The 144,179-nt window shown below is 41.9% G+C and overlaps 2 protein-coding genes across 3 annotated transcripts; one reads left to right on the plus strand and one right to left on the minus strand.

Moving 5' to 3' along the window:
• Positions 1 to 51,583: 51,583 nt before the first annotated feature.
• On the plus strand, positions 51,584 to 92,841 carry PPP2R2D (protein phosphatase 2 regulatory subunit Bdelta). Of its 2 annotated transcripts, none has more exons than XM_054982929.1 (10): positions 51,584 to 51,963; positions 52,209 to 52,298; positions 72,562 to 72,659; positions 75,059 to 75,224; positions 79,203 to 79,315; positions 80,465 to 80,642; positions 86,392 to 86,556; positions 89,735 to 89,904; positions 89,989 to 90,080; positions 91,934 to 92,841. In XM_054982929.1, the coding sequence occupies exons 1-10, from the start codon at positions 51,957 to 51,959 to the stop codon at positions 92,211 to 92,213; spliced, it is 1,359 nt and encodes a 452-aa protein (XP_054838904.1). In that variant the 5' UTR covers positions 51,584 to 51,956; the 3' UTR covers positions 92,214 to 92,841. The 2 variants fall into 2 exon arrangements, with proteins under 2 accessions (XP_054838904.1, XP_054838905.1); XM_054982930.1 differs by having other exon boundaries at positions 51,585 to 51,963; positions 52,212 to 52,298.
• Positions 92,842 to 98,611: 5,770 nt separating this feature from the next.
• Positions 98,612 to 114,821, minus strand: BNIP3 (BCL2 interacting protein 3). Its single transcript, XM_054982531.1, has 6 exons — positions 114,345 to 114,821; positions 111,049 to 111,226; positions 109,901 to 109,985; positions 106,094 to 106,200; positions 105,834 to 105,983; positions 98,612 to 101,522 (listed from the first exon to the last, which is right to left on the minus strand). The coding sequence occupies exons 1-6, from the start codon at positions 114,388 to 114,390 to the stop codon at positions 101,471 to 101,473; spliced, it is 618 nt and encodes a 205-aa protein (XP_054838506.1). The 5' UTR covers positions 114,391 to 114,821; the 3' UTR covers positions 98,612 to 101,470.
• Positions 114,822 to 144,179: the final 29,358 nt, after the last annotated feature.

Raw genomic sequence — 144,179 nt, forward strand, 5'->3', positions numbered from 1 at the left:
TTTAGGAGGTATCTGAATAATACATGGACAATTTTGATTTAAATCAATTATTTACATTGGCCTTTCCCCCCTATTGAACAATTGAATTGAACTACCCTAAGCATGATATTTGGTTACAACATACGAAGCTGCCTTATGCTGCTGAGTCAGGTTTATGCTGGTCTATTGTCCAGTTTGATTAGCTCTCAGAAGCCGCAGGCAGAGAGAGACCTTAAAAGGGATACAGCTCTTTCCCAGCCCAGCAATTGAAACTGTAACCTTTTGCAGGCTAACTGTGTGCTTCTTTGCCCTGGAGAAAGCATCGTATTTTTCCCCCATAGGAAACAATGGAGAGTGGCTGGGGGACACCTTGTTCAGCAGTCCATAGAACTGGGTCCATTGATCCAATCTTCTTGAAACTTTGGGGCTGTTCAGAGGACAGCCAGCCCTCACTCCGTTGCAATTTTGGTGTAATGTCTCCCCAAAAAATTCCCCCATAGGAAATAATGGAGTCAAATACATATGGATTCCCCCCAAATCCATATGTTAAACTGGTATTATTGGAACTGAATATTGGGAATACCAATATTTATGGCCACCCCAATACCCAAATCCAAAAAATTACCATTTTTTTTAGTACACAGACAATGAATTCTATGATTTAGTTACTTGTTAAGTAAAGAAGTATTTCCTTTCCCAAAGGTGCATACTTCCACATCTAAAAAGGTCTCAGTCAGTTTCATTTCAAGTGCCTAGGCTTGGAACTGCACTCTTCCAGGCTAACAAACTAAGAGCACTTAATGATAACATAATAACATTTGATGTATATACCACCCTTCAAGACAACTTATTGTCACACTCAATTTATGAAGTGTGTGATTATTATTATCCCCACAGCAATCACCCTGTGAGGTGGGTGGGGCTGAGAGAGCTTTGAGAGAGCTGTGACTGACCCAATGTCATCAAGCGGAGGAGTGGAGAATCAAAGCTGGCTCTCCAGATTAGATTCCTGCCACTCTTAACCACTACATCAAACTGCTTGTGAACATGTCTTCAAGGTGACCAAAAGAGAAGCTCAGCTTGACAACAAATGGGTATTTTGAACAAGGTGAAATGTTAGCCAAGATTTTTGCACAGTTCTCAGCTTCCCTGGAGTCATTAGTCACTGTCCCAGTGAGATCTATCTATCACAAGAATGGAAGCTCTTGGGGGCTTTTTTCTTGGTGACACTTGAATGAATTCACACTCAAACAGCTGTTGAGTTGACTTTAAAGAGTTGATGGGAGAGTTGTAAAAAGATGAGACAGAATAAAACTTTTTATCTCCCTAAAATAACAAACAAACAATGCCCTGTCAAATTTGTTCTCACGCAGAGAACCAGATCTAGGCTGTTGCTATCACACAACAAAACATAACACTTTGTAATTTCCATCTTTTATACTAGCTGGCCCACTAATACGTTTCTTTCATGAGGCAGTGCTCAGCCGTTGATTGCTGCTATCATTTGAGTCCAAAATTGCCTTCTTTCAAAGTAGGAACACTTCTGGCAATTCTGACTGTGTTGTGAGCTTGACTGACATTCGCTGTGGAACTTAGAAAGTCTAGCAAATGAAACTACAAAGGAAGTCACTTTCAGTTCAGTAAGTGGCCAACCAAAGACGTGCACACACACCTTTGTGTATAACAGTTTTAGACAGGAGGCAGTTGCATCGCATTTTGGGAGGAAACCCTTCAGTTCTGATTTCTCTATTGTTCTAATATGATGAAAACACATGAAGAATTGTTACACTTGTTAAAAAATACACACAATTTTTAATGTAATTCATGTTTGAGCTACACTTATAATTGTTACAAAAACTAGTAAACAAAAATTTTCTGTATTGACCATGCATATTCTGAGTATTGCATAGGCAGGAAATGCCTTTTGAAATGAAAGAAAACACATGTAAAGCATTCATCTTAAAATTTAACAAGGTATGCAAAATTTAACAGGGCATGCAAAATTAGTACACTTGCACTTGTGATATGAATCTTAATGAGGCCATCCCCGCAGCCATCTTTGCAGTCGGCTCCATATTTGCATTGGTCCGTTCAGTGCTGACCATTATGTTTCCATGTACCAGCCTTACTTTTGCATCCTGTTTTCAATCTCACTTCTTGAGTTCCAAGATGACATCTGGAGCTGGAAGTAATTTGCTATCCAGCAGCATCTGGTGACCTTCATTCTCCTGCCAACCAAATTCAGTTGCAGGTGGGAGTAATGGACCTGGCTTCACCGAACTCTCCCAGTGAAATGTCATGTTTAAAAGATGGATCAAGATGTAGCTGGGTAATGCACCTGTCTCAATGGCAGCTGTTGGCTTTCCTTTCCTTGGTGTTGCAAACATTATCCAATATAGCTCTTTCCGAGATGATGCTATCACACCCCCTTGTTTTGTACAGAAGGCACAGATTTTCTTCCCATTGGCTCAATGAGTTCATGCATGTTTACAAGCAACCAAAACTAGGAAAAATAATTGTAATATAGACTGATTCCTTAAAAGCAAATGGACTCAAAGCATCTTCAGTTGCACATGTTCCAGTGTTGTCAGTTCCTTTGAATGCATACTACCCAGTCTCTGCCTGCTTCTTCCATAATCACTCATAATCATCAGAAATAACAATTCTCTGATCCTCATTTTGGAACAGGATGCTAAATGATAGCATGATGATATAACATCTGAGCAAGATGAAGAAAATATGAGTAGCCAAAGAAAAGGTGTTCAGTTGGCATCATTGTCCTTTTTATTGATATCAGCCATGTTCAGAAGAATGAGCTGATCATCATAGTACTTTGCTTTGATTCTGGATTTATGACCTCTACAAGTGGGGGGCTTGCAAGGATCCCCTGTATCCCTACTATGCCTCTTTCTCTTCCCTGGCAGCCCCCACAGCCTATCCCCTTTTCTTGCTTCCTTTTTTCTTTCAAACCAGTAAATGTACCTTTATCTGTCCTCCCATCTTCGTTTTTTCTTCCTTCCTTCTCCCTGGGAAAAGAATGGCTGAGTTGCATGAAGGCCAGAGCCAGGCCAGTCCCAGTTATTTGGTGGCCATCAGCACTGTGCCAAGTCAGGGCTGGCCCACGTGTGTAGCGGCCAATGCCACCACTGGACATTGCCTAATAGCATGGTGGCTGCCACTGGGCTGTCCCCAATGGTGCAAATGACTGCCACCTCAGGTTTACCAAGCACAGTGAGAGACAGGAACTTATGCTGTGGAGTTCATGGTTTGCACTCTTGGAATGATGATGCAACTTCCAGCACGACCTGGAAGTGATGTTGTCATAGGGGGGTGACACTCTAGCATTTGCCCAAACTCTGTGGTTTGACCGTAGAGTTTGGGGCTATACTAGAGAGCATAACCCAATGAGATCATGCTGGAAGTTGTGTCATCACACTGGAAATGCTGATTCCCGCCCCCCCCGCCCCGGATTTGTCAGCCATATTTTCCCTGCTGCCCAGCTGAGCAAAGGTGAGCCTGTCCTCAGCAAAACCTTACATCATGGTCCTGAGAGAACAGGAAGGGTCAGGGTTTGGCCTCCCAGTCCACTCCTGCTCCCCCACACAAGAGCTTTGCTTTAAATAAAATTTGGGTTGGAAGGATTGGCAATATTGATGCAGTTGCCTAGCAACACCCAAAGGTCACAGAGAGTTCCATAGGCATTCTTTTTTTAAAGCAGCAGGAGTTATTTTTGTTATTTTGGAAGGTTTAAGCCTATGATCATGATGATGATGATGATGATGATGATGATGATGATGATGATGATGATGATGATGATGATGATGATGATGGTGGTGGTGGTGGTGGTGGTGGTGGTGGTGATGATGATGATGATGATGCAATGATTAGATTTCAGATTTTTCCACAAACCTAAGGCTTCTTTCAGGCTTCTAGAGAAATCCTCTCAGTTTATCCCTAGCTCTATTTTGCAGCTCTATTGATCATATCCATGGTGGATGACATTCACCAGGAGATGGACAGAAGAAGTGCAACTCTTTGATTCTCCTGGACTTCTCAGTGGCTTTCAATACCATTGATCATAGTATTCTTCTGGACTACCTTTCTGGGCTGGGAATGGAAGGCACTGTTCTGTGGTGGTTCCAGTCCTACCTAGAGGTTAGGTGTCAGAAGGTGGTCTGGGGGACTGCTGCTCAACCCCGTGGCCTTTGGCCTGCAGGGTCCTACAAGATTCCATCTGTCTCCCATGTTTTTTACCATCTACATGAAACCACCAGATTAGGTAATCTGGAGGTTTGGACTGGGTTGTCACCGATATGCAAATGACACTTATCTATCTCATGCTTCCAACTGATCCCAGAGAAGCTGTAGAAACCCCGAACTTGTGCCTGGAGGCAGTTTTGGAGTGGATGTAGTTTAACAAAGTAAAGCTTAATCCCCAAAAGACAAAAGTACTACTGGTGAGTAGCCTTGGGCATGAACAGGAAAAAAACTGAACATGGTTGTTCATTGCCATCCACGAACAACGAACAATGAACATTGACCAACATAACCTGTTCATGAACATGTTCATTGTTCATTGTTCATGGGGGCCAGCAGGCTCTCCTCCAACCATCAAGATCCCTACCACACCACTCCCAGAAACCCTACCTGAGCAGGCAGCAGAAAAGGTACCAATAATAAATAATAGCTTGGCCCCAGAGCCTGGCAGCAGCCCTGGAACCTGAAGGGGTAGATCCCTATCCCAACACACACAAAGAAAATTCAAGCTCCAATGCACTCTCTCTCTCTCTCTCTCTCAAAATGCCAACAGCAACTGTCTCTCCCTCACTGTCTGCAAAACCAGAGCTGGGAGCCCCCCTCCCCCCTGCTCTTTGCTTCCTTGTAACAAATTTGGAGCTCCACACTTGAAAGGAAGACCTGCCAATCAAGCTAAATTGATAGCCCTGAGCCCATCTGTGGGGAGGGTGGGGTATAAATCAAATAAATAAATTGGACTTAGATTGGGGTTTCCAGGGTAACAGCAGGAGTTCAGACAGAGTTCAGGCAGTCCCTGCCTCCGGTTGCTAAGGGAATTTATTGCAGGTGCCAGATTGTCTGGCTTGACGAACAGCAACGAAGGAGGCTTGCAACGACCACCTGTTCGTTGGTTGTTGTGGGTTTTCCGGGCTGTATTGCCGTGGTCTTGGCATTGTAGTTCCTGACGTTTCGCCAGCAGCTGTGGCTGGCATCTTCAGAGGTGTAGCACCAAAAGACAGAGATCTCTCAGTGTCACAGTGTGGAAAAGATGTAGGTTATTTGTGTCTACTCAGGAGGGGTGGGGTTGAGCTGAGTCATCCTGTAAGAGTTTCCCAGGGTGTGGAATGCTAATGGCGGGAGGCTTCACTGTATCCTGAGGAGGTTCTTTTGCATATGGATTGGTACTTGATATGCTAATCTTCTCTGCAGGGCTATTGTCGGGTGTAGAGTGTTTTATTAGCCTGGTGTTTTTCAGAACTGGCAACCATGCTCGGTTCATTCTTAAGGTTTCTTCTTTCCTGTTGAAGTTTTGCTTATGCTTGTGAATTTCAATGGCTTCCCTGTGCAGTCTGACAAAGTAGTTGGAAGTGTTGTCCAGTATTTTGGTGTCCTGGAATAAGATACTGTGCCCTGTTTGAGTTAGGCTATGTTCAGCCACTGCTGATTTTTCAGGTTGTCCAAGTCTGCAGTGTCTTTCATGTTCTTTTATTCTTGTCTGGATGCTACGCTTTGTGGTCCCGATGTAAACTTGTCCACAGCTGCAGGATATACGGTATACTCCTGCAGAGGTTAGGGGGTCTCTACTGTCTTTTGCTGATCGTAGCATCTGTTGTATTTTTCGGGTGGGTCTGAATACTGCTTGAAGGTTATGCTTTTTCATAAGCTTTCCCATCTGATCAGTAATTCCTTTGATATATGGCAAAAACACTTTTCCTGTGGGAGACTGTTTTTCTTTGGTTGTTTGATTCATCCTGGGTTTGATTGCTCTTCGGATTTCATTTCTGGAGTAGCCATTTGCCTGAAGTGCGTGGTTTAGATGATTAATTTCCTCATTGAGAAAGTGCGGCTCACATATCCGTCTTGCACGATCCACTAAGGTTTTCATTATGCCTCTTTTCTGTCGGGGATGGTGATTGGAGTTTTTGTGTAGGTACCAACCACCTGTTCATTTAGAATGCGGCCTCACAAACAGCTTGTTTGCAAACAGCTGAATGAGCTGTTCATGTTTTTTTTTTTAGTTTGTATTGCTGTTCGTGCCCATCTCTATTGGTGAGTGGAAGAGCTGATGCAGAATTTAAGGTGTCACCCATTCTAGATGGGGTTACACAGCCTTTGAATGAGCAGATTTGGGGGTGCTCTTGGACCCAGGCCTACTGCTGGATAAGCAGGTAGCAGCTGTGGCCAGGGGTGCCTTTTACCAGCTTCAGCTGGTTAGCCAGTTATGGCCTTTCCTGGGCAGGAAAAATCTGGCCACTGTGGTGCAATTGGTAGAAAATGCTGCAGTCAGGATGTTGACTGGAGTGGTCACAAGGAACATATCACTGCCGTCTTGGCTCATTTACACTGGATCCCAATCTGTTTCCCGCACATTTCAAGGTGCTAGTGCTGACCTTCAAAGCCCAACATACCTGAAGGACTGTCAGCACCCTTATGAACCAACCCGACAACTGTGATCATCTTCAGAGGCCCTGCTTTAGGTGTCCCCGCTTTCCAAGATTAGAGGGGTGGCAACCTAAGGGATGTCCTTCTCAGTAGTGGCACCAACACTCTGGAATTCTTTCCCCAAGGAGATTCACCTGTTCTCTTCTGTTGCCATCTTCTGCCTTTTTTTCCGCTTGGCATTCCCTCAATGATCCTTCCTCTCTCCCCAATATTTTTAACTTTTGCTTCTATCTTATAGATTTATTTTAAATTGTTTTAATAATGAATTTATGTGTTAGTTTTAATGGTTTTTAAGACGATATTTTAATTTGTGTGTTTTAAATTTTTTTAGTTGCCTTGGTGGTCCAGTGAGGACAGAAAGGTGAGATTAAAATCTTGTAAATAAATAAATCACAGTAACCGGTTTTTCACTGCCACAGAGATACTAAAAAAAACCTTCTCACCTGGGTATTTTGTAACATGATGTTTTCAGTTGTTGTTGCTTGTATTAGGAATTGCTTTACTACCTTTATTTCACTGGCATAATTGACATTGCACGAAACAAATATTATGTTTGCCATTATCTTTGCACAAGTACTTCAGAGATCCATCAATATACTGATAGAAAAATATCTAACTTTGAAGTAACCACTGCTCATGCTGTCATTTAGTCCAAGAAATGTTAACGCAAAATGCTTTGCATTACCGAAATCAGGAGTTTTTACAGTCTTCTGAACATACATTATAGCCACTATTAACACTTTTCTCTGAGCTTCCCTGTTGCTGTTTCTGTCACTTTGGGTAGCATAATGGTCCGTACATTCTCTTTATGGGAACTGTTTGGAATGTGAAACTACCTTGCATTTTCCAGCTATCATTATCAGAGATCATTCAGGATTGATGTTGGATGGTGAGTTACATTGAATTTGTATGTCCCAATGGCGTCCGGAAGAATAAAACTGTGGACAATTTCTTGCTGTTACAAGCAATTTTGAAAATAGATATCTTTCTTGTCAAAGAGCAGAGAGCATACCTTCAACTGCACCTGTGCCCCAGGGCCTCGGAAATATGAATTTCAGTGAGTTTCTTCCCTTTCCTACATGTCAGTTTGTGGTGAGCCAGTCGATACAATTCGTTGCAATAGATTCCAGCATATTCTCTAATTATTTCACTGATCTAACTGAGAATAGGTGTACTGATGAGATATTTATTCAATGTATCTTTAATGCTAGCAAAGCCAAATGTGACATTTATATTCCTGGGTTTGTGCTCTGTGGTATGATCTGCATCAATACAAGTGTATCATAATGTTTTAAGGAAACAAAATTGCTACCTTGCAGGAACACACACACACATCTGACGTTTCATCTCCAACATGTCAAAAAAGAAGAGACTCATCTGCTATAGTTCTGTTGGTCATAATCATCTAGTTCAGCCAGATAAAGTCCCATGTCTGCTGTCTTGTGGCCCCTATACAGGCCAGTGTTTAGCATTTCCTGTAGAGAATTACTTAAGAGCTTCTGATCCAGAGGAGTTAGCCGTGTTAGTCTGTAGTAGCAAAATCAAAAAGAGTCCAGTAGCACCTTTAAGACTAACCAATTTTATTGCAGCATAAGCTTTCGAGAATCAAGTTCTCTTCGTCAGATGCATGATACAAACTGGTCAAATACAGAACAGGAGGGGGGAGAGGGGAGAGAAGGAGAGGAGGGACAAGATGCAATTAGGGGGGAGGCAACCAAAACATTCCTTTGCTAGTAAATGTAAACATCTCCTTTTGGTGTGTAGTCAGTTTGCCGTGTTAGTTTGCAGCAGTAAAAGCATCCAATTTCTATGTAGTATAAGCCCTCGATAACCACAGCTCTCCCTGCCAGATGCATCTGACAAAGAGAACTGTGGTCCCCGAAAGTCCACACCAGGCATCACTGGGCTCCCCCAGACCACGCCGCTGTAAAGGAAATCTGTTACCTGTGATAATGTGATAACCATTCATAGCCTCTATTCAGTCCCAGCTTGACAGCATCAGATTTGCATATGAATTCCAATTCAGCAGCCTCCCGTTGGATTTTGTTTTTGAAAGATTTCTGTTGAACCACAGCGACCTTTAAGTCTTTGGTGGAATGTCCTGGTAGATTGAAGTGTTCTCCCACTGGTTTCTGGACATTGCCATTTCTAATGTCAGATTTGTGTCCATTTATTCTTTTGCATAGAGGTTGGCTGGTTTGTCCAATGTACAGAGCAGAAGGACATTGTTGGCACATGAGGGCATATATCAGATTGGAGGATGAGCAGCTGTAAGAGCCAGAGACAGTGTAGTTGATGCCATTGGGTCCTGTAATTGTATTCCCTGGGTAGATATAAGGGCAGAGCTGGCATCTGGGTCTGTTGCAGGGCCTGGTACCTGTGCTGGTGACTCTGCTGGCCGATTCATGATTGTGTGTGAGAAGTCGTTTAAGGTTGGGGGGCTGTCTGTAGGCAAGGAAAGGTTTTCCACCCAGGGCTTCAGAGAGAGAGGTATCATTTTCCAGGATGGGTTGTAGCTCACTGATGATACGTTGGATGGGTTTGAGCTGGGAGCTATAGGTGACAACCAGTGGTGTTCTGTTGTTAGTTCCTTTAGGTTTGTCCTGGAGCAGACTGTTTCTGGGTACTAGTCTGGCCCTGTTGATTTGTTTCTTCACTTCATTTGGTGGGTACTGTAGTCTCAAAAATGCTTGTTGTAAATCTCTTAAGTGTGAGTCTCGGTCGAGAGCATTGGAGCAGATACGGTTAAGAGCTTCTGTATGCCTATGCTTTTGTGCTCTCTGATATTGTCACACAAATTCAGTTCTGGAAGCCTTCCGCATACTTGCTCCACTCCACATTTCAAAGAGTGTGAGTCTGGCACTGAGTTGCTGTTAAATTAATACAATGACAGAACATCAAAAATCTATTCGATGGCTGCAGTGACTGCTGTTTTCTCTGATTCACTGAATGTCATATGAAATTTTAGAAACTGGACCACAGTTAATGAAATTATGTGTGCTTCAGTGCCCCAGTAAATGTGATGACATTCTACAAGTTGATGAGCACTTGCTGATCTGTACAGTCCCATTTCAAGTATAAATCACTGCTTTCCACACATTTTCCCAGGCATTTTAGCACAGAAATCAATACATGAAATGATCTTAAAGGTACCAGTGCTTCTCGGAATTGTGGACGTGACAACATGATCATACGCATCTGCAATGAATGCCACAATCAGTTCACATTCTTCTGCCACCTTCAGAACATGCAACAAGATGGATAATAGCAAGGAGATTTGTTGGTGATATTACCTGGACCCGATAATGAGACTTCATAAGTATGAAGAGTGTTAAATGCTGCTTACATCAGGAATTTTTCATCCTTGATGTGATGTGTCAGGATACTGTGGACAGGCACAGATGTAGAACTAGCTTTTCTTTGTCTAGATGAAATGTCCTCAGTAATAACAGGCACTTCTGATGTAAACTCCTACATTGTTTATGCAGCAGTGATCAAAGATGTCAACATGCACTCTGTTACGATATCCACCTTGTGAGAGTCCATAATCTTCATCAGTGTATAATTGCTACACAAGTTCATTGCCATCTTCAGAAAGTAAATGAAACATTACTAATACAAAATGAAACACCTTACGTTTGCCATTGCTCTACAATGAAGTGTAACACTACATGAGACAGAATAATTATACTTGATGGCTAGGAGCCAGTTTGGTGTAGTGGTTAAGAGCAGCAGGACTCTAATCTGAAGAGCCAGGTTTGATTCCTCACTCCTCCGCTTGAAGCCAGCTGTGTGACGTTGGGTCAGTCACAGCTCTTTCAGAGCTCTCTCAGCCCCATCTACCTCACACGGTGATTGTTATGAGGATAATAATAAAACACTTTGTAAACCACTCTGAGTAGGCCTTAAGTTGTCCTGAAAGGCAGTATATAAATCTATTGTTATTGTCATTGTCATTAGGCCTGCAGATGAAGAACATCTGTACTGTGGGTAAATACTACATGATAGTTTCAGGTTTTTACTGACAGCACACTGACATAGAATAACTTCTGTGTACATTTGATGCTAAGGCACAGTTCTGATGACAGTACAGACCTTCCCTGGCCTTCTTTTGTGTGATCAATAGACAGGTTTCATGGAAAAAATGGGTTTCCTTTCATAAGTTAATATTGTCAGTGACAAACACTGTCCTCGCCCCTTTCTTCATAAGCAGTATGGGGCAAATACCTCCTTTTTTCTGATATACTGTTCAAGATGACTTGGGCAATCCTTGTTGCACACCCTTGAACTTCTTCATATGACACAGAGAGAATTAAGTCATGACAACAACTTCTTCTTTGCCATCAGAACATTTGGGCTGTGACAGTGTTTAGAGGCATCTGTCCGTCCTTGTGGAATCTAGCACTTGATTTGGGACTAAAACTTGGTGCCTTGATCTGAAGAATGACTCCATGTGGTCAAGCAGATTTTCTGCTGATTTCTCTGTATTTTCTTTTCTGCTGTCATGTAGGATCTTGCCAGGTTCACTACAGTTTTCGTGGTCTAGAATAGTCATCAAATAAGCCTTTCCTTTGAATTTCCATTCCAGCCTCACTTTTTTGTTGTTTTTTGTTCAATTTTGGCAGCATTAAGCACACATCTAGTTCATTTTTTAAGATCACACTCCTCACAGTATGCTGCCAATACTTGCTCTTCTGTAAATACCAGAAGGATAACCTTAGGTTTGGGCACATGTTTTGCAAAGTCTGTATCAGCCATCTTCATCAACAGCAGCTGTTTGAGATGATGTTTCACATTTATGTTGGCATCATCAACAACATTTCTATGAAGATTGCTTGACAGGCATCTCAGATACATTTCATATTTAGAGTTTTATATTTTTCAAAACTAACTGCAGTTCTAAACAGAATCACACCCTTCTAATTTCATTGACTTCAGTGGGCTTAACTCTTCTTAGGGCTGCACTATAAATGGCATTAGCAATATTGAAGCTATATTCACAATTTCTGAGTCCCCATTGTGGGGTATCTCAGACTGTCAGGACATATTCTGTAGATCATCTAAGTTAGCGGCTGCCTCGTTAGTTGGAGGATCATTCAAGAGATTATGGACACTATCCACATTCATATTATTTGATAAAAGGAAATGGTCTGTGGTTAGTTCTAAAGCCTCAACACTATTTTCAGAATTATAATAGAGTAAGAGGATCTTCTGTTTAGGAGAGGGAAGCGTAAGGTCCTCAAAAGGGCAATTATGCTTATGGTTCAAAGCTCTTCTTTGATGAGGAGGGAGGAGATGAGGGAGTCTTTAGATTGTACAAAAATGGTTGTATAAAGTGAGTTCTACCTAATTGGCTTTTTAGAACTTACACGCCTCAAATCCCTGTTGCTGTATCCAGCCACTGATAAGCCCAAGTCAGATTCAGATTCGTTTTATTGTATATGGCCATCGGCCTTCACAATATCAAAACACTCTTGAATATCAGTATAATACAGAATCAAAATGATCAGGTAATCAAATGCTTCAAAACCACATAAAATGCCCTACTAAAAAAACCTTAAAAATTAATAAAACCATCTAAAAGCAATCACAGCGAATCAATGGCTGATTCCTTTGCTCTGATCTTCCTAGCAGCTAAAGCAAAAAGCGCCAGTCTTAGGGAAATAAAAGAATCCTTGTCGGAGAGCATCGTGACAATCTTATCAGAGACAGACAAGGGATGAAGAGCAAGCAAGATCTTCGCCAGGAATTTATTCCTAGGTTCTGTGTATAAAGGGTAAGCCAGGATATAATGAGGGAGGTCCTCCACTGAATGACCACATATGCAGATGCGTTGGGTCAACTGGCGTCTTTTTATATCGACCCACTAGCATCCCCGTAGGCATTGTTTGAAAGCGCAATGAAGTAAAGGTCCTCCTAAGATTATACACAGTTATGTTGGTTAAGTAGGAGGCCTTACAATGATCTTTTTTAATCATATTAAACCAGGGGGGAAACCTTGATTGGGAAATCAGAGAAGCATCAATTAGGGATAAGCCCTTGTCTTGGTTATGTTGAGATCTGCTATGTGTAATAGTTCCACAACTCCTATACAGCTTGATATGGAATATATTATTAAGTACTTAATTCTTTAAAAATGTTATTAAAATCAGTGCTTTTAAAATTGCTGCAGCTCCCCAAGAAACAAATAGGTGTCCACACCTTAAAACAAGTTTTTTAAAAAAGTTAAAATCAGAGCAGGATAGAAGTAAGACTAAACACAAATTAAAAGCAGAATAAAATAAGTATAAAGCAAAATAAAACAAAGCAAAATAAGGAAGGGCAGCAATAAAAGGGGTTTTTTTTTGCAAATTTAAAATTATGATTTTAGTTAAAATGATAAAATGGCAGTAGATACTATGAGATTTAGAAGATTTAAAAATGTAAAAGATTTAAAAGACATTATTGCTTCAGTACAAGATAGCAGAATAAAAAAGTAATAAATAGCAAATAAAATAAGAAGTGAGAGTGGGAGCAGTAAAATTTAGATTTTAAAACAGCCAGCTGATAAGCCAGCAGACGGCAAGCAGGGCGGAACCCAGTGAGCTGGCATCAGCAGCAATATAAAGGACACTAGCAATACTGAAGCCATATTCACAATTTCGGTGTCGCATAATGCTTGGGAGAGAAACGCAGCCATTGTTACTGATTTTGTGCTGGCTTATCTGTATCTTCTTCTCCAGGTTTCCTTTATTAAGTGGGGTACACAACACTTCGTGTTGTCTCTAGAAATCATATATATTTTTTAATTCAAGCAGGCTAGCCAAATACAAATATTTTCATCTGCTGTTGTTATCATCCTTCTGTCCCACAGAATCACTCCAAACTCAGTATACATTATCTCTTTCTTTTGGTAAATGGAAGAAAGTGAGGTCCATAGCTTTAAGGCCATGGGCCAGTTTGCCTCAGCCCACATTAATTCAAATGTGGCACAAGGCTTGATTGGTGGGGCAACTAGAGGGTCCACCAATTAGGAGAGGGCACCAGGAGGCTACTCACCTTGCACCCTCCCTCAGCAGAAAATCCACAAGAGCAAATCAAAGAACTTCCTTCTCTATAATCCTCCCACATGCTGTTCTATCTCATTACGTGGTCGATCTCATTTCTGCTTCATCCTCATGCATGTTTTGTGGGTATTTGTTGCGGGGGGGGGGAGGTCCCAAAACAGAAAACGCATTCTTTATCTGCACCTCGTCACAAATAATGGTGCATTCCTGCCCAACTTACCTTTTTTTGGGGGGGGGGAGCGCATGCGGGATTGTGCTACACCATTGTCCTGTCATTCAGCTTCTGTAGAAACTGGGCGTGCACAGTACTTCATTCTCTACCGTTGATTTCCTGCTCAAAGTTTTAAATGCATAAGTGTTTAATAAATATGCGATCGCACGATTCCATATCCTACTCTATAAAAGGCACACCGTGTTCCTCACCATTCACTCCTTATCCCCACGGAGGCACAGTACGCAGGGATAAGAAGCAAGCGAGGGGCAAAACGGTTTGCCTCCCTGCTGCCTCCTTGGGACCTTCAGAGGCCCAGAAGGGCCCAGCATGGCTGCAGGAAGGTTCAGCGCAGTGGTAAGACCCTCCCAAAGTCCCACAGCAATGGAGGCAGGGCTCTCCACTGCCTCTTTGGGGCCTTGGGAGGGCTGTGCACAAGCCAAGCGGCAGCTGAGAGGTTGGAGGAGGAGGGAGCCCCTGCTCTCTTCCTCAATCCCCCCCCTCTTGATTGATGTCATGGGGAGAGCTGCAGGCTGAGAGCTGATTGCTGAGTAATCCAGTGTAGCAAGCACTGCAGCATGATTCCCTTTGTATACTTAGATACCGTAATAGCGCAAGGACCATTTTAAAAAGTTAAAAAAAAATGGGAGGAATTATACAATTGCACATGTGAGCCAGATGCATGTATGGGAGGGATAACGGTGAGAAGAGGGGTTGGAGATTTGTGGGAGGGCACTTCAAAAGCACAAAAAAGCAACCACATGCATTGATACGCTAGATAATTGTGCTGAAAAACCACCACAAAAAATGAAAAGAGACTAAAACAAGTTTCACAAAAAAAACGCTTAAAAAGCACAATCATCATGACCTGCTCACACATGGGAATCCTTAATGTGTGCAATGAATGAGATAACCTGCCAAAGTTCTGTTGGCAGGCCCTCTCATTAAGGACATGTGGAAGTGACCACATTTATCCATTTTTTATTCTGCTCTTCCTCCAGGGAGCTTCACGTAGCACACACAGCATTCTCTTCTTCCATTTTATCCTTATCACCAGCCGGTGGTATCCATAGGGTGCTCAACCTCCAGGTGGGGCCTGAAGATCTCCTGGAATTACAACTGATCTCTAGATTACAGAGATCAGTTCCGCTGGAAAAAATGGCTGCTTTGGAGGGTAGACTCTATGGCATTATAACTTGCTGAGGTCCCTCTCCTCCCCAAACTCTGCTCTAACCCCCAAATCTCCAGGGATAGGTTAGGCAGAGAGTAATTGGTTCTTGGTCATCCAATGAGCTTCATCACCGACTAGAGATTAGAACCCTGGTCGACCCGTCACACTCCAGCACGCTAACCATTACAAAATACTTGCTCGCTGGTTAATCCTAAGTAAGTTAACATCCTTCTAAGCCCATTGACTTCAGTGGCTGTAGAAAGGTGAAAGTCTTTTTAGGATTGCATCATTAAATGAACATTTGAGGATGGCGGTTCTTTAAAATTTGTTGGACTTGACCTAGTGCTAAACAAAATACGTCTAATACTGCAGGCTGATCGCTACTTTTCCCATTAAATGGAAGAATTATTCCACCATTTTCTATATCTCTGTATCAGAACGGTCGAGTTCATTAAAGATTCTATTTCTTATAACCACACCGTATTTGTTCCAACTTTTTCCATTTGTATACTTCTTTTTCTCCTTAAATAAGTTATGTTTTTAGTAACTTTTATTAGAATCCTTAATTTTAAACTTCACAAAGAAAAGGAGACAGTTTGTTAATACTGAGTTAAATGTAGCCGCACTTTTACTGGCTGGCCTGTTTTCATGGTCCAGAATGTAGACTATAGACTGCCATCCCCATAGCACTTTTTGCATCAAATTGCTAAATTGCCTATAATAAATCACTTTCTTTGCAAAGTGCATTGACTTGACTATGTGCTGACTTATTAAAAGTTAGCAATTCACTGAAATCCTCACTATTTATACATAATTAGGCTGGGATTTAATCTTCCCTGCTGTAAAAGGAAACGGATGTCTTTCATTTAATGTTATTGTTAGTTTTAATTAACTGCTTCACAAAGCTAAGCTTGTTAACAGCGGTGGTGGTCAATATATAAACATATCTTAGCTAGCTAATTATAACAGCAGTGCATTTTGCAAAAAAAAAAAAAAAAGCAAAGAACTCAGCCTATTCCAAACATAAAGTAATTCCTTTAGTTCCCTTTTCATTCATTTTCTTACATTTTGACCTTTTAACTGGAAAGAGGCCACTGAGCAACTGCACAAGCCGTATCCGTTTCAATACAGCTTCGTTAATTCAGAACTAGTTGCTGTTTTCTGTAGTCACATTCTCAGAGTAGAATTCATGTCCAGTAGCACCTTGAAGACCAACTAGATTTCCAGGGCACGAGCTTTTCAGTGGTGTCTAGAAAATGTACTTCCTGTGTGGGTTGATTCATGGTCAGATTGATATTAGAGTGGAAGCTGCTAAAGGCCTGGTAAAATACCTCCAGTGCTTCTTTGCCATGTCCAGATGATAAAAACATCATCAGTGACCAGGGCCGGATCTACATATTTTTTGAGGGGGGGCAAAAGTGAAAAATGGCACCCCCTTATATCTTTTCTTTATATATACATATATGATCAATGTTTTAATATAGATATATAATAAACAACTCTTAAACCACCAAATAAATTGCATTGACTTCTATGAATTGTTAATAATAACAGCTTTACATTATCTTATCCATCAGTAGCTAAGCATTCCTCCTCGAATTCCTTTTGTTGTAGGGAGCCAAGGGAGTTCATAGGCAGACATGCATGTTAGATATTAGGAAGACAGAGTTTAAGGAACTCAGAGGCCTGATGAGAGTCATTCCATGGCAAAAAATACTGGGAGAGGAGCAAGCAAAGGGTGGGCTCTCCTAAAACAAGAGCTATTGCGAGCTCAAGCTGTCAATGTTCCAGTAAGACAAATGTGGTAGGGAACTCACAGTGACAGGGGAAATTTAAAATCCAACAATGGAAGCCCACTACCCAAATAAAGAAAATAGATTCAAATTCTTAATTCTAGAAAAATAACATTTATTGGTTAGCCAAGGCAAGTTTCTGACACCCAAAAGAATCCACAGCAGATGCAAAGTAGAGATATATGAAAAGTAAACTCTCTTGCTAGGGCATCATGTCCTTAGGAGAAAATGCAGATAACTACTTAACTTCAACTAAAAGTGAACTTTTCTGGCTTTTTTTCCTTCAAAACTTCTCACAGCATCATCATAATTTATGGTATTTGCCACACCACTTTCAATAGACAATATAGCCAGTCTTGACAAACACTCCTGATACATTGCTGACCTGAGGTAATCTCTTTTGGCTGGAGATCAGATCTAATTCTGGGAGCTTTCCAGCCTGGAAGCTGGCAACCACCATACCATAAGGCTGGATGCTAAGGACTGTTCTTACTAGTGGTGTAAAATTTCCACAAGTTTTGAAGCCATAGGAAAAAGGTCCCCCCCTCCTTTTTTTTTGCTACATAACCTGGGAAATTTGGGGGGGAATTGATATGTATGCAATTCATTAACTTACTTTCCTGACAAATCATGTCTTATTTTATTGATTTAACAACTTAGCATATAGAAGTGTGCTATGTGGAATAATTAAATTTAAAAGTATAAAGTATATTAGTATTAGTATCCCACGCCCCTACCTTCCTGCCTTGGTTTGATCATCTCCCTCTGTGCTGATCTCTAAGCAAATACAGCAAATAGAATGGTGCCTGCCAGCTGGTGGGGTGATGGAGGAGCCCCCCCTCCCCCTCCATGTGCACCTTTTGGCGCGGTGGCACTTCAAGCTCTTCCCATCCCAGGCAGCAGCGCGCACATGCAGAGACAGGAAAAAAACAAGTGAGCCAGGCACAAGCGCCTATTTGCTAGGAAGAGAGGCGAATGCAGATCCCCCTCCTTGCCGGCGCACAGGCCGCTCTCTCTTTGATGGAGCAAATGGAGACGCCTGCTGGCTGCCGGGGCCTGGGGGGGGACGGCAGTGGAGCCCTTCCCCTTCCCCTCCCCCTTCACACACACATGCCTTCTGCTGGCTGTCCCACCGTTTGGTGTGCTTTGCTCTTGAGAGTTGAGGCAGAAAAAAAAACAAGAGGGAGAGCTGGGCACAAGCGGCTGTTTGCTGGGGAGGAGAACTCGGATTCTTCTCTTTGCCCATTTGCCGCCCCCTCTTTGATGGCGCCCGGGGCAGGCAACCCCCCTGCCACCCCCCAAGATCCGGCCTTGTCAGTGACTCTCAAGTACAAGAGGGATGTTAACAGGCAGGAGCCAAGGAAGTGCTGCTTCAAGTCAGCCACTAATATGTTGGCATATTGTGGGGCCGTGGGGCTTCTCCTGGCTGGGCCGTTGATCTGGAGAAATAAATCATCATCAAATCGGAAGTAGTTGTGGATGAGGACAAAATGGCAGAGCTTGACAGCAGTCAGCTATGGTGCTGTCAGAGATGGTGTTCCTAATGGCTTGTATTCCATCTTTTCCCAGAGTGGTATTGATTCAAATACTGCTATTGGGTTGACAGAACTATGTACAATGCCCTCCCCTTCTTGTAGATGATACAGTAAATGTGATGTTTAATTTGAATATAGGAGATCCATTGATATTCATTAATTTGGATATAGGAGATCCAATGGAGTTGCATTCTTCTATACCAAGATGTAACTGGACTGGACTGTTAGTGGCCATTGACAAGTTACAATGGATGCTCATACTCAATTACCATAGCTTAATACCTGTTAATTGTAATAAAAATCTCAGGCAGGATGATCAAAGAAATGTAAAATTTCCATGCTTTTAGAGTCTTCATAAAAACATGAGGTGAGTGGAGTGAGATTTCAATAGTGTTTAATTGTAGTAGTATTCAGACATGCTTTTGATCATACAGCAACATTGTGTTACCTGGAATGGGCTTCCTTGCAAGTACGAGTAGGGAATTAATGGCAAGGAAGATGGCAATGCAAGAAGGGTAACAAGTGGAAAATCTCCACCAATTTCTACCAGGTCCCCTCCCCAAGGTAGCAGATGAGGCTGGTGCTTTTAAGATCAAAGAATAATTTTATTTAAAGAGGAAAAACTAACACACACACAAGAAGTTAATTGAAAATGGTTGATACACACACAGAGAGTCCTAGGAAGCTAGCCAGAAGTTGAGGGGGTACCAATCAGAGGAGCAGCATGGTCCATGGAGGAAGAGAGCTTCAAACGCCAGCATTCTTGGCCAGGAGAGAGGGAGAAACTTAGGGAAGCAATCCTAAGGGAGCAATGCTTGGAATCAGGAAGCGTGCACAATTTGAATGGGCCAGGGCCCTACCTTTATTGATAAAACATGCACTGAGGTGGGAGAACTCACCTAGCCGTTAGAACAAAGACTCCAACGGTCAATTCCTGGGTTTGACAAAGAGTTTGATTGCCTTGATTGGTAGCTGCCGGGGCATGTGAAAGCAAATGCAAAACTTGTTCTAGCACTGTACAAAAGGGATAGTTTGTTAATGAAGTCCACCAGAGCAAAGTTGATGAATTTAGGTGGGGACTGTACTTTCCCAGGAACAACTGTACAAACTTATGGATGTCATTTGATTAGCTCCTCAGTCATGGACAGGAGATCTCATCACGAAAGGAGGGAAAGGAATGTGTTAAGTGGGGATGACTCTGCGAGATCTCTGTTGCACTGGATTCCTTAGGGGCTGGGGTGACTGCAAATCCAATCACCTCTCAATCACTCCACATTCCTGTGCAGCATTCCATACATGCCTGGATCTCCCGGGAGGGACTCAGCAACTGTTGGAGGTTCTCTGGTGGCAATACAGTGGCCATTTTAAATCCAGAGGCCTGGTGACTTTTAATATCACAAGCAGCCATATTAAAATGGCTATTAAAATGGTGGAGGTCGGGCTGACTGCTTACAATTGTGGCAGCTTGTCTCTGAACACTGTTCTTCCCCAGCCTAGGTTTCTGAAACGTGTTCCAGAATGTATTGGATGGCGTTATTCTCCACCACATTTTTGTTTGAGGAAGCAGAACAGGACCTTGAGAAAAACAGAACTAAACAACTAAGAAGCAAGACCAAAATGTAGGAAAGAAAAAAAAAACATGGTTTCAGAAATATATAGTCATAATGTCAATGTTGTTGCAAGGCTGTCATAATGTTGACTGGTTGTTCCATTTCTATTGTGTGGGCACTAATGCACTGGCAAATGTGACACAGTCCCAAGGATTAGGTTTGCAGGTGGTCAGGGCTCCATTCTCAAGATAGCTGGTAGCTAGTTTCAGCTGGTGCATTTAGTGTGCTCTTTTCTGAATGAGGCGGACTTGGTTCATGTTACATACTTTACACACTTTAGAGGACTTCAAATTATTTAGTACCACAAGGAATCATAAGATCTCCCATGGATTTGATACATATTCAGGGAAATACTTATGAATATTTTATATGACAGATTTGTATGTAGCTATGATCACAGCAGAGTGACAATTTTTTCTAGACAGACAGCAGTAGCAGACAGGCAACAGGCAACATGTATAATTCTCACATAAAGGTCTATCTCTACATGAGCATCTCCTCTCTTGCTCACAAATGTCATGGGCCCCTAAGATGCTTCTGTGGGGCCAGCAGCTAATATGACCTGCCCATGGTTCAGTCAATGGTCCAGTCAATTAAATTGACTAGACCATCTGCCAGTAGGGGTGGCTGCCCATTTCACTTACAGAGAACTTTACTAGTGGGCTACTGTAGGCTACTGGTAGCCAGAAGCAGAGCCAAGTCTCAGAAGCTCTGCCAGCTCCTCAGGGTCATCAGATCAGACCATGATAATTGATGTCTGGCTACCAGTTGTCTCCTCCCACACTGCTGCTAGTTTGTGGGAGAAAACAATGAACACACATGAATACACAAAGAAGCTGCCTTATACTGAATCAAGCCATGGTCCATCAATATCAGTATTGTTTACTCAGACTGGAAGCAGCTTTGTAAGATCTCAAGTAGAGAGGTTTTTCACTTCACCTACTCCCTGATCCTTTAAAATAGAGGTGCTGGGGATTGAATATGGGACATTTTGCATGCCAAGCAGAGGCTCTACCTCTGAGCTACAGCCCCTCCCCATCAAGTAATGCCCATTGTTGATGAAGCTGAGCAGCCCCTGCAACTTGACTTGCTCCAGGACTGTTTTCACTTCCCCGTCCACGCTTGTCTTCCAGAAACAGCCCACTTTGTTATGAAGAAGGCTGCTGCTGTATTGGGTAGCTGACCTAGTTGTGAGTGAGCACCCAAGCAGACTGGGGTCCCCTCCACAAGCAATTCCTGTGTTGCCCTTTTTAACACAGACCACCAAGCACTGGGACAAAAAGAAGCACAACCGTGCTAAAGCAGTCTCAATGAGAAACAAACATTGCCACAATTGAACAGTGGACACCCAAACAGATCATCTGGAAAGGCACTTACACAGGCTTGCTATGATTACTATTTGCAGTGTTACTTGCCGTAATTGGATTTAAACTCAGTTCAACACAACAAAGGCATTGTTATGGTGAGTGTTTGATCCCTTGTAGCTTAGTAACGTGGGAGACCAGCATTTCATAATAATAATTTTTATAAAATCAGTGTTTGTAATTGTTTAATGCCGGTATCCTTTGTTATGCATTCTCACACAGAGAAAGTGCACAAGAGCCACAGAGCTCTTTACTCTCAGGCACAGAATAGAAAATCAGCTGCCACTGCTCAAGCAGCTGGAGGCAAGTCGGTTTTATTCAGAGCATCAGAAGGGGAGGCGACTGTTAGAATGCAGAGGGAATCTTGCTCGGCAAAGAGCCTACATTTAATTCTCCACACACACTTTACAGACTACGTGCCCTGAAAAGAGACTGCTAAATACTGTAGTGCGGAATTATGAGAAAATACTACCAGAAACTCTCATGTCCCAGAAGGAGAATCCCTCCGTTGCTCTTCATCAACTGCTTTTCATGTCTGATCTATTAATACTTAGCACAGAACAGACACAAGTTCTCTTCATGTACTACACAGCTGTGTGAAATACAAATTAAACAGAGACTCAGGAAAGAGGTTTTAACTTCATGCTTATGCTACCAGAACATGGGAGTGGCTGTATCATTCAACTCTTTAGAACAACTGGTGTGTTTATTACACCTGTTGTGGTGACCTTTAGAGTGTTCACTTGAGTTGACAACAAACACTCTTGCCTATCTTCTTCCGGCTGATCCTGTGGAGATTGTGAATGGCATCCCTGATTCCTTAGCGCCCGGAAGGAAGATCACTTTATGTCTCTTCAGCAACTTTTAAGCATATGAGAGAGCAATCCTAAGTAGATCTATTCCAAAGGGAGTCTCATTTTATTCAATGGGGCTTCCTCCCAGGAAAGTGTTCTTCACACTGCAGCCTAAGTGGCCCAGTCTCTCTGGGGTGAGGTGTGTGCCCCTGCATAAGAGTTTTCCCCTGTGTTTGGTCTGACACTCCTGTGAGGATAGGAAGTGTGAGAAGCGGAATCTTTAAAAACAAGGTCATGGAGGCCTTCCCACAACCTCTTCCCCCATAATCATTTTATTCTCTCACGCACAATAAAGCTGTACTGTTGTTCAATATCCTATAGCCAATTGCACTGCCGGAAGGATATAAGCCCTTAATGTGCACCTCACTTCCCTAAGTCGTGAGAAGTTACACAAGTAGTGCTTTATACAGGTTGATTCCCTTCGGAGGCAATAGAATGGGAAACAGATGCCAAGTTTGCTTTGTTTGGAAATATACAGAGATAGGAGAGGTGGAGGCACAGAGGTGCTCCAGCAGGGCAACAGATCCACTGGCCCACATCAGATCCTGAGAGAGAGAGAGATCCACCCCCAGGTGCTTCAGCCAGCAGCCAAAGAGTCTTTCTGCTTCTCTCTCTCTGACTTCTCAAGCATCTGAACTTCATTTTTTTCACATGCACACTAGGGCCTCTGACTTCAGTCCAGGGCCTCACCTCCTCCCATTCCTAATGGCTGCTTGACCAGCACCATTAAGGCCCATGGAGGGAACAACCATAATGTTGCTTTTGTCCTAAAGACTAGACTGAGAGCCAAACTACACGAGACACTAGACACATGTTCTTCACGTGTCGGGTCCTGCAAGTTTCCAGGGGTAGTGTAGTCTTACAAAGAACAGTTGCTCGATGCGATTCTCCATGGGGGAAGAACAATGGGAGGGGTTCTATCTATCTATCTATCTATCTATCTATCTATCTATCTATCTATCTATCTATCTATCTAGCAAAAAAGCCTTGGCATGGGTTTTCCTCTTGGAGCTTGGGGGCGGGGGGGCATAACGGGAGCCAGGAAATCCGGGGCAGCTTTCTGCAAGAGAGAGAGAGAGAGAGAGAGAATTCCACCCACCACTCTTCTTCCTGGCAGAGAATCTCTTTCTTGCAAAAAGCCACCCTAGATTTCCTGGCTCCTGTTATGTTCCATCCCCCCTCCCCCCCCCCGCCCCAATCTCCCAGAGGAAAAACGAAGCTGAGGCTTTTTGTAAGAAAGAGAGAGAGAATCCCTCCCATCGCTCTTCCCCTAGCAGAGAATCACATTGAAAGCTGTTCTTTGTAAGAGTACACTACCAGGAAACTTTGTGAGACCCAATACATCCCTGAGTGTCTCATGTAGTTTCTCTCTGAGTCACAGGTCAGAAGGACCCAATTTTGTTACAAATATTTTTCCTAACTTGGATAAAAGCAGCTTGCGGGGAGGTCTTCAGTGAGATGGCAGCAGGGAAGAAAGGGTTAAAAAAATCACACGTGCACCTGCTCACTCTCTCTCCCCCTAGCTCCCTCCCCTTGAACACACAGGAAAGTTACATTTGGGGAAATGAGTATCTTTTAAACTAATCTTGTAAACTAATTTACAGAGCGTAATTTTTTAAATGAGAAGTAGCAGAGCTTGCATAGAGGTAATGCCTTTGCTCTTCCTCCTAATTCAAAAAGTGTGAGGCTGGTGGAAAATACGTGGTCCCTATTGGCATGTTTATTTGGGACCTTCACATGACATAGAATACTTAATGCATGGGCCAGGCCCTCTCAGCAAATGTCCAGTGCCGGGATTCTCCCTTTCAAAAACTGTTGGGTGGGAGGTGATGGGGCACGCTGCGCTTTCTCTACAGGAAAGCCTCCGCTAACAAATGAACAGGGCTTCGGAGGTCAGCAGGAATCCTATATTGCGCTTGGTCACTACAGTGTATTTTACTCCTTGGATGCTTTATAATTTCATTGTACGGATGTGATATTCTGTATTATGGCACGTGTGATGTGTTTTAACATTCACTTCAATAGAGATAAAGGTGTTTCTCATTCTGAATTTCCAAAATATGCACTGTTTTCAAATTAGAAACCGGGCTTGCCAAGAGTCCTGGAGAAACATGCCTCGTCCCTTTAACAGAGGCTTAATTGGATGCTGTTTACCAGGTGGTGCTATTTACCTCCAAGCCATGAAAAGCTTCAGCTACCTATTCCCACACAGTGAGCTGTTGTTAATGCAACAGGACATTTTTCTCTGTGACAATTGGCAACCCTAGAATCCTCTAGTACTTTTGTACTTTGTTTTTCTGTGGTTGTGTAGGTTTGTCTCCCTGCCTTTTTGTCTTTTCTGGTAGTACATTGTATCAGTACTGCTGCAAAACTCACAATCCGCCAAGCTGAACGTAGATCACATATTGTGCTCTGCCAGGTGCTTGGTGTCTCTCCCCCACTTGTCAAACCCGAGACAAAAGGATAGCCAATACAGAAGCTTGTCAGGAGCTCCCTTGCTAGCATCCTGCCTTTGGGTTCGTAGATCACAAGTGGTATGGGACTGCATTACATGTATTAGGCCTGAGTAGATCCACCATTAAATGCTGGTGAGAAGCTGGGCTGCCCTCAACAAGATGAGGGAAAAAAGCCAAGTCGCAAGGGAATACTAATGCAATCTCCCTCTTCAAAACAATGTTTTGCCAAGAACCCTATCTTTATTCTTTACCCTAAGGCCTCTTGGGCTTGTAGTTGCTAATCCATTATGGAGGTGTGTGTGTGTTTCCCCCCCCCCTCCTGAATTAGCAAGCAGCAATTATACATGCTTTCTCGTAGAGTGTGAAAATGAATCCTTAACCTTTAACACATAAGTGGAATCTTCCCATTCGAAGCACAGATTTTCGGTATTAGTATTCTGCTCACTGACTACAGCATGAGAGTAGTAGAAAGTGTATGTGGGGATATTTTCTTCTGTTTTACACATTTTCCCACATTAAAGCAAGTAGAAAAATCTCAACCAAGGGAAACTTGAACAGCATGATAAATCTCCCCATATATTTTAAGCATTTCAGTTATTCCATGTGTCTGTTTTGATTCATATGTACAGTCTGTTTTTAAAAGGCCCTCAAAGTTCAGATAGTTCTTATCTAGATATTCCTAACTTCAAGTAAGGATTCATGGCAGTAAAAATAATGAATAAGGAACAATACCACCACCTAGTGGCTATTTGGGAAACTATAGGAACTTGAGTAAATCCTTTGCATTGAGAACTAGTAGTCCATCTATTTCAGCATCCTGGCCAACCAGGATTATTCCAGAGGACCAACAACAGGTTGGTCCTCTGATGTTGCCTCCTGCCACTGGTATTTATACGTTTACTACATCTGAATGTGGCAGTTCCCCTTAGCCATGGCTAGTAGTCACCAATTGATTTATCCTGCATTAATGTATCTAGTCCCCTTTTAAGGCAATCTATGTCTATGGCCATCACTCCATCTTCTGGAAGTGAATTATACATTTTAATAGCTCATTGAGTAAAGAAATACTTCCTTTTGCCCATCAACTTCATTGGGTATCTAGAAATGGAAGTTTACCCTCAGTTTCTTTCTCCATGGTGAATTGTATGTTCAGGTGGATATTGTTGAGGTGGTTTAAAAACTCCATCAATTCATCCTCACCATGGCTCCAAATGATAAAGGTATCATCCACGAACCGGAACCAGACTGTAGGTTTGTGGGGTGCTGCTGATTCTAGAGCTGTTTTTTCAAAATGTTCCATGTAGAAGTTTGCTATAACTGGGCTGAGAGGGCTTCCCATGGCCACCCCATCCATCTGTTCATAGAATTCGTTATCCCATTGGAAGTAACTGGTTGTCAGACAATGGGGTTTCTAGATACCTTGGTCATCCGCAAAGCAAACTTTCAGTTAGGTCACAAGGTCTACAGGAAACCAACTCACATGGATTGGTACTTACACAAAAACTCCAATCACCACCCTTGACAGAAAAGAGGCATAATAAAAACATTAGTAGACCGTGCAAGACGGATATGTGAACCGCACTTTCTCAATGAGGAAATTAATCATCTAAACCACGCATTTCAAGCAAATGGCTACTTCAGAAATGAAATCAGAAGAGCGAGTAAACCAAGGACAAATCAAACAACTAAGGAAAAACAGTCTCCCACAGGAAAAGTTTTTTTGCCATATATCAAAGGAATCACTGATCAGATGGGAAAGCTTATGAGAAAGCACAGCCTACAAACAGTATTCAGACCCACCAGAAAAATACAACAGATGCTACGTTCAGCAAAAGACAGTAGAGACCCCCTCACCTCTGCAGGAGTATACCGTATACCCTGCAGCTGTGGACAAGTTTACATCGGGACCACAAAGCGTAGCATCCAGACAAGAATAAAAGAACATGAAAGACATTGCAGACTTGGACAACCTGAAAAATCAGCAGTGGCTGAACATAGCCTAACTCAAACAGGACACAGTATCCTATTCCAGGACATTAAAATACTTGACAACACTTCCAACTACTTTGTCAGATTGCACAGGGAAGCCATTGAAATTCATAAGCATAAACACAATTTCAATAGGAAAGAAGAGACTTTAAGAATGAATAGAGCATGGCTTCCAGCCCTGCAAAACACCAGGCTAACGAAATACTCCACATCCCACAATAGCCCTGCAGAGAAGATTCGCATATCAAGCACCAATCCATATGCAAAAGAACCTCCTCAGGATACAGTGACGCCTCCCTCCATTAGCATTCCACACCCTGGGAAACTCCTACAGGATGACTCAGCCCAAACCCACTTTCCTGAGTAGATATAAATTACCTGCCAACATCTTCTCCACACTGTGACACTGAGAGATCTCTGTCTTTTGGTGCTACACCTGGGAAGATGCCAGCCACAGCTGCTGGCGAAACATCAGGAACTACAATGCCAAGACCACGGCTATACAGCCTGGAAAATCCACAACAACCATCGTTCTCCAGCCGTGAAAGCCTTCGACATTATATCAAAGAGTGTGGTTTTCAAAAGATTTCAAGCAACCTCTAGGGCTGTAAAGTTCTCTCTTTTGAAATCAACTGTGACTGTTTTGGACTTTGGGGGAAACTTTCCATTGGCATGAATGCTGAACTTAAGAGAATTGTGGTCACTGTTCCCAATCAGTGCAACATCATCTTTATATTATCATTATTTGTTGAATATTGTTTAGACATAATCCAGCTATATGAACAGCCATTCAGCCAGTCTCCTCTGGAGAATATGAATCTACACCAGGTGAACAGATAAGGAAGCTTTTATTACTTGGGGGGAAATTGATTTTTTTTTTCCTGGATGAAACTGTAGAAACTCTTATGAGCTTGTAACTAACAGTAAGTTAAATCACCAGGTTTGTTGGCAACCATAATCACCGTCTCTCCATAAAATGGCAATTGTGGGCTCATACCTTTAATTTGCCTTGGGGAAGTGCAGGGAAGGGAGGACGGGTTAACACTTGAACCTACAGTCAGTTCTGAGCTGTGAAAGTAGATCCCCCACTATGGTTGTTAGCATTTTAAAGGAGAAAAGGTGCCCTTTAAAAACACATTTTTTAAAAAAATGGGCAATGGGCAGGGGAGGGAGGCAGACAAAAGGGCCAAGAAAAACAGGCACAACCAACTGCTGCCATTGTTGTTCCCTGGTTAAAAGGTACAGGAACAATGTCCAGTTTGCCACATGGCAATTTAAGGTTACTGGCAGGCTCATCCCTTTAATAGATGCTTAATATGTGGAAATTGGCTGCTGAAGCTTTCATGGCACAGTAGGTTTGCCAAGAACCTGGAAGAAAAAATATCCTGTCCCTTTAATCGAGGCTTAATGTTTGTTTTTAACTTGGTGGTCTATTTACCCACATGCACTGAAAAGCTTCAAATGCCCAATTCCATGCAAGCCTCTATTAAAGGGGCAAGACTTTTTTGTCTCCAGACATCTCTATTTGATACAGTACAGAAAGCAAAAATTAAATTTCATATAGATATAGATAGATCTGTATATCATATATACAAATATAAACTTGTTCAGTGTAAACTTGTACCGATGTGAGATTCTTGCATTTTATGTTGAGGAAGGTGGAAAAAGCATGATGTTACTTTGCAAATGAGATCTGAGAAGAAGAGTAAGGCTACAATCCGGAGGGCACTTTCCCGGGAGTAAGACCATTGAATAATATGGGAACCTATTTCTGAATAGGCCTGCTCAGGATTCCTGCCTTCGATTAGAAGCGGTTCCCGGCTAATCCTTAGATTTAGCATATTCACCACTCTTACGTCTGCCAGCCAGCAGGTGTCACCATTACACCCTTCAAATAACTAATGTAGCTCCATCAGTATAGTAGGATTCCAACATGTGCAGACTTACTTCGGTTCAGCAAATGCTGAAAAGAGAATGAATGAAAATAACTTTTAAGGATTTAGTGTGGCATAAGGAGGCTTTGATGTATCAAAATCTCAGTATAAAATACAATGATATTTGCAAAGAAACAAAGGTACAAAATTGAATAATATGATGCTAATTTATACATAATTTCATAATTAAATGTAGCTCTTCAATGTAAATCAGTTAGCCAAGTACCTTTATCTTGGGCCACACTATATATTTTTTAAAATTTGAATGTCATTACTGAAGCACAGATGTGAAAATTCTGTTAGTGCATATTAGAAGCAACAAAGGAATTCTGGAAATGGTCCCAAAACTGAATTCATCAAACGCAAAACATTCATAACAGACATTTCATATTCTGTCAGTTCTCCCAAGTCGTAATAGAAATCTTACCCTAAAGAGATACATGCAGCATATGGGCCCAATCCAGCAGAAAAGTGTTCATGTGCAGGCCCCATTGACTCAGAGCGGGACCACAAGTGACGCCTGACACAGGTTGGACACTAGTCAGCTTCCCTCAAGTTTTGATGGGAAATGTAGGCATCCTGGTCTTGCAGCTTGACTCTCTGACTGCTGTCCAATGGACTTTTCAACTGTCACTTGTCCAACATTCCGCCAAGCTGCCTACATTTCCCAACAAAACTTGAGAGAAGCTGGCAAGTGTCCAACCTGTGTCAGGCGTCACTTGTGGTCCCGCTCTCAGTTAACTCAGTTAAGAGTCTAGAGGTTATACTGGATCCAGCATTGCTGTTAGAGAAGCAAGTAAATGTAGCTGCTAGATAGACTTTCTCACAACTCACACTAGCCTGGGAGATGGCTCCCTGTGTTAACACGGCTTATCTGGTCACCTGGATTCATGGCACAGTAACTGCGACACTAGATTACAGTAACACACTCTACGTAGGTCTCCCTGCAAAGCTGCCTCAGAGACTTCAGCTAGTGCAGAACCCTGCAGCTCATTTACTTACAGGAGCTGGATGAAGCATGCACATCATTCCCACTCTGCAGTCACTCCATTGGCTTCCCATCAGCTACCAGGCTCAGCAAGGTCATGACCTTGGCCCCTCATATCTGTGCAACCACTTCTCCTCCTATGTTCCGCCATGGCATCTCCACTCATCTGGTCACCCTGCAGTTGAGCATAATCAATAGCTTATGCATTACTGTAGCCTAGTGTCACATATGTGCTTTCTCTGTGGTAGACCCCATCTTATGGAACAGCCTACCTGAGGTGGTCAGGAAAGCTCCCACTCTTCTGGCTGTCTGCAAACTGTGCAAAACTGAATTCTTCAGGAGGGCTTTCAACCCAGATAATAGGGCTGTGTCATAAGAAATAGCTCAGAAAGATGCATTGGTAGGGACAAGGACTATTTGCTTCTCTGATGGGTACTGTCTGCTGATGTTGATGTGTGCTTACTAGGAGTTTCTGTGTTGCAAAACATGCCCTGGAAATTAGTTATGCTTTGTTTCAGAAATATTTTGTCTCTATGCTCAGCTTTATGCTTGCTTTTCTAAATCTTCTGCAGCTATACCCTATTGTTTCTCTTTCTCTGATTGTCCTGTTGTTCATTATTGTACTTTGCTCACTGAATGTCCTAGCTGTTTGATTATATTGTATTTTCACTTGCATTGTGTAATCCACCTTGGATCTCAGTAAGAAAGGCGGACTATCAACAACAGCAATGGATGTGAAAAAAGGAGCTGTAGGAAAGAAATCCTAATTTACTATCATTTAGATGGCAGAAGAGACCCATCTGCAGCCATGTTTGGCAGTGGATTCTTCTGAGTCCTAAAATGCTATCATGGAGAAGCTGCATTTCAGACATGGGCAACCTGGATTTCGCTTCATGAATCTCTTAGCTACATCTCTCAGCATCACTGTTAACTTATCCATGCCATTCCAAGCAGAATTGGAGGTGGTGGTGCCATCAAGTAACAGTCAACTTATGGTGACCCCCCCCCCCACACACACACAGGATTTTCAAGGCAGGAGATGCATAGCAGCCCTGGTCTCCCTTGGTGGTCTCCCACCCAAGTACTAAGCAGTGCTGACCCTCCTTAGCTTCCAAGATTTGACAGGATCAGGCTAACCTGGGCCATCCAAGTCCATTCAAGCCAATGGGTTTAGAAGAGTACAACTCTCCTTAGGATGACATGGTACCACAATAACAGATTGCTCCTCCAGCATTCTAGGAAATGATGGCACCCTTTATCTCCTCATGCCATTAATATGCAGGCCCATCTCTAAATGCTTCTAATGACCCAATCCTCTATGATCTCTCCTCTATACTTTCTGTATATACTCTCAGCTGAGAAGATACCAGCTCACCCTTTGTAAACAACTGTCTCCCACTTTCTCAGTAAGATGTCCTCTGACCTCAAACTACATCACTAATTACTGTCAGGTTCTGCCAAGGGCACTGCCCGGTGAGATGCTGGCATGCCTGACTTCTGCCTTAAAGTGACTTTTGTCTCACTTCCGACCTGTGAGACACCAGCCTGCCTGCCCTCCGCCTTAAAGGACCTTCAGGGAATATGTGAGATCCCACTCTGTGGAAGGAGGGGGATATACCTTACCCTCACACCCTTTCAGTCCACTCACAGGTCCCCCTCCCCCACTACATCACACTCCTACACAACCCACCACACCCTATGGGTGGACTTCCTTTATATCCTGTCCTTCATTCCAGGCGCCACCTGCCAGGCCACACCCCTCTTTTGCCTCCTAGCATTGGCTTTGGCTGCCTCAAGCTGTTGCACCTGGGGTAGCTAGTGTGTTGGACAGCTACAGTTGTGCTCTCTTGGCTGGCTGCCTAGCCTCCTCTGCTCCGAACTTCCAGGAGCCTCAGCTGGTCTCTATTACTCCCTTCCTCCTTGTTTGCAGCTTGGGGCGTGGCCCTGTGCTGCTTCTGCTGTCCTGCCAGTAAGGTAGCTGTCTGGCTGTCCCTATTTCATGTGACATCTCTCTCTGCCCTGGCCCCTCCTAGCTGTCCTTACTTCTCCTGGCAAGGCTCTTAGCCTCCCACTGGAGAGTAGGGGCTGGCTGACTTCCACCTGCTCCTTCTGACCCTCTGGGGCTTGGGTGCTTCTTTCTCTCCCTTGGATGCTGGCAGGTTCTGGCCCTGGGGGTCTGCTGAGGTGGCTGGGCAGCTGCCTCCCGGCTGTCTCCTGTCCCCTTCTCCTGGCAAGTCTCCTGGGGCTGAGCCACAGACTCCGGACAATTACAAGGGCTTGGGGGGCAATTATCCTACCTTTACTGAAGCTCCCCTAACTACGCTTTTAGAGAGCTATATAGGCCACCAAATCAGTGGGGATGAGGAGGTGGCACCTGGATCTTAGGAAAAGTTTCCCACCTTCCTGCCCATGACCCAGGCAGTGCCTCCAGGCCTTGTATTTCATAAAAGCACTGGGCCCATTAACAGCGGCATGGATGTGGGGTCTCCAGAGGCAACAGTGATTCTGGGCCTGGGAAAAATTCCAGAATGGGCCTAAGAATCACTGCCATCCCACCACCTGCCAGGACCAAGCAAGTTGTGGACATCACCCAGTGCGGGGTGGGTAGGAGCAACTGCTGCCACTGGAAGCCAGCTGCCCAAACCCTAGCCAAGTCAAACAGTGATAGCAGTCTTCTCCTCTTCCCCTCCCTCCTTTAGGGGGCCAGGGCCATGGGAGGTTGCTCCCCCTCCCCACAAGCATGGGATCTGGGGCAGTCGCAACTGTTGCCTGTTGGCTAAGACTATTCAGGAGGCTCTCTGTAATATCCCTGAAGGTCTTCCCTAGACACCCTCTCTGAACTTCTCCAGGTCTGGCACATTGTTCTGGAGGAATGGGACTTATTCCCCAAGAACAAGAAGCTCTCTAGACTGACCGCCACACCCTCAGTTTCTATCCAGCAGGCATTTAGTCATACATATGGCACTAAAACAATGGACGGCTCCCACCTCTTAAAGAGTTTCGTTTTAATTCTACTGTTCAGTAAACCTCATTTCTCTCCTTCTAAAATGTGTGAACAAAAAAGCTTGCCATTTCCCTTCTCTGCTTCTGAACTCTCACAATAGCGCACCTTTCTGAACATGCTCTTCCAGCCCTGCAGCTTCCTGTTGCTTCTTTAAATTCCCACCTCAGCCGCAATTCCCTTTCTTCAAAATCAGTACAAATTCTTGCAATTTTCCATCTGAAGGGGTCTCTCTCTTGAAAAAAGGGAGCTGCAGCTGAGGCAGAATTTTCTAAAATGAACCTGCCTTCTACATTTAAAATAAAAGAGGGTGTTGAAGCCAGATTTTATTGGGGCAGGGGATAACTAGCTCTGCAGATCGTCATTTCGCATGAGATACAAAATTATTGCAACCCTTATGCCCAGGGGTCATTTCGTAGAAAAAGAGCTGGAGGAACTCATTAGCATAACTCATTAGCATATGCCACACCCCCTGACATCACCTATCCTGACTGTTTTGGACCCAATCCTAGCCATTCAGGGCCAAAATTGGACCCAAAATGGCAAAAAGGCTGAATATGGCCCCAAAGGGGCCCAAAATGGTCAGGATTATGCCACTGTTGAGCGGAAGAGTGATCCACCACCTGTCAGAGGCCCGATCCAGGCAGTTTCAGCCCCAATCCAGTTCGAAACGGGCCCAAAATGGCCAAGTCAGGTGGGTGGGGCCACCTGTCATGTGACCTCCTTGGAGAACTACTGGAACTGTGTTCCTACGCATTCCCCCTCGAAATGAGCCCTGCTTATGCCTAATATGAACAACAACTGTGAAACAGTGAGTGCAGAGACTATTTCTTCATTTGAACTGTGGTTCAAGATCATGCAAGTTACTTAGCCTTCTTTGTGAAATGCCTGATATTCATCAAGAGGGATGTAGTTTGGGTTGAAATACGCAAGGAAATACATACATTGTGTGTGAAGGGGTGGAACAGTAGGAGAGAATCCTGGCATTAACAAAGAATGCTGGTTTTATCTCATGATCATTTTAGAAACTGTTTCTAAACTGATTTCCCCCCCCCCCCTAAACACCGAGACTGGTTTCCTGTAAGGCAGGAATGCAGAAAACATAAGCATCAGCTTTGATTAACACCAAAGGAGAAATTACAAGCTCCTATTGACTGCAACCAAAATAGAAGCCTTCAAGCAAACAAGAGGAACAGTTGGGTGGCTGCTTCTGGCTTGTTTATATTGTTTTGACTCTTCCCCCTCCAAAGGACTTCTGCCAGTTTTTCCACCTGTTTATTTATAACTGCCTTCAGAGGGAAAGTCATAAGAATTTGTACTATGTTTAGCACAGAATTGTGAGACACAATTTAGGAAACAAGTGTGCTTCATATCCACGTGCAATTATTTTCCAAACTATTGCCTTGGAGCATAGGACCAGTATAATCCTGAACAGAGTTATACACCCTTCTAACCCCAGCGAAAACCATCGGCTTTAGAAGGGCATACTCCTTTGCTTAGCATTGCACTGTAATTCATTCATCTCCAAAGAAAACATGGTTGCAGGTTTTTATGAGATAGCATTAGAAGGACCCCTTTAAAAGTGTCCCTTGAAGGGAAAGACCTTGAAAGACAGAGATGCTAGCACACGAAAAAGCTGTCTTCCATTAGAAATGCCAAATCTGACAGTGAAAGTAGAACCACCCCAAAACCACACCTAGTTGTAAAGAAATGAGTCAGTCACACATGAGCTGTAACAGGTTTTTAATTTTTCCTTTTTTTTGTAAAATACATATATTGCAGTTGGGTACAGGCAAAGAGGTCAGTGACATGCTGGGATTGTATTTAAAGAATGCAGCAGCTGGGCACGAGTGGTAATGCTTCCATGACTTTTAGAAAAATATGGCAGTATGAGCGTTCTGTGTTATTTCAGTAGTGAGTGGTGTCCTGATAGGTCTGGCTTCCATCTTTCCAGGAGCTTGTGGAATCAGTTTGGTACTAGTTCATTCTGATAATGAGCAATATAATTTAACCAAGTGGACAGAACAGATATATAAGAATAAGTATATACCTGCATCGTTAACAGTTTAGGTTTAAACTACCTCAAGAACAAGTCTTAAACTGATGACATCTCTTTTCCCACCCTACCAAATGCAAAGTAACTTTCATAAGTACATGAACAGTTCAGGGAATTTGTTTTCTTAGCTAGTAATAAAGAGACACAGCCACCAAGAAAAGTCTCTTCTCCTTGCTGGGAAATAATTGTGCTGATCAATAAACATCACAGTGAGACCTCAAAGGTGGGCCTGGTTCATTCCCAGCAGCGAACTAAGGAACACTGTGTATGAACAAAAGAAAGTACAGCCAGTGTTACGTACAGTAACAATTCGAAAGGGAACTTATGTGAATGTAAAGGCAACTGGATCTGTGCCAAGGCCATCCTCTAGAACTGGGTCATCAGCAAAAAACAAGACAAGGCAAGAATCTTGGCAGCCTCAGAGAAGGTGAGGCCTGCCACGTCATGATGCATGTCAAAAATCTCCAAGTGTCAAGTAATTTAGTAGATGACACATCCATCTTAAATATCCTCTTCCTTCTTTTTGGAGGAACACCTAATTTTATATTTTCCATACTAATGATAAGGCCTTAGGAGGCCTATCCTCCCTCTAGATTTCCTTCCCATCCAATTACTAACCAAGGCCAACCCTGCTTAGCTTCTGAGATCTGATGAGATCAGGTTCACCTGGGCTATCCTGGTTAGGGCTGTAGATATCAAAACATGAAATAAATAGGTAGTTTTTGTTTGCCAGGAGTACTTAAAATGTATCTCTTAAGTTTAGTCTTACCAGGTTGCCACCATAGTAGGAGACCTCCTGCTTCCGCTGCCCAGGATTGCGCAGTGCCATTTCCCATACTCTTTGCCCCCAAATGCTCCCACCCTTCCCCACGCACTTTCCCATTCCGCTAGCAACTCTACTAGATGGCCATCTGACAGCAATGCTGATTCTGTGAACCTAGGCAGAGCATGAGAGGGAGGGCAGGAAGGGTTGCATCAGTGCTTAGTTCTCGTGGCCCTTTCTTACACACCCAGGGTAATGCCGATCACCACTTTAGGGTCAGGAAGCAATTTTCTCCAGGCCAGGTTTTTTTGCCATCTTCTGGGCATGGAGCAGGGGTCACTGGGTGTGTGGGTGGGGAGGTTGTTGTGAATTTCCTGCATTGTGCAGGGGGTTGGACTAGATGACCCCAGAGGTCCCTTCCAACTCTGTGATTCTTTGAATTGCAGTCCCTCTTTTGCTGTAGTTTGTGCTTTTCGTAAGATGCTTGTTAAATCACCAGCATGTTTATCTGTGGCTAATGGGATTCATTGTGCTGTGAGAACAACAAACACTATCTGAGGCAACTTGTGGTTAACCAAAAATGATTTACGTTTGCAAAAATGATTTGGAAGATCTAGTGCAAAACTTATTCTGCTGCAATCAAACAATAAAAAGCATATTTTATTCCATCTTGAGAATAGCTCTTCCTGTATTCTTTAGACAAAGTAGCAACTGTCCATTCCTGAGAACAGTGTGCATCTGGCTGACTCATAGGGTAGCATACCTGCTGTAAAGCAGCCATAATGTACACAGCTGGAAAAAATGCAGCAAAAAACACTAATTCAGGTTCTTGTTATCTTAGTCCTGTTCAGTGTACTGTAGCTCTAGTATTTTCTCATTGGCTACCAGGAAACTAGTTCACCTACATATGTCATCAAAACCTTTATTCGGGGCCAGAACATTTTGGAAATATGAAAGCTCCAAATTAAAAAGTGTGTAATGAACCTGGCTGGTCAGATGTTTTTGTTTTAAATGCTTTCTACAAGTTTGATTTTGTATTCTTAACTACTCGAAAAAAACTAATCAAGTCAGTCTGTTCTATTCCCATGACCAGGTTCATCAGTCACCAGGCAAAAAGGGTTCGTTTCTTCAGCCTGAACACATGGAGACACATTCACTACCCTATATCAAGTTGTAAAGAGGTTGTATTGTCGAAGGCTTTCACGGCCGGAGAACGATGGTTGTTGTGGGTTTTCCGGGCTGTATTGCCGTGGTCTTGGCATTGTAGTTCCTGACGTTTCGCCAGCAGCTGTGGCTGGCATCTTCAGAGGTGTAGCACCAAAAGACAGAGATCTCTCAGTGTCACAGTGTGGAGAAGATGTTGGCAGGTCATTTGTATCTACTCAGGAGGGGTGGGGTTGAGCTGAGTCATCCTGTAAGAGTTTCCCAGGGTGTGGAATGCTAATGGCGGGAGGCTTCACTGTATCCCGAGGAGGTTCTTTTGCATATGGATTGGTGCTTGATGTGCTAATCTTCTCTGCAGGGCTATTGTCGAGTATAGAGTGTTTTGTTAGCCTGGTGTTTTTCAGAACTGGAAACCATGCTCTGTTCATTCTTAAGTTTTCTTCTTTCCTGTTGAAGTTTTGCTTATGCTTGTGAATTTCAATGGCTTCCCTGTGCAGTCTGACAAAGTAGTTGGAAGTGTTGTCCAGTATTTTGGTGTCCTGGAATAAGATACTGTGCCCTATTTGAGTTAGGCTATGTTCAGCCACTGCTGATTTTTCAGGTTGTCCAAGTCTGCAGGTGTCTTTCATGTTCTTTTATTCTTGTCTGGATGCTACGCTTTGTGGTCCCGATGTACACTTGTCCACAGCTGCAGGGTATACGGTATACTCCTGCAGAGGTGAGGGGGTCTCTACTGTCTTTTGCTGATCGTAGCATCTGTTGTATTTTTCGGGTGGGTCTGAATACTGCTTGAAGGTTATGCTTTTTCATAAGCTTTCCCATCTGATCAGTAATTCGTTTGATATACGGCAAAAACACTTTTCCTGTAGGAGACTGTTTTTCCTTGGTTGTTTGATTCATCCTGGGTTTGATTGCTCTTCGGATTTCATTTCTGGAGTAGCCATTTGCCTGAAGTGCGTGGTTTAGATGATTAATTTCCTCATTGAGAAAGTGCGGCTCACATATTCGTCTTGCACGATCCACTAATGTTTTCATTATGCCTCTTTTCTGTCGGGGGTGGTGATTGGAGTTTTTGTGTAAGTACCGATCAGTGTGAGTTGGTTTCCTGTAGACCTTGTGACCTAACTGAAAGTTTGCTTTGCGGATGACCAAGGTATCCAGAAATGGGAGTGTTCCCTCGATTTCTTTCTCCATTGTGAATTGTATGTTCAGGTGGATGTTGTTGAGATGATTCAAAAACCCCATCAATTCTTCCTCCCCATGGCTCCAAATGATAAATGTATCATCCACAAACCGGAACCATATACTAGGTTTGTGGGGTGCTGATTCTAGAGCTGTTTTTTCAAAATGTTCCATGTAGAAGTTTGCTATAACTGGGCTGAGTGGGCTCCCCATGGCCACCCCATCCATCTGTTCATAGAATTCGTTATCCCATTGGAAGTAACTGGTTGTCAAACCATGATGGAATAAGGCTGTTACATCCTCTGGGAAAATCTGATTAATAAGTGCAATAGTGTCTTTTACTGGAACCTTGGTAAATGGCGTCTTGGTGTCTTTTACTGGAACCTTGGTAAATGGAAGCCTCCCTCCATTAGCATTCCACACCCTGGGAAACTCTTACAGGATGACTCAGCTCAACCCCACCCCTCCTGAGTAGATACAAATGACCTGCCAACATCTTTCCCCACTGTGACACTGAGAGATCTCTGTCTTTTAGTGCTACACCTCTGAAGATGCCAGCCACAGCTGCTGGCGAAACGTCAGGAACTACAATGCCAAGACCACGGCAATACAGCCCGGAAAACCCACAACAACCATTGTAAAGAGGTTGTTGAAATATTTTCAACAGCTTCCTAAGACTAGACCTACTGAGAACTGATTAGTGAATGACAAAATAATTACGGAATATTGTTGATTCATCTGGCTAATACAAGAAGTGCCAGATTTACAGAAAGAAAACTTTTTTTCTGTTCACAAGGGTTCCCTATGGGCTGCAGGCAGCCACATTTACTGGCTGTTAAATCACACCCAAGAATAGGCCCTGACAAAGCAATATTTCCAAACACTTATTTACTCAAAGCTAGATCTGTGAATGCTGACTCACCAAGTTTGCAACATCCTGTAGAAGTATGCAAGGAGTGTCAAGTAACAAATACAGAAATGTCCTCATTCAAATGACATAGTTCTTTCCATATCAGCTGGTGAAATTGTTATATCACATCATACTTTCATGGATAGGCAGACCTTTATAACTTGGTTGTGAAGGGCCATCAAGTCATAGCAAACTTATGATGCCCCTATCCTGGGGTTTTCAAGCCAAGATATGAACAGGGGTGGTTTGCCATTGCCTGCCTCTGTGTAGCAACCCTGGTCTTCCTTCGTGGTCTCTCATTCAAGTACTACCCAGGACCAACCCTGCTTAGCTTCTGAGGGCCAATGAGATTGATTATCCTGAGTCATTCACAACTTAGATTATCAGAATATGGGCCAGGACCTTTTGGAGTGGAAAGAATGCAACATTCTAGGGAATGAGAAAATCCTGAGGCAGGTGAAGCGCCCCCCCCCACACACACACACACACTAGCAAAACCCTGAATTGCCTGAATATATATGGTGCTAATTTACGGAACATGAGTGAGGTGGTACATTGCACCATCATACCAACCAGAAAGGGAAATATGAGATCTCACGAAGAGCTGGGATTTTGTTCATGGGAGCACCATTCATGGGAGCACCACCCTTTTTCTGATCTGAAGGTGCAGCATGCACAATTTGAATGGGGCAAGAGCCCTGGTTCTTATAGGGCAAAACGTGAGCTCCTGGGGCTGGGGAGCCCTCTCAGCCATTGAAACAAAGACCATAAAGATCAGTCTCCGGGATTTACAAAGGTTTGATTACTTTGATTACTTGCTGCCGGGGTATGTGAAAGGAAATGCAAAGTCTCTCCTGCTGCCTCACAAAAGGACAGTTTGCTAATGAATCTTCCCAGAGCTGAGTTGATGAATTTAGATAGGAAGATGCAGGTTCCCAGAGCCAAATTTAACTTATCAGTGCTGGTTGATTGACCTTCGATCTTAGGGTGGGGGATTTCATCACAGAAGGAGGGTATCGGAATGTGCTAAGTGGGGTGACACAACAAGACCCTGTCTTATCACAGCTTACGCCTGTAGCTGGGAAGGCAGTAAATACAATCACCACCAGTCACTCTGCATTAGCATGAACATTCCTTTCATGCCTGATCTCCCGAACGGGACTCAGCAACGCTTGCTGCCCAGCCGGCTGGAATTCCTCCTGATGCAGATCAAGCTGCATTTAATCCAGGGTCCCTATGATTTTATATCATAGGCCTGTATATTAAATATGGTAGAGGCTGGGACCAATTACTTACAGGGTTGCCAATAACCTGGAGAGAAAAAAAATCCTGTCCCTTTGCTAAAGGCTTAATGGAATGTTATTTACCTGGTGATTCTGCATGCCTTGAAAAGTTTCAACTGCCCATTTCCATTTATGAAGCCTCAATTCAATTAATCTGCTAACAAATCTCAGAACTGACTGAACAGCATATTTTTTTTTAAAAAAATTAATGTAAGCACAAATCCACGGGTGGCAGGCATCTTTTTAGAAGAGACATTCCTTTTGTCTCACACAGGAGGGAATACCTCTAACAAGATTATGCTTGCTGTGACATGCCAAATAAAGGTTTTTTTCCAGCAGAACCATTGCTTATTCATGTGCAAATTTGCAAAGACTTACAGTGAAATCCTAAGCAGAGTTACACTTTTCTGAAACCATTGACTTAAATGGACTTTGAACAGTGTATCTCTGCCTAGAGCCACACTGTTAATCAAGTTGTTAAAACTCATTCCTTCGATCAACTGACAGTTCTAAAAATAAGCATGGAAAAAATTGGGAAGAGGTAGTAAACACTGGAATATTAAAAGGAAGGGAAGAAAATGTTACCAAACTGTCTTGAACAGAAGTGTCAAAATCTCAGGAGATGGGTTCTATCAAAAAGGCAGTTTCTGAAATCCGCATCCAATAAAAGCTGAACACTAAATGAATATAACGCTATGGTTTATTATAACACTATTACATAGATCTGTGGTGCACCCACATTTGGAAATAGTGTGTGCCTACAGAAAGTACAGAACATGGCCAATAGTACAATTATTAAAGGCATTATTAAAGGAATATAAAAGGCATAAAGGAAGACTTAAGAAAATGATGAGACATCCTTTTAAAAAAAAATTGATTTTTTTAACAATATAACAATAACATAACAAATATTTATAACAGTATAAACAGTGTAAATATATGCTCGAAACAGTGTATAAAGATCATTTAACAATATTTACAATATATACAGAAACTCAATTTTTAAAAGCGAGTCTTAATAGATGACAATAACTTTAAGATCCTCAGGAACCAATTTTAGATATTTACTTTTCTGTTACATAAAGTCCAAAAAAGGCCACCATTTCTCATAACAACAACCACAACCACAACATTTGATTTATATACCACCCTTCAGGATGACTTAACATCCACTGAGAGTGGTTTACAAAGTATGTTATTATTATCCCCACAACAATAATCACCCTGTGAAGTGGGTGGGGCTGAGAAAGCTTCTAGAAGTTGTGATTGACCTAAGGTCACCCAGCTGGCTTCAAGTGGAGGAGTGGGGAATCAAACCCAGCTCTCCAGATTAGAGTCTCGCACTCTTAACCACTACACCAAACTGGCTCTCACACCAAATTGGCTCTCCAAATTAGACTGGAAGTTCTGGTTCTCAGCAACTGAGATGCAGTCTGTAGTTTTTTCCATTGTGAAAAATTCCCACATTTTGTTAATCCAAGTGGAATTTTGGATTTCCATAACTTTGATATTATAGCTTTGGCAGCACTAATCATGATTAAAATCAAGTCTTTCTGAATTGCTGGGATGTCATTGTTCGCCCATAGGATAAGAAAAACAAGTTCAGGACATGGTTGGATAGTGTATCCTGTGGTTTTTTTAATCACGTTGAAAATCCAAGTCCAATAATGAGAAATCAAAGGGCAGTCCCACCAACAATGTAAGAGAGAGCCTATTCACTTACAGCCATGCCAGCAGTAGAGACATCTTAATTTAGAAAAAATACAACAAAGAGGGAACGTCACAGAGGCTTATAAAATTACTAATGGTCTGGAGGGCCAATGGAGTTACCTTCTCAAAAACTCAGGGTAGTCATCCAACAAAATGTAACTATGAGCAACTTTTTAAAAAATGTGTGTGGCCTTAGAGATTTTTTTTTTGCAAAAGAGTGAGCCAAATTCAGAGGGCATAGGTCTATCAACTGTAATGTACCAGACAATATTCCTAATATAGCTGAAAATGACAGGAAATTCAGTAGAATCATATAGTTTTTTTTAAAAGTACTGAACTTGACAGAAGAACTCCCATGGCAGCCGAAGTCTTCTTGTGCCAGAGGATAGTACTGCCATTAGGGGAATGGATACATAAAATCCAGCTCCTTGATACTTTTGTCAAAATTACTGATGTTTTTCTGCTATCTTTAATAATACAAGGTTGACCCTTTCTGTTTGCCTATATTAGCCATGATAATTAATAATGGAACTACCATGTTCAGAAGCAGTACATCAATTATTTCAAAAAGCTGGTGAGAAAAAGGATTATCCCTACCTTGTGAACTTTCTGAGGTATCCAGCTGTCACTGTAAGAAACAGTATGCTAGTGGGACCTATAGGTGGTTAAAGTGTTATATTCTTTAGAAAGCCCTGTAAATGTTATGGACTGCAGTTAACTTTATGAGCAAGTGCTCAGCCATGCTGCTTTAATCTTTCTGAATACTGTTTAGTAATCCAAAGAATCAAGTCTTAAAGCATCAGTCATCTACTCATTCATTTAAGACTGCAAATATTCTATATGTGCAGGTGTCTATGTATGTGTTTAAATTATGTGCTATGCTCAGTGTAGTTTGATATTTATAAAGATATAAGGAAGGGGGAAGACTCAGGTCTATCAGAGGTCTTCACCATCTTTCAAGCAGATATGCAACTAGAATTGCTAGATGTCCTATTTTTAAAGCAATCTTCTTTGGGAACACCTCGCAAAATAGTATATCCTTTTTTCCTGCTGCTAAAGAGGTAGACTGTGAAACTGTCATCAACTGCTACCCATTACCAGGATTACCAGGATAGTTACTGATCCGTTAATATCACATGTTTCAGACTGTCTAAAAAGCAATCAATTGTTCCGAGAACCTAGCAAAATGTTAACTATTTCTTTGGTTTTGACTGAACAATTATTTTCAACCATGTATTTGAAACCAACCAGAGATCATTATGCACATTGAAGTTTAATAAACATATTATTGTTAACATTTGTGGAAATATTAAACTACAAGCATAATATGTTTAAACATATTTCTCTACTTTTTAACACCAATACAACCAGTAGAATTATGAGAGTTTCAGTCAACTTAATCTAGGGTTAACCCTCCCCCACACAGTGTTCCCTACATAATAGGGGAAAGGTAACAGGTAAATTTGCCTTTCATCACAACTATGCAGAAGGAAAAGCAACATTTGTTGTATTTCTACCCATTGCATACCTGTTAAAAGGCACAGAAGCCCTGTCAGCAAAAGATAGTAACCTAGCCTGCAGTCCTAAAAATACTTTCCTAGGACTGAATCCCACTGAATAAAATGGGACTTATTTCCATGTAGATCTGTCCAGGATTGCTTCCTTTGTTTCCTGATGCTTCATAACCCCTCCCACTATTTACACCATCAGAAAGTGATATATATTCTATTTGTGAAACATTTGAATTTCTGCTTTTAAAAAATTCCTATCACAGTTAGATCCTGCTCTTATTTCCAAGAAGAATCACGAAGGAACACAATTACCAACAAAAAATCGTGAAAACTAAGAAAATTATCAATATACTAATATACACTAAACATAATATGATGTATACACTCAATGTCTCATTGAATCATAATTCATGTAATGTATAGGATTGTATGAATTATGATTAAATAAGATATTGAGTTATATATCACATTTTGTTTAGTGTATATTAGTATATTGATAATTTTCTTAGTTTTCACAATTTTTTGTTGGTAATCTTATTTCCAAGAAGTCAGGATAGCAAAAATGAGGCTTCCCATGTTCTCTCAGAATAACCTTCTGAAATACATTAAGGGGAGGAGAGAATACACATGCAATGAATAAGCATCAGAGAATCACACCCAGTTTAGCAACCAGTTTTCTTCTGCAAATTCCTCAAACTGGGTATACCAAATGTTGAGGGTTTTTTTACCATGTAATGGCACAGAATTCCCTCTCTGGCATCCCTGGATTCCCAGAAGAGTTCTGGGCTATGATACTGGCTTCTTGGCTCAAAGCTCCTCCCGCACAAGTGTAGTTCATGCCATTGAAAGTGAAGGACTATGCAACGTATCTTGAAGCAAGCACACCTGTACTGGACAGGGGTGGCAGAAACAGCAAGGCAAACAGGTCAAATCTTTCTGTATGCTTTCCTCTTCTCTGTTCTGCTGCCATACCTTAAATACCTTTATATGTTTTTAAGAGGGGAAGGTGCCTTTCCTTGCTAGGAAACTCCTTTAGACCAAGGGTTCCCTGGCTGCCACCACTCATGGATCTTCTGAGAACATCTAGACTTACCTGCTGAGAAGGAGCCCTTCATGCTCAGTACTTGAATAATAATGAAGTAACAAGGTGGTAACCCTAGAAAATACTTTACAGCAAACTATGTAGCTCCCATACAATCCTCTGGTACATAGGGAAGAGATTCAAAGAAATGTCCCAGAGAAACATACTGTGCTAAATTAATCCAAAGGGAAAAACCGTCTTTATAAAAAGACGGTTTATAAAAAGACGGTTTCTTATAGAAAAGGTGGGGGGGGATGGTGGTTGGATTCAAAAGGGGTAGGAAAGGGGACAAAATGCAAAAACTAGGGAAAAGCACACTATCATACAGCACAGGATCTCTCAAATAAAAGCAATAAAAATGGTGTAACTGGCCTGGGTGGCCCAATCTTATCAGCTTTTGGAATCTAAGCAGGGTAAACCCTGGTTAGTAATTGGATGGGACACCATCAAGGAAGACCAGGGGTAGTTTGCCGTTGCCTGCCTCTGCATAAGCAGGCAATGGCAAACCACCTCTGAACATCTCTTGCCTTGAAAACCCTACGGGATTGCCAGAAGTCAGCTGTGACTTAACAGCACTGCCCATCCTCATTTTAAATGTTGTATTAATGTTTGAAATGTTCACTGCCTTGGGGACCATGAGTTGGGCAGAAAGGAAGCATAGAAATATTTAAAATAAAATTAATGCAAAGAAAAACCTCACCTTTCCTATCACACCATACATTTATCTATAGAGAATAACCCTTCCTTTCTTAAAGCAACAAGCTTCATGTGGACTTTGTATTATGGCAACCTCCCCTTCACTTGCACGCCATCAATGCAAGCTAGCACAAGCATCCATTCCTGATGCTTGATATTTGGTAAGTTTTATGGATAACTAGGGATTTAAGCCTATTCCCCAACCCAGCATGCTACACACTGAAGCTTATATGGAGTTCCTCAGTAAGAAGATGAGTGTCAGATGAGCCTTCTTGAAAAGCAGCTTGTTCTCTACAACCAATTTTGCTTTGCACTGGGCAGCTGCAGTGGAGAGTCTGCTATGGTTTAAGGCACATTCTCAGTTCAGATGGGTGACCTGGATGGCGGACAGCAAGGTTTGGGTCTCTGTTTGGATTATGAATTTGGCTGGGTGTTCACGGACCGGTCACACCCATTCTGCTCAATCGACTTCACAGCGCTGTAGTAAGGGGGGGGGGGTAATAACCTCATTAATGTATGCTACTTTGAGCTCCATGGGGGAAAAGTGGGGTATAAATATTTCATTATCTTAGGCATGTTTACCCAGCTTTTCTCCCCTATAGGACCTAAAGCAACTTACAAAAATACCAAAAATACAGTCTGAACGAATTCACAATTTAAATTTGAGGAATAAATGGATAACAGTGAAGGCCTGAACATTATGGGAAGAGTCAGACTGATGAAGTTTGGCTTTCTTTTCAGAAAGGAACACATCCCCTATCTGGCCTCAGTAACCCTACACTGAACATAGTTTCACTTTTAAAATGTTGCATAGGTCTTTCTAGTTGCTTGAAGTAACAAAATCAGATATTTGTAAGGAATTCTTTTTTTAAGAGCAGCATCAGATTTTGGAACTTGGTACGGGATCTGATGGTCACGTCACAGTTGTATGGGGAAAGCCACGTCTAGCAACCAGTCCTGCTGAAGAACAGGTGGAGATTTAGGAGATTTTAAAAATAAATACACACATAAAGTCTGTAAAGCATTCACTTTGTATCCCAGGGGACAAATGCAGCCAGCAAGGGGTTGTTAGGACTGTGCTGTTCTTTATTATTTATTTAAAACATGTATATTCCATCTTTTCACTCAAATAAGGTCCGCAAGGCACCGAACAACAAACAGTTAAAACAATAAAACAGTATTTAAAACGTATATATAAAATAAAAAATATAGCCTTGCAGGCATAACCAGGGAGAAGAGCCAATAAAGTTTTTTTTAGTATACCAAACAAACCCTAGAAAAGTCTGCTGGTGTAAGACAATGACAAATGGAGACAGACAAATCTCTCAGGGGAGGGAGTTCCAAAGTTTGGACACCTTGACCTAGAAGGCCTTTTCTTGAGTTGCCACCCATCTAGCCTCAGGTGGAGGGTGCACCCAAAGTAAGACCCCCAAAGATGACCCGAGTGGATGGGCAGAGTCATATGGGAGATAGCAGTCCTTAAGGCATATTAGTCCCAAGCCATATATGCCTTTAAAGGTCAATACTAGAACCTTGACTTGGACCCAGAAGCAAATTGGGAACCGATGTAGATGAAACATGACTGGAGTGATTTGGTCCCTATGACCCACTCCAGTCAACATTCTGGCCACAGCATTCTGTACCAACTGTAGCTTCTGGACAGTTTTCAAGGGCACGTCCAGGTACAGCACATTACAATAATTTAATCTAGATCTTACCAAGGCATGCAACACAGTGGTAAGATTCAGGAGGCCCGGGACCAACAGCAACCCCAAGCTTTGAACATGCTCCTTTAGGGGAAGTGCAACCCCATCCAGAACATGAGATGTCCCCCTGGTGGTTAGACCTTCCCACCACCAGTAGCATTTTCATGCTATTCATTCAAAACCCAGCAGGTGAAAAAAAATTAGGACCAAGTGGAATTAATTTAGCAGATAGCAGTTTTCTTTCTTGCAGCCATGTGTTAATGTCGGTGAAACTGCAGCAAAAGCATGCACAGTCACTACTTGCTGATTCTTTTTCTTTTGTGAGCTCTGGACAGACTTGGGTTTTAATGTTTGTAATTTTTTAAATGTTATTTATTTCTGTCATTTATAGTCTGCCTTTCTCACTGAGACTCAAGGCAGATTACACAGTGTAAGATTAGTACAATTTCAAGGACATTTCCATAAACAATGTCATAGGGTAAATAAACACAATTTTACAAAGACATAGAATTAGTAAGAATCCAATACAGAGTTGAAGAAATGCTGAAATAGAATATAAGCAATTCTAGGGCTGACATTAGACCACGTGAAGCACAAGTAGCTCATGGGAGCACATATTTAAGACAACAGGTAGTACGTAAGGCAACATAGTGGTGAAGTCTATGGTCCTTAACTCATTAGTGAAGCATCTGAGAGCCCCTCCCTACAATACAAAAGCCTTTTTGAATAATTTGGTTTTGCATCGTTCTATTGTGTTATTGGTTTTAATGTTTATATTTCTTCTCCATTTGTGTAATTTATTTTAATATTGTACTGTATATGTATGCTGTAAACTGTCTCAAGCACTAAACATGGTAAAGAGGTTGTGTATAAGTCAAATAAATAAATAAAAATACACTGAATTTAAGCTCTGGGTCTGGGTGCATAAGATGCAGCCTTAAATTGAGGAGGGTGTTGGAGCTGTCATAACAATAGACTCCTGCAACAGGGCTAATTTCGAGGGGGAACGCGCAGTTCCCCAAAGAGGTCACGTCAGGTGGCCCCGCCCACCTGACCCTCAGCCATTTGGGGCCAATTTCAGCCTGGATTGGGGCTGAAACGGCCCGGATCGGGCCTCTGACAGGTGGTGGATCACTCTCCCACTCAGCAGTGACCCGATCCTGACCATTTTGGGCCCCTTTTCAGCAAATTTCAGCCCCTTTTTGCCATTTTCAGCCCAATTTCAGCCCTGAATGGCCAGGATTAGGTCCCAAACAGCCAGGATAGGTGATGTCAGGGGGTGTGGCATATGCAAATCAGTTATGCCAATGACACACTTCTGGTGATGGCAAGGGGCATGGCATATGCTAATGAGTTATGCTAATGAGTTCCTCCAGCTTTTTTTCTACGAAATGACCCCTGCCTGGAAATAACAATAATGGCTTCAGGAAAACAGCAGTCATAACGAAAACTTTTTTCCAATGGGGCTTCACAAGCCTTCCTGACAAGACTTTTGAAAAACCTCAATGCGTTCTTTGCAATAAAGTCCTTTGGGCAGAGAGCATGAAACTCAGCAAGTTAAAGGACCACTTCAAAGTCACGCAAAGTTGGTAGGAAAAGATTATTTTAAAAGGAGCCCATACTGAAATCTTCCTGTGTGGATTTCACTGGATACTTTGTTTAGACAAAGCTGTAGTTGAAGCCCTCTATCACATTTGCTGCATGTATTGTTGAATGTAAGACGTTCCATACAATTAGGCAGGATCTTGCCAAGCCATGTGTAGTAGAAACAGCAAGGCTTCCTTGCGGGAAGAAATTGATCTCATTTTCAAATCACACTGAGGGGAAACTGACTCTTTGAGATGAGTGAAGAAATTTTGGATCAAGGAGTTGAAGAAAGGAAAGCAACCCTCTAATTTGAACTTTGGTTAAATTAATCTAGTCATTGCCTTTTGTGCACAATTGTTTGTGCACGCTCAGTAGCTGAAAGACAACTCTAAAACAGGAGCACATGTTCTCAGAATTGCTGACCACAACTACCTGTAGAGAAGTGTTCAGGATGTTGAAGAATTCTGTCACCCACAAGGAGCTGGAGTAAAGTCTGGAGTAGGTAAAGTCTGGTGGCATATGCATCAATGGAACACCATCAATACTGGGGATTTGTTCTGTATTCTGACACTCATAGTACAGGTCATGCCAGACACCACTCACTCACTGTATGCTTTATTGATATGCTTTGGTGGTCAGGACACTTCCACCTGGGTACACCCAAGTCTGTTCTGAGGTTGTTAAAAAAGGTAATCATATCCAAGGCAATACTATGAACTCCAGAATTTTTAAAGAGTTGTGTGAAGAGACTGGAGCTCAGTGTACCACTGTTCCACACAGACATTGGCTGGTTATCACAGGGGAAAGTGTTAATCCATGTGTTGGAACAGTAAGATTACCATGTTCATAGAAAGGGGGAGAACTGTGGGGAAACCTCACTTGTTTAAAAAGTCTCATGTAGTTTGGCATTTACACACATCCTTGTGTCTTCTTGATGTCAGTAACATCAGTATCACAATGAGTTTAAAAACCAGTCCTATATGCCGAACCATGGTTTGAAGACTACTCAGTAGTTCCTATGTAAGAGAAAAGCAGAGGGTGCCCTTTCAGTTAAAAAAGGCAGGACTGTGCCTTGACTCAAGGGTTGCATTGTACATCTATGTTCATGTACAGGACACAACTTTCCTATAACATTACATTGCACTTAAAACATGAAAGCTGCCTCCCATACAGCAGAATACATTATTACCCTTGAGACCCTATTTAACATTTTTTGATCCAACAGGCTCTTGGCATCCTAATGAATGCCGTTACCACTGCACTTCAAGGAGTCATAGTGTCTTTAAAAAGGAATACAGAAACAGCACACAAAATTCTGTTTTCAAGATCTTTTTTCAAAGAAAATTTAAGGAAAACATAGGTTGCCCATGTCGTACATTGCATGATAAACACGGTCCAGAATCACAGTGGAAGTAAGGATGGCTGGGAGTTGTGTGTTAACATCTGCTGGTGGAGGGTTAAGCACCTCCCATCCCAACTTTCCCCTCCTGTAAAGGCATTTTGCAATGAGAAACAGCCCATGAACCAACTAACATGGGAACATATGGTAAGATCCAGTAGGACCTTCAGAGATCCCAGGAGTCATATTTGCCATCTGACCTATTTCTTAGTTGTTGGAGAGGCCAGTACGTGAGGAGTTTGATCAATGTAAATACTGATATAGTGCATGTTTAATCTTTTTGAACTCTAGGGGGGGTTGTAAGAATATGTTCAGCTTTTTAAGGTTCATCAAATGCTTCCCTTGTTTTCCCCTCTGCCTGTAAATTGATATAACTTGAAAGTCTCTCTGCTATTGGAAGACTTAAAGGTTGCTTGCCAATCCTGTTGATGTCATTAACTCAGCATGTGCAAAACTGGTTTATTTCTCCAACTCTGCTAACACTAACTATTCCTCTGGGCAATTCATGGTTATTGACTAGAGAGACACTCTGTACATGCTCAGAGGTATTCCGTTTTACTACTAGGCCACATACTTAAGAAGTCTGATTCCTGGGGCTGATGCCACTGTGGGCCCACACAGATCAACTGCAGAGTATGTGTGCTGTAAGCAAAAGATACCAGGTGCAACCCCAGCTAGGGTTGCTAGGTCCAGGTTGCAAAATTCCTGAAGATTTTGAGGGGGGAATCCTGGAAAGGGTGGGGCTTGGGGAGGGAAGGAGCCTCAGTCGGGTATAATGCCATAGAGCCCACCCTTCAAAACAGCCATTTTCTTCAGAGGAACAGAGCTTTGTCACCTGGAGATCAGTTGTAACTCCGGGAGACCTCCAGCAACCACCGGGAGGCTGACAACCCTAACCCTAGCATTTCAAGAGGAAAGGTTTCTTGCTCAAGATCTGGAGAGCTGCTGCCAGGCAGAATAAAAAATACTTCCCTAGACAGGCCAACAACAATACTGACTTAACAAACAGCAACTACATTCTGGGATTGAATCCTAAGGAGAAAACTTTCCAGGACTCGGTAAGATTCATTTGTTCAGTCTATCCTGCAAAATCGCATCTACTAGGAAGAAAACTCTATAGAACTCAGTGAGATTGACCTGCGTTGAGTTGTAACTAAAGTTAATTTGACATACATCTCTCTCTCTCTCTCATGGTCCTTTGATTTTACTCATTGTTTCCTCCTTCATTAACTCGTATGTATGTTTTGTAGATGTGTTGAGTGAGGAGGACCTGCCATATACATCTGACAAAGTAGGCTCTACCTCCCAAAGACTTATCGGAACTTGTTAGCCTTTGAGTACCGGAATACTCCTATTTATTTTCGATATAATTCGGAAACCCTAACGAAAATAAACAGCCTGGTGGACCTGAAACCAGTTCACCGGTGTGGGAAACAGCCCTGACCTCCGCTTGGTGACTTTTCAGTGACTACTGTATATATGTGAGTCACAGCTCACTTTTTCAGAGAGGCGACTCACGAAAGCTCATACCCTACTACAAATTTTGTTAGTCTTATAGGTGCTACTGGACTTTTGCTCTTTTCTATTGCTACAGACAAACGCGGCTCCCCATCTTGATCTGCTGTATATACTTTTGTGGTGGTCACGCTGCTGTCTAACGATATTTTTTGTGAGCCGCTCGGCGTTCTCAGCAGGGAGAACAGCGGGATAAAAATATTCAGAGAAACGAATCGTGCCGTGAACTCTCATTGTTCGCGTCTTCCTGCCGGCGAGCCGGGCAGCAGGCCATTCAAGGCTGAGAGTCGTAAATCCGGCAGCAGCCGCTCCCAAGCCCCATTTCCTCTCCGCCGCTAGGGAGCCTGCCTCCTCCAGCCTCCAACGGACCACTCGTGAGCGGCCCCACTGCGTCTAAGATATATTCGGCCTCCTGGGAAGCCCCCGGCCGGAGCCTCCCGTCGGAGTTCGCCTCCTTTCCCCCGTCTGCCCCTCGGGCGACGTCCATCCTGCCCCGCTCCTCCCTCCCGCGGGCCCCACCGCTTCTTCGCTCGCTCGACGCTTCCCTCCGCCCGATGGAGGCTGGCATGGGGATGACGTCACCGGATCAGGCTGACCGGCAATGGGCGCCATTTTGAAACCCCCAAGCCTCCGGCGGCGTCGGCGCTGGCGGTGGCGGCCGCCACAGCAGCAGCAGCAGCGGCGGTAGCAGCGGCGATAATAGCGGATCCCCTCTCGCCCCGTCCGGCTCCTCTCCCTTGCGGGCCCCGCAGCCCCCGGTCCCGCCCGGCACACGCGTCGCGACATGGCAGGTAAGAAGCACGCGCGGCGGCCGGGGAGGCGGCAGCGGTCGCCCAGGACTCGCGGGCGGGGGCAGGCCTGGGCCCGCGGGTGGCCTAGGGCGGTGGAGGGCGTCCGGCAGCCCGGTCGAGCAGCTCCAAGGGCCGGGCTGGCGTGAGGCGCTAGCGGAGGGAACCTCGGCCTTCATGGGTGGAGGCGAGGGCCGCGGGCTTGGCGCTCTCCGGCCGTCCGGCTCACGGCGCTTTTTCGTCTCCAGCAGGGGTGGCCGGCGGCGGAGGCGGCAGCAACGATTTCCAGTGGTGCTTCTCCCAGGTGAAGGGGGCGATCGACGAGGACGTGGCGGAAGGTAAATAAATGAAGGCAGAGGGCTGGGATGACCCTGGAAGCTGCAGGGCCGCCCATGGCCTCCTTCGGGGCTTGCTGCCTCCCACAGCGGGCATGCCTGTGCCTGGGAGCAGCGCTTTAGTGAAAATGGGCCAAAGCTGTTCCCTCTCTCTTTTTCCTCCCTGCATGCCCTTTTTCTCTGTGCTCCTTGTTTCAGGGCCTATTTTCTCCATTCAGGATGCTTCAGGTCCCCAAGCATGGGAGAGGGTGGTCTCCCCAAGTCCTGTTGCAAGTGAGGGGATAGTGCCCTTGCACAACCTCGTAGTGGTGCCACTGCAAGCTGAAAATTCAAGTATTGCTTTTTCCTTTTCCATCTCCTTTCTCCCATCTTCTCTGCAAATGTACGGGGGGGGGGGAGTTGCAGAGGCTGACTAAGCGGCTGCCACTCTGCTATCATACACGAGACAGAAGCAGCTTTTCTTCTTCGTTTGTAGTCGTGTTCCAGAGGAATGACAGTGGAACAGGATGACAAAAGAAAGGGAGTAGTCTTGTCAAAACTGTCAGTTTCAGTGCTGGTGATATAAGGAGGGAGGTTCCCACATCTGGGATTAGTTTAAAAAGTCAAAATGTGTGACCTTTCTCTTGGCAGTGCAAGGGTTCAATGATACTAAGTTTGTTGCTCTTGTCTTAACTAGTAATGTTCGTTCACTTGGTTGAAAATGTTCAAAGCAAAAATGATATTTACCTGTAAAAATAGTATAACTGTTGATAACTTAACAAGTAGATGGTACTCCTGAGCTTACCCTGACCACAAGCAACTCTACTGAGCCCTCTTCCTACCCCTTGTAGAAATTCTGCTAGTGCAAGTGGTTTTAATTCACAGCTCTGATAAATGTTTGTTTTATGACACTTTTTCTTGGAGCTTAAGGCAGTGTACACAAAGTTAAAGGGGATTAGCTTCAACAAGTTTATTATTTCATGTGCATTCAGACCACCACCCAAGATCACATTCTTAAAACATGTACGCTTGTGAACACATTTTTGTTCTTTTGTATGTGGTACTTCAGTTTTATTTGAGGGGATTGCTAATACTATTGTTTTTTTAAAAAAAAATTAGTTGTTTTACTGCTGTTGCAATTTAAGTGTATTCAGGAGGAAATGTTAACAGTTTTGTTCTGCTAGCATGGGTGGTCTGGAAAGATGGACTTGGGGTGTGGTCTGGATGAAGTTTCTGAAGTTCCTTTATTTCCTGACACTTGGATTTAAAATAGACACCCCTTTCACCTGGTGAACCCATCAGATGATTCAGATTGCATTGAATTGTCTGATATTATTTAAACATGTGTAGGTTCTGAAGCTACTCGTTTTCTGTGAAACAGGATGTATTCCAACAAACAAAGCAGTTTGAGAAATATATTTGCTTGGGTTAAATTACTTTCTTGTTACAAGCATTGTGAAGAAGTTTATTGCTAATCAAAAATACCTGCTTTCTGAATTACGTGCATCTGTGTTTCTAATGTGAGATCATTATTTTGAAGTTCTATAATTAAATGTCAAAGAAAGATTTCTTCAGAGTATTTCTTGGTAGGATAAGAAAACTGCATTATAATAAACAAAAGTAACACATTCTTATAGGTAGAGTAATGTTAGGATTGCTTTTCAGCTTTGCTTGTGATACTGTTTTCATACAATTATGTAGCTTTGTGACAGTCAGCCACACAGCACTGATAACAAGATGTTTACATGCTTTACTATTCAAGATAGTTAAAATTAATGGCCGACTGTTATGTGGAGATGAGATTTGGAGTTGTGCTAGAACAGCCACACTTGCACACTGCTTGTCCAACTTTACCTATATTGTTTAAAGGGTAGGTATTGTATGGATAATCATCTGGTCACTCCGATCTGCATTCTGTAACAGCCATGTATGAAGTTGCACCAAAAATTTCCGTAAGTGCTTATTTGTTTAGTCTTGCTATTAAGTTGAATTTGGAAATGTAATTACAACACTTTTAACCAAGAAAGTGCTAGGACGTATATGTCAGTTCATTCTGTTTTGAATCACTTGGTGTAAGCTGTTTGATCTTTCGTTATAAGCAAATTAGCGTAAACAAATTATTAGCTGTTTCCTGATGAACTGTTAAGATTGGCATTTAGTTAAAAAGTTGTCAGTTGACCAGCCAAATATCCTCTGCATTACTTTTTTTTAGAATACCAAAGAACAGAGAGAATTATGCTAACTACAGATACTGTCTTCTAGAAGACCACAGTGTCCAGACTTTTCAGAAGCTGTAGAGAGTGCAGTGCCTTTTCCCACAACCTTTGGATTTCTGCTGCTACTGATTCATGAGAACATCACCTATGTAATAGCTGCTTGTGTATGTTTGCACATTTCTAAAGCTTTTGTTCCTGTTTAGAAATGCCCACTATTTCACCTAGTGACCAATGGAAGATAAGCAGGTTGGCTTAATTGGAAAGGAGCATCTAGAATGTCACTGGAAAAATTGCAACACTGAGCATTTTTGCTCATTTTACAGTTGTATGCATGGGTTGCCCTAACCTCATGCAGGATTAGGGAGCAAGGAAGCTGCCATTCTTGCCAGGATGCAATTAAGTTGGTAGACTGTAACTTGCAGAAGAGCATACTTGATTTCTTGGAGTATGTGACCGTAGTCAAATAGCATGTGGCTATTTGACAATAGTTGACCTATCTATTGACCAGCATCTCAAGTTTTAACTTTTGCAAATAAATACTTAGAAATACATACCACAGCTTGATTACTGTTTTATCACCTCTGAGGATAGCTTTAGGTGGGTAGCGATGTTGGTCTATAGTAGAACAACAGGATTTGATTCCAGTGGCACTTCAGAGACCATCAAGATTTTCAGACTATAAGCTTTCAAGAGTCAGAGCTCCCTTTTTCAGAAGGGAAAATCTGAAAATCTTGATGGTCTCTAAGGTGCCCCTGGATTCCAATCCTGATACTTTATCACCATTTTTCAAACCAATTTTTAAATACATCATTAAACAGCCACATTCCTGTCATAGGGCTCCAAGGTTTCCTCATGTCTTAGGCTTAAGAGACAATGCATGTAGTCCTGCAGTTAATGTGGACATGGAGCTTAAAAAACCCTACTATTACAAGGAAATTTAGACTTTTAAGCGGTAAATTTGAGAACCGATTTTTCAGGAACAGAACTAAAACGTTGATCAAAATACTGCAAACATGCATGAGTAGTTAGTGGCATTACTCAGTAGGGTAACTGAATGCCTAATGGAGCATGCATGATTAGGGCTTTTTGTATTTGCTGTTTTGTTGTGTGCTCTATTCTAAGTAAGTTTATTCAGACATACGTACTATGGCTTTTAATGGAACTTGCTTCCAAGTGAATGTGTGCAGGATTGCAGCCTTAGGCTGCAAGAGCACTTATGTGTGCATATTCTTAGTTAGGATTGGGCTATGAAATTATTTGGACATGTAGTTCAGATTCTTCATTCATATGAGTATCCATTGCTATATTTTTAGTTAATCCTGGCATGTAATGAGAATTGCCAGCTTTCAGCTATAGTTGTTTCTCCAGTCGTGCAAAGTATACGAAGCTATTGTAGTTAGAGTATTATCCCAGGATCCAGGAGACCCACATTCCAATCCTTATACTGCCATGAAGCTCTTTAGACAACTTTGGGCTAGTCACGCACACTCATCCTAACATATCTTGCACAGTTTTCTGAATATACGGGAAACCATGCATACTGCCCTGAGTATCTTGGAGAAAGGGCAGGATAAAAATGTACTAGGAAGATAAGTGCGGAATGACTAGACCTCTTGGTGTTTTACATAATAAACATCAATTTGAATTATTGCTGAATATATATGCAAGATTCTCAAAGTATTCAACCATCTTCTGCAGTGAAGGTTGCCAGCTTCTGCATTAGGGTCCATGTACACGATTTTGTACTTGGTGTATACTTCATTGCTTCAGAATGTGGACATGCTATCCCAGATCTTTGTAGAAAGTTCTGGGCAAAGATGATGGGATCATGGCAGCAGTGTATCATCTTTCTATTTTTCATGAGACTTTTGTTTCTTTAACACAACTTTATTATTTAAAACATTTCTAAGCTGCTTTTCCACCCAACTTAAGGTCTCCAAGGCAGTGAACAATAAAAACATTAAAACAAATTAAAAACCCACATAAGTATATATGTATATAAGTATATATAAAGTCACTGAGTGTCAGTGGAACACCCTACAAAACACAGAAGTCTTTACCTGCTGGTGGAAGACAGCAATAGAAGGGGACAGACAAATATCCATGGGGAGAGGAATTGGTGCCATGACCAAGAAGTTCTATAAGAGAAGGCTTGATCCCTCCCTTCTGATTAATTGGCATGAGTCTTCAAAGCATTGCAGTTTGTTTTGATTAGCAGCATAGTTGTTTTAAGTTTTATGGCAAAGTATGTGCAAATATTTCATAGGTTCTTGGAAAATCATACCATGCATGTATTAAAGACTACTTTCAGCCATGAAGATTATTGTAGTATATGTGCTAGTAGACAGTAACTGGTGGCCCATAGTACACTCGTTTACATACAGCAAACAAGACATTGATTTTATTTATTCACTTTCATCATGTCCTTCCTCCAAAGAGCTCCGGGTGGTCTAGATAGTTCCCCTCCCCCTTTTCTCCCAGCAGCCCTGTGAGGTAGATACGGCTGAAAAAGGAATGACCTAGTGTCACCTAGCAAACATGGGGGGTTGAATCCAGAAGTTATGGTCCAAATCAAACACATAGTGAATTGTGTGGAAAATAACCTTAAAGAGGCTTAAGCTTGGTAATGTGAGTTATATTTTAGGCTTAATTATAGTTCCCAGATTCTCATGCTTGATATATACCAGTTTTTCCCTGCCTATAGAGAATGTAGGCATGCTAGTTTTTTATACCATTCTTGTGCTGAAATATCATTTATAGTGAATCGATCTTTGCTGAGATTGATATTTGTTCTTGTTTTAGCCTTAAACAAGTTAAAATGTCTTGATATTTATCAGAATTATCTAAAATACTGCTGAATTTGTATTTATTCCTTACAGTGTACACTGCAGAAAACTTGGAACTATTTGGATAATGAATTTGAAAGAGTAAACACATTCAAATGCAGTTTAGTTTAAATCATCGCCTTTGAATCATTGAAATGTCTTGTTTTTCTGGAGGACAATTTAAGTATAGCCAATTATTTCATTAAAAAAATTCTTGTCCTTAAAATAGACTTAGTATCAGCAAAGTACATAACTGGATTGTTCCTTAATATAGCATTTGTGATTAGGGATATGCAATTCAGGTTCGAAATTCGTCAAAACTACTGAATTTTTCTTGTTTTGGTAAAATTCAGGATTACAGAACTTAAATATACATTACCAAATTTGCAGATTACAGAACTTAAATATGCATTACCAAATATGCATTACCAAATTTATTTGGTAAAATCTGGTAAACTTCAGGAAACAGCAGTGCTGTTCCTTGCTGTTCGTTTGCTAGGGAGCAGCAAAGAAACAGTGCTTCCCACTTTTTTTTACCAGATGGGAGGGGGGAGAAGGGAGAGGAAGTGAGTCAGAGGGAGAGGGGAGTGTGACTGGCCAGTCCTTGCAGCAGTTCTTGTTCTCTGGCCAGTGGTATTTTTGAGAAGGTTACTCCAGCCTCGAGATTGAGCGACACTGCCCACTTGCTGCTGCTGGCTGTTGGCTTTCTCCCCTGCCCTACTTTGGACCGTGACTGGATCCTGCTTCCCGGTGAGTGGAGTGTCTTCTGCCTAGTTTGAGAGTTACAGACTCTCGGTTTCTCTCTTTGAAGAAGGAGGAAGTTGGCCTGGTGTCTGGGAGGGATGGGAAGGAGGGGAAAAGGGTTTTTTTTAGTTTGCATTTTAAAAACTGCTGTTTTGCTATGTGGGGGGAGGCTTGGATTGCTGGCTTTTGAAGTTGATTATATTTACTGTTCATTTTACTGCTTGTCCCCCCCGCATAGCAAAACAGCAGTTTTCCCCTGTTGTTGAGCTTTCTTTACAGAAGTTTAATTGCTGGTTTTTGCTGGTGTGTTTTCTGTTGGCGTAGAAATTTGGTTTGATCAGGTGTTCAATTGTTGGTGCTTCCTGGGGGGGGAGGGGTGTTTGTTGGGATGCTTAGTTCATTTTGTTAACCTAGTGGTATTTAGGTGTACTTTTTGGATATACTGAGAGAGTGTGAACTTCTTAAAAATGTTTTTAAAATAACCTACTTGTAGTTTTTCTCATAGGGAGTAATGAAGATTAGAGGTGGCTGGGGGTACCTTCTTTGGAGGGTCATAAAATAGCTCGCCAGTGTCCAGTCTTCATGAAACTTGGGGGGTAGTTAGAGGACATTTAGGAGTAGGTCTCCTGCAAATTTGGTGAAATTCTGTCCAGAATGACCCCTCCCCGAACAACCAGAAATTTCAGAGTTGCGTTTCCTATAGGAAACAATGGCTGAAAATTTCATCAATTTTGCTGTGTATTACTGAATCGAACTGGAGAATAAATTTGGTTTTTCAATAAAATTTGGTTTTTCAATAAAAATTGGAATACCAATTTTTGTTTCCAGTTTGGTATTTATTACAGAACCAGATCAGTCAGATGTTTTTCCGGTGAACACCCCCACTTGTGATAGCTTTGCAGAGTCTTCCTGTGGCCTGATTCACCACTTGTCCACTCGACATTCCGATGGTCTTCCTATCACTGTGGACATTTCCTCCCCTTTTCTCTAATATTTTGCTTTCTCTTGGCCCATTAAAGTGAGCCAAAGCAGCTGGGGAAAAAAGGCTCGTCTCTCCCCAGCTTTCAAGGAAACCTCTGCAGCAGAGTTATTGCTGTGCGTGCAATCTTTTCTTGCTTCAAGGAACCGTCAGTAGTGTCCTCTGGTAGTAGTAAGGAGATAGCAGTGTGGATACATTTGCTACTGTATATATGCTCAACCAGGAGAAGCTGCTGTGGCAAACAAACTCTCTGTGGTATATAGAAATGTTCAAGTTCACAGAACATATATTCCAGCAGACATAACTTTTCATCTTAACTAATGTACTAACTAATGTCTCAGCCATCTCTCTCTGGCCTGTCCCTCCACAGGCTTCCGCCGTGGTGGGACAGCCAGATGAGCTGGCCTGGCCCTCCAGAGGCTGCTGCCATGGCAGGAAGGCCAGCGTTCCTGCACTCTGTTTTCTAGGGCCCTTTTAAAAAGGGGGGGGGAATCTATCGCAAGTACAACATAAATGAGACTTGTGGGGAAAGGGTTGGCATGCTACTGGGAGTCTTGCTTTCAGAAGGCCAGAAGCGTTTGCTCCTGAAAATGTGGCCAGTAGATCTATGGGTGGCTGGCCAATCTAAGATTTTAATAATGTGCTCAGTGACTTTAATGTATACAATCTCTCAAAACAAACATAAGCTGAGTACCATGCATATATGAAACAGTCTCTTATTGCAGGCTCACAATCCAGTTGAAATAGAAGTAGTTGTTTAGAAATTATGATCGAGCATTGAGAGTTTTCTCTTAATGAAGAACATTAAAATACTTCTGGAGCAGTTTTTCTCTGTCTAGATGAGCACAGTTGACAACTATGGACCCTTCTCAGGTGCTGCTGCCATGGTTGTTGACAGGAGCATAGTTTATGTAAGGTAGCCTCTTGCTTGGCCTGCAATAAATACCCTGTTCTTGTAGACACACTGGAAACTAATCATGAAATTCATCTGAAGTTTTCACTCATCACCCTATTTTCTGACAGCAGGTTTGCTTCCCCTTAAAATACTGTGGGAACAATCCCATCCCATCCAAGGGCTCAGTGGCATGGATTCCCATAAGTAAAGCCCCCACCCCCACCACCTGCCTGTGTGCACAGAGGCAGCACTGATTGGTGAATGTGAAGTTTGTCATATTCATTTAAATGGCTCACATAAGGAAGGGAGAAAATCGGGTTCTGTAAAATAGAAAATAGGCTTATTTTGGGTGCCTTGGATTGTGCTTTGTAGGTGTAGTCTAGAGGTATAATCCAGTAGCGCAGGAGTTCCTGAAAAGGAAATGGCTTCCCAGTATGCGAATGCTCTTTTTTTTGTCTAAGTTAACCTTTCAGCAACTCTTATGCCAAACCAATTACTTTTGAAAGCCCAAGCATTCAAAAGCAATTTGGGAGCTGTTCATAGGGAAATTTCTCAGTAATTCTGTGTTCCTGTGTTTTTCTGCAACAAACTTTTTATAGTAAAACTGTGATTACTGCTTTCAAGTGGTTAATCAGATGCTAATCAGAAACATTTCAGGTGAGTATAAATACTGGAAAAGTTCTCTGATAGTTGCAGGTATAATGTCATAAGAGCAGTTGTTTGTATGCTTTTGTGCTAGAAATAAGGAAGTGTTGACTATGCCTTCGTTCACCTCAGTGTACTCTGCAGGTAAATGCAAACTCGTAGAAGGGGAAATGCCTGTGGCCACAGACGACTCCTGTCTAGTGCACCAATGCCCAGCTATAGATAATGAGATTATTTTGAGGCAAGATCAAGTATGTATTTTCATGCAAGAAATTTAGGTCTGTCTTCTGAGTTTCCTCCATGTGTCAAAATACAGACAGGCATTTAAGATCAAAGCAGCATTGCTGACTGACTCTTCAATTAGAGTCAAAAGAATTAACAATACTGCTAATCTGCAGGATCCTTGCATTTTTTTTCTGTCTAGGATTTGGCAAGTTATTGATCATTTTGTTTCTAGCACATGTGTGCTAGAAACAAAATACAGCGCTATCATCTTGCCACTTGTCAGGAGCTACTTGCACTTCATCTGGAAAGATGTTCACTGTTTTTTATGTAGATTTTGTAGGACTGAAATCCTATTACTGGAATTGTATTACACAGACAGTTCACTGAAAAAACTAATAGTGTCAATATGGAGAAAAAGATTGGAAATGTTAGCAAGCTCATTGTATCATTTAAATTAGCATGTTAAGGTATAATTGCACCTTTTCTTTCCAGTATCCTCAAACTGCAGTTGAAGAGTACATATGATCTAAGGAATAATCTGTTAACCTGGATCCCTTAGTAAATTTCTTCGGATGTGATTTTCATTGGTTCTCTCCTCATCCTTTTGCTAGATGTCTCATCTCTCCTATGAGCAGCATCAGGAAGTGGGGAAGCAGGCCTGTTTTGCTGATGGACATCCCTTCCATCTTTAGATATTTATTACTTGATCCTAAGACACTGTTTGGCATTTTTCAGACATTAATAAAAGAGATCTGTGTAGGAGTTAAAATGACTACTTGAGGGGATAAGAAAAACATGCTCAGAGTAGTGTTTTTCCCCACTCCTAAGTTCTATCTGTAGCTGTGCAGTGCAGTCCTAAACAGTTACACGTTTCTAAGCCCATTTAAGTTAATGGATTTAGAAGTGTATAACTCTGCATAGGATAGCAGTATTAGACAATGAACAGGCCTAGTGAGCTTGGAGTACAAATTCTGTACAGTTTCCTTGGGTGTGTGTGTGTGTGTGTTCGTGTTCGTGTTCTTTGTCACTTTCCTGATCTAAACATTCGCATGGCACTGGAGTTGCATGACTAGAGTTCCTGATGTGAAATTTGAGACTAAAAAGCAGCCACAGGGAGTGTGCCTGGGCTGGAACACTGGAAGGGCAATTTATCTTTTCTACATCATAATCACGTACCCATCTCACTTAACACTCCTCCCCATATTGCTTTAATTCTTGATAGTGAAAAAAAGACAGTGCTGTTTAAGATGGGGGGAGGAGAGGGTTTCAATCAGGAAATAGCAGAGGGTTTCAATCAGGAAATGGTAATGAGAAGAAGAATAAACTTGTCTTCCCCAGTATCACAGGCCCAATCTGTATCCCCTTGCTATCCCCAGACAGTAACCTATATACTGAACAATCTATACTGCAGATTGGTGGCATGGAGTTCTGTGAAATGGATGGTGGCAAAAAGACCATATCAGCCATGACTGCGGTTTTCTATGTAAATGATATTTTCATAATCTTTGTATTAGATGGCACATGAGGAATTCTTATGATCCTGTCTTGGTTGTACTTATTACTTAACGCTCTTGCAGAACTTGATATCAGTGAAACCATCACCGTGTGCTATGGTGTAGCTGTATGTACCTGTAGCTTGCAAACCTTCTTTCTATATAGAAGGATTTCTGGATTGCTTATTTATTCCTGCTATCAGAAGGTTTTTTTTAATGAATTGTGGTTTTTTTATACTTTTCCAAAGATTGTTTATGAATGTTTTCATTCTATCTCTTTAGTTGGGGGGAAGAGAGATTGGTTCAAGAGCTCTATCAAGGAATTTCACCATCTCCGTGATCAATGAATAGTTTGTAACTGTACTTTTGTGCAAATGTGAACTTAAAGGTACTAGACAGTTTTGAGGGTCATTGAAAGGATTTATCATTTTTGTAGTAATGAACAATATGTGCATTGTAACCTCTATTTGCAAGTGCTATAATGATCATTTACATTTGGAATCATACCTGCCTGATTGATAGTCATGCCCTGTTATTTAGATGAAATGCTCGGCTCTGCATGCCCTCATGCAACTTTGGATGTATGGTGGGTGGCTAAAAGAAACAGCATATTCTCTGTTGCCTGCTCATCGTTTAGGTAATTAGGTTATTTGCTCTGTCTAGTTTGCGTGGTGTTAATATGGATTGTGGACACACCTCCAAGGACCCATGAACACTAGTGCTGACAGACATGGGAAGAAAGCTGGTTAATATTCTGCCTGGGGACGTTATTTCAATGATGAGATGGATCGATAAATAGTATTTGATAGCGAGCTAACTATGGGAAGTCTTAATATATGCAACAGATAAACAACATGAGAAGTAAAATCTGAGAAACATTTTTTGTTCTGGGTTTGTTTATTTATTGCATAATTAACTAGCCATTACATTCTGAGTCTCCTTCAGTCACTTTGAATTTTAAGGTCTCTTCTCACACGCACACACACACCCCGCCAGTGGCTTTTACCTCACCAGTGTCTGGGAGGAGATAGTCATAATCCACTACTGCATATAAAAGAATAGCAGCAAATACATTCAAATACTCTTCTGTTTTCTCAGTAGAGTTCTAGAGTACTACTGATTAGGATTATTATGATAATTATTTTCAGTTTCTAATAGTGTGGGTCTGTCTGTTCACAATGTATAATAAATGCATAACAATATGAGGACTGGGGTGGGGCGTGGAATACAGTAACATTTGGCAAATAGGTTACCAAGCAGGACTGTTGGGTCAAAGAAAGCAGACAAAATCAGTTTCAAAACATTTTCTGCCTGGGCAGTATTTTAAATGTCTCTGTAAGTGTTGTTTGCTTCCCTTCAGTCATAAGCTATTTAAAATTACCAATCACTTAAAAAGGTTAAAATAACCTTAGAAGGAAGATAACTTTAATTTTGCCTTAAAGATTATCTTCAATGGAAGATGGGGTTGTGAGACTGGTGCATAACTTCACTGCCAGGAATCACAAGTTATTTCAAACAGCCAGTGGACATCCAGCTTTGAAGCTGTCATATTAACCCCTCAAAGGCTTTAATGATTCCTATCACTAATTGTTCCAGCTCCATCTCATAGCAAGTCCCAAAGCTATCATTTTTAGTAGGTTATATAATTTGAATATGACCCACCTTGCCATACTGGGTGACTTTTGGATAGAAAGGTGGCACGAAAGCCATCTAAAAATGATCTACGTGAAAAGGGGGTCGAGCTTTCCCATTTTGGAAAGGGTGCTTTTTGCTCTCAGGGTAGGGGCATCTTAACATGGGTGATTCCCGCCAATCAATCAAAGAGGAAGGCCTTAACTTAACAATTCCTGTCTCCAGTGATGAGGGCCAGTCTACTACTCTGTTCATTTCTTGCCTATTCAGGGAGCACAGTCTTTTGGTTGGAATGGCAAACCAGGTTTCAACAACTTACAACTACAGATATTTAGACCTTCTCTTTTTTCTCTCTTATCCTCTCTCCCCACCCCCACCTTCCCATGATGTTGCATGGCTGAGGCAGTTGAGGGACTGGTAGACTTCAACAAAGCCTTGGATTGCTTTATCTGTAAAGACAATGGGGACCCCTATTTCTCCTCAGATCAGGAGGCAGAAATTACTCCCTGGTGTAGATGAGTGGAATAACCTGCAGAAGAGTGGGAAACCACAGACAAACCAAGGTGGCTGGGAAGATCAGTAGCATGAGTCGGCCATGCCCTGGAAAAAGCCATATCAACAGCTGCCAATTTTTTCAGGACAAACCTCTGCTCCTTATGATGGCGGACAGTCAGGCTCAGTGTTATAAGTCACAGCAGAAACGTCAGAGATAGTAACAAAGACCTTCCTTACTCTCGGACACAGCTGCTGCAGTACCTCCACAGATGTACAATAGGAAATGCAGACTGCAGGAGAGCTGTGCATGATGCCAAGCCAAATTGCAGCATAGCCAGGACAGGGAGGAAGAGGATTATTTTTGACAGAAAAAATCCCAGCAACAAGAGAGAGCAATGTGATGCCAAATTGGCAATGGCACCTACTACAGGCTGGCCCAGCATTCTCCTAGAGGTGCACATAAAGGGAATCTAAGGGCTAAAGGGGGTTTCACAGCACTTCAGCAATTGCTCCCACCTGCAAGTAGCTGGACTGTCCTGAAGAGCAAGGTGGTAGAATCTACATTGCTGTGGACAAGAGCAGTGCCAGCATCCTCTAGATACTGGAATGGATACCAGTATCGTTCAATCCTTCCTCCATTCCTCCTCCTCCTGGCAGAAAACACTAAGTGCTGTTCCCTAGTCCCAAATAAAACACAGGGCCGGCAACTTTGCATCAGCAAAAATTGGTATCTTTATTTAGCCATTGGCAACAGTCCTCCAAACAGAAATATGATTGCCCAAAGTGGAACTCCTGACTTTCGCTAGCCCTTGAGCAGGGAGTAGGAGGTGAGCTCATTAGAAGAGTTAAAGTTTCCTGAAGAGCCAGAAACCTATTATTACAATTCTCGGAACCTTCAACCAAGACTCATTGTGCCCTCGGGCCACTGAATTCATTAGCTGGATCTAAGTGGATAGTCCCAAGGCCAAGCCCAAGGAATTCACCTCTCAAATTTATAATCCTACTATATAAAAGGCAAGCCATATTGGTGACGACTCACCTTTTATACTGGTGCAGGCACAGTGAGGGACCTGCAGGTGCGTCTGCGCCAGGCTTCTGAGGGGCTGCGTAGGCAGCAGGAAGGCATGGGGGCCAGTGCAACGCAGTCCGGGCACAGCCCAGGTGGGGCGGCATAACCCGGTGGGATAGCCTTGGGAGGGCCGCGCCACCGGCACAACCCTCCCAAGGCCCTGCAGCTACAGCCCATTGTATTTTTTCACACAACGGGTTCTGGTGTTAGTAAATGAGATAAAAGTAGTAGAATTCATGCCTGCTTAAACAACGTACCTTTTTGAAGCAACCCTTCGCATATATAAGTGGAAGTTGTGCCAGAAGCTCTTTACCTAACAGTGTTACCTGAAGTGGTCTTGCAAAATATGATTTATGGGGGAATTAGTTAGCAAGGAAGACTGCTATATGAGAGGCAGTAACCGCGTGGACTGTATCACCAGCTTTAACCGAGTCCCCTCCCCAATAGAACAAGCGAGTCTGGTGCTTAATATCAAACCATAACTTTTATTAAGAACAAGGCTTCATGCACATACACACACAGTTACTTGGGGGGAAATAATTGCACGCACACAGTCCTAAGAAACTTAGCAAGAGATTGGGAATAGAGAGAGAGGGAATCTATCTACCTGTCCTGGAGAGTAGTCCAGTCCATGGAGGAAGAGAGTAGTTTCGAACACCAGCATCCTCAGCCAAGAGAGCAAGAGGCTTAGGGAAGTGACCCTAAGGGAGAAGCCAGAAAGCTTGCACAATTTGAATGGAGCCAGAGCTCTACCTTTATAGGTAATATATGCCCTGAAGTGGAGGAGAGTCCTCCTAGCAGTTAGGAAAAAGACTCCAATGGTCAGTTCCTGGGTTGGACAAAAGGCTTGAGTACTTTGATAGCTGCCAGGGTGTGTGAATACAAATGTAAAACTAGTTCTAGCGCTGCACAAAAAGGACAGTTTTCCTGATGAAGTACACCGGAGCTAGGTTAAGTGTTTTTAAGGAGGGGATACATTGTGCCAGGAATGACTGTACATGCTTATAAATGTCATTTGGTCAGCTCCTCAGTCACGGACAGGAGATCTCATCATCAGGAGATCTCATTCCACATTCGAGAGCAGCATTCCTTGCATGCCTGGTTCTCCTGGGCGGGATGTAGTAACGGCAGGGGCTCTCTGGCTGGCTAAACCGTAGCCATTTTAAACTCCAGAGGCTTGTCCACTTTTAATATCACACACAGCTATATGAAAACTGCTGTACAACTGGCGGAGGCCGGACTGACTGCTTACAGCAGTGCTGTGGATCCCTTGGAGGTGCCTCTGACAGATGCACCTGTTGTATCCCTTCTTTCAGTAGTCCTTGTGGCTATGAACAGTGAGAATCCCACAAGGTCCATCTGCAGTAAGTCTGAATCTCTTAGAGGGTCTCATAGTTTGGGGGCTTTCAGGATAAGGGCCTTGGCAACCTTAACCCCAAATGTCAGGCTTCCATCCTTCAGCAATGACACCAAGCTGAGACTGCTACAGTAAGGATGGTCTCAGTGACCGCACAGTGGCTTTGCACAAAGAGGGTTTCAGGTTCAATCCCAGAATTTTCCAATTAAAGGATCTTAGGTAGCAGAAAAAATCTTTGTCTTACTAAGATCCTGGAGGGCTACTGCTGATCAGTGTGGACAGTATTATTCCAGTGTAATTATTCCAGTGGTTTTTACCAGATAGTTTCTACCTGCTGCGAGCATGCAGATGTAGGCTGATTCCGCACACGTTGGATAATGCACTTCCAATCCTCTTTATAGATCATTTGGAACGGATTTTTTCATGTGCGGAACAAAAAATCCACCTCAAATGATTGATAAAGTGCATTGAAAGTGCATTATCCAACGTGTGCGGAATCAGCCGATGTTTGCCTCCCAGATTTGGGGTGTGGGGGACAGTTTAGAGCTGCTTCAAAAGCACCAGTAAACCCAAGGCCGTATTAGTGGCCTGCAGTTGACATCAGCATAAGACTGTGGCCTGAACCCAAGAACTGTACAACTAGTTCTAGGTGCCCAATGAGGAATTTGAATTTGTATTTTCTGAACAATAATTACCACAGAATACCACATAGTAAATTACTTACTGAGACTGAACAGAGTTTCAAAGGCAGTTTGTAATATAGCATAAGCAAGCTTTGACAAATTTTCTTTGGATCTAGTAGCCAGACTCATTTTTCAGCCTTTGGAATTTTATATCTTAGTGTATAGATTTTCTAATTATTGCTGCTAGAAAGCCTAATTAACATCTTTTCACGGCTTCTTGTAAATTTATTAATGTAAGGGGAAAGTACGGTATGAAAATAGGGGTAACTCTGTGGTCATCACCACAACAAAAATCTAACTAAGGGATTAATAATAACTGTGATTAGATACCACTTTTCCAGACAGATTAGTGCCCCACTCAGAGAAGTGAAGAAAGTCAGTTTTATTATTATCTCTGTCATACAGCTGGGGCTGAGAGGGGTAGCTTACCTAAGGCCACCTGCTGAACTCATAGCATTAGTGAGATTCAAATCAGCAGAGTGCTGATTCACAACCCAGCCACTTAAACACTATGCTACAGCAGTTCCCTTATAACTTATATTAACTTCTTATGAATATTCCTATGGAACTGTTAAGATTTCAGTGAAGCCATTCTCAATATAATACTTTCCATGCTGTGCATATTTTCCCCATCCTACAATCAAGATGGAGCATACATTTCTAAAGCTAGTCAAATACTTCACCAGTAACCAGTGGGGAGGAAATTGGAGTGTACATAAAAAAAAAAAAATTGGTTGATCTTGATCCAGTTTCAGGGAAACAAAAAAAAAGTTAGTATCCCTAAAAATCTTAGGTGCCCCAGCTTCTTTCCATTGTTTCCTATGGTGGGAAAAATCATGTCAAACTAGTGAATTCCACCCAAACCAAGCAATAGGCACTTTTGCAAGCCCAACAGAACCAGTTTCACTCACAGAAGCCAGGCAGAACCTATGGCCAGTGGAGGAACACCACAGAACAGAACCAAACAAGTACCCAGACATCAGCCGCATAACACCAGAACCACCAAGCACCAAGGCAATGGCACGCAAACACAATTGTAACTTAGTATGAGAGGGAGCCCTCTTGGCCTCAGAAAGTGAGAGGGAGAGGTAATTCTGGTAAACCAAAGTTCTCTATAATCTTTGCAGTCTATTGCATTGTAGCTTATACCACCACATTCACTGGCTCAGAGGAGCCTCGAGACAGAGCTGCGGGCTGAAGCAGCCTTTCATCACTGGCCATCCTGTTTCCTCCCACCCCTGAAATGAAGAAAGTTAACACTGCACACAAGAACATACGAAAAACAACCAACTCTTAACAAGTTAACATAGTAAAGCAAAGCGCCCTCACAACAATAAGTAATAAAAAGCAATTAATAATAATTGACATTTAGAAAACTGCTCCCTTCTCTTTTACCTAACCCCTCCTCAACCCATAAAGGCCAGCCCCCCCCCCAGGGGAAAAAGAGTCTTAGGTTGACTTAAAAAACAGGTGAAGTTAGGTAGCCCTCCTCAGGCAGGCAGTACAGCAGCAGCAAAACTAGGCAGCAAGGCAGGCAGGTAAATCCAGTAATCTAAAGAGAGCAGGCCAGAGCAATTAAGAGGAGCCACAGCAGCTGCAGTCTCTCCACAGTCTCAGATCCACATAAAATGAAGTCTGATCTGAACCAAACCTGCTTTTTTTAACTCCTTGTAGAAAGATTGAAAAAGGCTCTCTCTTTTTCAGAATTCTCATTGGACAGACAAGGAGAGCTTCTGCACCAATTGGCTACTTGCTCCCCCTCCATGCCTCCCCTCCACTGCTGGAAAGCCGAGGAAGACTCAGAAAGCCCAGGAAGTAGCCAGCCAGTAGGCTGAAGCTGCATTTGTTGTATTAACACAGATTAATCTGGCTATCTCAATCCAGCTTTCCAGATCTGATCCAAGATTCTCCAATTTGATCTGGCATAGTCATATTTTGCCAAATCCGCATAAATCCAGCTATAAAAGCCAGTTCAGAATGCCAGATCGCATTCCCCTAGAGGGGAGTAGAATCAGATAAAAGCAGTGGCAGTCAAGCTTTTGTCCAATCCCTGTTGCCAGATGTATTCAGATAAGGGACTCTGGTACCCTCAGAAAGCTCTGGCCGATCCGCTTTGCTAAGACTAGGGGCAGAGCTTGCCAATAATAATACTAAGCATCATGATGACCTGGTGCCTGGATTTGTCAGGCGTTGGTATAAGTAGAGAGAACATTTCCAGAAATTTTAGATCCATGGAAAAGAAAATCTGGTTGTTTGTTTTTTACCCCAAATACAAGGAAAATTGAAGTATAAGCAATATTTACTTTCCTACCAGACTTATTTATTTAATTGTTTTAACAAACAAAATGCAGCATTTATAATGTAATTGAGTTATACAACTTAATTTTATTGTTATGGAATTTAAAACTATATTTTCCCTGACTTGGATAGCCCAAGCAAGCCCAGTTTCCAGATCTTGGAAGATAAGAAGGGTTGGCCTTGGTTAGTAATTGGATGAGAGACCTCCAAGGAAGATCAGGGTCGCTATGCAGAGGTAGGCAATGGCAAAGCACCTCTGTTAGTCTCTTGTCTTGAAAACCCCAGCAGTGGTTGCCATAAATTGGCTATAATTTGAAGGCACTTTCTACTACCACTGAAAGTATATTTACTTATCTATAAGCAAAACTGGAAATGTACCCAATACTAGAGAGATCTGCAAACTGCTGCACCTCACATTACCTTGGTTCATGTACTTTAATCCTTGCCATCTTTGAGGTAGGAGAAGATAAGTTGAAACTGGAAAACAAATTTTATTGTAAACAAGTGAGTGTATTAGTTGACTAGAAACAGAATCAAACAGTCATAATAAGACTGTTGGTATACTTAGATGTTGAATTAAATTTAATAATATTGAAAACATGATACCCTATAATAATAACAACATTTGATTTATATATCGCCCTTCAGGACAACTTAACACCCACTCAGAGCGTTTACATAGTATATTATATTATTCCCACAACAATTACCCTGTGAGGTGGGTGGGGCCAAGAGAGCTCCTAGAAGCTGTGACTGACCCAAGGTAACTCAGCTGGCTTCAAATGGAGGAGTGAGGAATCAAACCTGGTTCTCCAGATTAGAGTCCTGCTGCTCTTAACCACTACCAAATTATTCACACTTAATAAAATATTCTCAAGAATAATCATTATCAAATGGTATATATTGTTTAACTTAAAAATTTCTGTGCAATACATTTTGAGTGATAAAAAACTGTTATCATCAGAAGAATCCCATTCATTCTAAAAGCAAAGAAAACATATAAACATCTAAACCATGCAATATTCACTACTTTTTAAAATGCCCTTGTGATACAGTGGCATGTTACTACATTGGAAGTAGGCTGCTGTAAAATTCCTTTTGAGAATACTTGATTATCTACGATATACGTGGATTTCAAAAAGCATTTCAATATCCAGATAGGGAAAAGCATGTTTTGTCCTCCATCATGTGTTCAACAAGTACACTAAGAAAGGTAGCCAGTTAATTTTGCACCACTCTTATTCATCCATCTATTGCATTTGATAGAATTTGTAGACACAAGCTTTGGGGCACATTGCTATCTACTAACTTTGACAGGAGACTACTACGTTTTATTAACCTGTGGCAGAGTCTATATTTACGAGCCCTGAGGTAGGCATGCTATTATTGAAAGCCAGGGAACAGAAGTTCTGGGCAGAAGTTAAAGAAGTTGCCTGAAAAATGTGCCAAAATATGAGTTCTGGAATAGATAGCTGCATATGATTTGTCTAAGCAATCTGAGGAATTGGTGTCAACATAGAAACTACAGGTAAAAAATTATCAAACAGTGACCAGGATAAGAAAATCAAAACCAACAGATTTGAAGATGATATTGTTATATTTTACTCAGTAACTCTTCTAAATGATATCTTCAATACATTTAGATAGGAAATGCAACAAACAACATTATCATGTGCCTATAAGGAAATGGAAAATCTGGTGTCTAAAGCCCAGTGAGATTTCTGCAAGAATTTTATCCATCAATTCTGGATTTCACAGTGGCATGAAAATTAACAGTGCAATCCTCTGCGTATTTACTCAGTAGTAAGTACCATTATATTCAGTGGCGCTTACTCACAGGAAAGTAGGCATAGGATTACAGCCCAAGAAATGTTTTCAAATAAGATTACCATTCCTTGATTTGGAGACTAAGTAATACAATTATTTTGGTACTTTAAATTTTCTTGTATATCAGTCAACTGCTGTCATTTTGTTTTAAAAATTAGTGTGGGCAATAATTAATTTGAATATGACCTGGTCAGAATTTGAGGTACCTCATCTCATGCTGTAAATGTGCTTTGTGTCATTCATAATATACTAGCAACAAAGCCCATTGTGGGAAAAATACAACAGGGTCTAGAAAGGGGAGGGCAGGCAGGTGGACATTCCATCCTTCTCCATCATTGATCCCGGCCGGATGAAGGCGGGGTGGTGGTGTGCATGGTCACCTCCTCTGCACCTGATACCGACTGAGTGAAGGGGAGCTGGCATTGTCACTTGCTCCTTGCCTGATCCTGGCCGGGTGAAGGGGGGCCGGCATTGCCACTTGCTCCGCTTCTGATCCTGGCGGGGTGAAGGGCAGGCGGACATTGCCACCTGCTACATTCCTGATCCCAGCTGGATGAAGGCAGGGGCAAGTATTTCTGCCTGCTCCACTCCTGATCCCAGCTGGGTAAAGGCAGAGGTGGGCATTGTTGCGTGGTTCACACCTCACCCCGGCACAGCAGCGCCCTCTGGTGGCGCACCAGGGTAGGAAGTGAGTTGTCTTGGTTATTGAGCTTAGCCTTTTATATAGTAGGATGAAATAGTGATCAGCGCTGAAGATAAAAGCTGCAATTTTAACATAAATTTTAAGAATCAGCTTGTATGCTCATGTGGGATGGTTGTTCAGTTATAATAAATTCTTAAAGGTGCAGAGTTTACTTTACACATTCTAATGGTAATGCTGATTGTCTCTGTTTTATGTTTACAGCTGACATTATCTCAACAGTTGAATTTAATTACTCTGGAGATCTTCTTGCAACAGGAGACAAAGGTGGCAGAGTGGTTATATTTCAAAGGGAACCAGAGGTCAGTACTATTCAAAACAATGAAAGTGGATTATTAAAGCTAGTTTTGCTATGTGTTTTACAAAATTAAATGTTGTTGCACCATCACATCACCAAGGGCAATAGATCCGTGATGTTTTCTTGCAGTTTTTATCTGTTCCTTTTTATTGAATTTGACCCACAACTGAATCAATTGATCGTTATCCCACAAATCATTCCATCTTGTTACCACCAGCATTCATCTTTTAATAGTATGTATAAAAAGATGCATACTCCATTCATAAGCAGGTTTAGAACATGTAGAAAAAACATTTACCTTATTTCTTTCTGATCTGAGTGTAAGTATAATGATTTAAGAGCTGTTAAGGAATAGCTTATCCTCAGGTAGTCTTGAGTATGAACCCTTTGTGAATGAATAGTTGTATGGTGGGGGCAACAAGACAGTTTCACCCTTTTTGGATGCAGGTACTAAATCAGTCATGGGTAGAAGTACAATTATATTACACCATTGTGTGAAGTAGGCAAATATACATGCTCTGAGAATGGAAATAACATACTACGGAAGGGAGAGAAATACAGACTTAAAGAAAGCAGTACAGAGAATTTCTTTGGTAGGAGCGGCAGATATAGTGGTTAAGAGCACGGGACTCTAATCTGGAGAACCAGGTTTGATTCCTCCTCTTGAAGCTAGCTGGGTGACCTTGGGTCAGTCACAGCTTCTAGCTCTCTCAGCCCCACTCACCTCACAGGATGTTTTGTTGTGAGGATAATAATAACATACTTTGTAAACCACTCTGAGTGGGTGTTAAGTCATCCTGAAGGGCGGTATATAAATCTAATGTTATTATTAGTTAAGTTGTTATTATAATGATGGTAGAAATGTTTACCTTGACATACTCAAATGAATCTAGAGGCCATATCATCCAATGCCAAAAGAACCATTCCAGTTTCTTCATTATCTTGAAGACTGTGTGGCTGAAAAGTGAGTATAAAAATTTTAAGTAACTTCATGTGTCCAGTGTGGCTTGTGAGTTCTTTGACAGAATGCTGTCACCCCTGCTCCTTGCCACATTGATTATGAGGCATGGGAGCTGTAGCTGAAAATTGAAAGGATCAAAGGATTCCAAAGAAGGTCTCTGAGTTATTTCTTGACATTTTATTTTGATTTATTCCATCCTTGTCTACCAGTTGTAGGTGAGTTACAATAGGTTGGATCCAAACCATGAAGTCAGGTTTAAATCTGCTGTTCTGTCTAGACCCCTTCTGTGAATGGAACACATCAAAAATCCAAGCCTTATATGTTGCTATAAATAAATGTCAATAATAATCAAAATGCAGTGTTTGGACTGTAGTGTAATCTGAACTTACTTCTTCAACTGTCCAATGATATTTGTGTTTTTAACCGTCTACATTTTTCACAAGTTAGAAACAGAAACATATGCTCAGTCCAGATGTAATTAGAAACCGTGGTTTTCTCTCTTCCTTTCATGTTGAGATTCCTTCCTGCATCCCTCTTCTATAGCAAACCGGTTTATCACTGCATCCATACCAAAGTAAGGGAGGAAATCCATGGGGAAAAGAATGGTTTGTTGTTTCATGTGAACCAAGCTAGTGTTAGTAAAGTGTTGTGCTTATATATTGAAACATTTTTTTAGAAGGTTTCTAGTCTGTTTCAAGAATTGAGTTACTCTTTCAACAACTTGTTCAAGGAGTAAAGTTTTCAAAGTGTGCAGTTAAGTGATCTAAAGAAGTTGTGTGTGCATATAGAGATACAACTGACTTTGTAGTTGGAGCTTTGTATGGGTTTCACTGCAAAATTTGATATCCATATTTTAAACATGGCATACTTTTTCTTTGTCAGACATTGCATCTGTACTTTTTACATCGCATACACAATAATTGTTTGAACCTTGGGCATTGCCTTTTCATAATACAAGATATTTTACAATAATTACTATGCCAGGTTGAAGGCAGATGTATGCATAATAAAGCATAATTTTATACTAATATAGTAGTAAAAACGCTAATAAAAGCTAGTTTAGCTTATGTTGTCAAAGCAATAATGCTTACTATTTGTATAACACATTCAGAGTTCAAACTGTTTCAAGTGTGTTATGGCCAGTATTATTTCCATATGATGTTGAATGGCTGAGGCTGAGAGAATGGCTTGCTTAAGATCAGGTAGTACATTCATGGCAGAAGTAAGATTTGAACTGGGGACCAACTAGACTACAGCTCATTCTCTTGTCCTCTATAACACACCGATGACTACAGTGTAAATAGGTGATCTAGAGGATATGGTTTTGATATATTTGAAAATTACCTGATACGACTGATCATAAACTTTTTAACGAGTCTTCTTGGAATGTGCACACTACTTTAGAACCACTTTCTACTCATACTGTTTTTACTTCCTTACAGAATAAAAGCCGTCCTCATTCAAGGGGAGAGTATAATGTTTACAGTACCTTTCAGAGTCACGAACCTGAGTTTGACTACTTGAAAAGTCTAGAAATTGAGGAAAAAATTAATAAAATTAGGTGGTTACCGCAACAGAATGCTGCTCACTTCTTATTATCTACAAATGGTAAGGATACTTACAAAATATATTTTGCTCTAGGTGTTCTAGGGATGATCTTCTGTATTACATATTACAAAGTTGCTGATTGTACACGTTATTATTTAGGCTGTAATAGCTTGCAAGAAGACTATTGTATACTATCAGAGTAGAAAAGTACCTGATGAAGGACAGGATCTTTCCCTGTATAATAGAAGCAGCCTTGCAAATAAGTCTAGTACTACCAGCTGGATATTTACCAGGGGTGTGCGATTTGGGCATTAGATTCAGGATAAATACCCGAATCTGACCTGATTAGTAAAGATTCGGGATTTCTGAATCGGGCCCAGCATGCTGGTCCCGATTTGGAAATGCCAAATCAAAGCTTCCTGAAGCGATTCAGGTTGCTTAGGAAAGCTTCAGGGTGCTTTCAGATCCCATGGCTGGCTTCAGCTGAATGGTGGGGACCTCCCTCCTTCGGCGGTCAGCTGGAGCCAGCCTTGGGTTTGAATTTAAAGTGCCTGAAAGGGGCTTTAAACTTCAGCTAGGAAGAAGTGAGCGCAGCTACTGTAGCTGTTCAGAGAGAACTGAGACCGAGACCCGGGGGGGGGGGGGGAGAAGAAGACCTGATCCTGACTGTAGTTTGTATTTTATAAGATCTACCAATCTAATAGCATATTAGAAAGTTTAACTTTAAATAATTGTATTATGAAGGGAATACAATACTTGTAGATGTAGTGTGTGTTTTTTATATGTTGTTTTTTCCCTCTCCCCCTGTTCCCTTTTTCCCTTTCTTTTTTTTTTGTAGTTTTTGATGTTAGCAATTAAAAATAAAAAAATGTATAAATAAATAAACTTCAGCTGGGAAGCAAGGATTCCCTCCCCCCCCCGCCAGCTGAAGCTGGGGAAGCCCCAAAACGGACTTTAAACTTCAGCAGGGAGGCGGGGGATTCCCTCCCGCAGCTGAAGTGTGGGGAAGCACCCATTTCCATGCTACTTGGTGCTTTAAACTTCAGCTGGGAGGCGAGGGAGTCCCCTTCCTCCCAGCTGAAGCGCAGGAAGGGCCACTCCCACTTATTTCACCCAATAGGAGGGGGAGGAGGGAACTCCCCCTCCCATCAGGTGAAATAAGGGGGGAGTTTTGATATGCTCTAAATCTTCACAGAGCATATTGAAGCGGGTCTATAAGTGATTTCCAAAGTGGCTTGCCACTTCGGAAATCGCTTATTTCTGACTCTTTTTTTCTGCTCAGAAAATTCCAAAGCAGGAAAACTGAGTCTTTTTGGTGGGCACACTCCTAATATTTACACTGTCATAGGGTGAATGAGTGGAACATCTGGCAAGCTACAAGTCCACAAGTTATAGTCTGCTTCAATAGGGTGAGGGAGGGGAGAAGTAGAAAGTGAATAATAGCACTGCTGAATACGACAACTTTACTGGTGTTGAGACCTGTTTTTTTCAGGTCCAGTGCCATATGTTGGCAGAGTTGGACATCTACCAAGACCCACACAATTATCATGGGCCTCAGCAACTGATGCATTTTGAGTGCCACACTCTTCTTCTTGTGTTCATACAGAGATACAGAGCTCAGGCAACTTACGTGGTTGTCCTGCTTGCTGGCTCCTCTTATCCTCTTCCTTGCAGGGGAATAAGAGAACTCCTAAAATACCCATCACTGTTGCTAGCTCTGTGTGGCCACACTGTTTGTCCAGTGCTCCTGCTTGAAAGGTAGAACAGATTCTGTGTGTGAAAGTGATAGGAGATTTAGAAAAATCAGCGAGTCTATTGTCCTGTGTTAGGGCTTGTCTTGGGCAAAAAAAAACCCTCTGGAAATGCTTGCCTCTGATTTAGTACTTATATCAGTGACTTCTGTTATTCATATAATGATTGCTCACTGATATGGCAGTTGCTAAAGGACCAACGTTAAAAATTGTCTAGCCCCATACTTAATCAGGCATCAGTTGGCAGCATCATGCAGCATTCCTTGTCATGGAAAACAGTAGTTGGCATGGGCCTTTTAGATGGCATTGTTCCTAACAGCCTTCTTTAAAAAAAATGTATTAATTTCTCAAGCAATAAAGTTAGAAAATAATGGTCCACTAAGTACTTGCTGTACCTGGTTCTTGTCACCTTTAGCAGCTTATTTTATACGTACATCAAAATGATGTTGCTTGTTGAAGAGTTATTGATCCTGTGATCATATCCTAATCTCATATTAAAATTGTACAATTGTGAACGTATTTTCTTAAATAAATTTAGAGTCATACACTAAATAGTCATTGTATCTGAATAAGGCCCCAAGTTTTTGAAGATGCCACTTTAGTGTATGCTTGAATAGTACATAAGCTTACATTAATTATTTAAGGACTGATCATGTATTTTGCTGAACTGACACTTGTCACCCTGACAGGATAATACTATAGTACCAGGGAGATTGCAAGCTTACTTTGGCTGCAGTCCTTTCCTGGGAGCAGGCCCTACCAAATATTATGGGCTTATTCCTAAATAGATCTGCTCAGGACTATTCCCTGTGTTTCTTGGCTCTTCTTCTTATTGTTAGAGGTTTCTAAATAATCCTGCATTTTTCTGGAGTTTGCTTAAAATAAGAAGCCTCCCACAAGCTTATCTAACAGTGGGGGCTATGGAAGTATTTAGCTAGCAAAACTAGTTTTCCTGCTTGTATTGTGCGTCTTTTTGTCTATGCAAATTATTTGAAAAACTTATTAAAGAAAATAAATCCAAACATAGAAAGCTGTTCTTTATAATAAAACAAGTTTTTGTGTATGTGGCACATAATTTGGAGAATACATGGTAGAATAGCTAAATAAATATGGTCAAAGTATCTTATATTCTTAAAATTCAAAACAAGAACACGTTTTCAAAATGTATGTTTTATGTCTTTTATTATTCTAACATAGTATGTGGTTTTTTGGAATTCTTTTTGCCAGCCTTAACTGTGTTTCCATAACATGTTTTTATAATACACCTTAAAGAGTTCTTAAAATGTATATTTTAAAATGCTGAAACAAACTCATTATTGGTGCTCTTAGAGGCATTCCAATCCTAACATAATTATAAACGCTAATGGGTTGATGCATTTGTATGTACAGTTGCACAGAAACTGAGTTGTATGTTATTCGCAGAACTTGAAGGCTTTGTGAAAGATAACAGGCAGGCTCTTTGAGCAGTGTGCTTTATTTGCAATCATTATCTAAAAAGGGAAGCTAATTTTTCTTTCTTCAAGAATAACCTTTGACCAGGGGTTGCCTGTGTCGGATAATTTTGCTGGACAGAAGAATATGGCATTGGGCAGAGAATCTCAGGTTTATTTTTTTAAAAAAGAAAAAAAAAACTTGCAGTCCAAGAGTACAAACAGTGCCTGTTGAAGTCGCAGAAGTCTGAGCAGAGCTTCATTGTATTGCATAGCTACTTTCTTGCTCATTCCCATCACTAGCAAAACCAGAATGAACTATGTTCAGGGTGCCCCAAATCTTTTGGCCAGCTCACCAGCAGTGAATGCTTTTTCCTGAAACTTTGAACTATACAGAATACAGGGGAGAAGATCCATTTTCCTTCCATCTCCCTGACTTCATAGAAGGCAGAAGCAGTGAGAGGAGAGAACTGCTGGAGATTAAATAAGACATAGTCCTTCCCACAGATACCGGAGAGAAAGCAAGAGGGATTTGCTCCCTTTCCACAGGAAAATGAAAGATCCACAGGAGGTAGAACAAGACCCCTCCTCCCTTTGTCCCCATGCTCTGTGCATGTTAAAAGACTGTGAGGGAGGGGCTGAAACTTGCTTCAGTTCATGTGGAGCCTTTTGCAGAAGGCAAATCAGCGTGTGTTCCTCACAGCACAGAGTACTCAGTCCAGTTGAAACACTCAAAATGATTCATTTGCAAATAATTAATAATGTATGCTGAGTATTATAAATAACAAGTGACTGCTATATTAATTTTTTTAGTACTGTTTGACTTGAACAATCTCAAAATGCCTTTCTTCTTTTAGATAAAACTATTAAATTATGGAAAATCAGTGAAAGGGATAAGAGAGCTGAAGGTTATAACTTGAAAGATGAAGATGGAAGACTTCGGGATCCATTTAGAATCACAGCATTAAGGGTATCTTGCTATCCTGATTTAGAACCAATGAAATCTAAGTAACATTCTGCTGGTGGTTCTGCTCTTGCATCATGTGGATGGGGAAATGTAGTGGATACTTAAATGTTAGAAAGTTTCTAATCATCTACTGAAAAGTAACGTAATTCAAACTTTCAAAATAATTGTCATTTTTTAAACTGTAGAATGAATAGGTTATTTTTTTGTTTGCTAGATAAAAAAATAGAATGGACAATTTCTCTTTAATTTGGGAATATTGGAGTTATATTTTTTGTTTAAACAGTGTTTTCATGATACATTAGGTGTTTGAGACACGAGGAAGTAAGTGCTATCCAAAGCAGCTTTTAGCCATGTTCAAACTCTGACGTTCAAATTGGCGTTCCAGGACAGAAGAGAAAGGAGCAAGTCTCAGAGAAGAATGAAAGGCTTGGTGCACATATGTGTCTCTGGGTGCATTTTCCCTAGGTGTAGTGGCACTGCATTTGCCCATTGTATGGTGTTCTATGATTTCTCATTTTTTAAATAAATCTGTGATCTTAGAGGTAATACCAAAGCAAGTATCAGATGCTTTTAATATCGGTTGCCAACATTTTTTTCTTGAGCTGCGCTGTTGACTGAGTATGAATTGGTACTGTCTCTGTATTCTTTCCACTATATGTGGTGCTGAAAACACATTATGACCAGTTCAAGTATGGCTTATAAGGGAGGCAGTTTTGAGTAGCATCCCTGTGGCAGCTGAAATATGTTCAGTCTTTCAGAAGTTGAGAGTAAAAGCAAGTTGACTTTTGATGAGAAGGGTGTGGTAGAACTTGTAAACGATTAATCATAAATCATGCTTGAGAAAGCCTTGGCTCAGTTGTGGTTAAAATCTTCTTAATCCACTGCTGAAGTGTTTCATATATTTTTATGGTTAACAAATTAAGGCTAAAATGAAGGATGAACTTCTACAATACATTGATGCTTTCATAATTTTGGAATCCTACAAACCTGGAATGACAGTAGTACAATTTTATACAGAATTTAAATTATACTCTAGGAGTATAATTTAAATTATACTCTAGGAGTATAATTTAAATTCAGCAACTACTGTGTCTTTTAATTACATTATTATTGTATTTAATGTTGCAAACATGTTGTTTTCTCCATTTTTAGGTGCCAATCTTGAAACCCATGGACCTAATGGTAGAAGCAAGTCCCCGAAGGATATTTGCAAATGCACACACGTATCACATAAACTCTATTTCAGTTAATAGTGATCATGAAACATACCTTTCTGCAGATGACCTAAGAATCAATCTGTGGCATTTAGAAATCACAGATAGAAGTTTTAGTATCCTTTTTGTTTAATTAAAACACTAAACTTGATGTGTTTACTGTAAATTGCATCTATCATAACGGTCATTCCAATTGGTCTTAATGTTGTAAAGCAACCTATATTATTCTGTACAGACTATCTGCTAGTGGTTAGACTTCTAATGTTCTGATTTTGAAAAATGTAAAACTTGTAGTATAAACAAAGCTGGCAGTATTTTCTGGAGCAAAGGAAACTAGAGTTCATAGCTCTCCTGTGTTCATATGTCAAAAGAGAGCCAGTGTGGTGTAGTGGTTAGATTGTCAGACTACAACCTGAGAGACCCAGGTTTGAATCCTTACTCTGCTGTGGAAGTTCACTGGGCCGGTCACACACTCTTAGTCTAACCTACCTCACTGGGTTGTTGTGAGGATAAAATGAAGAGGAGAGAATGATGTAAGCTTATTTGGATCCCCACTGGGGAGAAAAGCAGGATGTAAATGAAGTAAATAATAGTGATGGAATCTGGTGTGTTTCATCGTTAAGAAACTAATGCCTTTTGAAGTAAGTTGCTGTTCTCTCATTTGTTTTGTAACTTTTTTGGTTAAAATCCTGCTATATACAAAAGCCATACATGGAGACTCTTGGCTGACAACCCATTGTGTTACTGACCATTTGGATGATTACCTGCAAATGTGAATGTGGACCCCTCCCTGTCTCTATGCTGAACAGGTTAGCCCCTGCCAGCTACTTGCTTAAAAGGGTAGTTTCATATCCATAATACTTAGAATTTGGGGAAGTTTGGGGACATCAACTAGTATATTGTTCAAATAAATTAGAGTCAAACAGCATTACCATTATTAATAAAACAACAAAATAATAATAGCAATAGCATTTTGTAATTTACATTAAAATAAAGTAATACAACAAGATAAGCTTTTAAATTAAATAGTTAGGGAAATTTGTTATTAGAGTTTGGAATATGGCGTCTCAATATAAGGTACTTACTTTAAATATGAGAGGGTTGAATAGTAAGATTAAACAAAAAAGGATGACTAGATTTAACCTGAAACAGAGCCCTAATATTTTATTTATTCAGGAATCCCACCTTAGAACTTTATCAGATCTAGTATTACTTACTTCTCCTACCAATATCAGGCCCTTGGACCTTCAAAAGCCAGGGGTGTAGCTATACTGCTTACATCCTCTCTTGGCTTCGGTTTAGAAGCTTCCATCGCAGATCCTGCAGCTCGATTTCTTTGTTAAAGGCAGAATAGATGGGCATATGATCACCATGGTGTCATTGTATGCTCCAAACTCTGGTCAAATTCAGTTTTTACATTCAGCCCTAAAAAAAACTGACTTTCAGGAAGGAGAAGTTTTGGTTGGGGGAGATTTAAATTATATCTTGGATAAAGCTTTAGAGAAGTCCAATTACAAACCTCAAAGTAAGAACCAGTCATCTACTCAAACTCAGTTATCAGAATTATTAGTAAAATTTTCCCTTTGTGATGTTTGGTGTCACTTCACCCAAGGCAGCATGATTTTACTTACTACTCTGCAAAATTTAATTCCTTTTATTTTGGCTTCTCAGGCTTTGTTAGATCGTATCTCTTCACCAAAGATTGGAATTAAAATGTGGACAGATTATGCTTTTGTAGCCTGTGAAGTACAGTCTTTTGAGAGCCACAATGGTTCCTGAACAAATCGGCATTGTTTAAGGAAACAGTATGAAATTAAATAAGTTTAGACATTAAACACTGCTTTGAAGATGACAGAAATAGTGATGTTCCTCTTCTAACAGTTTGGGATTGGGACACCTTCAAAGTGGTTATGAGAGGAAAACTCATAGCCGAAACCTCCCACCTTAAAAAGGAAAAAAAGTCAAAAGAAAGAATTATTCAATAAAAAATAAAAGGTTTAGAAGCCCTGCATAAGGCAACATGCAGTAAGAAAATTTATAAAAAATTACTTACTACTAGGAAAATGCTGGAGAACAAAAATATTCGAAAGGATGTTATATTTAAAGCAAAAAATTCTGGATAAAACAACATAAGGCAAACTGGGAGGGTAAAACAACGCAAGGGAAGCAGAAGAGTTCGTGGTATTAGAGATGCCCAGGGTAAGATAAAAGTATTATCCAAAGATTTTGCTACAGTATTTGCAAAATTTTATGAAGATTGATATTCCTCCAAGAATCCAGACCTAAAATTGATCTCCAATTATTTAGAATCATATAAACCTTATAAAACTCTTTATCAGCTCAGCATAGGAACTACCTGCACAATAAAATCTCCCCTCAGGAAGTGCAAGAAGTGATTAAGCAGTTAAAAGGGAATTCCTCTCCAGGAAATGATAGATTTCCAAATGAATATTATAAAGTATTCTCTAAAGACCTAGTGGAACCTTTCACCATTCTTTCAAATTATGTTCTTGTGATTGGAGAATTGCCACATACTTGGTCTCATTCCGCAATAGTAGTAATCCCTAAAGAACAAAAGGATCAGTTGAATCCAGCCTGTTATCGGCCAGTTGCTCTATTGAATACAGATGCAAAAATATTTACTAAAGTGTTAACAAACCATCTCTTCCTATGTAGACATAGATCAAACAGGGTTTATTCCAGGTAGGAGTCTTGCAGACAACATACTGTTGTACTTTAAATGTTATTCATTATGGAAAATAAAATATAATTCAATCAATCATCCTTTTGGCTGATATTGAAAAAGTGTTTAGAAACCTCATATTTGTCTATGCTATTGCAAGCAGTGGGTTTTGGCCGGCTTTTTCTTAACACAATTAGAGCCATCTATAGTAGTTCAGGCACAAGTTCGAGTTAACAATACCACTTCTTACAAATTTACTATTACCAGGAGCGACCCTCTTTCGCCTTTATTATTCGCAGTTTCTATGGAATCGCTAGCTGAAATTTTTCATTGAGATAAGTTAATATATGGAATGAAAATAGGAAACAGAGCAAAAGATAAGTTTATATGCTGATGACTTAGTTGTATACTTAAAGGACCCTCTGAACTCTACCAAGAGCCCAACTTCTATTCTCTGAATTCCGTCAGGTCTCAGGATTATGTGTAAGCTCCTTAAAATCTGAGGTTTAGCCTATTTTTTTGAATGCAGCTACTTTAGATACTTTACGCAGTATTTTCCCTTATAAGTTGGTCAAAACTTTATGGAGACATTGAGGTGGTTTTATTAAATTTCAGGTTAGTAGGTACTCCTAAACAACATGTATTAAAGTTAGTTACTATTTTACTATCAGTAGCAAAATCTACTCTTGGTTTTCGTTGAGAAAGTAAACAGCCTCCCTCAGTCAAACTTTGGCAAACTTAATTATGGGATTATTTTATTTTAGGGAAACTGTCAGACAAAATGCAGTGTGTGATGTGTAGCAATTATAAATCTACTTTTGCAGAAACTTGGCACCCTTTAATAAGCTATATGATAGAAGCTGACCTCCTCCTGAAAGATCCAATTTATTGAGATACGATACATTTTTAGAATTACTACTTATTGGTACTGATGTGGTATGTCAGGTTGTGTCATTGGTTGTATTTTGGATGTTCTTTTTTAACTTTGGGTTGTGATTTTGTTTGTTTTGGTGTGTTGTATTTTTCTACTTGTAATAAATAGTAAAAAAAAACACTAGTATATTGGTTTAGGCCTGGTCTACATATGCAGCACAATGAAGTAGTCATGACAGGAGGCTGAGATATTAGAATACTTCATACTATAGGTGCAGGATTAGAGATGGGCACAAACAGGGGGAAAAAACGAACATGATGTTCGTTGCCATCCACAAACAGGAACTCGAGAACAACCACGAACGTGACCCTGTTCACAAACATGTTCGTGGTTGGCTGTTCGTAGGGACCAGCAGGCTCTCCTCCAGCCATCGTCCAAGTTTGGTCAAGATCCCTACTGCACCACTCCCAGAAACCTGACCTAAGCAGGCAGCAGGAAAAGTACCAATAATAAATAATAGTTTGGCCCCAGATCCTGGCAGCAGTCCTGAACCTGAGGGTGGGTAGATCCCTATTGTACCATGCCCTACCTGAGCAGGCGGCAGGAAAGGTACCAATAGTAAATAATAGCTTGGCCCCAGAGCCTGGCAGCAGCCCTGGAACTTGAAGGGGTAGATCCATATTCCCACCACGCACAAAGAAAATTCAAACTCCAGTGCATTCTCCCTGTCTCTCAAAATGCCAACAGCAGCTGTCTCTCCCTCTCCACGGTCTGCAAAGACTAGCCAGAGCTGGGAGCTCCCACCTCCCCCATTTGTCTTTGTTCTCCTGTAACAAATTTGGAGCTCCACACTTAGAAGGAAGACCTGCCTATCAAGATAAATTGGGCTTAGATTGGGGTTTCCAGGGCAACAGCAGGAGTTCAGACAGAGTTCAGACAATCCCTGCCTACGTTGCCAAGAGAATTGATTGCAGGTGCCAGACTGTCTGGCTTGAAGAACAGCAACGAATGAGGCTTGCAACGACCACCTGTTGGTTTAGAATGGGGCCTCACAAACAGCTTGTTCTCGAACAGCAGATTGGGCTGTTCATGGCTTTTTTTTGTTCATATTGCTGTTCATGCCCATCTCTATGCAGGATTACACTTTCTCAGTCCCCCTGCTTTAATAATTGCCTGTGACTGAACAGTTAGCACTATAAAGAGCTAAGCTAGAGCCTTTCCCTCTAGTATACTATTTTTTTAATTTACAGGGAGTTTTTAACCTGGGGGGATATTAAAAAGTGGCTTCCTCACCTGCAGTCTGAAAGAGAGAGCCCATTCTGCCACCTAATTCTGTTGCATGTGTAGAGCAGGCCTTATTCTTTCCTTTGTGCATTAGATCTGGATTTCTGAACAGTTTGATGAATTGTAAGCTTTTATGGTGGAATCATTTTGAAGTGCTGTTTTAGAAGATAATAGCAAAAACAGAACATTCCGCTTCTTCCAGAACAATGCTAGAAATAATTGTATTATATAACTTTGACACACAGTTTAGAACAGTGATACTTAGTGGCTGAAGAGCTATGCTTCCTTTGGCTCTTCTGAGCACTGTTCTTCAATGTTGCAAGCATCCCATGGTCCAGGAAAATGAATATGGACATTGTGATTGGCAGGTTGTACCCACCATGAAATAACTGCTGCCATTTGAGACTGGAGGATGGGTAAGCTATAAGTTCCACTGAGATGGTAAGGATGAAGGTATGGGGCCTATCCTGTCCAACAACGTCCTGCCCTTCTCCAGAGCCTTTCTTCCCAGCATTTGGGCAGCTGATGGAACAGAGCAAGCTGGTTGTGGAGAAGTACAGCTACCACCACAGCAGCCACCCAGGAAAAGAGCAAGCTGGCCACAGTGGGGTGGGGGTTATTTCCCTTTTTCCACAGCCAGCTTGCTCTCCTCTAGGAGTTTCATTCTGAGGAGAGAGCAAGAAAGCAGAGAGGGAAACTTGCCTTGCTCTAGATACACAAGGGCTGGCTGACGTTAGGCAGTGGTGGGAGAGACACCCTCTACGCACAGAATAATCTGGAAATTTAAAAAGGTTATAGCTGTATATTTAATGTTAATAGGTAGGGGGTGTGTGCTTGCGTATGTTTGGGGTGATACACAGGACATATAGTAGCCATGTGGCTCATTTGGTTGATGGTAATTGCAGATCTGGCTCTCTGCAAGCTGTGGTGTTCCACTACTTTAGAAGGACTCTCATCCATTAATGTATAGATACATTTTTTCCCCGCAATTAGATCAATATTGGCCTTTACAAGCAAATCTCAGACATTGTAGATATAAAGCCTGCTAACATGGAGGAACTGACGGAGGTAATAACAGCAGCAGAGTTCCACCCCCATCATTGTAATGTGTTTGTCTACAGCAGTAGCAAAGGAACTATACGGCTCTGTGACATGCGTTCTTCAGCCCTCTGTGATAGACATTCTAAATGTAAGTGGCTTCTGGGTTTTATATACCATTGTTAGAAATACATAGGTATTCTTTCTGTATGGTATCACCTGGTTAAAGAAATATGTTGACTAAATTTGCTTATATTTTCTTTAGAATTATTTTATTTGCAAAAACAACCTTTTTTTATAATCCTACATTTGGCTCTGTCAGTATTCTAGGAGTGATATTCCACTTTCAGATGAAGGAATGTTCTTTTAAAAATGGTTTGTGTTTGCCATCTGTTTTAAGTACTTATATTTTATATGTTCATCTTTCCATTTAATCGGGGGCATATTTTAAGTGAAAGGTTTTTAATACATTAGTCAAACTGATTTATTAAATGTTGCAGGCCTACTTGTAAACCAATAAATATTGAATTGGATCCAAAAACTGTGAAGAGAAGGAAAATAATCACCAGTGTTGTTCCACAAACCCTTGGTTCAAGAATGCATGCTATAGTAAACTAGATTCTGTAGCAGCTTTTCTGTAAGAGACTGTGCACGCTGATGTGCAAAAGGGCATACATATTTTGGATTGTTTTGCTTGCAAAACCTGATAGAATGAAGTGTATTGAGTTTGACATTGGTGTTTAATAAGGGAATCAGAGTATTGCAGCTAGGATTTTAATGACATCTGCATCTTGTGTATTGCTGTGCTAGCTTTGTCACATTTTTATTATGTTAAATTCCATGTTAATTGCCTTGAGCCCTAGATTTCTGAGAGAAAGGTGGGTTTTTAAATGTTTTAAACTATAAAGATGTGTGCGCTTTCTAGAATAGCAAAGCAAAATTGCCTTGTATTGTCGAAGGCTTTCATGGCCGGAGAACAATGGTTGTTGTGGGTTTTCCGGGCTGTATTGCCGTGGTCTTGGCATTGTAGTTCCTGACGTTTCGCCAGCAGCTGTGGCTGGCATCTTCAGAGGTGTAGCACCAAAAGACAGAGATCTCTCAGTGTCACAGCACAGCACACTGAGAGATCTCTGTCTTTTGGTGCTACACCTCTGAAGATGCCAGCCACAGCTGCTGGCGAAACGTCAGGAACTACAATGCCAAGACCACGGCAATACAGCCCGGAAAACCCACAACAACCAAAATTGCCTTCTAAACCATTTTCAAGCAGAAGTGTAGTATGTGCTTTTCTCATGTCTGCCCTTATAAAACTGTCTGTGCTGGCTTTGGTACTGCTTGAATGCAAGGTTTTAAAGCTTGAATTAGAGCACAACGGAAAAATTAGGGAATAATTGTTTTAGCAGTTGTTAGGATGTGATTCATGGAAAACCCACCTATGTCATGGAAGGCAAGATCTGTATTTTATGTGCACCTTGTGTGGTGCATCACGCGGGGATTCTGGAATTACCTACGGTTTGGCAAAGATGCCTTCTGCTGCTGTCCCAGTATTTCTTATGGGACAATTACACTGCAATAGTGGCAATCTTCAGGAGCATGACAACTATATTATAGTAGAACTAGCTGTACCGGTTTTCAAAAATGAAAGGTCACTATTTTAATTACTGAACCATAAAAAGCCTCCTTGTAGGTGAGGAGCTTTTTATCATCGAGTGATGGTTCTTGTCCTGTGACAGTTGTTTTCTTCCCAGAATTAGAAAATTTTGTTGCTGTAATTCTGTTGGTTTGTCTTGAGATGTTCTGGAACTGTGCCAAGTAGTGTTGATAGTTTAAATAAGGCAGATGATAGTGACAGTTTCTTTTTTTAACTTCTTCATTCCGGTATTGGTGTGCTTTTCTTTCCCTTGAGCTATGCCACTCATGCCATATGTTTGAGTCTGAATTTAATATTTCTAAGAAAGTTAGAATAGAAAGTTTGGAGACAGCTGCTTAAAATGTACACGGGTGTTTGGCACAGTAAGGCCTAATTACTAGTGTGCCATAAAAACACTATTCTACTTTCCTACCTTTAGATATGGGATAATATCTTGAAGAATTTTAAGCTACTAATTAGATAATTCTGTTTATAGATGCCTGTAATGACTTCATTCATAATTAAAATGCAAATAAAAACCTACAGTTTTAATCATGCTCTCTGCAGGTGGGATAGTGCAGACAGCCATAAATAAAATATTACTCTGTGGTATCTTTCAGTACTGAGAATTCTTAATAGAACCTTGGTGTATTTTTTTTTAAAAAAAAGGAGGTACATCTAGCAGATGCACATTAAAAAATCTTTAATTTGGTTTGCAATAAACATTCAGAATAAATGTAAGGCCAGAGAGAAACAAGATGCTTAAGTGCGTGTAATATTCTGATTGTATTGGTTCCATTTTATTTGCTACACCCAAATGGAGATTGCATTGCAGGCAAGCAACATGTAGTGGTTCATCTTGTGTAAATTAGTTCATTTATAAAAGATGGGGCTTTGGTGGCAGTCTTTTGTTTAGAACCTTTCAGTTCTTACCACACATACTTGGAGTAGCCTGGAGAAAACCAGAGATTCCATGTAAGTAATTTACTCTAGATAAAGAACCTCTTACATGAAGGCTGAGGTCCAGAGGGCCACATACATAACATGCTGGTGTGTGGTTTTTTTGTACCGTCTTCCTATTCTAGCCCCTCAGCCTCTTCAGAAAACCAGTCATGAATGCTGAGAAACCCTCCAGATTATAACATGTCACAAAGGTATACGACTGGAAGGAGAAGTTCGCACACACACACACACACACACACACTTTTCTATTCATGCACAGCTGGTTCTCTGGATTCCAGCACAAAATAAATCATACTTCATTCTGTTTTCAGGAAAAAGGGTGCATGGGTATTTTGTTGGGTGTTGTAGATGATCTGGTTGGTGTTGCTTCCTGGCATTCCCCCCTCCTTTGCCCAGTCATTCCAAATACCACCTGTCTGCTGGGCACTGGTGATGTTTCAGAGGCTATCAACACATCTATTAGCTGAGTTACAGAATTGGTGTGTGCATTATTTCTTCCCTCAGAGTAATGTCACTATTCATAGTGAAAGTGGGTAATATTGCTGTATAGGATCTTGCCATACCAAGGGGCATAGAGCAATGAGTGCATCCAATACGCTGCTTTTAATTTTTCAAAGTACAGTTTTATGACGCTTACTTTGGAAATCATTGGTCTAGGAAAGCAGTTGTCTGAACATTTCAGAATGGTTTTCATTTGCTGCTAACAGTTTTTCCTTTCTATCTTCTATATGTTCAGTCTTTGAGGAGCCAGAAGATCCCAGCAGCAGATCATTCTTTTCAGAAATAATTTCCTCAATATCAGATGTAAAATTCAGTCATAGTGGTCGATACATGATGACAAGAGACTACCTTTCGGTTAAAGTATGGGATCTCAACATGGAAAATAGGCCTGTAGAGACATACCAGGTACAGTATTTGTGCTTTATTATAAAATACACTTTTTCTAAAATGATGAATGTTCTCATATTGTTCAACATTTGTGTTTGAAAGGTTCATGAATATCTCCGAAGCAAACTTTGTTCATTGTATGAGAATGACTGCATCTTTGACAAGTTTGAATGCTGCTGGAACGGTTCTGATAGGTAAGTCTGACATATGCACTGATGCTCACTTTAAAGACTTGCTTGAATTGTGGAAATGCCTTATGTTCTTGATTTTAAGAAAAGGGATCCGTTCAGTGTGGTTCAAAATATGTTGGCCACTTAAGGCATAATATATGGAGGTGTCAACAAATTATTTTAGTGAAACATAAACATATTATACAGTCCACTTTAATATACTTAAAATAGCCATAATCATGTTCAGAATCTGTTAGCTCTTTAAAAAAAAAAGTAGCTTAATCTTGTTTCAGTCTCGTTGCAAATATTGGCAGCACACACTGCTGGAGGAGCCATAGCTGAGATAGAATGTGTGTTTTGCATGTACAAATTGTGAAGCTCAATCCTTACATCTTTGTTTTAAAAAAATTAGACCCAGTCATTGACCAAAGGAAGTTCTGTGCATAAATTGAATATGCATAAAATCTCTGCTCTGTTTCCTATGGATGAAAAGTACCTCAGTTAGCTAGGATAAATATCTCTTATTTGATATCCTAAAAACCTGTTGCCAGTAAAAAGTATGCAGTGCTATTGTAGATAATTCATTGGTATACAGTTAACTTGTAGCAAGTAGGAAGAAACAAACCAGACATCGAGGAACTGATTTATCCAAAGTACTTATTACTCACTAATATTTTTAGCATTTTGTAAACATTAGAATCTATTGCTGCTCATAATTTTATTTTGTATTTTAAACTTCCACCTCCAAAACTGCTTCTTTCCAAAGGTTAATGTAGCATTGTGTCAGCAGCTAATTCTCTTATGGCACCAAAACAACTCTTGGAATATTATGTTGTGGCACTTCTGGGAGAAACTATTTTCTACTTTCTCATCACCCATTCATAAAATTGCATTTACTTTTCTGGTGAGAGGAGGGAGTGAGGACAGGAAGTAGCACAGTAGCACTAGTATAAAAATCAGACTGTATAATAATAATATAATAACATTCGATTTATATACCGCCCTTCAGGATGACTTAACACCCACTCAGAGTGGTTTACAAAGTATGTTGTTATTATTCCCACAACAAAACACCCTGTGAGGTGGGTGGGGCTGAGAGAGCTAGAAGCTGTGACTGACCCAAGGTCACCCAGCTGGCTTCAAGTGTAGGAGTGAGAAATCAAACCCGGTTCTCCAGATTAGAGTCCCGCACTCTTAACTACTACACCAAACTGGCTCTTAACCACTACACCAAACTGGTATGTTTCTTGGTGATACTAGAGGCAGTATCTTTTACAGTGAGAACCAAATTCAACTGGAGTGGTAGTTGACTGGCAAATGAAGACTGGATTTTTATTACTGGTAGTGATAAGGAAAGAAAAAGGGGAAGAGGATGTGGTAATGTATCTGGGGTATTATATAGAAGGGATAAATAGGGGCCTAATCCTCATAAGTCAAGGTTCTCCAGTGTGCTGCCCATGGGCACCTGGATGCCTGTCAGTGTTTCCCTTGGCACCTGCCAAGTTTTTCCGAAAGTAGGTGGGGCCATTGTGAGGCAGGGCTCATTATTAGCTGCCTTCATTTAAATGAAAGGATTTTTCCACTGGAGGAACAGAGGAAGACGTGCAAGCACCTGGGCTTTTCTTAGTCAGTGCGTAGTTTCATTTCCCTTCAGGCTTTCCTTCTTCCCATGGTGTGCGGAAGGAGGAATTCTTTTTGGCTGTGCCTCGTATAACAGCCATTTGGAGTTTGGCCCCGCCTCCTGGGGTAGCAGTTTTGGGGTAGAGCTCAGCCACCCCCTCTCGTAACTACAAAGGTGCCCATGGGCTCAGTCACTGATACATTCACCTGGTAGACAAAAATGAACGTAACAAATTCTCTGTTTGTGTTTTATGCAGTGCTATTATGACTGGTTCCTACAACAATTTCTTCAGGATGTTTGATCGAAACACACGGCGAGATATTACATTGGAGGCATCAAGAGAGAGTAGCAAACCTCGTGCCATCTTAAAGCCTCGGAAGGTGTGTACGGGTGGCAAGAGAAAGAAAGACGAAATAAGTGTTGACAGTCTGGACTTCAACAAGAAGATCCTTCATACAGCATGGCACCCTGCAGAGAACATCATTGCTGTAGCTGCCACCAATAACTTGTATATATTCCAGGACAAAATTAATTAAAGACGGCTTATTCGAGGACAAAGTTGTCGTCTTGCATAGTTAAGCTCAGTTGTTTATCTGTCAGAAAGATGGCCTTGTTGTCCTCCCAGTAAAGAACATTGATGCACTTATTTCCCTTTATAGGTAAAGGAGAGAAGCTGGCCTGGATTTGAGTTCATGGTGTATTTCTGCCTTCAGTGAGGGAGAACGTGGAATTTAATTTTTGTAAACAAAGTAAGCCCACTAGAAGCAGAATTGATGGACAATACTCAATAAAGGCCAATATTCAAAACAAATGTATTTATTTAAGTCTGAGCCTTCCTTTCCAGTTGATAGACCAAAAAAATCTAACACCCAAGAAACAAATTGTCATAAAAATGTAATTTCTATCTCACGTGCTCTTTATCTGCTGTAATATTTGGGCCTTTCAAAAACATATATTTGTGCTTTATGCCTGTAAACATTCTTTCTCTGGCCTTCATCTAAGCTTTAGGTGTTTCTACCTTTGAGCATATAGGTAAGTCTAGAGTTGGGTGCGTAGACAGGTTTTTCATGTATATTTACTCACCAACTGTATCTATAACCACACCTTCTGGTGTAAACCACTTAATAAAAATAACAAACTATAAAAGTGTTTTTAAATCTGAAAGTATGTATTCAGTCTTTTTTATTGCATGTATTGAGATTGTGCAAAATATCTCTAATAGAAAGATTTGAAAATAGTTTGTCCCGAAAATATTAATTTTGACAGTATAAGCAGTTTCTTGTGATACTTGCTGCTTCAAACTCTAAACGTATATTTTCCTCATTACCTTAACTTGTATTGGTTTTCTGTACTGTGTGCACAAAAGAAGAAACAAGAAATTGGTTTAAAGTTCATATACAGCCTTAAAGGAGCAAGATTGTTTCGTACATCAAAACCTTCAACGAAATCACTGCTCTGGTTAACAGTAAACATGCCTCACATGAGAGGCACGTGCATTATTTTTTTACGCAAGTTCTTTGTTTCAAAGTGTATACTTTTTACTTCAGCTGGGCATAAGCATATAAAATTTCCCAATGCAGTTAGAAGCTTGTAGTTTTTTAAACTTGATTATGCCAAACAGGAGCACAACTTAAAACATGTTTTAATGCTTAATGTGGGTCTGACACAACGAGATCAGACTAAATATTGATGTGAAAATACATTTGTCAGAATCTGGGTTTCCACGGGCAATAGGGGGCTAAGGAAAAGTATGTATGAATTTTGGGATTTCTCATAAAAGGCATAGGATCTGCTCCCAGTATTTCACTGTAAACTTCTTTGGGTATAAACTTCATGCAAAGACTTGTGGGCACCACTTTAATAGCATTTATTATCTAGGTACTACCACTTTCTCCAAACTTGCTACTAAATGTGCCTACAAAATCCCCTTTGAAATTCAGACCCTTTGAGCTTCCTAGATAAAGTACAGGTGTATGGTTCACACTCCATTTTTAATGAAATGAAGGTTTAATATGATTGCTAAAAGTTGGCTGTGAATATGCAAGAGCAATGCCTCTGTTCTTATCCTGTCAATTAACGTCCATAGAGTGCCACTCTTGTTCGCGATAAACTAATAAATACTAATTTGGGGTTTCTAAAGATAAAGTTTAAATAAAAATCGTATACTGTATATCAGTTGTGACACTATTTGCAAATCTTGAAATGTGGAACGGATAGGTCATTTAAACCAATAGAGTGACTTTGTTCCTTAAAAAAATACATGAGAGCTAATACAATGGGATTGTACATAATTGTTCAATTATTTTGACCAAAAAGTTTAATAAATTTTAAATGTTTACCTGAACTTGCTCTGTGTACTTTGACAACTTTTTCAGTGTATTTTTCCCTGAAATTTAATCTAAGTTGTCTAAAGCACTCACTTTCAGTTTGCTTATTTTATTCATTTTGTTATACCAATTAATTGTTTATTTATTTTATTTATTTATTTAGATTTCTATTTTACCCTACCCACGAAGGGCTCAGGGTGGATTACAGCATATTAAAACACATTAAAGTTAATTTACACAGTCAACCATAATAGATTGATAAATATATATATATATATATAATATACTCACATGTAAAATATAAAAATATATATTCAAATGGCGGCAATCAATAGCAGCAGACACAACTCGACACGATAAGGTGGTGGACAACCTTAGTAGGGAGGGGTTCAGATTTTCTCCGTTTTTCAGCTGGTGGAGGCCAAGCCTGACCTCAACCATATGCCTAGCAGTACATCTCTGTCTTACAGGCCCAGTGAAATGATAACACATCCTGCTGGGCCCTGGTCTCAGTAGACAGAGAGTTCCACCAGGCTGGAGCCAGTACCGAGAATGCCCTGGCTCTGGTTGAGGTCAGGCGGGCCTTCTTGGGGCCAGGGACCACCAATAGATGTTTCTCTCCGGATCAGAGTGTCCTCTGGGGCACATATGGGGAGAGGCGGTCTCATAGATAACGCTGGTCCCAGTCCGCACAGGGCTTTATAGGTTAGTTCAAAACAACTCCCCTGCAGGATAATTCCAAGCAATCCAACAATTCACGGTGCAAACAGCATTCTATATATGTTAACAATAATAATAAAGCACCCTTCAATACAGTCAAAATAAACACTTTCAACGTAAGTACAAAAGCCGGTATGAGAATAACAAATCTCAAAATAGTTTTATAATCAGTACAAAAAGAATTCAATAGTCATAGTCGACAAGCACTTGGTAAGCCTCTTCCCTTGAAGTGCAGAAGTAAGAGGGGGTGTGAAAGCTTCAAAACCACAAAGAATTCCTTCAATGGTTGTTGTGGGTTTTCCGGGCCGTATTGCAGTGGTCTTGGCATTGTAGTTCCTGACGTTTCGCCAGCAGCTGTGGCTGGCATCTTCAGAGGTGTAGCAGAGATCTCTGTCTTTTGGTGCTACACCTCTGAAGATGCCAGCCACAGCTGCTGGCGAAACGTCAGGAACTACAATGCCAAGACCACGGCAATACAGCCCGGAAAACCCACAACAACCATCGTTCTCTGGCCGTGAAAGCCTTCGACAATACATCGAATTCCTTCAATGAATGTATGAATGGATGCTCATAAAGTTGCCCCGCCCTACAGACAGTCGGCCACATCCATTTCACACCCACGGTGCTTATTCAAGGGAAATATGATTACTGATCGCACAAGTACTAGAAATTCATGTAGCCATTCATATGGTCCTTTCACATCCTGCAAGCCATCGGCTAATTGACACGGACCATCACTTCCGCGCAATATATGTGCTATATGCGCTCCAGTTGGCACTTCTACAATAACACGCACTGCTGCATTTTGAACCAGCTGCAGTTTCCAGGTCAGGCTTAAGGGAAGCCCTGCGTAGAGCGAATTACAGTAGTCCGGCCTAGAGATGACCATTGTCTGGATCACTGTAGTTAAGTCGCTGACTGAGACAAGCTGCCTGGGCTGTCGCAGGTGGAAAAAAGAGGACCTGGCAACTGCTGCGACCTGAGCCTCCCATTTTCAAGGATGCATTCAGAATCACCCCCAAACTCCTAACCGATGACACTGGTTTAAGCGGCACCCCGTCGGGAGTCGGAGTCCGGCACTTAACCGCCTGCGGCTCAAATACAGGACCTCCATCTTCATAGGATTTAATTTCAGTCGACTCTTTCAACCAACCAGTCACGTCATCAAAGGCACACTCCAGGACATCCGGGGCTGAACCAGGCTGGCCGTCCATCATCAGGTATATCTGGGTGTCATCTGCATATTGATGACACCCAAAGCTCCGCACCAACTGGGCAAGGGGGCGCATATAGATGTTAAACAACAATGGGAAGAGTATTGCCCCCTGTGGGACACCACACATCATAGGTTGGCGGGATGACAATCTATCCCCAAGCGCCGCCCTTTGTCCCCGACTGTGGAGAAAGGAGACCAGCCACTGCAAGGCAACCCCGTGTATCCCCACGTCGGTTAGGCGGTGGGTCAGAAGTTCGTGATCAACTATTGAATACTGCTGACAAATCCAGTAAAATCAGCAGCACGGATCCACCTCGATCCAGATGTCCTGTTGGTGGCAACAGGTCACACCCACTCTTATACTGTATTCATTTATGCTCTGTTTCTTGACAGCTCTCTGCATTGTTTGGCCCTTCATAAAAAAAAAAAAACTAAAAACCTTTGTAGTCATGGTATACAGCTGTACTAAGTGGACCACTTTCTACATCTGATAAATTAGGTTCCAGCCCAAAAGCTTACACTATATTTATTGGTCTTTCTGGTATCACAAATCTCTTCGTTTCAAAAACCTAACAGCAAATTTAAAATATTAATGTTAGGCTGCCAGCAAAATGAGTTGAAATATTCTTAGCTCTCATGGTCCCAGAAGTGGAACTGTGTGAATGAATCTTGCAAAATTGAAAGACCGTGTGCCTTTGATTCAAAAATCTACTGAGGTACTTGATTAAAAAGCGGCTTAGTTGGGTTTGAATTTTTTCTGTTTTTTGCAGATTTTGTTGGTTCACAAGAAGATATTTGTACAACTTTTGTTTCAGCTTTTGTGTACAGTGTATCCACTTGAATGAGCACAATAATTCGAATAAAACCTGATAACATTTAGTTTCCTCAGTGGAGCCAGACTGTAAAACTGTATTTACTTTTCAGAGTAAATCTTATCCACTGTCCATTTGGAACCATTAGTGTGGTTTGACTGGTGGGTGGCACTGGATTATTTTGAGTTATAGTCAGATTTGAGGGGGGAAAGTAAAATTACCAGACATACTGTCTCATTCAAAATAGCCATACAGGTAGAATAAACCAAGTGCTGTCTAATTAGATTATGTGCCTTCCATGAGAGAAATGTTTTAATTGCCATTTGAAAGGATGGTGTCATCCTCGCCTCCATTAAAGGGAACTTTGTAACAGAATAGTGGCTGGGAAAGTCACGCAATCACTCAGTGATTACTAATAGTTCATCTCAACACCTGGACAAGATGATATAGGCTGTCCAACTACATGGGCTATTTTGAGATTTAGAAGTTAATTTCAGGACCTTGAATTGGTACCTGAAACTGAGCAGGTTGAGGTTAGTGCTCATGAGTGCAGCGGTCTTAAAGGGTCTGCTTATTATTCTTGCTACTACTGTAGCGGAAGCTACAAAACTGTCAATTTCTTGTAATTTCACTTTCTCCACCATCTTTTGCAATTTAGAGTCTTCATAATATGTGGCTAAAGTGTAGTGTCTGGCTATGGTAAAGTGAGTTTGAGATTCAGAATAATGGGGTTTTTTTAGAATTTGGTTTTTATCTAGTTAGTTAAAAAGTTCACTAAAGAGAGGTGGGATTGTATACAACATAATGTTCCCACTGTCTATATATTAACATTTAGTGATTCTTAAACTAGCTTGGTCTTTGAATTCCTAATCGTAGTGTGTCCTAGCTTGTGTGTCTTTCCCTTAGTGATGCATGGGATGAAGAACACCCAAGCTACCCTAGACGTGGAATTCTGCAGGAGAGCTATTGTAGGCAGAGAGCTACCTTCATTTTCTAGAATTAGCTTATATTTTGTGAGAGTAGCTGTGATCATGTTCTTAAAGTGATGGTGACTGTCCTGTTTGGCCACAAGTGATTAAATCTGTGATTGCTGTACTCTGCTTGGGATGTTCTATTCTAGTTAGTCACAAGGAGGAAAAAATGAAACCATTTTTGTGCTTTCATGCACACTATTAAGACTCACTGATTTCTGCCAGGCTGACATACTTCAACGCATCTGGCTTCCATAAAAGAGAGTTTGGGTTCTACTAGTTTTTCTTTAGACCCATGAAGGCTTAAAGGACAATTTCCTCACATTTGCCTTGCTGCTGCATCCTGTGTTACTTTTTGCCCATGTTACCTTGCATGGACTTTTGATCTGTCAAAAGGGGTCCTTCCCTCTGTAGTAGCAGATGCTGAACCTGTGTGAAGTCACATGAAGAATATGTATTGCTAGCATCATATGTTTTAAATTGGGCTCAAGAATGCTACTCATTCCAGACTAACAATGTATAGAGGGCATCCTCTGTGTGATATATCACTTTGTGATCAGTGGTTTTGATTTACCGTTTAGATCACTGGAACAATTTTCTTAATGGTGATATGGCCATTTTAAAGCAAGATAGAGTATAGCATAAAGGCATGCAAACCTCTACTCACTGCTTGTGAACGTTGGTACTGATATCTACTTGTAACAGCAATGGAATGACATTATTTGAAAGGTTTCCTTAGTAAAGGGGGTCTGCTGTATACACCATCTTATTCTCAGCCCAGTCCTAGCCCTTCACTCTCAAATATATCTGTTTAATGGTATGTTTATTATGACATTTTTAACTGATTCGTGTATTTTTCCACTTCTGTCAGATGTAAACACAGCAAGAGATGTTTACTCATTTTATTGTCTTCATATAATTCACTTGCCATATACATTCAATGCATAAGAAAGTACTTCACAGCTTGTCAATGTTATGAATAGCCAGAAGATGATATTTCTGATATTTTCCCCTTAATATACTATTCTAACATAGTTTTAAAGTTAGTGGTACAAACGATTACACAAAAATGCAGTAGGTATTTACAATCCTGTAGCAGATGGAGGAAAAACCAGCTTCAAGGATACTGTCAAGGTCTACAAACAGTCCAGAACAAATCAAGTGATCACTTCAGAAGTACATACAACTGTCACTAACAACTAAACATACACTGAGTGTTCTACAGCTTCCCAAGGAATCAAAGATTGTAATTAATACAAATTAGATTAGCAGCAGACTTCTGCTAATGGGTTTTGCCCATTTCCCCTTTCACCCCACCTGCTGCAAATCCTCAATTTGCCCCTCAAGCGGTTTCCTGTCTCCCAGGAGCAGCATTTTAAACGGGGAACATTCAGGCTGCAGTAGGACCTAGAAGGCCAGAATGTCCTCTTGTTGGCAAAAAAATCCCTTCACTAAAGTAGCTGTTCTTTTCATCTAAAGGAGATGGGGAAATTCTTTCCAGCAAAGCTGCAAGTACAAACTGAAGCCACTTCCTACATACGATGCTGCTTTATGCTGAATCAGAACATTAGTTATTAAGATCAGTATGGTCTACTCTAACTGGCAGCAACTCTCCGGGGTCTCAGGGAGGCACCTCTCACATCACCCATTTAACTGGAATTGAACCTGGGACTCTGTGCAAGCAAAGGAGATGCTCTGCTATGATGCTGTGGTCCCACCCCAGTTGCTTGAAGGAATAGGTTAGCGTGGAGTAGCAGCTAACTTGGGGAAATCTTAGCATATGGAACCCTATTGTGGCCAACTGAGTTACTCCCTCCCCCCATAACTACCTAATTTATTAAGTTATGATATTTCAAATTATGCAAACTGCTTACACAGCTGAATTACATGAGATGTCACTGTACACAGTAACACAGCTATATATTAATTTCAGTTCTGTTCTAGAAGGACAAAAACAAAAACCTATGTTTGCCAAATGATAAGGCCAAAGCCAATGAGAAAAGCAAATTTGCTTTTAAACAGATATGATTATAAGTACACAATATTAATATGGGTGGATGCCAGGCAGTACTTGACTATTCTTTCCAAACAGGAAGCAGTTATTTGAGGTCATTTAAGGCTCATTGTTGAAGCTATGATATAGATGGGGGGAGGCTATCAAACTGATAGCGCTTACTATTCTCCAGCGTAAAAATCAAGTCTGCAGTATTACACAATGTGTCCCACTGAACTTCAATGAAATTTATTTAGCAGTAGAATGCATGGCACCAGTCTGGCAGGCTTTTATGAGAAAAGGCAATGTTGCATTTGTGGATTTATACACTCTGGAATTCCAATGTGTGCCTGCACAGACTTGGTTATGAAACTTTATTTCTTTTCCTGACACATTCGCTTATCGCCAAATCTGCATTGGGCAAAAAAGATATTCTTAACCATTTATGTCTTTAAATGAATGTATAGAAGGTAGATCGGGCAATGGCACTGTAAACATGACAGTAACAGAAACTCCATGTTCAGAAGCAGTCTCTCTCCAATTACCAGATGTCTGGATGAATAGCGGCTGGTGGCTGTCCTAACTTGCATGGTTTATGAGCTTGTCATAGAAAATCTTTGAATGGACCTTCAGTCTATATGACCTACCACTGCTATTTCTTCTTAAATATCTGGATTGTTAATAAAGGTTGGATCCTAACGTGCCATTCTGTTAGTGCAACAAGCAGAAGAGCACTTGTCACTGATTCCGCACACATTGGATAATGCACTTCCAATCCTCTTTATAGATCATTTGGAATGGATTTGTGTGCGGAACAAAAAATCCACCTCAAATGATTGATAAAATGCATTTAAAGTGCATTATCCAACGTGTGCAGAATCAGCCGAGGAGAGGATGATTTGCCCCAATTTCTCCTTTCTACTGCAGATCCCCAGTTTTCTCTGGATCTATTAACCCCAGGAGCACAATTTCAGGAAGTACAGCAGCTGCAGTGGCAGAAGGGAAGGAAACTGTTCATCCAACACAACTCCCCTCAAGCTACATCAGCTTTATGCCATAATTTTCATTTGAGTGATCTTTGTTTCAGCATTAGTATAAACTGCCTTACCACACTAAAGTCATGCATATATATATCAATTATGAATTATCATTGAACAGCACGTTAATATTTAAAGAGAATGGGAAGTATCCCATCACAACCACACAGGTTTGTATTAAAAGTATTTAGGATTCACTATTAAATCTTAAAGCAAATTGTTAAATTATTTCAAATCAAGTAAAAAGATCCTGTTCTTTAAAAATGTAAGGCAAGATCCCATCTACTTCTGTCCCAATCTTTCCTGGGAGTGCTACTACGAGCAATCCTAATCCAGTCTTTGCACAGCAGAAATAGCCATACACATCCTTGATGTATTATCTTAAATAACAAGAAAGTTACATTCTTTTTTCCTGAAACACACTAGTACCATTACTTATAAAAAGATTAATTCATTTCTCCAGAATCTCATCAGATGTTAAATCTAAAATATGCTGCAGAATTGAGCAAAAAAAAAAAGGGGGGGGGCTTACATAGAGTTTGGCTTTGCTTTTCATCCTCCCCATCTACAATTAAACCAGGAGAACAATATTTACAGAACAAAAGACATACAGAGCCAGGTAGCTATTGCACACTCCAGAGTTCCTTTTCTTCACCATTTTGCATGCCTGGACAGGTGTTGTCACAGTGGTGCAGGAGACAGGAATTTCTCCCCCTCTTATAATGAGCTGCTGGAAGGTGTGGTTGTCAATCGTCTTCCAATATAAATCCTTAGGCACAAAAATAACAGCCAATAAGTGTTGTGTTTCACAGAAACCACTGTCAAATGCTATAGCACCTCTCCTGCTTGGACTACTGATTCTACATTTTCCATAACTGTAAGTGCATACTTTGCATTTAATCCAGGCCTTGCAAGCAGCCATTTACCTGGTAACCAGGGAAGATGATGGATCACATGCAGGCAACCAGGCAGGAAAGCTTCTGCAAACTTGGCTTCTTTTTAATTTCAGGTCACAAATAGATGTGGGTAAGTGTGGGTGCATGAGAAAGACATAATATCTTGGGATTTATTTACAAAAGCTGCAATCTCCATTATAAACTCTTCATTTTCAGACTTTGCATAAAGTACTGCCCAATTCACATGAGAAATACTGAACTAAACACCAAAGCAGATGAAAAACTACAAGGACCTTTTGGGGAAATCTGAAAGTGCTCAGTTAAGACTGCTTCAGATTAGACATGAGCACAAAACGAGAGTCTTGTGTTTCATCTCGATCCACGAACCACAAACTTTCACAAATTTGCCCCAGTTCATGAACTGGTTCGTGGGGTTTAAATGCTCCTTTCCGTGCTGCTGCTGCCGCCGGCTTGGATGAGCTGCTTGTTAGGGAGATCCCAGACAAGCAACTGATCTGGGGGTTTAAATGCTCTTTTCCTTGCTGCTGCAAAGCAACAGGGAAAGGGGCATTTCACACCCACCGGCTTGGATCAGCTGTTGTCGGAGTGATCCCACCAAGCAGCTGATCCAGGGGTTTAAATGCTCCTTCTCCTGCCACTGCGAAGCAGCAGGGAAAGGGGCATACAAACCCTGCCAGCTTGGATCGGCTGCTTAATGGGGAAATCCCCGCCAAGCAGCTGATCCACGAACCAAATGAACTGGCAGACAGTTCGTGGAAGTTCACAAATAACCGGGCTTCCACAAACTGTGGTTCATGAACTACAAAACAGCCAATTTCATGGTGAAATTTGGTTCATTTTGTGGTTCTATGTCTACTTCAGATCATTAGCCAAAAACTGCACAGAGCTTCTACAAAGCCAGATTTGATGCTTTTTAGACACATGAGCATGCCACAGTCACCTGTCCCTCCTCCACCTGAGCGTTCCCAAAGTGGAGATTGAAATCTTGTTTATTTACCTAGGAGTAAGCCCTACTGAATAAAGTGGTGACCTTCTTCCAAGACAACATGACTTATTTGCATTGAGCATTATTTCGGACAAAGAGCAGGGGGGAATCATTATAACAACATAATAACAGTTTTTTTGTATACTACTCTTCTGGACAATTATTTATTTTATTGAATTTATAGTCCGTTCTCCCCCCGAAAAGGCCCAGAGCAGATTGCAACAATAAGTAATACACATAAAAAGATAAAACAATAATATAATACCGAATAAAATCAACAGTATTTCAGATTTAATAACAGCATCTGCTATAGAGTGTTCATTTTGCACAATCCCAATCTCAAATCCCATGGAATGGGTGGCAAGCGGTTAGGAGGACAACAAAACAAGAAAGGGACACAAGCCCCCCTCAGCAAAAGGGCAGTTGGGAAATTCGCCTGCCTCGACCACCAAAAGCCTGGCAGAACATCTCCACCTTATAGGCCCTGCAGAATGACAGAAAGTCCCACTGGGTCTGAGTTTCCACAGACAGAGAGTTCCACCAGGCTGGTGCCAGGGCCAAAAAAGCCCTGGCTCTGGTCAAAGCAAAAACATCATCCTTGGGGCCACAGATCACCATGAGAAGTTTATCTGCTAAACAGGGAACATAAGGCGAGAGGCATTCTCGCAGGTATGTCAGTCCCAGTCCACTAAAGGCCTTAAAGGTTAAGAGCAGAACCATGGACCTGATCCAGAACTCCACCGGAAGCCAATGCAGCTGGCGCAAAACAGGTGTTATGTATGGCAATGCAGTTGGGGCTGAGAGGAGTGACTTACCCAAGGCCATCTGAAGAGTCCATAGCAGTAATGAGATTCAAATCAGTAAAGTGCTGAATTGTAGCTCAATTACTTAACCACTACATGTGCATGTGTGTGCATGTGCATGCATATGCGTGCACACGCATCTATAACATTTCTTACTTTCTACTGGAGTTCCAATGGTCTCATGACAAAAATGAGAGGCAATGTAGAAGAACAGATGCTACTAGTGGAGAGCTTCATGTCTTACACACACACCCTACAGATTCATTCAAAAGACTTCATTTCCCAGAAATACGCCAATAGGATCTCCATGTATAGTTCATTCCCTGCTAATGCAGCTCCAATACAACAACCACAGAAATAAGTACCTTTTAACTAAATTGCAGTTCCTCTGCTCAGAAGCTACTGTGCTTCTGCTCATTCTGATATTTCAAGACTGCTTCTCTTTCAATGTTTCCATGGGTCAGAAGTTTCTTTCCCTGTTTTATGGATGTTGATTAAGACAGCAATGTACTCTATTTCATAAAAATGTATGCCAATATAATCCATCACATCACTGGAATGATTTTTGTAATGAGTTCCTTGAGTCTTACAGGCAAGTTCATGGAACTATTTTTGAGCAACTGTGTGAATGATGGATTTTCACTAGAATCATTCACAAAGTTATTTGTGAACTAGAGATCAAATTGTTTATGTGATCCTAGATCTTGTACATTTACCTTCTCCTGTCTAAGAGGCCAGGATAACAGCCAGTTTCTTTTTTTAAAAGCTACAGAACAATTAAAGCTCCAAGGAAATGTTCTCCAAGCCCACTACATTTTTGGAAAGGGAATGTTGAAAGTCTGAACAACCTCTACGTAAAACCTTTAGCAGAACTCATTCACAGCTATGGAGTGTGATGTCTTCAATATGCAGATGACATCAACTCCATATCTCACTATCCAGGTCCCCACAGGATGCAGTAGAAATCTTAGATCGCTGCCTGACAGCCATGGTGAAATGGCTGAAAAATAAATTGAAATTGAACCCAGACAAGATTGAAGTGATGCTTGTTGGGAAGGCAGAGAACTTGTAAGACATTGTACTCCCCACATTTGATTGAGTTCATCTGACTCTTGCAGACTCGGTTAAGAGCCTAGGGGTTATACTGGATCCAGTGCTACTACTAGAAAAATAAGTTAAAGCAGCCACAAAAAATGCTTACTACAATCTCACACTAGCCGAGAAGATGGCTTCTTACCTTGACACGGCTGACCTGGCTACCTAGATCCATGCTATGGTAACATCAAAACTTGACTGTTGTAATGTACTATACGTTGGTGTCCCATCTAAGTTAACTAGGAGGCTCCAATTGGTGCAAAATGCTACAGCTCGACTGTTAGCAGGAGCGAGCAGGAGTATGAACATCACTCCCATCCTACAGTCACTCCATTGGCTACTTATCAGTTACCATGCTCGATTCAAAGTATCGGTTATTACATACAAAACTCTTCACGGCCTTGGCCCAGCAAACCTATGAGACTGCCTCCCTCCCTATGTCCCTCCATGGCAGCTTCACTCATCTGAACAGGGCCTCTTGCAGGTGCCAGCCTGCACATGGGCGAAATCAACAGCAGCCTGCTTACAGGCTCTCTCTATGGTGGCCCCTACCCTGTGGAACAGCCTACCTGAGGAGGTCAGGAGACCACCCACTCTCCTGGCTTTCCACAAATGATGCAAAACCGTATTATTCAAAAAGGCTTTTTACTCGGATAGGAGGAGGTCTCAGATGCTTCGCTAAGGAGTTAGGGACCAAAAAACCACTATGTTGCCTTGCATATTATTTGTTGCTTTGAATATGTACTCCTATATACTACCTGTGCTTCATGTTGTCTAATGTCAATCCTAGAACTGATTATGTTCTGTTTCAGCAATTCTTCAACTTTGTATTTGATCCTTGCTAATCTATATCTTTGTAAAATCCTATGACATTGTTTATGGAAATGTCATTGACACTGTATGGAAATGTCACTGACTGTGCTAATCTCACACTATGTAATCTACCTTGAGTCTCAGTGAGAAAGGCGGACTCTAAATGACATAAATAAATAAAATCTCAGTGTTACAGAGATTTCAGATTTATGAATAATATCCACTTCTGGAATGTCTGCAGGACTGGTAGCTCAATTTTTGTAATGGCAGGTATTCATTCAATATATTTGTTTTCATGAAGGAACATGATATTCTGCCACATTACTTTTGGTGTAACCTGTAAAATAGTTGATATAGGTAACCAGTTAGCATTATTAAGAATATAGGAAATCTTATCTTACAACAGCACAGTTGGGCTTCCAGCCTTACAACTCTACAATTGGCCAATTAATTGAATCAGTTCTTACCCTAGTCCAATAGCAAGCAGATGGGAAAGCAGCAGAGATGGCAGAAAGACCTTCAAAAATTCTGCAGAAAATATGCCTCCTTTCTTCATCACACTTGTGTTTCTCATGCTGAGGCTAGCTGTGCGCTTGGGGTGTTTAAACAGAAACTCCCTGATATATCAGAAGAAAAGAGAACCCTATCAGCAAATGTGTATGAACAAATTAATTTACCTAACAGATCTGCATAACCAATTTGCATTGTTCCCAGTATGATGACTCACTTGGGTGGAATGTTCTCAGGCCTGCTGGACCAATCCCACATCCAATCAGAATTCTTTTTCAAAAGCCGTTCAACTTCTTTCCTTCTTTCCAGGAAATCTTCTTCAGACTAAAAGAAGGGTACGTATAACCAGACAGCACCAAAACTATTATTAGATTTTTAAAAATACTGATTGAGCCAGGCCAAGATACCACACTCAAAGGAAGCAGTGTCAGTATCCAAGGGCAGAGATCAATAAGCATGAACTGTACCATAGTTAATAGTCGGAAATCCTTCCTTCTCCCACATTTCTGGTATTCAGCTTTTGGATCCAAGACCACCAAGAAGGGGATGACTATGGGTAAAAATTCCTCAGGTTCAAGTCGAGCAGGCGGAAGAAACCTTTGAGGGCCTCAGCAGTCCCATCTGGATAGACCAGTGGCATGATTTTTCTAAATGGCACTGAAATCTATTTAGGGCTGAATATGTATTAGGGCAATCCAAAGAGTGAGTTGCCAATTAGATGAATAACTATTATCTGCATTGCATGCAGGTGGGATCCTATAAATCACAAGCAACTTGGCTCTTTCCCATCCCACCTCCTCCCCTAAGCAGTCTTCTGAGGTCTCTGAAAAGCTAATGGTCAGAGCCATGGGAGCTCCATAGACAAAATATGATAGTGTACAGGGAACTTCTGTGAAGAGTGGAATCAGGTGACATCAATCCTCGCTTCCCACTGATTCAGGAAGCTCCGTCAGCACAAGGGGGTAATGGGAACAAAGTTGCTGGATTCCCTTTTCTATAGCAGTGCCCCATTCCCATGACCGTTTGTCCATGGGGCTCCTCTGCCTCCCAGCACCAGCTTTTCAGGGGTCTTAGGCTGCTGGGGGAAAAGATCTGCAACTGCTTCTGCTCATGATTCGTACAATCCAACCCAGCTGGTTTATTATAGTATAGATGAAATCTTTCTTGGCTATCGTTCTGATTTTTGGAGTCAAGCGTCCAATTTTGCAGATTTAACAAAAGATTAAAATGACAACTGGCCCTTAGACTACATTGGTCTAGTGGTCTAATCATTTTGGGCCCATCCCATCTGATAAAACATGTCCATCTGCAGGACATGTCATCTCTGGAGGAATGCACTCCTCTTATGTGCTACATCATGCTATTGAGAGTTGTGAGGCTACAAAAATCCCACATTCAAAGAACTTTCTGTGTCAGTACAAGGACGGGAAACGGGAGAGAGGTTAATTGCTCTCAAGTACCCCCATCCCATTGATAACTCTCACAAGCATTCAGTACTTAAGGCCTGGCTAAGCAAATGCTTCTAGCTAGCAAAGAAAAAAAATCAAAGCCCCATCTCACTCCTTGGCAGGAATAGTGGTGACAGAGAATTGGGGATGCAAAATAGTACATGGTACCTCTTCTTTGGAAGAACAGTAAAAAGACAGTGGGGGGGGAGATGAGGTCAATTTTAAGAAGCGTATTCTGGGGTAACTCATAGGAAGGAGCTCTCACATCCAGGCTCCATCTTGATGGCCTCCATTACCACATGGAGCTAACAAAGAACAGGCAGCCTGGACAAAGACTCAATGTAATGAATGACTGATAGAACACTGTAACTTTAAGAATAAAGAGCCTACCCTAGAATAATAATAGTCAAGGTATGTTTAGTGAGGGGACTAAGGGTTGCAAGTTCTTTGTAACCCTCCTTGATCCACTGCAATGCAGAGTATGCGTGCAGATATTTTTCTTTTAATACTTTTCTGATTATTTTGAATGCTGGAAATTTGTTCTTTATAATTATGATACACCCCACCTCCCACTCAAACAGTTTACTAAAATGGCACCAGGAAAAGGGTGGCAGTCAATAGACTGCTAGATCTCTGAGAGTGTGTAAGTGTGGTAAGTCACCCCTTCGAAGGCTAGTCAGAGTGAAAGCAGATGGGGGCACTAAGCAGAGTCTGTACACAGCAACATGGACAGAGTGCTAGCCCTCTTAGCAGGAAACTTTCTAATCAACCAGCTGGTGACAGTGTAGATACCCACAGAGAGCAAGGAAATCCTCCAAGAATCGGGTGGGCTTGGGAGGGCAGTGTACTACCGGGTGGGGGCCCGGGATGGCCACTGAGCATCTTGGTCTCTCTAAGGCCCACAGGTCAGCGGGGCATTCAGCAGGATCGTCACTTTGAACAACTGTATTGATATGAGTGCATGCAGAGTTCTAAAAGTTATTCTAAGAAATAAGTTATTCACAGTACAATCCTAATAAAAATTTCCTCAAAGTAAGCCCCACTGAATAGACCTGAATAAGATTCTGCATATACTTGCTTAGGATTACTCTTTAAGATGAGAAATCCTTTTTTGGAAATACTCTCAATTTTATAAAACAGATTTGTCACACAGCTGTTGAAAGTGTTAGGACTCAAGTACAAGAAGTGCCAACTATTGAAGATTGGATTTACAAATTGCTGTATATGGCTGAAATGGATAAGATGACAAGAAAACTGAGAGATCTGGACTCAGGGCAGTTCAACACAGACTGGGAGAAGCTGAAACAACACCTGGAGAAGAAATGGGAGGTGGGAGGAAAACTGGCAGTTTGAGAACTACTGAAGCACTGAAGTAGAGGGGGGAGACTTTACCGGGGGGAGAAGAGATAAATGTGAATTAATAAGCAGTCAGATTAATAGATTGATATATATATAGATATATATAGGTTAACAAACAGAACATAGATAGAAAATAATTAACTATAAGGATTAAATATAAGGATTGATTAACTAACAATATTTTCTTTCTTTTTGGTAAGTTTTGTACCAAACTGAATGTCTGAAGATATAGATGAGTCAAATTGATTGACTACGTGATGAGAGATATATAGAATTATTACAAAAAGATAGAATGAGTAATATATAGAGAATAAGTCAAATTGTTTGATATAAATGAATGTATGATCTATATGGTTTATGATATATAGAAATATTTGAAATTGAAAAATGGGATAAATTGTTTATCTAAGATGGAAACAAAGACTTACAGTTTGGGCATACAATGTTAAAAATAGTTAAGGATGTACTGCTTAGAATAATGGAGAATATATATTTGTTTTAGATAGAGGAAGCTAATAAAAGTAAGGGAAAGGGGACAAAGGGTTGGAAAGCTGTTGGAAGTCAACAAAAAGGGGGGGGGGGGAAAGGGAGGGGGTTAGAGATGAAAAAATTGGGGAAAATTGAATGTAAATGTAAAAATAATGGATTCTAACCCAATAATTTTTTCAAAAAAAAAGAAAGTGTTAGGACTCATCAAAGAGGTATCTCACAATAACATTCCCAAGGAGTATTCTAAGTTAAAATGCGCCCATCAGCTAAAGAAAGGACTGCATTTCCCAGTCACTACATAATGCTGTGGGAGGGAAGGTGGCATGGTATAGCCTCTTCTTCTCACTTGTCTTGAAAGCCCCTTCCTGGGTTCACTGTAAGTCAATTGTAATGTGATGTACACACACATATTGCTATGGAAAGGAGTGGAGGGACTGTGGGAGGAGTTGCAGCTCACCGTTAGAGTACATGCTTTACAACCACAGGGTCTCAGGTTCAGTCCCCAGCCCTCCCAGCTAGTAAGAGATGGGAAAAGTTCTCCTTTTTCTGAAGCCCTAGAGGACAGCTGCCTATCAGATTCGTCAATGCAGATCCAGGCAAGCCAATGGTCTGAACTGGTGTAACTCAGCATCTTATGTTTATCTGATGCCTGAAACAGAAGCACTTCCTTAAGGGAAGGCAACCCGAGATACGAATGTGCAGGATAAAGCAAAAATGGTAACTTTTACCTGAGAACTATTCTTTTCTCCACTACCACGGCTCTCTACTTCAGAAGCTCTGAGAACATCCTGAGGCGTCTGAGAACGAGGAGGACTTTGTAAAGAAAGATAAAAGGAGTTATACAAAAAATGTTACAGAAAAAAAGGTGTGTAATAATGCATTGCTATGTTTGGCAAATAGCCTTTCATCAACAAGCAAATTTGGAAGAATTACCTCATCACGCACAAGAAATCTATCATATTCCCTGATGCAAGGACGTGATGGATCAAGAGCACCCACTGAGCTAGAGCTACAGTTGCACGGTTAATTGCAACAATTACTTCGTTTCCATATTTCAACAACTGGATCTGGTTTGCATATCAGTTAAGAAACTACCCACTCCACTATACAGAGCTGCTTTTGACAGGACACCAAAGTTCATTAGATCTGGTCCACATCTATTTGGTGAAGTATAGTTAGTGGGGTTTAGGAGCTAGGCAAGTAGGAAGCTGAGAATTGTGCTCAGTAAGTAAAATTAGATCGGCACACACTGTTTTACTAGAGCCTGCAGCCCAAGATTTGACTAATTGTTTTTTATTTGTCTTTACTTCTCCCATGCTTCTTCCGTCCTTTCTTTTCTGGGGTCATCTGTTGCCCTTCTTTATGGCAAGAGTCCAGTCAAGGGCTATCTTCAGGATATGAGCAACTGAGCCAATGAAAGCCAGAGTTATGTACTGACTGCCAGCCCAACTCCCCATGGGGCCAATCAACTGGAGGCCTCATCACCACTACAAATTCACTTAGGGGCATTAAAAGCCTTTAGAAGGCTCAGAGCAGCTTACATCGAGCTCTCCCTTTTAGACAATGTCCAGGTCTATACCTGCTTAGCTTCAACCCTAGAAGACCATTAGAAGCTAACGCTAGGCTTAAAGGAACTCTGTTCACAGAGGAGCGTTCCGATAAAGCTTTGCTCACTTTTATCACCAGTTCCAACCAAGTTTAAATATCTGACATGAAACAGGAATGAAACTGGTGAAAACAGTTCTGATAAAGAGACAGCATGGTGATTTAAAAAGGGACCCAACTTCATCATGTGACAGGTTTGTCAAACTCATAATACTCTATATTAACAATCAAAAATGCTTGAAAATGTCTAATGTAGTGTATTTAGGGGTACCTGTCACAGTGTGAGCTTTCTCGTGAACTGCTTCTTCCAGACTCATGTTGGGCATCTAGAAGAATTTTCTCCATGTCACCATTGTGAATAGAAATCGAAGCTGGGTCTTGCTCCTGGCTGGCTGGCAGAGTGGCATTCCCATTTCCATTGCTGCTGAAGTGGAGTTCCACCCAGGAACCTGCTTGGTGTGGGTTTCAGGGGGACCAAAAGGGAGAGGGGAGGCAAAACTGGGTAGGTAAAAAGGCACACATCCATTTGCTGACCATCTCTTTTCAGGCCTGGCTAAACTGCTTCCTTCTTGCATTCCAGGAAGGGAGCAGGCAGAGGACATAGATTACTGCAAGTTAATAATAAAACTCTGCTCTAATAGGAAACTGCAATGACGTGTCCCTTTAAGCTTGGTTAAAACCTATTCATCTCAAGGCAGTATCTAAATTTGCAGATGAGCAAAATCAACAGATGCTGTACATGTGCATTCTCTGTGGTGGCCCCTTTAAGGAATGGCCAACCTGAAGTGGTTAGGAAAGCTTCCACTCCCTGAGCTTTTCACAAACTATGCAAACCTGAATTATTCAAGAGGGCTTTTGCACTCACATAGGAGGGCTGTAAGATAAGGGAACAGTCTCAAAAGTGTTTTATCGGTAAAAGGATAGGGAGTGATTATACACTTTACTATTACTGCTGTATGATCCTGCAGTGTCATCTCCAAAAATTAATTTCAGAGGTCCCCTGATTAAAAGGAAACAACCTAAAAACATGCAAGCTTTGTTCCATTCATTCTAGCAAAAAATGCAATGCAGGTCTATGCTGTAGCCTACCTGGCTTTCTTTTCTCAAATACGGGACAGTGATCCATGAAAGCCACACCAAGTAACACCACAATACAGTCAATATTCCCAAAATGAAAGGATGGATGGCTTCGGTGGGAAAACTTTTTCAACAAGCAGGGGATTCCCCACTCCTTTTTCTTAAGCACCACAAGCCCTGGCCAGCTTCACACTATTTTTGTTTTGCCGTGCCAAACACATTCATACCCATTAGTGACAGCGTAAGACGCTCTGACCTGCGGCATAGCCTAGTTTGCAAAGTCACTTCTATTGACCTGATTCATTTTGCAACCAGGTTGATGTTTAGCCCTTAGCTAAGCCTGACTGTGAGGCAACAGGCAATTAGAAGTTTAACAATATCTGACTGAATTAATGAAAGTGAACAATTGCCTCATCATTTCCATAAGAGAAAAAAATAACACTGCTGAGTACTGAACTTACTGTCCAAAGCAGACATTTGTACCAAAAGACTTTACTGTTTGAAATTAGGCTGGGAAGGAGAGAGAGCACTACTGGGTTTTTGTATCCTCAAGACTTCTGTTTTCTGACTTAACAATCAAGAACAGCCTTGTTTAACAAAGCAACCCATTTGCGAGTTTCAGAGGCCTCCATTTAGGTACATGCTTCTGCCTAACCATTCATTTCTACAAGTCTGTTCCTACTCTGTTTCTGTGGCCTAGCAGCCCTTGTAACTACAATTCCCAGGATGCTTAGCAGCAGAAGAAACCAGAGGAAGGTAAGCAAGAAGTGACAGGGGAAGAAAGGAAAAGCAGACAGCTACACCAAGAGCCAGAAACATGTTATTAAGCAGCCTGTGTCATTTTCATTTCTCGGTTCAATGTAGTGCATTTTGTACAGATTACATATGTTATCAACAAATAAATATCTCTGGGAACAGTCAGTCTCTCTGTGTCACTTCAAAAAGAAAGTCGCCAAGAGTTATGAAATACCTCTTGCAAAACAACTGAAGAGAGATTATTCACAAAGCATCAACACTACTCAGCCACAAGGAGACGGGGCTGCCAGTTTTGCTATCGCTGCCCCTCCCAGCAGGATTCCCATGCCCAATATACTACCTCCACTTCTATCAGATATTTAAAGGCACAGTCATCTTGCTGGAGGGGGGGAGCCACCTGAAGTCAGAGACTGGAAAAAAAATAGAAGCTCCAAGCTTAGGTGCGTTTCCCAAGTCTTTTGCATTTCCACTCAGCTAGAATTCTGCCAGTCTTCCTGTGCACTCAAGAGGTAAGGATCACAAAAATATGCTGCGAACATGAAATCTTTTGAGTGTGGCAAATGAGGCAACAGATTTCACATTTTCTGCAAGTTCTGCATTCTAACCACAAGATTAATTGCACCCATTTCACTTCCCTTAAACTTTTCTTGGAGAATCTGTTATGCTGTAGTAGGGGGCTAAAATGATAGTCCAGAAAGGACTGGGACATACGATATCATGAACAAAACAATACAGACTGGAAGGTTTGGGGCTAGGTTTCATTTGTAATCACCTTTCAGACATTTTTCATGATAAAGAACTAGCCCAGTGTGTATACAATAGCCCTATGCATCTTTCATTCATGTATATTCACTGAACATAAAAAAGCAGTATATTTTCGCAAAATCAAGAGGTAACTAAAGTGCCTTCAAGTTCAAAGGAAAAATCAACATTTATATGAGCGCACCAGAAACAAATCTGAATTGGTCACTGCATATCCAGTTTGAAGTTGAAAGACAAGATCTGGCAAATCCACAGCACAAGATACTACATTGTAAAAATCTTATTTATCTGATTATAGAGACCCTATCTTCTTCTCACTAAGTGAACACGGAAAGCCCCCTTTTTATGTTACATTGACTAGCTTTCCCCCAAATACCAGTTATAAATCCCATGACAGTTACAAGGGTTACTGTTTACCACCAAGCTTGCACAAGCCCTGATGAGTCACATAGGCAAAAGGTGTAATGAACACAGATGGCGAGCATAAGGGACTATTATAACAACAATACCGTCCCCTAAACCTGCCTGCTGGGTACACTGAATTCCGGGCAAACAATATTTTCCGTACTGGAACTCAGGTTGCTAGTAATGTTATCCTATCCGTGGAAGGCAAGGGAAATCCACGTTTCTCCAATTTCTAGCAAATCCAGGTTATTAATAGCACACTGAAACGAGGGCCTGGAATGCTTCCTGACGAGCGGTGGGGATCTAAGACAGTGAGATCCGATCTCTCATCACTCAGCTTGTGAAACTGCCGTTTCTCTAGAAATGTTGTAACTGTAACCACCGACAAGGGGGGGGGACAGAACCTGGGTTGGGAAGACCTCGGGCGCTCAAAATAAAGCGATCTCGAGCCCCCGCTGCTGATCAGCAGAGATAAAGCGCAAATTCCTTTAACAAGCAGTCCTGAAATCAAGGCCTGATAAAGAGACCCCAAAAGATAACCACCACCCCAAGGATAAAGACCCCTACCCTGCAAATTCTCTTCTTGCACCCCGGGTGCCTCGCTCGATGACATTGCTTCTGCGAAGAAGCGTTTCTATTTTTGAGTCTCTCTTGGGTTGCTCGGTTTGTTCTTCCTCCCTCCGATGCGGCTGACGGTAGCAGCTGCAGCCCTCGCCGCCTGCTCCTGCTGCTGGCTCCGGCCACTCACGCCCAGACGATCGGCCCCAGGGAGTGAACCTCTCTGTTATTGTTATTGTTGTTGCCGCTGCTGCTGCAGGTTCTAAGCATCGCTAGGCATTGTGACGTCGAAAGAGAACGAGGCGCCCTGATTGGCTGCTGATTCAACTTGCACCACGCCCCCTTCTTTTACACGGGCAACCTTTGAAGGCTGAAAAAGAGAGTGGGAGAGTCCTCCACAAGGAAGAGAGCAAGTGTGGATCCTACTTGATGCAGATCCGCGTAACGGCTGGAGAAACAACAGCTGCAGTTCCAGAGCACGCCAGGCCAGATACCACCGACGTAATTTTGACCAGCAATTTAATACAGAGTTTATGAAGACGGAGACCCTGCCCACCCAGCCATATGCTTGAGCGCAAGCTCCTGGTTGGCTAAAAAGAGATGGCAAAACAAAACCATCTTTGCAACGAAGGCGGAGTGCGGCTGAGCTTCCCCGCGATTGGCTAAGGGACGGGGGGCGGGGTGGGCCCACGAGCAGGATCTGCTCCCCCTTCGTTAATCTTTAGGTGCAATTATAACCTCGTGTTCCAGCAGTGCCTCGTGCGTCTCTCGCGCTTGCTTCGAAACTTGTTTATCGGGTTGATTGCCTGACACGTTAACCCGTTACTAGTCGCAATCCCTCTTATAGGCTGGTTTCTGCTCCTTCACCCGAAACTTTCCTTAAGAGAAGTGGTGATTGGAAACCGCATTGTGTACTTAATTTCCATCAGAAAATATCTCCTAATTTTTTAGCTTGCTCCATGTCCTATCGGTCTACTCATTATCCCATACATTTTTAAACCCTACCCTTTCTTCCAAACTCAGATTGGCACACATAATTCTTCCACTTCACACAACCCCATTAAATAGATTAGGCTGGCCTGGAAGATGGTTCTCTGCTTTGCCCACGGCAAAGCCAGTTTGGTGTAGTGGTTAAGAGCAGCGGGACTCTGGAGAACCGGGTTTGATTCCCCACTCCTCTGCTAAAAAGCCAGCTGGGTAACCTTGGGTTAGTCACAGCTTCTAGGAGCTCTATCAGCCCCACCCACCTCACAGGGTGACTGTTGTGGGGATAATAATGATATACTTTGTAAACTGCTCTGAGTGGGTGTTAAGTTGTCCTGAAAGGGGGGGGGTATATAAATCAAATGATGTTGCTGTTGTTATTCTGACCACCTAGATTCATGTCATAGTAACATCCAGGCTAGACTACTGTAATACATAGGTCTCCCCCCAAAGTCAGTTCAGAGAGTCCAGCTGTTACAGAGCTGCTGCGCCATTATTATCAGGAACTAGGCAGAGCATACATGACTCCTCTTCCTGCAGTCACTACCCATCAGTTACCAGCCTCAATTCAAGGTTTTGACTATCACAAACAAAGCTTTTCATGACCTTGGTCCTTCATGCCTGCAGGACTCTCTCCCTATGCTCTACCATGGCAACTTTGCTCATCTGACCATGGCCTCCTGCAGGTGCCACTCTGCAAATGGGCAAAATCAGCAGCTGCCTATACACGCACTTTCTCAATGGTAGCTCCCACCTTATGGAATGGCCTGCCTGAGGAGGTCACCAAATCACCCTGTGAGGTGGGTGGGGCTGAGAGAGCTGTGACTGATCCAAGATCACCCTGCTGGCTTCAGGCGGAGGCGTGGGGAATCAAACCCAGTTCTCCAGATTAGAGTCCTGCTGCTCTTAACCACTATACCAAACTGGCTCTTATAAGGAAAAGCACCTTCTGGAAGAGGCAGTTTTCAGTGGAGAAACAGGCCAGGAAGCTTAATCCTTCTTCCCATCACTAATTTTTCTCTGATGGGACCTGCCAGTTTGCTTCATGGAACCCTGGGGGGGCGGGGTTTAAAATATAGGCCCTCCCATGTAATGTTGTTGTCCATCTTACTATATTTTGTTCTGGGAAGAACTGCTGTATGGAACGTCTAAAACAAATTATGCGCTGCCTTGTTCCTTGTTTTATATGTGTGTATGTATATATATATATATATATATATATATAGTATATTGCATATTTATATATATGTAATTTTAATGATAATATGTAGTAATTTTATAATTTTTAATGATAGCTGAATGTGTTTTAAATTGTGTTGTTATCTGCCCTGAGCCTGCTGATGTGGGGAGGGCGGAGTATAAATTTAATAAAATAAATAAATAAACTCTAGTTGTTTAAAACATTCATTAACCACCTTTCTACCTTGTGGGAACTCAAAGCTGCTTACAATATAAATAAATTAATCATAACATAAGTAAACAGAAACAATTTAGGACTGCCAATAAAAATTAAAAAACAAGGGTAATTAAATAAATGCTTCATCAGCCTCCTGAAAACTGGCAGTGAGGGAGCCAGGTGCACCTCCCTGGGGATGCTGTTCCATAAAGGCCCCCTCTTGTATACTCACCAGGTGAGCTACTTTAGTTGACGGGACAGATAGAACAGCCTCTCCCTATGATCTTCATTCCCAACCAGTAATGTATGGGAGAAGAGAGTCCTTCAGATACCCTGGTCCCAAACCATGTAGGGCTTTAAAGACCAAAACCAACACCTTGAATTGGGCTCAGGAACAAATTGCCAGCTGGTGTAATTGCTGTCATATTGGGGTCACCTGCCCTTGACAGCTGGCCCCAACCAGCAGTCTAGCTGCAGCATTCTATACTAGCTGCAGCTTCTGAATGCTCTTCAAGGGTAGTCGCAAATAAAGTACATTGCAAGAGTCCAATCTAAATGTAATTAACACATGAATCGCTGTGGCTAGATCTGACTGAACCAGGAATGGGCGCAGATGACACATCAGCTAAAGTTGGTCAAAAGCAAAAGTACTCTGAAACAGCCACCTGGTTTTCTAAAGTGAGAGCAGCACTCTCAAGCAGCAAACCAAGCTTTTCAAGAGAAGTATAACCCCATCCAAGGGAATGGGAAATAAATACCTGGAACACTGTGGGAAGACAAGAGGCCATGGAAAGTGGAATTGCAACTCTCTGACAAAGTTATCAGAATGAGGAGGAGTTTCAGATGGGTAGCTGTATTGGTCTGTAGTAGAAGAGCAAGATTCGGGTCCAGTAGCACCTTAGAGATTAATTATATGAGTAGAATGAGGAGAGAGGCATCTTGGAGACATCCGAGCTGGAGAGTTTACCACTCTAAACTCTACACCAGTGGTACTCACTCCATGACTCACAGAGCGCCACATTCACAATTCCCATCAAGCAAAAGAGCCACATGACTACTGTAGCCCCTGTGTGCCTCTCCACTTGCAATAGTATAAGATACAACTACTAGTATTAAATATATAACATTTTTAATTACCAGGTTATTTCCAAGCATTTAGGGTTCTCCCCTCTGCTGTTGAACCTTAGCCAGCCCCTGTGTATCTGGAGTGAAGGGAAGGGCTTCTCACTTTGCCTTTATATTCTCTTCGGTGTAAAGCACAGCAGCTAAGGTGACAAAGTGAGACTGCCAAGGCTCCCAGAGGAGAGCAGGCTGGCTGTGGAGAAAGGGGAAGAAAACTACCACCATTCACTGTGTCCAGCTTGCTCTTTCCACTGCATACCATGGTGGCAGTGGTATGCAAAAAAAAGGAGCAACCCTCAATATGGAGAAGCAACGCAAGCAAAATGCAGAGGGAGCAACAATAGAAAATAGTTCTTTATATAAATGTGTGACTAATAAGTTATAAGGTGCCAAGCGCTACAACACCATTCATATACAAAACGTAACAAGATATAACAAGATCTATCAATTTCCAATATAAAACAAACGTAAATAATCCCCAAGGCAGCGGCTCTCTTATAAACAGAATATAGGTTAATTTATATTTCCGCTGATGGTGCTGGTGTGAAGCAAGAGGGCTGAAGAAGCTTATACACCACAACAAGGTAAGTATCTTCAGGATGAGATCAGTAACTCTTCAAAAAAAATAACTTTCTTTCTCATTCCTTTCCGCAAGTGCTGTTATTGGGGTATACTGACCCCGCGATTCGACAAGGAGCCAGCTAATAACTTGTTTCGTATCACTTCCTCAGGAGTCACCCAATAATAACACCTAAGCTAAATAAAGATTAAAAGACATAATAAACAATCAACGATGTTTCTTGACTTATATAACACTATTCCATATAATATAGCTATAAGAGTATGGAGCACATGCAAACACATGACATGAGCCCCTGTAAGATTCTCTGGTGGTACATTTTGAACTGCAAAATGGCAGTGGTGGCTGCACTCCATCTTCTCGGTGTCCAGCTTGCTTTCCTCCTGGTTGCTGCCCAAGTGCTGAGATGGCACTGCAGAAAAGGATGAGGGGTTGTTGTAGAGGATGAGCTTTTTACTTCCATCCCTGGCATGAAACCACCAGGGAGGCTGGTGGTTACCCATCTTCCAGTGGCAGTTTCAACCACTTTCCAGCCATATGCCCTATAAGGCAATGGCCCTGCTCACCTTCCTGGAACATGAGGCAGGTGCCACATTGGGGACAATTATTAGAAGTGCTACAAGTGGCGTGTCAAAGAGCCTCAAGCCACCGATTATCACTGTACTACACAATGCTGCCTCTCAGCCATATGCTATTAAAATCTTTCCAGTTGATGCAGAGTATAGCCCAATTCCAGACATTATAATCCTTATGTCTCTGATTACCCAAGATTTTCTGAAACAGCTTGCCTCAACAATAGGCAGAACTGTGTGTTGCAACATAACTGACATTTCTGGGGAAGCTCAAGTCTCAGGAGAAAGGCAGTGATTGCAGATTTGGACAATGACTGGACATCTTTTACAACAAGTTGTTCGCCAGGTCAATTAATTTTCTTTGTGTACAAGCTGGACGAAATTTTATCTTGGGGTATGACTAATACTACACATATGAATTAGCAGCTAATGACCTTGAGCCCAGTGCCCAGGACTCCTGAGATTATGTTCATTTTTAAAGATCATGGGGAATTTGTGTTATCTTTCTTAAATATTGACAGACTTTACTAGCCCTCTTGAAAATAAGGTTGTTTTGGAAATGAAGGATTAGTAGTGCAACCCTAAATGGGCATACACCCTTCTAAGTCAATGAAAGTCAGTGGGCTTAGAAAGGTTGTGACTCTGTTAGGATTTGATCAGTATTTTCTATAGCCAAGAAGGGCTAGACTTTGGATCCAAGCTCAAGACTTCATGGATTCTTTTCTAGTGACCAATTACCTAGCTTGATGCAATCAAGGATCATATTCATTGCAACCATCCAATAGGTATACATTGGAACATACAGTCACACAACCAGACTCCTGCCATCCAGTAGCAACAGGCTCAGTTCAGAGCACTTTGTTTTTCTCATAATGCCCCACCAAGTTTGGAAATCATCATAAAACCTTCCTTCTCGAAACGGTTGTAAAACTGAGAGCTGTGACTTCTCACAGTCCTCTTGTGGCTCTAAGTATTCTCCTTATATGTTTCATTTCTGTTATTGATGCCTTTTAACATTCCAAAAAGCCTTAATTTGTTCCCATGGCTGTAAGCTAGCTTCCTGTTCTCCTAATTAATTTGTGCATCATTTCAATTTCTTCTGCCTTTTTGTGATTTCCTCCACTGTCTCCCCAGTGGTTGAAACTAGCTTGTGTTGTGTGTTTAATTGCTTCTCTAGATCTTCTTCTGCTTTAGCATTCTTTCCAGGTAGAAAAGTTCTCGGCGGCATACCTGCTACAGCATTTCTTCCAACACAGGCGTGTTCTCATTTTAAACCAACCAATTGCTCATCCTTGATCTTGACTACACATCTTCTAAAGTAGCTCTCCATTGCCCTCTGCTGTCCATTAGCAACATTGACACCTAGATGGGAAACTGAAAAAAGAAGCCGCACAAGGCTGGATTTGTATGTTCACATACCATGTTAAATGCTGATGCAAAGGTGACTCCCACAAAATATAGAGGTATGCAAGTGGGTATGTAATTATGTCACCCTTGATAACATGCTAATAGTAATGCAATACTGGAAAGCAGCCCTGGTGACATTTAGGGCCACTGAATATACAAATTCATCTTTAGGCTGATACACAAAATAACCGCCTTGTTATGGCTTCTAAGGGCCGAATTACATATCTGGAATTCCAGTCATGTACTCCAACATCACTTTTAGTCCTCAGACACCTACTTAGCCTAAAAATTGTGTTGTTTGCTGAGAAGCAAGCAGACATGTCCCATTCCCCCAAGCTCATAACACAACATGAGGCTTGGATATTCCATTTGTACACTCATAAAAGAAGAGAGAGCTGAACTGTGTCACTTATATAAGTTGTCAAGGCTTCCAGGCCCCTCTGCCCCAGCCCAGCTGGGGGGAAAGGACACAGGCTGCCCAGAAGCCTTTTTCAGATATCACACAAACTACAAAATGGGCAAGAAGAGAAAGTCTCGCTCTTGCCTAGGTAGGCTGCCACCAGCTCCTTTAGCTATCCCAAGGCTGAGGAGTAAAGGAGCAAAGTTCCAGAGCCTATTAGGGAATTAACAAAACAAAAGTCTACCTTGCAAAGGTGGTTTGCAAGTAGAGGTCTCAAAACAAAAATGATAGGTGGTTCTTGAGCATACACAGGCTGAGTTCAACAAAGATTTTATAGCTTTGAGGCTTCAGAGTAACCCACACAAAGTAAAATATAATTATTTATTAATCAGAGTGCAAGGTTATCACAAAGCACAAGACAGAATGAGAGGACAAAAACAAAAGGCTAAAGCGGTTAGCACTACATACCATAGTAATTCCTTAATGAGGCAAATCAAGTTGGTTTCAAAGATGTAGCGATCAAAGTCTCTGGTCAAAATTCCAAAAAGTCAAGCAACACAGCAGTCACAAAGTTGGGAGCCTCAGCATCCCTCTTAACAAAACGAGCCAGAAGCAAAACAAAGGGGCAAGGGCAGTTGTCTGTCACTGACACCCACCACAAGCTCAGGCTCCATTTTTTTGAGTAGCCAATTTATGCTAGTTGAGACCAGAGTGGCGCAGGCCTGAACCGCCAATCAGGTCCCAACATGCTGACATCAGGTGTCTACGTGCTGAAGGGAAGCATGTCAAGTCTGCAGCTCTTGGCACACGGCCCAAATCCACAGGTGTAAATTTGATTGCCAATTAACTCAAAAAAAATTTCAGCTATGGAGGTTCGACTTGACACCAGCTAGAAAATCTTATCTCATCTCAAGGACAGAGGCTGAGAAGCGAAAGTAGCTTGCTGCTAGTGAGAGACGAAAGAGGACTCTGAAAGGGGGAGAGAATTTCTCTTTGCGATGAAGCCTCTACACTTTCAAGAAATGGCTTCTCATACAAACTGAGCCATGGCATTTTTTCTTAACATAAGTAAAGCAGCCTAGTGAGCCCAGCTGGGCGTGTGCATGCACTTGGTCAAAATAAGCTTTTGTGGAACCTGCTTTGCTAAAGTAAAGTAAAGCAAATAAGAGTCCTTTCTTTTTGGAACTCCTCTTAAGATAGGAAAGAAAAGAAATAGAGTCTAGTCTATCTATCTAAGCTAGGATGATAGTGGATGCAGGCATGGTGGCAAGATGGAGAAGAGGTAAGATAGCAAGGGTGAAGCAGGAAGAAAAGAAGTCCTTGAGAGTAGCAATCTACACATCAAAAGGGATAGCTCTGATGCATGTCCCTCTCTGAAACCCGAGACAAGAGACAGTATAAAGTCTTCCACTTCTGTTTCTTTCTTTTGCAGTTTGAGACACTGACCTGTCTTTCTGTAAATGTACATAAGAAAAACATCTACTAGAGTAAACATTGTTTCAATGTAAATTTTAGTAAATAATTATGTGAACGGTTATTTTGATTAATAACTGGATGACAGACCAGGATGATTCACCTACCAGTTGGATTCAATAAACTGTGAACAGGATGGTGAGAAGGTTCCTTGGCTCTAAAACCTGAGTCCTCGAGCCAGGGAAAGCCAAGCAGGGGTTCTGTCTGTCCTTTGAACTAGTCAGGCTGTCAGCAGTCCCCCCACCTAAGTCCTCACGCTGAAACTACGGAACCAAGTTAAGTCACAGGCTTAACCAGACTGTAACTGAAAGATAGCCAAAGTTGACTCCTAGCCAGAAGGTGTTAACAGTAACAACAGGGAGATTGGACAAGACATCTTAGACTGAAGCCCATAAACCACTGAGTCACCACGCAGGTGAAATATATACAGGATTTACTAAGCAAGAATTAAAGACTACAAGCTAGAATGTGTGCATAAAGATACTAAGAAAACTAAAAGTCCTAAGCTTTAAACATGCCTGACCCAAACATCAGTAGCAAGGCAAAATGTGAACATAGTTTCCAAAGGCACAGAGATGGAATCAAGAATGTAGACCCCCCCCCCCATGTCTCTCATTGAAGATCACAGCAGCCACCTCTTTATTCAGTGAGAGGCACTTGGGTAAAGCAGTAACCAGGACTACCATCAAAACAAAGAATATTAATTTGGAGCAACCTTTATTCCCCTTGGCCCAGCAATAAGTCCAGACCAATTAACTGATCACAATGAAGCAATGACATCAAAACATGGAACTCTGCAGCTGCCCCAAACCTCGTCCTCATGGCTCATCCTCCCTTGAGCATCCAGGCTGAACCCTGTTAAGGTCATTAAAGGGAAGGTTACTGCAGCCCTGAGGACGAAACTTCCCCTGAGAACCAAGAGAGCCTGCACCCAGGGTCCATTAACAGCTCTCTCTGTAAGAATGCAGGCATGTATGAACTGTTAGCCAGAAAGCACTGAAAAAGAAATTTGGGTTAGGACAGAGGCAATGGTTTCTTACTAAAAAATTAAATCCAAAGCATGTCAAATCCTTCACAAACAGAATCCTGGAACAGATACGTCACGGTATGTAAATGTACTTGATACTGATTATACTAAACTTGTACTGTGTAATCCGCCTTGAGTCTCTCAGAAGGAAGGAAGGAAGGAAGGAAGAAAGGAAGGAAGGAAGGAAGGAAGGAAGGAAGAATATCCAGCTCTCTGCTGGTGAATGCATCCCATGACAAGCTATCCTTTCAGAATGAGAGCCCCTCAGGAACAGAGAGGGATGAGGGGAGGGACTACAGAAAGAAGGGGGTGTTGACAGAAATCATCTCGCACACATCAGCACTGTCTCTTGAGATCCCACAAGAAAGGTGATTTCTGCTATTTTCTCCTTGAGCAGTAAGCCCCTGCACTACAGCTTACTCTGTTCTTGAGGGGCACCAGAACCTCAGGAGCAGGTTTTTTGGGGGAAAGGGGTGCAGGGAGCTTCAAGAAGAGAAAGAGATTCATTGTCATAGCCCATCTGACCTATACCATTGCAGAAAAACACCTCAGTAGTTCTGACTAGACATGGGCACGAACCAAAAAAATTTAACGAATCCACGGTTCATGGTTCGGTGCCAATGATGATCACAAAGTTGCGAACCGCAATGGACATTTCCCGTTGTTGAACCAGTTTGCAGTTCACTGTTCATGGTGCTCAGAATGGCCCCCGTTGCACTTAGAGAGCCCATATTCACAGGGAGTGTGTAGCAGGCTCTCCTCCAGCCAGCATCCAAGTTTGGTCAAGATTGGGATCTTGGAGTTATACCCTCTCCAATCCGAGGCCCCCAGGAAACTCCCACAAAAATCCAAGCTCAATTATACTCTCTCTGTCTCTCCCCAAAGGCTAGCAAGTAGCAAGCAACAGCTCTCATACTCCACTGCTCACTGAAAGTGAAAACCAGCCTAGGAGTGCAGTGTTTTTCATAAGCTGAGGTCCCATAGAGCAATGCAGGAGGTCTGTGTTTGGCCGTCAGAGCTGCCTATCAGGGTTTGCAGGGATGAGATTGGAGTGCACGTAGCTACAGAACACCCCCTCCCCCCTCCGGGTGTCTTCTCCCAACTTGTAACCACTTTGCAGCTCCATGGTTGAAAGGAAGACCTGCCGATCAAGGTAAACTGGGCTTCGATTCGGGTTTCCAGGGCGACAGAAGGAGCACAGAAAGAGTTCAGGCATTCCCTCGTCTCTGTTTCCAGGGGAACTGATTGATGGTGCCTGACTGTCTGGCTTCCCAAACCGCGGCCAAACACACCGAACCAGGCTTCTTCTGAACGCTGGTTCGTTTGCTGTGGACAATCATGAACTGCTGGATCGCAATCACGCGATCGCCAATTTCGTGGGTTTTTGAAGTTCATAATGCGGTTCTTGCCCATGTCTAGTTCTGACCACCACGCTAACTCCTGGTGGAGTATCATGTGCATCCCTGCTTTCTTCTTTCTGCCTATAGACTGCAATTTAGGGAGGGAGCATATTTCAGGCCGCATGTAATTCTGCTTGGAAATCACCTGGCCAAATCACTGGCCTATATCCAACCATTGCACTCAGGACAGTTCAACATATAAGTGGCTCTCCTACTGGAGGAAGAGCCACCTAAGTTGGACAAAGGCTCCGTGGGCTGGAGGAAGGCTTCAGACTTTGCTGGGCAGTGATAGGATACAGGCCACTGGCCATGTATCTAACCATCTACATACATAGGGGAGTATGACTTTACTACTTCCCCATTGCTGCTGAAGACTAATATGTTCCCTAGATTTTACTTCTATGGGTCAATGGACCCATGGCTACCGCACTGGGACATGTTTGCAGTTGAAAGGTAGAATTGGTGAAAATTGCTGTCCCCTCTTCCACGCATGGAAATGCCATTCCGTCAGAGGAAATTTGTGGTTGCATACAGGCCACTGATTCTACACATTCTTATCAACAATTACCTGGATCTGTATATGAGGCTGTGCATGAAAGATTACGGCTGCTTCACTAGCAAACTTTGATCCCCTAATATTTATTTCTGTTTGTGAATGACTATAAGATGTTAGTATTTGCAGGGTTCCAACTGGAATTTTCTTTCACTTTGACTGTAAATTACACAGGTAACTTGAGTCTAACCTAATGTCACTAACCTATCAGCTTGCAAAAACCACCAAGACACCATTGTTTGCCTTGGACAGTGCTACGGTAGCCATGGGTGACTCCTTGCCCAGTGTACTTTACTGCTGGTACATCACAGGGCTGCTTAAAACCCTGACTGATTGTTCTGAAACTTTGTTTGCATGGTCTAAAATGGAAAGGAAAATTGTAACAGGCATGAGAGGCAAAAAAGGTTGCCATGTCAAATTTAGAATTGCAGCCTTTGTTGGCATCTATGAACAAACGCACAAAATGTCGCCTCATTGGCATCCATGAAGAATGATGCTGAATTTCAGGAAGTTGAGCCAAAGGAAGCACTTGCATATTATGCAGCTCTGGGCTTTTTACATACTGCATACAAATGATCTCAGAGTGCATTTCTTGCTTCCTCTTTTATTTCTAGCACCATCTCCTTGCCTTGTCAAATGCGTAAATCACATCAGTATAATTACAGCCTGGAGTCTGTGCTACCTGGAACAGCCTCCTTCACTCATTAGCACGTCCCACTGAGTGAGCTACTCTTATCTGACCATTTTTGGGGGGGGGGGGTTTGCTGTGTTGCATGTTTTCCAGGTTAGGTCTCAGCTGTAGTTTGTCTCAAATAGGCTTGCAAATTAAGAAACAAATCACAGTTCTGCCACAGTGTAGTCAGATTAACTGCTAATACTACAGGAACAAAAAGCCCTGTGGACTAGTTTGTGGTTTAGTTATTATAGCTTTAATCCTTTTTGCTTTACTGAACTGACAGTTCATTGTCAACAACTTCCTTTACACAATTCTAGTGATATAAAGTCAAGTGTGTACTGAGGATGGATCTAATCACAAAGGTGTGCATGAAACAGTGTGGCTCATAGATCACACTTGACATGGACTACCCTGCCTTTATATGCACATCCAGTCATTGGATCCACTTCCCCATGCTGCAATCCCATGCTCCTGCTGAGCGTATATGAATGGAGCAGTCATGTGAATAGGGCAATGCAAGTGCTGTGGGTTTTCTTCCTCCAATTGGCAACCTTTCTCCCAGTGGATTGCATGAGAAGGCAACATGCAATTGGCCCCTCTCCTGTGGCTGCTTCATTTACACTTACTCTTCAGCAGTATGGGAGTGCAGCATAAAGAAGAATCTCAGCAATACAGAAGTGCATCATAAAGAAACATCTCACATAACACCCAAGGGTGTGAATGTTAAGGGGCTCAGGTTCACACAACCATGTGCCTGCAGTCAGATATCAAAAGTTTATGTTGCCTGGCCGCAAACTGTCATGTTCAGACTTTTACATGTGCAACATACAACAAACTTTGCCCAAATAAAGGTAGCTGTCATGGTAGGGAATGCTACCCTGCCTTTACTATTGGAGCTATCTTCCATTAGTTGCTGAAACCATGGTGGGCATGGGTTTTTGTCTCCATTTCCGTCAGTGCACTAGTTATGATATTTTGCCTGTTAGCAACAGTCCCACAGATGCTCAAGAAGGGAAACAGCATCAGATCTAATTAAGACTGAATGGATTTTTGGGAGGGGGAAAATTACAATTAGCTGAAATTTACCTCCACAGGTAAGACTGAACAGCTGTCAAATAACTTCATATTACTTTAGTGTTACTTTGAGTTCCGATTGGAGTCTATGGGCAAAGCTGCTGGAAACAAAAGAAAGTGAATTCTTTAGGAGGTACACAGAAAATACAAGCTCGACTGCAAAATTTCTAACAGATTGATGGGTGAAGTACTAGGCAAAGAAAAGGAAATGGAATTCTTTTGTTTGAGGGAGAGTTTGTTTTGGAGTAGGAGGAAAAGTCATGGTATGTAGAAAACATGATAACTGGAGACTACAACCTAGTCATGTATATCAGACAACTCCGTGTCCTTTGGAGCCAGCAGGTTCCTAATAAGGCCGTTAAGTGTAAGAGACTAACTGTGCAACACTAAAAAGACTTACTCCCAGGGCTTTTTTTTCTGGGAAAAGAGGTGGTGGAACTCAGTGGGTTGCCAGCACAGGGGGCAACTTCTGGCGGGAGCTGGTAACCCTGGTACCACATGGGCACACGCAAACTGCGCACATGTTCCCGGGACCACGCAATGACATCACTTCGGGTCAGCTGAAACAAGAGTGAAGTTTTTTAAACGTTTAAATCACCCTCGGCGAAAATGATCATATGGCTGGTGGCCCCGCCTCCGATCTCCAGACAGAGGGGAGTTTAGATTGCCCTCCCCTCTGTTTGGAGATCGGGTTGGGGCCACCAGCCATGTGACCATTTTCAAGAGGTGCCGGAACTCTGTTCCACCACGTTCCGGCTGAAAAAAAGCCCTGCTTTCTCCAGTCTAAGCCTTTTTAAATCAGTGGGCTTAGACTGGAGTAACTTTTCTTAGGATTGCACTAACAGACACAGTAAGATAGAGCTCTTCTTTTCATCATCAACCGGAGTTGGCCTTGAAGAAAGAATTCAAGTGTTCAACAAATAGGGTTGCCAAATCATGAAGATTTGGGAATGGAACCTAGAGTGGATGGGATTGGGGGAGAGAAAGGTCCACAGCAGGGTATAATGCCATAGAGTCTACCCTCTGAAGCAGCCATTTCTCCAGGGGAACTGATCTCTGTAGTCTGGAGATTACTTGCAATTCCAGGAGACCTACAGCCCCCACTTGGAAGCTGGCAACCTTACCCTACTCCAAAGTTTCTGGTTTAAATCAAAGGGATACACAGTATGAGGGAAAAATATGCACAACCACCAATATACCAAAAATAAACAATTAGAAAATATCTCAAACAATATAATTATACAATGACTACTAACAAGAAATGTAAATGCATGAGATTACACTGCAATGTATCCTTGTAAGAAAGTGTAAACAATGGAGACGTTGATAACAATGTATAAAGAGGATCAAAAGGCTGGAAGTCAAATTAATAGCCTGTAGCTGAAAATCTGAAAAGAAATATATGATGGATGCTAGCAAGATATTTGGACATCTCCCGCAGATATATTGATTTGCTTGTCCTCAAACATGTAGAATATATTTCCATTTTTCTTCTTACTTTGTGCCACCTGAAACAATTAAAACACTTACCAATAAAATGAGTTTCACACCACCAAAAGGTTGAACAAAGAATTCAAATAACATTAACAAGTTTACAATTAATACTGCACATAAAATTATATTTACTGAAAACAGCCACAAAGTTACTGTAGCTGAGAATAATCAGTTTTCCAGCTAGCTCAGCACCAAGTCGCAGCTGACTCATGTCGATTTCAACACAAATGCTCTATGGCAGACCCCAACCTTTCACACATCCTGCCACCCACCCTAAACCTCCCTTCACAGGCTTGGGGTTTCCTAGGCAGGTAAGGGCTGGCCACCACACACCATCTGTCTAGCCTCTCATTTAGCAGGCCTAAATCCTCACAGGGTCCCTCTCTCCTCTTCTATAGGCTCCACCAGACAGGCTGCCCATTCCCTGTATTTTCTTCCCCTCACCCAGCTACTGCCCAGGGCTACTGGGGAAAGGGAATTTAGAGATCATTTTCTCTATATACACTGCCACCATTTAGATTAAACTTGGCCCATTTAACGTGACCGGAGTATTTGAAGTCTCTGTGTGTGATCTTTTTCTCTCAGCCAATGACTTCAAGCCAACCAAGGTTAAACGGAACAAAAGAAACGTTATTTACAAGATGGAACATAGGAGTGAATGGTTGTAAACTTATAAATAAACTGGGGTTAAACAGGGAAGGTTTCAATGTAACAGAACAGATTAACTGCCATCTGTGTCTCTGTTGCCTTCTCTCAGCAGCGTCCAAAACCTTTTCAGCCTCTCACTTTCTCCAACAGACTCCAACTCTCATTGGCCCAGAATTCTGCTTTCTCTCATTCGTTGTTTCTCAGGAGAGGCATTGCTGGAGTCTGTCCTGTCCATCACATACTCCTTGTATATTAAAGAGTCCAGGGATAATTCATATGTAAGAAGATAAATTCATCCAGTCATTCAGACCAATAGGCTATATTGTACCCAAAGTATATTCAAAGTATATATCCAAAAGGCTCCTACTTGGAACCCCCTGGCCCCACTTGCTTGGCCAGCAGGAGGGAAAGGCACAGGAGAGGAAGAAATGTTTGCTTGTGCTCCCACACTCCCCCATCATGCCAGCAATCAAGAAGCCCCTGGTCTTGCTGAAGCCCAATTAAAAAAAAAAAAAAAACCTCTAAGGCAATTTTTACTGGACTGGGCTTCAAGGTGACCCACAACTCCCCCCTCCCTTGCACAAAAAAAGACATCATTTTCCAGCACAATGGGGAAACCGCAAGTCACTCTGACACCCAGTTCAGTAAAAATTGACTGTTTGGAGGCAATTTTTACCAAACTGGGCTTCAGCGTGCCCCATGGCTGCTCCACCACGTTCATTTTCCAGTGCAATCATGGAGCACAGGAACACATGCATGAGAACCTATCCTCCCCCACCACTACCTCCCGCTTTGGCCCCTGGCAAACCCAACAGGAGATTAACCCTTAGGTTACTACAGGAATTATGACTGAATTGTGGTTAATTTAAGGGTAAGTTTTAGATGCAAGGCCACAGGACTGTTTACTCCTTATTTTAATATTTCATTCATTCATTCATTGGTAAATAGATCTTTGCATGCATGTTCAGTTTTTTTAGGTCTTCATGTGCATGATTTTCTTTCAAAGTGTATGGCAGTCTGTAATGCACAAGCGCACTGGCAGGCACTCTCTCTGTGTTACCAACCAGGGCCTACGTTCTGTGAAAGGCGAGGAAGTGAGGCTTGTTCATTGGCGATCCTTCTGACTCCCCATACCTAGAAGTCAGAGGAACCCTTTAACTCCCAATAAACCCTGGCAAGATGCCAATTACCCTTTCTCAGGTTCCAAGGATGGGATACTCACAAGTAAAACAAACTTTGGAAAAATAAATACTTTATTAACAACTTAATTTAAGATCTGTTAAAATCGATTCTAGTGCAAGTCCCAACAGTTCTGAAGCATAAAATAATAAAGCTGTCTGAACTAGGTTTTGCAACTGTTACCTGGAGATGAGTTCTTTAGCTGCTCTGCACAGATGGCTTGAGTAGCAGCCAGGCAATACACAAGCGAGACTCCAAAACTCATCCAATTGCAATTGTCACTGCCATCTTCCTCCCATATTTCTCCATGTGCATGTCCTCAGGATACCACCTACTGGTTGTTCCCCCTTAAAGTAGCCTGCCTCACATCGATGAGACCCTGTGCCTTCTCCACTGGCTCCTTGGACAGGTTAAGTGGGTACTGTCTTTAGATAACGTCAGGGGACACTGCTGTTAGCAGTCAGACAGATCCCTCCTCACCCTGAGATGGTAATTTATAGATGAAATATAACCCCCCTGTCAGGGCTTGCCACAGCTGCCACTGGGCATGGCACTGGGCAGTCTGCTCCTGACATCACAGGGGGGCCAGGGGTTCTGCAGGACCCTACTCTGTGGAAGGAGGGGCAGTATACATCACCCTGACTCCCTCTCAATCCACTCGCTGGCCTGCTCAACCTGGCCTGCTTACCCCCTGCATCTTCCACCATCTCTTCTTCCCAGTACTCTCCTTCAAGCCTCCACTCTCTTTCTTGCCTTTTCCTTGGCTTCTCTCTGCTCCATCACTCCTCCTCAAACCCACCAGCTCAGGGCTTTTCCCAGCCAGCTTTTATAGGGCTTCCTTCTACTGTCCCACCCCTCTTCCATCCTGGTCTTGGGTTGCACCAAGCAGTTGAAGCTGGGGTAGCTGATCTGGTTCCACTGACCAGCGCCAGCTGTGCCTTGTTCTCTGGCTGCCCAGCCTCCCTGCCTTGGCTGATTGCTGAAGGCATGTCCAGCTGCAGTCCCCTGGCTAGCAGCCCGGCCTCCCTGGTTGGGTTGATGGCTGAAGGTGGGTCCAGCTGCGGCTCCTTGGCTGGTTGCCCAGGGCTTCCTGCAGAGTGCCTCCAATAGCCCCACCTGGAGTGGCTTGGCTTTTGGCAACTCCTGGGCCAGGCTACTATTTTCTAGCTGGGGCGTGGCTTTGGGCTGTTGGGGCTGCTGCTTCTCCTCAGGTAAGGGCTTTGGGTGGGTGACTGCTGGGCCCCCAATCCCTCTGCCCTTGCTCCCTTCTTCCTTGCTTAGCCCCCTTTCCTTCCCCAGGGGAGTGGGACTAGCTGGCCTCCCTCTGTCTCCCCCTGCCGCCTGGGGCCCTGGGCCTTTGCTTTCTCCCTGGCACAGGCAGGTTCTGGCTCCGTTTGCCCGTGAGAGGGGTTGATCTGCTGTCCCCCAGCTGCCCCCTCTGCTTGCCAGTCAGACCGGTTGACCTGCTGTCCGCTGGCTGACCGGTTGACCTGCTGTCTGCTGGCTGCCCCCTCTGTTTGCCCGTCAGCCCAGTTGACCTGCTGTTCCCTCTTGTCAAGTCTGGGGGCTGGGGCTCAGACCCCGGACACCCCCATCCTCATATTCCATAAGCACAAGGCACTGCATAGCACAAGGCAGAATGGATGCCAACCAGACAGGAGCCTGGAAAATTGCCAGGAAGTGAGTCAGAGTGGCTGACTGACCAAACGCTCCCTCCATGCCCCTGGAGAGATGCATAACTTAACACAATGAGACTCCCAGGAAGGTCCTGATTCATCCCATCAACACCCAACCTGGCTTCCCCTCACTTATATCAACCTTAATCAAGCAACACTCAAGCTATTCAACAAACCTAGTAGCTATGGTTGTTGGGGGTTTTCCGGGCTGTATTGCCGTGGTCTTGGCATTGTAGTTCCTGACGTTTCGCCAGCAGCTGTGGCTGGCATCTTCAGAGGTGTAGCACCAAAAGACAGAGATCTCTCAGTGTCACAGTGTGGAAAAGATGTAGGTCATTTGTATCTACTCAGGAGGGGTGGGGTTGAGCTGAGTCATTCAGTAAGAGTTTCCCAGGGTGTGGAATGCTAATGGCGGGAGGCTTCACTGTAACCTGAGGAGGTTCTTTTGTATATGGATTGGTGCTTGATGTGCTAATCTTCTCTGCAGGGCTATTGTCGGGTGTGGAGTGTTTAGCCCTGCAGAGAAGATTAGCACATCAAGCACCAATCCATATGCAAAAGAACCTCCTCAGGTTACAGTGAAGCCTCCCGCCATTAGCATTCCACACCCTGGGAAACTCTTACAGAATGACTCAGCTCAACCCCACCCCTCCTGAGTAGATACAAATGACCTACATCTTTTCCACACTGTGACACTGAGAGATCTCTGTCTTTTGGTGCTACACCTCTGAAGATGCCAGCCACAGCTGCTGGCGAAACGTCAGGAACTACAATGCCAAGACCACGGCAATACAGCCCGGAAAACCCCCAACAACCATCGTTCTCCGGCCGTGAAAGCCTTCGACAATAAACCTAGTAGCTTTTCCCATCCGATTTCAAAGGGTCATCAAACACCTTTCACACCTATAGTCCACCTTAGGAAGCCTTTCCCAACTCCATTGTCCACCTCCAGAGACAGTCATTAAGCCATTGTTTTAGGGGCAGAGATGTCAGCTTGCCCAAGGGACTATTTCACCCTAAAACTGAGCTCCCCAGCCATGTGCTGTTAGTGTGCAGGATCTATTCACTAACCCAAAAATTCATTTGGGCCACTTCTCTTTATTGTGAAACGCTGGTCATTTTGTTGCCGTCTTCATGGACCACTGTCTTCAAGATTGGTAGTTATTGCCCTCCCTGAAACTACTTTCTCCCCATTTCCTTCCTTTCTTAGTTAGCCTTGTATGTGTGCTGTGTGTGGTTTGCTGTACGTTTGCCCTTTTTATTTTCTTTTTAAGAAGAAAACCTTTCTAGTTCAACATCTGCCGGATTTATTTGAGAGTTCTCTAAGGGAATAATCACTGTAAACACAGGTGGAGAATCCCAGTGACACCCTCTTGCTTGCCTCCCTAAAGCTAATTCCTCCAACTAATTGGGTAACACTGCAAGTGCATTTTATTTCCCAAGGCTTTTAACAGACTACAGAATGTAGGCATCTCCGGGAGGGAGGTGATATCTGGAATTTTACTTTGTAAATTTTTCATTGGGATTGTAATGTTTTTCATTAGGATTTGTAAGCTGCCTTGACCCATGAGAGAAAGGCCAAATATAAATATTTAATAAATAAATAATGAAGTGTCTAAGAGAAACTAGATGATGTACAGAGATACAAATAAATATATTTTTATACTTATGTGTATGTGGTGGTCTCAGATCATAGCTGACTTATGGCAACCCCTGGTGGGGTTTTCATGGCAAGAGAATATCAGATTTATATTTACTGAAAATGAAATTAAAAGCCTTGGTTAACAGCACATTTGAAATCATTGTTACATTATTCTTTGTGCATATGCAAACTAGTCACACGATACATGTGTAATATTCCTATGAAGATGCCCTCTCATTCCGATAGTATACTGTGCAAACTGAATCCTTCAATTCTTAAATCCACTACACTGTTTCTCCAGTCTGATGACCTAGGAGCTACTTCACATATTATTATTTTTTCATTCATCAGTCATGTGAAAAACATGTTGATATTTTTTGCAACATGTTGACACACAATGGGAAGCTGAGATGGGCAATTAGTTTTCCGGTATGTGCAAAAGCATTAAAATATATGTAAGAGTTTCCATATGATGCTATAGATCCAGAGGAGTTAGCCATGTTAGTCTGTAGTAGCAAAATAAAAAAGAGTCCAGTAGCACCTTTAAGACTAACCAATTTTATTGTAGCATAAGCTTTCGAGAATCACGTTCTCTTCGTCAGATGCTAAACATGGCTGCCCACAAGTCTTCTCCAACCACCATGTACACACTTGTACAAAGACCATCATAAGATGTATAAGATTTTTATCTGTGAAATGTGTTTCCTAGAGACTAAACAAACATTACAAAAAATTAATCACCTTCCTTATTGTATATGACAGCTGGCATATCCATGAAACCTGGCCACGAAACTACAGTCCAGAGATACAACAATATCAAATGTATTTTATTAATTACATTAATCACCTGTACACTCGTGATGTTTATACTGAACTTTTCTGCAATTTTTCAAAGTGCTCCACATAGAATAACTCCACAGACATTACAACAAACCTTTTAAGATATGCAAAAAGGGTTATTCCTATGATAGGGATGGGGGCTTGGGTTGAGAGACAGTGGCTTGCTTAAGCCTATTCAGTGAGGTAATTGCTCAGCTGAGATTTGGACCAGGTCATTTTCAGCTCATGGTTTTTCCTTGCTAAACAATATTAAGATCCAAATATTCATTTCTTTTATTCTGAACACATTGTTATGCCTGTGTGCTGGCAGTGCCCATCCCTCCCTAAAATCCTTTTCCTTCCTATCTAGAATGCATCTGTTTGTCTGTGTCACAAAACTCTAAGATGCTATGGCAGCTGACAGGAAGGCTTAACGGGTACGTGGATGGGCCCTCCAGAGAAGAACAGTGTAGGTGTTCAAATGTCCAAAATCCACAGTGGAAAACTACATCTAAGGGACTTAAAGGAACATGCACAAAGCAAAAAATTAGAGAGATAATAAATATTTTTCTATTATAAATATTGGCTGTCTGTGATTTAAACAGACTTAGTGCAATTAATTATAGTAAATGCAACGATATACTGTATACAAAAATAGAATCTCATACAACATTCAATGGAAAATGCCAGAATTAACAATAACAATCAAAGGCAACTGGCCAAACGACAAAATTCCTATCAATGTCTCTTCCTCCAAAGGAGTTTCTTCAAATGTAGGTGCAAAGATGTCGGAGCAGACCAGAAGCACTTGCCGGACACGAGACAGTAATAACAATCTCTGTTGTACTCAAATAGAATATAATTTAGGTTTATTATGTCTTTTTTCTTAGACGTATGCAGACATATGTCTGCAAATGAAGACCAAGAAAGAAAGCTGGCCACCACTGTGTAAACCACTGGCCACAAGATATTTGGATGATGCCGGGAATTTATCAGTCCAGATACGTTTGTGCTTTTATTTATTTTTTTAATTTTATCTGAGTCAACTGAATTTATTCCATATTCGAGCCATGCTTCCTATTTTGGTCTATATATAAATGCCTTCTCTCTTATCCTACTATGTAAAAGGCAAGCCATATTGGTGATGACTCACTTTTTATCCTTGTGCAGGCACATTGCCAACGACTCTAGCCTCGAAGCCACTGCAAAGCACCTGCTTGTCACCAGGAGGGGGCCCACCAAATTGACAGCATAACACTCCTCCCTGTCAGACCTGTGGCTAAATAATAATTGTAATCCAGACTACCTTCTGCAATCATACAAGAGTCCGTTGTTTTCAAAAGATTTCCTGAAAAAAGCAATCATTATAGTCCACTGGCCCAGACACAATATCTGGGCTGGTACACGTGTATTGTTACGAATGATAGGCAAAGAACAAGGTACATAGTATCAAACCCCAGCAGGCCCAACCTCCCCCCATAGTTCTCAAAACAAGCCGCTTGAAGCTGAGAAAGTGAAAGTTTCCCAAGGCTGGAAAAGCTGTAGTCAAAACATTCCTCTTCTGTGAGATAGCTGCTAGGGAACGTCTTGGCACCTGTGAAGAAAGCACTCAGAATACTAAAAGAATTAAAATGGAGTCTCTTTGGTTATAACATAAAGGAAAGCATTCTGAACCTGACACTCCCCACGCCTTCCCTCAGCACCCTCCCAATCTAGCCTCCAGCTCTCTGTGAAGCACCCACTTGCTGCTGGAAGGGGGCCTGCCAAATCAGTTTTCTAGAGCCCATTGTATTTTTTTACACAACGGCTGTTGTTGCTAGCCTAGAAAAAACTTTGACTCTTCACTACATCTCCCTAAAAGTGATCAGCATCACTAGTTCAGAAAAAAGTATTGCTTTTTATTATGTAATCCCCCATGAGTCTCAGTGAGAAAGTCAGACTATATGGAAGGAAGGGAAGTATCTCCTTTGCAACTCTTCACACCATAGGAAGGGCAGTTTATTGCCAGGTCCTAGCTGAATACAAAAAGGTGAGCAATAGTACCTTTTCTAAATGCCCCTGTTGCTGGAGGTAGTGAAAGTATCACCCTAACCCTACAAATTTATCTTAAGGCACTCCACTTGGGTCATGATGGATTAGGCACTCCACTTGGGTCATCATGGATTATTAGTAATATCAGTGGATCAAAGCTGCCTTCAGAAGTTGTCCTTATGTTTACTCAATGTATATAGATGGAAGCAGGACCATGCCTGCTGCCCCCACCCCCAACAGTCATGTATTGAGCCAAACATGTGCTAATGAGACGCAAATGGGGCTAATTTTAGAGAACTGCCCCCTAGCACAACCTGTTGCTTCTGTGTTATGCCGGAAATGACATTCTCTGGTGCTGTAGTGAGTGTGAGCACTTTGTGCATGCGTCTTTCCAGCCTCCCCCAGCCAGGTGAGTAGCAGTGGGGGAGTAGAGGCTGTCAGAAGCTGGGGGCAGGAGATTCCCCCTGTGGTGGAGGAACTGGCAAGCCTAGCTGAGAGTCCTACAAGTTTATTCTGTAATTTATGGATAATTAAAAATGGATTATCCTGTCAATGTCTTTAAAAAAAAAAAACTCAAATTGTCCCAGGTGGATGCAAAGATGAGTCAAATTATCTTAAAACTTTATTTCCTGGCCCGTTTCATTGTAAAACCATGAACTAGCCCCTCAAAGTCAATTTCTCTTGTAAGTTCACATTCAATAGACAAGATTTCTAGGTAGCTTAACCATTCTTACCCCACTAGGGTTTCCAGGAGTCCACCAGTGGTGGGCAAACTCCCAGGAGTTTGCACCTGTGCCCGGATGGAGGCAAGCTACTTGGCAATCACCTGCCACTGGCATGCAACCCAGGCAAGAGCATGATGTGTGCCCTCCCAGCAGTGCACAGCTTCTCTTAGGGCCCATTTTGGGCCCCAACAGGCTGATTCTCAAAGAAGTGGCCCCACAGGAATCATGAGAACGCTGCTGCAGCCAATGCGATGACATCACTTCCAGAAGTGATGTTGTCACACAAGAGCTAGAAGTACATGCAAACAAAGCATGAGTCTAAAGATAAGAGCACTGTAAGTACCAAAGGCACCCCCTCCCCTCCAGTTACCAAGGAGACCTGCCAGTCCTATGCCCTGCTGTAGAACACCTGCAGTTTTTGAGGAGTGCTAGCTTGCTGAAACTTCTTTCCGCTTCTTTTCAAGTTACAGGCAGCATGCAAAAAATCCATAGGGTTATGCATACTTCACTGAAAATTACTTGCCACAGTCTCAGTCTCTATATTGAAATCATTCTTATCTTGATTTTGGCATCTGCTTCCCTAGTTTATGTACTGTTGCATGACTGCAACCTTGTCTGATTTGAAAAAATTGGAACGTAGATAGGTTTCATTTAGCTTTTTGCTCCCTTATTTTACTTCCTTTTACTGCCTTATATTTCTGGCTGCTTGTATTTATAGTACCACCAGACATGGCAGCATAGAGAGTGTGTGTTTTTTGACTGCAGCTGAATGAGACGCTTTCACTGCAAATCCTACCAGAAGCAGCAGCATTTGCTCCCACTGTCATATAGTGCTTTGCCTTTCTCATCAGCTGTCTCTCCTTCCTGCCTGTGCAACTGGAACTCTGGCATGGGTAGTTCTTGATATTATAGACCTGGGGGGCTCAACGCAGCTCGAAATGTTGCTTGAGGTTGCTGCTCTAACATTGCTTCTGATTAGCTCCAGCAAATCTCTCAAGCTATGGACAACAGATACATGGTTACAAGGAAATAAGTTTCTATAAATATCAGGCATGCTCTAGAAACACAGAAACAGAGCTGGAAGGGTCTCAAGGGCCATCAAGTCCAACACCCTGCACATTGCAGGAAATTCAGAGCTATTTCCCCCGCCTCCCTCACCTCCCTCAGTGACCCCTACTCTATGACAGAGGAAGGTTAAAAAAACCCTCAAGGATCCCTTGCCAATCTGGCCTGGAGGAAAATTCTTTCCTGACTCCAAAGTGGCAATCGACATTACCCTGGACATATAAGAAAGGGCCACAAGAGCCTAGCAACAGTTCATCTCATAATGCACTCCCTCTCCTGATCAGTGTACATTCATATAAAGTCAGAGAATCATCACACCTGTCAGATGACCATCAAGACTGTTCTTAAATACCTCCAAGGAAGAAGAGCCCACCACCTCTCAAGGAAGCCTGTTCCACTGAGGAACTGCTCTATCAGGAAGTTCTACCTAACATTAAGCAGAAAACTCTTTTGCTTTAATTTTAACACATTGTTTCTGGTCCAACCTTCTTGTAGCAACAGAAAACAACTCTGCTCCATCCTCTATGTGACAGCTCTTCAAATATTTGAAAAGGGCTATCATATCACCTCTCAGTCACCTCCTCTCTAGGTTAAACATACCCAGCTCCTTCAACCTTTCCTCATAAGACTTGGTTTCCGGACCCCTCAACAACTTTGTTGCCCTCCTTTGGACACATTCCAGCTTGTCAACATGGTTCTTAAACTGTGGTGCCCCAAACTGAACGCAGTACTCCAGGTGAGATCTAACTAGAGCAGAGTAAAGTGATACCATCACCTCACATGATCTGGACACTATACTTCTGCTGATACAGCCTAAAATTGCATTTTCCTTATTAACTACAGCATCACATTGCCGACTCATGTCCCATGTATGATCTACTAAGACCCCGCCTAGATCTTTTTCACAAGTACAACTGCCAAGACAAGTCTCCCCATCCTATAAGTATCCCTTTGATTTTTCCTACCTAAATGTAGAACTTTACATTTATCTCTGTTGAAATTCATTTTGTTAGGTTTAGCCCAGCCTGTCAAGATCACCTTGAATCTTGCTCATGTTTTCTACTGTGTTTGCAACCCCTCCCAATTTAGTATTATATGTAAATTTAATGAGCATTCCCTTTATTCCTTCATCCAAGTCATTTATAAAGATGTTGAACAACACAGGTCCACATTTAAAAGAGCTGGGTGTTTACACACCACCTCAATGTCTGTCCTAGGCTGCAATTCCATTTCTTCTTCGTGTGTTCTCTTTTTGCCAGGGTGAACACAGACTAGTTCCCCTTGCAAATGGAGACCAAGGCAAAGTAGGAACTGAGCAGTTCTGCCCTCTCTTTATCATCTGCTAAAATCTCACTTTCCTCTCCCTGCAGTAGGCCTGTCAGTTTTTTCCTCGTGGTAATGGGGAATGTAGACTGGGCCAGGCCACTCTTGACCTCCAGACCCCAGTCAAGTGTATCTTCTCCTCATGTGGGGGTCCTGCCTATGCTGTTCCCTGCCAGATCCTATATGGGCTTCAAAAGCAGTGCCTCCATAGCCCAGCTTGGACCTAAGTGGCTGCAGCATGGGTCTGGGATGCAACGACAGGCCCAAGCCATCCCTGTCATCTTTTGTCATAGACAGCATTCCATGTGGCTTCTTGGGTGGTAAGGAGCCATTAAAGAATAAGGATTCAATAAGGCAAGCACAGCCTTAGTTTATATATGAAAGATATTTATCAGAGGATAAATCCTCTGAGGATTTATCACTTTGCAACATATTCATGAATCAGCAATATAATGATTTTGTTTTTTACCTTTGTCTTGGACCTTTATTATAGCGTCTCTTTACATTACTGTAAATTTTTACCTCAGGAGAGCCTTGCTCAGAATCAACACTACTTATTTTCTCCACACATAGAGTTTCAGGTGTTCATCATCCATCTTCTGGGCAGTCCCACATTGAGACTGTGCAGGTGCAGGCCAGCCACGGACAGATTTTTCTAGCTTCTAGAAGGCTCCTAGGCTCAGTGTTCCCCAAAGGTTTTCACTGCCATCAAAAGCTTTTGCCTTAACTCTCTTCTGTTTAACTCATATTATGGGAAGGCTTATTATAGATGGTAGTATGACAGAATGGTCAGCACATGGGGGTGGCTATGAAGTAAAAAAGGGATCCTTTTTTGGCTCAACCAAAAGTAGACTTTATTACACATGTGTAATGGTCACAGAGTAGTGATAAATGTCGTGGTTTCTGAATAAGTTCACAAGCTTGGTGGTTTCAAAACAGGTAAAAATCCTTAAATGTTTATTCACAAACTCAGTAAAAAAAAAACTAGCTTACATCTATTATTCTGTATTCTAGTCAAGATCCTTTACGCACTTTCAAATCTCTCTTTTTTCTCTTTTAAATAAAGTTCATAATTTTTTTTTAAAAAGCTCATTTTCCTCACAGTTGCCACTTATGCTATAAATAATAAACAGTCCATCAAAAAGACTTTTTACTCAGGTCTTCATTAACAAAATAAACAGTCCTCTCATCCACACAGTCATAGCTTCACTCAGACCTTTCCACACAGCTTGCCTGACCTAGACAAAATTCTTTCAGGCTTCCACACAGATTGCCTGACTTAGCCAGAATTAGGCTTTCAGTTTTCCATACAAATTGCCTGCATTAGCCAGAATTTCACAGAACTCCGCACAACAGGTTCGCTGCACTTAATAGAAAGAGACCACTTTAAAGCTTCCATACAGTTTATCTCACTTTGCCAGAATGAATACTTTAACATTTAGGCTAAAACTGCAGTTCACTCTGCCCCTATTGTACTGCTACTGTCAACGCAGACTCCACTCACCCATCCAGCCCACCCTTTCTTTCCTCAGAGGCCTGCTTTTAAACCCACAGTAAACAAATATTAAAAAACCCACATAAACCAGCAGAAAGAAAACATAAGCTTAATTGCATGCAAAACATTACAAGAAGTAAATTTCAGTGTGTGGAACTGGATTTGAAGAATATTTTGGCACTGTTGACAAGAAGCAACTTAAGAAATTATAATGGTAATTTGATTATAAATCTGTATTTATATTATTGTGGCTAAAATGCTCCAGTTCTTCCATTACATAATGTAACCTCTGAGGATAAATCAACTCAGTCTAATGTGTTGGATTACATGAACCTGGTTTATAGTAAATCAGACCATTGGTCCATCAAGATCAGGGCTTTTTTTCAGCTAGAACGTGGTGGAACGGAGTTCCGGAACCTCTTGAAAACGGTTACATAGCTGGTGGCCCCACCCCCTGATCTCCAGACAGAGGGGAGTTTAGATTGCCCTCCACGCTGCTCCAATAATCTAAACTCCCCTCTGTCTGGAGATCAGGGGGCAGGGCCACCAGCCGTGTGACCATTTTCACCGAGGGCAATTTAAACTTTTTTAAAAAAACCCTTGTTCGAGCTGACCCAAAGTGATGTCATTGGCCCTGGAAGCATGCGTGCACTTTGCACGCGCACATGTGGTACCAGGGGCATCACCTCCCGCCAAGAGTTGCCCCCTATGCTGGCAACCCACTGAGTTCCACCACCTCTTTTCCCAGAAAAAAAGCCCTGATCAAGATCATTATTGTCTACTCAGACAGGTAGTATTTTCCAGACCTCAGATAGAGGTCTTTGACTTCAACTACTACCTGATCATTTTAACTGGAGATGCTGAAGATTGAACCTGGGACTTTTTGTATGACAACAAGCAAATGCTTTACCACTGAGCCTCAGCTCCTGGTTAACAAGCACATGCTGGCAGTCTTTCTGAAGCTAAGCTAGGTTGCCCACCTTCAAGTGAGGCCTGGAAATCTACCAGAATTGCAACTGATCTCCAGATTTCAGTGAACGGTTCCCCTGCAAAAAAAAATAAATGGCTGCTTTGGAGGGTAGAGTCTACAGCATTGTACCTGCTGAGCTCCCTCCCCTTCTCAACCCCCAGGCTCCACTGCCAAATCTCCCAGAATTTCCCAACCTGGAGTTGGCAACCCTAACTTAGCTAAGTCAGTCTGGTTCATGGATGAGGGTATTTCTTGGGAATCCTATATAAGCCTCCTTGAGTGCCATGAGGGAAGAAAAGCAGGCTTCAAATACAATAAATGAATACTAAACAGTTTCAACCACTTCATATGTCTGAACAAAAGACTGATTAAATTTGATTAAAAATCACATTGAACAGGAAAATCTCCCTAAAACTAGCTCAGATTTAGGAGATGCTTGTAGCAGTGCACTATTCACAGTACCATCTGTCTGGTTTCGTTGGGAAGTCACATTCTCTTTCAGACATAATAGGCAGCCCAAGGGTTAATACATATAAGCTTTATTTTCTGCCATCCCTGAATACTTTAAAGTAACTTGCAAAGCTAAACATTTGGTAAGCAAATCACCCTTTTTATATAATTGCCGGGTTCCATAATCACGAGGGATGACATTTTTTCATTGAAGATAATCTGCCAAATAACTGGCCCTGGACGGGTCATATGTGAGGGTTTCTGCCGAATACTCTCAGATGTCTCCTTTGCCGCTTACAAATGCAAAAACTGCTTCTGAGCTTTTAAATGTCAGTATCGTTTCAGCGCTGTACACGCTACTTGGCAACTGGGAGGGCGAGAACGCTCTGTAACCTTGGCAACGGGCTGAATGATACCAAGAATCCACACCCTGCCCAGGATGCTGGAGTGGAATGTCAAAAAACCGAACCGGGCGGGCGTGGAGGGCTCGTTGCTGCTGTGCCGCTTGCCGAGGGGCTCTCACGCGTCCTGTAATTTCTGTTCCCCGAAAGGGAGGGCCTCTGTTCTTGCAAGTGAGCTCCTCTGATGACGTGCTTATGCTCAGCTGCTAGCTGCAGTGTCACTGCAATGGCTGAAGGGCGGCTGTTGGAGTCTCGCAATGAGCTCATTCTCCCGGGAGGGAGGAGAGCATCCAGTGCATCACCCGGCAACTGCAACCTGCCTGTGAAATTCCTCTCTGGCTCTTGCCTCAGTTAGGCTGGCCTGATTCTTCACTTTAAGAGTGTGTGCATGGTGAGCAGATTTTTTTTACCCGTATTCCATCCTCCTCTCTCCCCTCTCCCTTCTGTTCCTCCTCTAACTGCTTCCCTGGACTTGCTTGATGAATCATGTTATCATCTGGTCCCCTCTGTTTGGGAGATATCATCTCAAACTGCAGGGATGGAATGCACTTTTTGAATTTTTCTCTCCCTCACCCACCCCTCCCAATGATAGCTTCTTGCAGTGTAAATGGTAAAACATACCCCAAAATGCCCTTTAAAACAGCCGTCAGGTTTTACAATGAACTACTCTGCAATACATGGAACAGTTCTTTCATCAGGTAAAGCAGACAAGCAATGTGTCCATCATGATGGAGCATACCTGGGAAGGTTAGTTTTTAATGCATACTTTGTGCCTCTTTCTCTATTGAAACCGTATTGGTATCTTTGCACATACAGTTATATAACAGTCTGCTTGTGCATTTTGAGTAATCCAATGCAAAGTCTGTTTTGCATGTAGTGCCTGGCATAATTTGTCTCTGGAGCAAGCAGCTGCAGTTGGTTAATAAAATATAGATGTTATTCCTGGTGATAACTCAATTTAGAAAAGAGGCAGGCCTTGCTAATTTCATTGCATTATGTTCTGTTGCACAGAATGGTGCACCCATCTTGATTCAGATACTTAGCAAAGGCTTGTGTGGAGCTGAGATGCCGGCTGTCAGCACAGGTCCAGCCTGTAGTTTTGTATATTTAGGACCAGCTTTATTATCAGGACCTTGCAGGTTACAATGAACTCTGTTTGCTGTGGACATGTCAGGGGTCATTAGGACATGAGAACTCTCTGGGGTTGAATCTTAAATTAAAAGGGAATTTTTAAATTTTACAACCATCTGTTCCCTTGGTGA

Source organism: Eublepharis macularius, chromosome 6, assembly GCF_028583425.1.
Source record: "Eublepharis macularius isolate TG4126 chromosome 6, MPM_Emac_v1.0, whole genome shotgun sequence".
In the NCBI taxonomy this organism is placed as follows: Eukaryota; Metazoa; Chordata; class Lepidosauria; order Squamata; family Eublepharidae; genus Eublepharis; species Eublepharis macularius.

Bases quoted from the DNA above. Each gene is read 5' to 3' on its own strand.
- PPP2R2D (XM_054982929.1), top strand. The intron at 79,316-80,464 runs GTATCTTGCTAT...CTCCATTTTTAG, and splicing joins TTAGAATCACAGCATTAAGG to GTGCCAATCTTGAAACCCAT. The intron at 90,081-91,933 runs GTAAGTCTGACA...TGTTTTATGCAG, and splicing joins TGCTGGAACGGTTCTGATAG to TGCTATTATGACTGGTTCCT.
- BNIP3 (XM_054982531.1), bottom strand. From the start codon at position 114,390: ATGTCATCGAGCGAGGCACCCGGGGTGCAAGAAGAGAATTTGCAGG. The intron at 111,227-114,344 runs GTAGGGGTCTTT...CACACCAAGCAG, and splicing joins GCAAGAAGAGAATTTGCAGG to GTTCCTGGGTGGAACTCCAC. The intron at 106,201-109,900 runs GTAAAAGTTACC...CCCTTCTTTTAG, and splicing joins GAGAAAAGAATAGTTCTCAG to TCTGAAGAAGATTTCCTGGA.